Source organism: Brassica napus, chromosome C3, assembly GCF_020379485.1.
Source record: "Brassica napus cultivar Da-Ae chromosome C3, Da-Ae, whole genome shotgun sequence".
Taxonomy (NCBI): Eukaryota; Viridiplantae; Streptophyta; class Magnoliopsida; order Brassicales; family Brassicaceae; genus Brassica; species Brassica napus.
The window spans coordinates 40232338-40364110 of NC_063446.1; the positions used below are offsets into that span (position 1 = coordinate 40232338).

Sequence of the window (131773 nt, forward strand, 5' to 3'; positions counted from 1 at the left end):
CCGAGGGTCATCGATACTTCGCCAGAAAAGCCTGTGAGCGGTTTTGGGGTTGGAGTTATACTTCTCCGAGTTCAATGCTCATCCGATTGAGAGTGTCACGGAAGATTACATTCACCGTGCTCCCCGTGTCAATGAGTATTCTTCCGACTTCCAGATCTCGTATGACGAGGTCTATGACGAGCAGGTCGCAGTGAGGCTGATCAATCCCGCCGGCTTCCTCCTTTGTGAAGGTGATTGAGCAGTTCTGATCATCTTTGGTAGGAGACCATGTAGGCCAGTTTGCGCTCGACTCCGCCTTCCGCTGGTAAGCCTTGATGCCGGAGACCGTATCGTTGCAGAAATGCGATCCTCCGATGTTCATGTTGACCCTACGACGATTGTTATCGTTCCCCTTGTCGTTCGGCCTCCTGCCGCGTTTATCCCCGGATTGGTTTCTTTGGGGAGATCTCTCTGCGGGGAGATTTCTGTCCAGCTTTGGGGGGCGATCGGTTAGAACCCATCCGAGCCTATATCATGAACGGGACTTTACCCGCTGAGAAATGGGCAGCCCGAAAGGTGAAAACCCAAGCAGCACGGTACGTCACGATAGAGGGCAAAATTTATAAGTGGCGATTCTCCGGCCCTCTCATGACATGCGCGGAAGGAGAAAAGGTGAGAAAAATCATGGAAGAGGTCTATTCCGGATCAAGCGGAAATCACTCCGGCGGAAGATCTCTCGCAATCAAAATAAAATGCCATGGTTATTATTGGCCAGCTATGATCAAAGATTACGAGAAATTCGCGCGGAAATGCGAGAAGTGCCAAAGGCACGCTCCAAGGATTCGCCAACCCAAAGAGATCCTCTCCTCTATCTCGTCCCCGTATCCCTTCATGCGATGGTCCATGGACATTGTTGGACCTTTACACAAATCTAACCAGAAACGTTTCCTCCTAGTCCTCACGGATTTCTTTTCGAAATGGGTAGAAGCAGAATCCTACGCAAGTATCAAAGACGCGCAAGTCGAGAACTTTGTCTGGAAACACATAAAACTAGACATGGCGTCCCATACGAAATCGTAACGGACAACGGATCTCAGTTTATCTCTACCGGATTCGAGGCATTCTGCGAGAAATGGAAAATACGACTTAACAAGTCAACTCCTAGATATCCACAGTGCAACGGACAGGCGGAAACCATAAACAAAACCGTCCTAGACGGATTGAAAAAACGCTTAGAAGCCAAAAAGGGGCGATGGGCAGAAGAACTCGAAGGGGTTCTCTGGTCACATCGAACCACCCCGAGACGAGCAACGGGAGAAACTCCCTTCGCCCTCGTTTACGGGACAAAATGCATGATTCCGGCGGAAGTGGAATTTTCCGGCGTACAAGGAAGATTCCTTCCCGAACGGGAAGATCTAAACAACGCCATGCTACTGGACAATCTCGATCTTATCAACCAACGCCGCGACCAGGCGCTCATTCGGATCCAAAATTACCATCACGCTGCCGCAAGGTACTATAACGCGAACGTGCGCCATCGAAGTTTCAAAGAAGGCGATTTAGTCTTGCGTAAAGTCTTCCAAATCACTGTCGAACGAAACGCGGGAAAACTGGGAGCGAACTGGGAAGGACCGTACGAAGTCATAAAAGTGGTCCGACCAGGTTCGTATCAAATCACAAACATGAAAGATGTAAAAATCCCAAGAACTTGGAACGCGATGCATCTTAAGAAATACTACCACAAACTATAAACATGGAGTAAAGAACTACGAGACGGCTTGATCCCGGAAAAGGGGTACGTAGGCAACTCGCTAATCGGCGGGTTAACTTCGGAGGTATTTCCCGTAACTCCTGCACATCCGTCGTTAGCGGATGATTCTCCCTTGGTGGTTCGCTCTCTTCAATGTGACATTCTTCAGGTAGCGTACTCGAATCTTCCCTATTGCTTTAATGGTATTTTCTTTCCTGAATACGAGGTGGATTTTGTTGATGTAGACGGCATCTCAGTTATTTCATCTCAAGGGGAAGATGATGAGCAGGAGCATCGCTAGGGCTGAAAGGGATACACTGACTCTCCAGCTTAAAGAGGAGAAGGAGGCTGTTCAAGCCAAGGATGAGGAGATTGAGGCCTTGAAGCTCAGAGCACAGGAGCTAGATGATACAAGGGAGCGTCTGGAGGTCGAGGATATCTCCTGTTGGGGTCAAAAACGGTTATCTTGAAATCAACGGCTAAGATTATTTCTTATCTATGGATTTTCCGCAAAACAATCGCTGAAAAGAAAAACCGAGAAACGAACAATCGAAACGGGTTACCCGGGGGACACAGCCCCGGATGCCAGGTGGCCAGACCCGAGCAACGGCCCCGGGCGCCGGCGGCCAGGTCGACGACACGTCCCTGGGCGCCGGCGGCCAGCCCGACGTCACGGCTTTAGGCGCCGGCGGCCAGACCCGCGTCACGGCCCCGTGCGCCGGCGGCCAGACCGACGTCATGGTTTTGGGCGCCGGGCTGCGGGCCGTTCGGCAAGTGCGGCCAATTCTTCGTAAAACCATCCTGATGCTAGTCCAATCCCGCACTTTGCATTCTTACTCGGAGCTTCGCAGTTCAGATCCTTAGAATCGTGAGTCTAAACTCCCGTTTCGCTTTGATCGGAATCATCGGGAAAGTTTTGGAAAACCGCAAAAGCTTCGGTTGACGGATAGATCTCAATTCATCGTATAAGACGATGACAGTTATCCTTAAACACTATCATCTCAACTATACGAAGAATTGGAGATTTTTCAGAAGATCGAAATCGTGACAAGAGTACTTTCCCGGAAAAATCGTAAGAACATCGAAGGTCTAAAGAACGGCCCGGAAGGACCCAAACATGACCAAGCGGTTTGTGTTTATCTTTACATAACAAGATAAATATCAAGTTTCCCGAAGATAAATGTCAATTTTCCCGAAGATAAATGTCAAGTTTCCCGATAAACATAGAAGATCGACGGAAACGAAAAAAGCCCGATTCGCGATAGATCCGGCCCAAAGGGAGAATAGACCGACCTAGGAGGAGTATATAAAGAAGCTTGGGGAAGAGGCAGAGGGAAGAGAGCAAATCCGAGATCTAGAGACTTAGAGAATTCCTGTTAGCTTAGAGAACTTAGGGCTTAGGTGGTTAGACTAGCAAGGCAAGGCTTAGGACGTTTTGCTGCCTGCAGCTTTTTATTTTTTCTGTCGCAGCATATCTCTTCTCTTCTTTCGGAGGAGTTTTGTATTCATCTCATTTGATAAATAAAACGCCTTCGAGCGACTTTTTACTTACGTTTTGTCATCTGTTCTTCTTTTTCGACTTCGTGTGGTTACGCAGAGAATCCAGACTTTCAGGGAAAGTCGGGTTATCTTGACCTTCCTCCATATTTAACTTACTAAAATCGACAGTGCGAATTTCGGTTCCCACAGTTTGGCGCTAGAAGGAGGGGGGGGGTCGGATTCTCTAACTCAAAAACCGCCAGTCGATTAAGATTCAGCATGACCACGTCGCCTGTCCGCAACATCGTGTCATTCGAGGACCGAGCAACGGCTCGTCAAGCCAAACCTCGCAACAACCTCCTCGTGATCGAACTTACGATTCAGGGCATCGATGTAGCAAGAGTATTGGTCGACACCGGATGCTCGGCCGATATTATCTATAAAAGCACCCTCGAGAGAATGGAGATCGATCTAAGCACTATCACAGACGATCCTAGTCCAGTAGTCGGACTCTCGGGAAACATTACAATGACCCTTGGCTCGATTGATCTCTCAGTCAAAGCCGGGAGCGTCACCAAAACCGTGGAATTCCTGGGGGTCGATGGTCCGACAGCGTATAGTGTGATCGTCGGAACTCCATGGTTGAATTCCATGCGAGCGATTCCCTCGACATTCCACCTATGCCTCAAATTTCCGACTCCTCTCGGGGTCGAAACGATACAAGGGGATAGTGAAACATCGCAAGTGTGCCTAGCCGCTGGGTTAAAACAAAAAAGCTCTGAAATCGAAACCCCCCGAAAAAAGCAAACGGTTCACGAACCAGCATTGCATGACTCTTCGGAGGTCCTCTGGCAGTCGCAAAGAGCTGAAGCCCTAGAAGGGAAGCGTGAACCCACCTGTGAGCCGGTAATCTCGATCTGCCTCGACGAGTCTTACACAGAGCGATGCGTCGAAATTAGAGCCAATCTCCGTGAACCGTTAAGAGCAGATCTAATAGCAGGTCTCAAGAAGAACCTCAATACGTTCGCTTGGACCGTGGAAGATATGCCAGGAATCGACATCAACGTAACATGTCATGAACTTAACATCGACCCGACTCACAAACCCGTCAAGCAAAAGAGACGAAAGCTGGGACCCGAACGCGCCACTGCAGTCAATGAGGAAGTCGAAAAACTCCTCAAAGTAGGGTTGATAACAGAAGTTAGATATCCCGACTGGCTTGCCAATCCCGTCGTAGTCAAAAAGAAAAACGGAAAGTGGCAAGTATGCGTCGACTTTACTGATCTCAATAAAGCATGCCCAAAAGACTGTTTCCCGCTTCCGCATATCGACCGACTGGTCGAAGCAACCGCATGGAACAAGTTCTTATCATTCATGGACGCTTTCTCCGGTTACAATCAGATCATGATGAACCCCGATGATCGCGAGAAAACTGCATTTATCACCGATCGTGGAACATATTGCTACAAAGTAATGCCGTTCGGTCTTAAGAACGTCGGTGCCACATATCAACGGCTCGTCAATCGGATGTTTTCCGAACAACTCGGAAAAACCATGGAAGTGTATATCGACGATATGCTCGTGAAATCCCTTGACAAACACTATCATATAACTCACCTAGAAGAGTGTTTCGCAAGGCTGAACCAGCATAACACGAAACTCAATCCGGCAAAATACAGGTTCGCGGTAGCATCGGGAGAGTTCCTCGGTTACCTCGTAACATTTCGCGGGATAGATGCCAACCCTAAACAAATCGACGCACTGATAGAAATGGTCTCCCCGAGAACCAAACGAGAGGTCCAAAGATTAACCGGAAGAGTCGCGGCCTTTAATCGTCTCATCTCGCGCTCCACGGATAAGTGCCTTCCGTTTTACGAAACATTGAAGGGAAATAAAAAGTTCGAGTGGTCAGAAGAGTGTGAGAAGGCTTTCCAACAGCTGAAACATTACCTGGCCACTCCTCCCGTTCTTGCGAAACCCGTAGAAGGCGAACCTTTATTCCTCTACATCGCGGTCTCCGCATCGGCAGTTAGCGGCGTCTTGATACGAGAAGAACACGGAGAACAAAAACCGATCTTTTACGTAAGCAAAACAATACTAGACGCGGAAACTCGATACCCTTTGATGGAAAAATTGGCATTCGCTGTCTTAACTTCAGCATGAAAGCTGAGACCGTATTTTCTGTCTCATACCATAGTGGTTCTCACCATATTCCCCCTGCGGACAATTCTGCACAGCCCAAGCCAGTCCGGCAGACTCGTGAAATGGGCGATCGAGTTAAGCGAGTACGATTTCGAATATCGCCCAAGGACTTGCGCGAAGTCACAAGTACTCGCAGATTTGTTGGTAGACTTACCCACGGGAGACATAACCAACGAAGAACCGAATTCGACATGGGTCCTTCACGTCGACGGATCGCCGTCTAAACAAGGATCCGGGATCGGGATTCGACTCACCTCGCCTACCGGTAAAATCCTAGAGCAGTCGTTCCATTTGGATTTTCACGCATCAAACAATGAGGCAGAGTACGAAGCGCTTGTCGCAGGCTTGCGGCTTGCCCATGGACTAAAAATCCATAATATTCACGCTTACTGCGACTCTCAGTTAGTCGCACACCAATACAGCGAAGAATACGAAGCATGGGATGAAAGGATGGATGCATATCTAAAACTCATCCAGGACTTGGCTCGTGACTTCGACCAGTTTGCCCTCACCAGGATTCCCCGTTCGGAAAATGTCCAGGCCGATGCCTTAGCCGCCCTCGCCTCAAGCTCTGACCCAGGACTCAAAAGGATAATCCCCGTCGAATTCATAGAACACCCGAGCATCAGACCACCAGTGGTCATCAATCTGATCAGAGCGCAGATTGAAGATGCGGAAGAAAACAAAAATCAGCCGGAAAGAGATGCGGATCAAACTGAGTACGACTGCGACAGCCCTTGGTTAGAACCCATCCGAGCCTATATCATGAACGGGACTTTACCCGCTGAGAAATGGGCAGCCCGAAAGGTGAAAAACCAAGCAGCGCGGTACATCACGATAGAGGGCAAAATTTATAAGTGGCGATTCTCCGGCCCTCTCATGACATGCGCGGAAGGAGAAAAGGCGAGAAAAATCACGGAAGAGGCCCATTCCGGATCATGCGGAAATCACTCCAGCGGAAGATCTCTCGCAATCAAAATAAAACGCCATGGTTATTATTGGCCAGCTATGATCAAAGATTACGAGAAATTCACGCGGAAATGCGCGAAGTGCCAAAGGCACGCTCCAATGATTCGCCAACCCAAAGAGATCCTCTCCTCTATCTCGTCCCCGTATCCCTTCATGCGATGGTCCATGGACATTGTCGGACCTTTACACAAATCTCAGCAGAAACGTTTCCTCCTAGTCCTCACGGATTTCTTTTCGAAATGGGTAGAAGCAGAATCCTACGCAAGTATCAAAGACGCGCAAGTCGAGAACTTCGTCTGGAAACACATCATAACTAGACATGGCATCCCATACGAAATCGTAACGGACAACGGATCTCAGTTTATCTCTACCCGATTCGAGGCATTCTGCGAGAAATGGAAAATACGACTTAACAAGTCAACTCCTAGATATCCACAGTGCAACGGACAGGTGGAAACCATAAACAAAACCGTCCTAGACGGATTGAAAAAACGCTTAGAAGCCAAAAAGGGGCGATGGGCAGAAGAACTCGAAGGGGTTCTCTGGCCACATCGAACCACCCCGAGACGAGCAACGGGAGAAACTCCATTCGCCCTCGTTTACGGGACAGAATGCATGATTCCGGCAGAAGTGGAATTTCCCGGCGTACAAGGAAGATTCCTTCCCGAACGGGAAGATCTAAACAACGCCATGCTACTGGACAATCTCGATCTTATCAACCAACGCCGCGACCAGGCGCTCATTCGGATCCAAAATTACCATCACGCTGCTGTGGGAACCAAAATTTGCACTGTCAATTTCCGTTTAAATAAGGAAAGTTAGGAAAACCCTAACTTCCCAGAGGTCCCGAATATCTGTTAAACCACACGCCAAGCAATCAGAACACGCAATTAAAGACGAAAAGAAATAAGAAATCGTAAAAGAGAGCAAAAGGAGTTTTATTCCGAATCCGCGTATGAGCGTTACAACAAGGTAGAAGCCTTGGCCACGAGAGCTGTCGGTGAGATTCCTAGTTCTAACAACCTAAGACTGCAAAACCTAGTTGAGCCGCAGCTCAAAATAACAAAAACGGAAAGTTGCCTAATTGCTCTAAGTGCTAAGTTTGCTCCAAAAAAGTTCCCCTCATGCCTCTCGCCTAGGCCCCTTATATACTGGCTCCAAGGTCAGTTTACGCCTTTCCTCTTCTGCCCTTAGGCCGCCATAGCATAAAAATTGAGATATTCCATTTTTTCCGATCTTCGTAATTATCTTCGAAATTTCGTATTTATCCGCGGAAACTTGACATTTATCTTCCCCTGCGGACCAAGCGTTAACCGACGTGCGGTTTACGGGTTGTTGGTTAAGAAATCGAAAGTTGGGGCTCGAGTGGTGTCTTAGGTCCCCTTGGGCCGTCTTTCGACTCGAAGCGTTTATTACAGCTTCTTTCGAAAAAGAATGACCTTTCTGCGGTTTTTACGGTAAAGATTGATTGATAACTTAGAAATGGCGGGGAACGTGAGATGGGTTCGCTACGGTATTCGGGAGATAGCATCGAAGGGTAGACGAGAATGCATGGACTGATGTCGTATCGATGTTTCGGAAGAGCTTGGTCGCTACGTAGCGACCGAACATTGATTCGAGTTTCTTCCGCAAAGGTTTTTCGTAAAGAAGAATCTATTTCGAAAAAGTATTTGTCGGAGAAGTTTCCTACGTTTTTTCTTCCTCGGGGATTGTTAACTTCGTCGTAACCGTTTTTGACCCCAACAGTTAGCCCCCCAGCTCGTTAGAGTTGAGACTCTTGCGGGCGGTTTAAAGATTTTGGCGAAGTTAGGCGATTTGAACGAAGTTTACTTCAAATCCCGTGGAAGAGAATTCTCGAGAAACTTTTATTAAAAAAAATATAAAATTCTGAGTCCCCATTTCTATAAGTAGTGAGATCTTGTCATTCATTTGCTTCACACCTTTCCTTCTTCAAACCTTCAAAAATTTTCTAGCTCCAAATCTCTCTTCTTCTTTTTTTAACATGTCTTCTTCCCATGGTGACAAGCGAAGTTCCGATGTGGAGATGGGCGAGGCTACATCTCCGGCGCCGATTCCGACTTCCCCGGTTGAAGCGTCGGCTTGCGTTGCCGATCATCTCTCCTTTCGAGAGAAATTAGTTCGTCGCCAAGCCGAGAAAGAAAAGGTTCGAGCCGGCGCCGAGTTACCGTCCTCTTCTGTACTGGCCGTTTCTCCGGGTCATGGGACCGAGGGCGTAACTCCGCGAGATACGGGAACTCTCGCAGGCTCGAATGTTCCGGATGCTTCGGCTTTACCTGCTGGATCGTCCACGACTCCGATTCTCGTCGAAGAAAAGGAGAGGGCCGCTGACTCTATGCCACCTCCTCCGGCCAGGAAGGAGATCGTTCTAGCGCTTCACGCTCCTAGTGTTGTTCCGGTTACTCAGCCTAAGGGCCGGAAGAGGAAGTATACCAAGGGCGGTGACGGGGAATCTCCGCAGCAAGGAGGCTCGAGCATAGCGTCGGGGCTTCGCGGAAAGGTTTGTCGCTCACTCACGTTCTTTGATCGTTGTATATTTTTCTAAAAGACAAAGAATCTCTAACTTTCTTTTCGTTTCACAGTTCGTGTCATTGATCGACGGGAAGATCAGCGAGTACGGTTCTGAAACCAGTCGTCTTGCCGGGGAGTTGTTGGAACTTCAGGGTAGATTGTCCGAAACCGAGGCCATGCTGACGGTTGTCAAGGGTTCTCACTCCGTGAAAGTGTTGAAACTTGAGATCGCGATAGGGGAGCTCGAGAGGGACCTCGGGAAGACGGCGAGTTCATTGCTCAAGGAGAAGAAAGCCAGGAAGGCCAAATCTTCGGAGGTTCGTCGTCTTCAGCGTCAGATTGAGAGCGATGCAGGATTAGCGAGCCGCAGGATTCGAGAGGCCAAGGACGCTCTTAGTTCTGAGTTCCAAGCTCGCTTAGCGAAGATCTCCGCCTTTTTGGGCTCTCTTGAGTGCATTCGGAACAGGGATTTAGCCTTGGCGACGATCGAGGGCGGGATGGCCGTGGTTCAGTCGTTCCAAAGTGAGACTCCTCCGACCTTAGAGGCCGAAGAGGCCCGGCTGTCTGGCTGCAAGGGAGATTTGGCAGTCGTGGATGGAGATTTCGATCTCATCCTAGCTGACCTGAAATCCGCGTGCCTCCTTCCGACGTGTTCAGAACGCCCTGAGGGTAAGGATCCGATACTCGGGGGTGAAGCGGCTCCAGGTTTAGATGAAGCGACGGGTGAAGAGGGAGCGTGAGCTCTAAGGATGACTTTGGTTAGATCTCTTGCGGGAGATTTTTTTTTATGTTTGATGTTTCGGCCTTAAATGGCCTTATTTCGTATTTCGGGACTGGCCGTGTGTGGCTTTGAATCCCCACCGCTCTGCGGCTTTTATGACAAGATGGTTGAATTGCATTTTTCATAAGCTTACGTATGGAGTGGAAGAAGGGTGATGAGTTGCCGTCTCATATCCTTTTTCCATGTGAAATGTTTTGTTCGAGATCTGTTTCGAGAGTTTTTCCGCGAGGTATCGACTTCGCGGGATATCTGAAGATATCGAACATAAACATAGCGGCATGGTTTTGGGATCTCGTATCTTTTGGATATCATGCCTTGAGATGTTAGAGACCAGTGCGCTAAGTTTAGGGCAAGACCTAGGTTTACTTTCGGTTTAAGATTTTGTGCGGTGATTAGTTGGCTATCGATTTATCTGTCGTGATTTTAACCTGATTCGTACCGATTTAAAGTCTGCGATATGTTCTCGGCTTATATGACTTGTTAGATACGAATCGAGCATCTCTCCAGAGACAATTTTTAAGCCAACCGGAAGTGCTGGACCAAAATTTTGGGTTTCTTTTATAGCGCTATTATCCTTGTGTCGGATGTACGAGAGTCATCTTCGTAAGATGGCTATGTCTGTTTAGGACGTTCAAGAGTTCGATGTGACCAGCACCGAACTTGGAGACAAATGTCGTTGTTTAGAGTTTTTGCGCAAGATATGTGTTAAGATGTTCATCATTTTTTGACGGAGTGTCTGTTTTCGTCGTTCGGAAGAGGTAATCCTTGAAGCATCTCTCGCGGCGTTTCGCGATGCCAATGGCTGCTTCTTCCTAACGGCTGATTTATTTTCGAAATTCGAAAATGTTTTCGCGGATAAAAGATAATTTGCTTGGTTGAGATTTGAGATATGTCGGAAACATCGAAGGCGTGGTCGGATGTTTTCGAGTTTGAGAGTATACGAGTATACGTATCCACTCCCCCCCCCCTTTTTGATGAGGGGGGACACCTGAATCTGCCTTTTGATAAACTGCCTACGTACTCCTTATGGAGATCAAGCCGTCTCGTAGTTCGGTCATTGCGAGTTGGTCAGTGATAGTATTTTTTGAGATGCATCGCGTTCCAGGTCCTTAGAATTTTTATGCCTTGCATGTTGGCAATTTCGTAGGAGCCTGGTCGGATGATTTTTTTGATTTTATAGGGTCCTTCTTAGTTTTCTCCGAGTTTTCCCGCGTTTCGTTCAGCGGTGTTTTGGAAGACTTTTCGAAGGACTAGATCTCCCTGATTAAATCTGCGATTCCGTACGTTGGAATTGTAATACTTCGCGGCTGCGTGTTGGTAATTTTGGATCCGGATGAGCGCTCGATCCCGGCGCTCGTTAATGAGATCGAGGTCATCGAGGAGCATTGCGTTGTTGAGCTCCTCTCGTTCGGGAAGCAATCTTCTCCGAACACCGGGGAACTCTACTTCTGCGGGAATCATGCATTCCGTTCTGTACACCAGAGGGAAAGGGGTTTCTCCTGTTGCTCGCCTCGGGGTTGTACGGTGGGACCAGAGGACTCCCTCGAGTTCGTCGGTCCACCTACCATTTTTGGCCTCTAAGCGTTTCTTCAGTCCATCGAGAATGGTTTTATTAATCGTTTCAGCTTGTCCGTTAGACTGCGGATACCTGGGCATCGATTTGTTAAGTCGTATCTTCCATTTTTCGCAGAACCCCTCGAACCGGGTGGAGATAAACTGAGGTCCGTTATCGATTACGATTTCGTAAGGAACTCCATGCCTGCAGTTGATGTTTTTCTATGCGAAACTTTCGACTTGGACATCTTTTATACTTGCATACGAATCTGCCTCTACCCATTTTGAAAAGAAATCGGTGAGGACTAAAAGGAAACGCTTTTGCTTTGAATTATGAAGGGGACCGACGATGTCCATGGCCCAGCGCATAAAAGGATAGGGCGATGTGATGGAGGAGAGGACTTTGGCTGGTTGTCGGATGGTTGGAGCATGCAAGTGATCTTCCGCCAGATCATCGTTGGCCAATAGTATCTATGGCGTTTGATTTTCACTGCCAGTGATCTTCCGCCAGAATGATTGCCACAGGACCCCGAATGTACTTCTTCCATCACTTTTTTTGCTTCTTCCCCTTCCAGGCACGTCATGAGTGGTCCGGAGAACCTCCATTTGTACATTTTGCCGTCTACTGTTACGTAGCGTGCGGCCTGTGTTCGGATTTTGCGGGCTGCCCATTTCTCGGTGGGCAGGCGTCCGTCGAGAATTTAGTCTTGAATCTTCTACAGCCACGGGGTATCGCAGCCGTAATTAGATTGCTCCGATTGCGGTCGTATCGCAACTCCTTCTTCTTCGTCATCTTGACCTTCTATGAGGTTGACGATGATTGGCGGTCCGATGCTCGGGTGTTCGATGAACTCGACCGGAATTACCCTCTTGAGTCCTGGATCAGAACTTGATGCTAAGGCCGCGAGAGCATCTGCCTGGACGTTTTCGGAACGGGGAATTCGCGTGAGGGCAAAACTGTCAAACTCTTGAGCTAGTTTTCGGACCAGTTTAAGGTACGCATCCATCCGTTCGTCCCTGGCTTCATACTCTCGCTGTATTGACTTGCCACTAACTGGGAATCGCAGTAAGCGTGGATGGTTTGTATCTTCAAGCCATGAACCAAACGCAGTCCTGCGACGAGTGCTTCGTATTCGGCTTTGTTGTTTGAAGCGTGGAATTCCAGCCTAAACGATTGTTCTAAGATCTCATTCGTTGGAGATGTGAGGCGAATTCCGATGCCTGATCCCTGCTTGGATGAGGATCCGTCGACGTGAAGGAGCCAAGTGGAATTTGGTTCCTCGTTGGTTATGGTCTCTGTCGGTAATTCGACCAAGAAGTCCGCAAGCACTTGTGACTTTGCGCTTGTTCTTGGTCGGTACTCGATATCGTATTCGCTAAGTTCTACCGCCCACTTGGCTAATCGGCCCGATTGACTCGGGCTATGCAGGATTGTTCGTAGGGGAAAAGTCATGAGAACGACGATCGTGTGGGATTGGAAATATGGTATCTAGTTTCGGCATCCAGCAAGGTTTTGCTGATATAGAAAATGGGTTTCTGTTCGCCGCGTTCTTCTCTGATTAGCAGGCCGCTCACAGCTGTTGCTGATACAGCGATGTACAAGAACAAAGGTTCCCCCTCCACTAGTTTTGCGAGGACTGGGGGGAAGCCAAATACCGCTTCAGCTGTTGGAAAGAGTTTTCGCATTCTTCCGACCATTCAAATTTTTTATTTCCCCGTAAGATATCGTAGAAAGGCAGGCACTTGTGTGTCGATCGCGAAATAAAATGGTTAAGTGCAGCGACTCTACCGGTCAACCTCTGGACTTCCCGCTTATTCTTCGGCGAAGCCATCTCGATCAGTGCGTTGATCTGTTTTGGATTAGCCTCGATGCCACGGAATGTGACTAGGTAGCCGAGGAATTCCCCTGATGCCACGGCGAATCTGCATTTTGTCGGGTTGAGCTTCATGTTATGCGAATTTAACTGGGCAAAAAATTCCTCGAGATGTGATACGTGATCCTTTGCTTGGAGGGATTTGACGAGCATGTCGTCGATAAAAACTTCCATCCTTTTACCGAGTTGTTGAGAGAACATGCGGTTCACGAGTCGTTGGTAAGTTGCGCCAGCGTTGTTGAGGCCGAAGGGCATTACCCTGTAGCAATAGGTTCCGCGATCGGTAATGAACGCATTTTTTTTTTGCGATCGTCTGGGTTCATCATAATCTGGTTGTAACCTGAGAAGGCGTCCATGAAAGACAGAAGTTCGTTTCCTACCGTTGCTTCTACCAATCGATCGATGTGTGGCAGGGGGGAAACTATCTTTTGGACAGACCTTGTTTAGGTCGGTAAAATTCACGCAAACTCGCCATTTCCCGTTTTTCTTTTTGACTACTACAGGGTTGGCGAGACAGTCTGGATACCTCACTTCTGTTATTGACCCGACTTTAAACAATTTTTCGACCTCGTCGTTGACCGCGGAAGCTCGTTCAGGTCCTAGCTTCCGCCTTTTTTGTTTGACGGGCTTGAAAGTCGGATCAATATTTAATTCGTGACACGTTATGTCAATGTCAATCCCCGGCATATCTTCCGCGGTCCATGCGAAAGTATTGAGGTTCTTTTTTAGACAGGTTACGAGCTTTGTCCTCAAAGGCTCGCGGAGATTGGCTCCGATTTCGACGCATCGTTCCGGAGATGGTTCGTCGAGGCAGACCGTGACCACATGCTTGCAAGTTGGTTCGCATTTTTCCTCTAGGGCCGCGATGTTACGAGACTGCCAGCAGAGTTTAGCCGAATCTTGACTTCGCGAACCTTGGCTGGAGACCTTTTTCTCCGTTTTTCTAGGAACGGTCTCGAGGTCTGGTCTTTTTCGTTTTTGTTCTGCGGCGTAACACACCTGTGATACTCTTGGATTTCCCCATATTACCTCGATTCCGTTAGGGGTTGGAAACTTGAGGCAAAGATGATTTGTGGATGGGATGGCACGCATGGCGTTCAACCATGGCGTTCCCATGATAACGTTGTAAGATGCAGAACGGTCAACAACTAGAAACTCTGTGACTCTTGTCACGGTTCCGGCTTTGACTGCGAGATTAATTGATCCGTAGGCCATGGTCGTTTCTCCCGAAAGTCCCAGCAGTGGGCTAGGGTATTTCGCGATTTCGAGTTGATCGATGCCCATTTTCTCGAGAGTATCTTTGAAGATGATATCGGCCAAACTTTCGGTGTCGATTAGAACCCTTGCGACATCGATATCTCGGATCGTCAGTTCGATAACAAGGAGATCGTTTCGAGGTTTGGTTCGATCGACCGTTGCTCCCCCCATGAACGAGATGACGTTCGCGCCCGTTGAGTCTTGCATATCGTTTATGATCGTTGTGTAGTTTTTGCGGGTTAGATTAATCTGTGCTTCCCTCCTTCTAGCGCCAAACTGTGGGAACCAAAATTCGCAATGTCGATTTCCGTTTAAATAAGGAAAGTTAGGAAAACCCTAACTTCCCAGAGGTCCCAGATATCTATTAAACCACACGCCAAACAATCAGAACACGCAATTAAAGACAAAAAAAAATAAGAAATCGTAAAAGAGAGCAAAAGGAGTTTTATTCCGAATCCGCGTATGAGCGTTACAACAAGGTAGAAGCCTTGACCACGAGAGCTGTCGGCGAGATTCCTAGTTCTAACAACCTCAGACTGCAAAACCTAGTTGAGTCGCAGCTCGAAATAACAAAAACGGAAAGTTGCCTAATTGCTCTAAGTGCTAAGTTTGCTCCGAAAAAGTTCCCCCTTCTGCCTCTCGCCTAGGACTATTGGGGTCAAAATCGGTCACGACGGAATCAATGTATGATAGTCCGTAAAAATTGGAATGAACGTTTTTACGAAAAATAAATCTTAGAAAAAGATCTATTTTTACGAAGAATCTTGCGGAGAAAACACATTTAAGAAAAATTGGAGAAAGACGCGAACAAGGTTGCCGCGTAGCAACCAGCGCAAAAGCTAGTCGCTACGTAGCGACCGAGCTCTCACCAAAGCTCGGTCGCTACGTAGCATGCTAGGTCGCTACGTAGCGTGCTCGGTCGCTACGTAGCGTGCTCGGTCGCTACGTAACGTGCTCGGTCGCTATGTAGCGTGCTCGGTCGCTACGTAGCGTGCTCGGTCGCAACGTAGCGTGCTCGGTCGCTACGTAGCGTTCTCAGTCGCTACGTAGCGTTCTCGGTCGCTACGTAGCGTGCTCGGTCGCTACGTAGCGACTGAACTCGAGCCAAAGCTCGGTCGCTACGTAGCGATCGACTCGTAGCGACCGAGCTTGAGCCGAAGCTCGGTCGCTACGTATCGACTGAGGTCGAACCAAAGTTCGGTCGCTACGTAGCGATCGAGCGCTCGGTCGCTACGTAGCGACCAAGCTCTTCCAAAACGTCGATACGACATTAGTCCATGCATTCTCGTCTACCCTTCGATGCTATCTCCCGAATACTGTAGCGAACCCATCTCACGTTCGCTGCCATTTCTAAGTTATCAATCAAACTTTACCGTAAAAACCGCGAAAAGTTCATTCTTTATCGAAAGAAGCCGTAATAAACGCTTCGCGTCGAAAGATGGCCCAAAGGGACCTAAGACACGACTCGAGGCCCAACTTACAACTTCTTAATCAACAGCCCGTAAACCGCACGTCGGTTTATGCTTGGTTCGCAAGGGAAGATAAATGTCAAGTTTCCGCGGATAAATACGAAATTTTGAAGATAATTACGAAGATCGGAAAAAATGGAATATCTCCATTTTTATGCTATCGGCTTAAGGGCCGAAGAGGAAAGGCGTAAACTGACCTTGGAGCCAGTATATAAGGGGTCCTAGGCGAGAGGCATGTGGGGGAACTTTTCAGAGCAAACTTAGTACTTAGAGCAACTAGGCATATTTCCATTTTTGTTATTCGAGCTGCGACTCAACTAGGTTATTGCCGTCTTAGGGTTTTAGAACTAGGAATCTCGCCGACAGCTCTCGTAGCCCAGGCTCTTACCTTGTTGTAACGCTAAAACACGAATTCGGAATAAGATCTACTTTGCTCTCTTTTCAATTTCTTATACTTTATCGTTATCATTATTGTGTTCTGGTTGCTTGGCGTGTGGTATTAGCAGATATCCGGGACCTCTGGGAAATTAGGGTTTTCCTAGTTTTCTTATTTAAACGGAAATCGACAGTGCAAATTTTGGTTCCCACAGTTTGGCACTAGAAGGAGGGGGTGTACGGATCAATCTAACTCACAGCCACAAAACGCTTGATCAAAACAATGTTTGGAAACATGAAAGACAAAATCGTAGTTTGCAATAACGCTGGTAAGACAACTCCAACCGCCACTGCGCCTACGGCGAACGCTTAGGCAAACGTCACAGTTCTTGAGAAAATCGAAAACCTAGCCGCGACTCTCGCCACAGGAAGTGCAACGAAACAAGCTCGCGATTTCTCTGTCTAAACTAAAGGGAAACGATAAATTTTATCAAACCCCGTAAGTTTGGCTCATTTCTGAGCTAAAGAAGTTTCAATGCGTATGAGTTTTACCAAAACATTTTTTCCGAAAACTTTTCAGAAGGTAAAACTTGTTCTCCCAAAAACCGCAGAAAACCCCTAGGTTAATCGCGGAAAAAGGAAGCGCAACAAATCGATTACACAGCTCGATCGCTACATAGCGACCGAGCACGCACACAGCTCGGTCGCTACGTAGCGACCGAACACGCACACAGCTCGGTCGCTACGTAGCGACCGAGGACGCACACAGCTCGGTCGCTACGTAGCGACCGAGCACGCACACAGCTCGCTCGCTACGTAGCGAACGAGCTCAAGCCAACTCTCCACTCGCTACGTACCGACCTGCAAGGCCTCAGAAAGGTCCTCCTTTGCGTTCTCGTTTGAATTCTCATCGAAACGCTTTTCGTTTTGTCTCAATCGGAGTTTGCGTTGAAATTTTACGACGAAAACAAGTAGGACTCTTCTTGGCTTGCTTCCACTCGCTACGTAGCGACCTGTCAGACCTTCACTCGCTACATAGCGACCTGTCAGGCCTCAGAAAGGTCCTCCTTTAGGTTCTCTTTTGAATCCTCATCGAAACGCTTTTCGTTTCGTCTCAATCGGAGTTTCCGTTGAGATTTTACGACGAAAACAAGTAGGACTCTTCTTGGCTTACTTCCACTCGCTACGTAGCGACCTCTCAGACCTTCACTCGCTACATAGTGACCTGTCAGGCCTCAGAAAGGTCCTCCTTTAGGTTCTATTTTGAATCCTCATCGAAAAGCTTTTCGTTTCGTCTCAATCGGAGTTTCCGTTGAGATTTTACGACGAAAACAAGTAGGACTCTTCTTGGCTTGCTTCCACTCGCTACGTAGCGACCTGTCAGACCTTCACTCGCTACATAGCGACCTGTCAGGCATCAGAAAGGTCCTCCTTTAGGTTCTCTTTTGAATCCTCATCTAAACGCTTTTCGTTTCGTCTCAATCGGAGTTTCCGTTGAGATTTTACGACGAAAACAAGTAGGACTCTTCTTGGCTTACTTCCACTCGCTACGTAGCGACCTGTCAGACCTTCACTCGCTACATAGCGACCTGTCAGGCCTCATAAAGGTCCTCCTTTAGGTTCTCTTTTGAATCCTCATCGAAACGCTTTTCGTTTTGTCTCAATCGGAGTTTCCGTTGAGATTTTACGACGAAAACAAGTAGGACTCTTCTTAGCTTGCTTCCACTCGCTACGTAGCGATCTGTCAGACCTTCACTCACTACTTAGCGACCTGTAAGGCCTCAGAAAGGTCCTCCTTTAGGTTCTCTTTTGAATCCTCATCGAAACGCTTTTCGTTTCGTCTCAATCGGAGTTTTCGTTGAGATTTTACGACGAAAACAAGTAGGACTCTTCTTGGCTTGCTTCCACTCGCTATGTAGCGACCTGTCAGACCTTCATTCGCTACATAGCAACCTGTCAGGCCTCAGAAAGGTCCTCTTTTAGGTTCTCTTTTGAATCCTCATCGAAACGCTTTTCGTTTCGTCTCAATCGGAGTTTCCGTTGAGATTTTACGACGAAAACAAGTAGGACTCTTCTTGGCTTGCTTCCACTCGCTATGTAGCGACCTGTAACACCTTCACTCGCTACATAGCGACCTGTCAGGCCTCAGAAAGGTCCTCCTTTAGGTTCTTTTTTGAATCCTCATCGAAACGCTTTTCGTTTTGTCTCAATCGGAGTTTCCGTTGAGATTTTACGACAAAAACAAGTAGGACTCGTCTAAACTCCTTCGCTTGCTCCTACTCGCCCTTACCTCCATCTTTGTGTTCTCCTTCAAATCTCGATCGAAACGTCTCTTGTTTCGTCTTGATTGGAGTTACCATTGAAACTTTACGATAAAAAAACCCGCAAAGACTTGTTTTCTCGCTTGCATTCAGATTAATCGTATAAAGCGGCAACGGTTAACTTAACACCTTAGCCGCCTCAACTATACGATTACGTTGACCCTTTTTATAAAAATTTACGTCGTATCTAAGGAGAAGATAAAAGTCAAGTTTAAAGGATAAAGACCAATATCGAAAATGGCGAACATACACGAGAAGAGGAAGGGGAAATAAGCGAGCAAGACTGAGAAGAGACAAAACAGTGTCTTCGAGAGAACTAAGGTATTTCCGACTTGAGATTTTTGAAATCAGACTTGGAATTTTCAAATTACTAAAAAATAAAAACGCCTTTGAGACTGCCATAGAACTTTAGGGAACGTAAAACCTAGGTGGATAGTCTAGCGAACTAAGTCTTAGGCGATTTTTCTAGTCTCGATATATCGTTCCATAACTGTTCAGCCAGATCTTGCAAACCGATCTAAACTCTCCAAAAATCGAGAAACGATCGCCACGCATATCAAGCTCGCTTCCTAAAGAGAGAAAAAACTAGAGACATGAACGTCGTCTTAAAACCGATTCGTTTCTAGTAATTTTCTCGGAACCGACATATTCCAAGTCATCAAAGTGGAAACAAACCAAATCACAGTCCAAGCGTCGTCTTTAAATCGTCCAGGATTATTGATCATTTCAAACCTTAAAAGAAGAAACGTACACAACCCTTCAAAGTATCGGCTCAACTGTTTTCTTTCGTAAAAAAAAAGGGGGGGAGTAGGTACGTATACTATACTCGTATACTCCCAAACTTCAAAAACTTTTGCAAATCGTCAAGAAAATGATTTTGTCAAAGCAAATCGTCTCAAGTAGGCAAACAACAATCTAAAATTTGTCTAAACGCTGGCAACATATCCAGACGATCATGAACATAATCTCAAAGACTATACATCATTTCTTGTCGCAATCATGCGTACAGAAAACATATACCAATATCAAACTGAAACTCGGCGATTAGCCAAAGTATTGAAGCCCTTTCCAGTTTTAGAAAACCTGGATTAGCCAAATCACAGTCCAAGCATCGTCTTTAAATCGTCCAGGATTATTGATCATTTCAAACCTTAAAAGAAGAAACGTACACAACCCATCAAAGTATCGGTTCAACTGTTTTCTTTCGTAAAAAAAAAGGGGTGGAGTAGGTACGTATACTATACTCGTATACTCCCAAACTTCAAAAAAATTTGCAAATCGTCAAGAAAATGATTTTGTCAAAGCAAATCGTCTCAAGTAGGCAAACGACAATCTAAAATTTGTCTAAACGCTAGCAACATATCCAGACGATCATGAACATAATCTCAAAGACTATACATCATTTCTTGTCGCAGTCATGCGTACAGAAAACATATACCAATATCAAACTGAAACTCGACGATTAGCCAAAGTATTGAAGCCCTTTCCAGTTTTAGAAAACCAGTTTCGTTTAAAAATTTCTACGAGAAATCTTCATTCACCAAAGCATTTTTTTCAGTTTCCATTGTACCAAGTGAGCCACGGAAAAGCATCGAAAACATTTGTGACGAAGAAAACTCGAGAATAGATGTAGCATCGTGCACAAAGAGACGCTTTCCTCCCGATGGTGGCTAGATCCACCTCTGGTCGACCAATTCGTTCCAGAAACGAATGTGTCATGAGAATCCTTTCATAAAACCTATGAAAAACGTTCTGCGACTAGACCGTAATGAAATAAACTTCGGTAACACTCCATGAGTAACTCCAAGCAACTTTCACCTAGGATCAAAATCACGGCAGAAATGTTTCTCGTGAAACCCACAGAAACAACGCTACTTTAACATATGTTTACATATCACAGATCTACAAACTTCGTAAAACCGGTCCCCGTTACTTACGCGAAAAATCCTTCGTACAATCAGACCAAGTCTTACGAAGAAACTTTCTAAAGTTAACATAACAGGCTTTATGAAGAACCATGCGGCTCTCTGGCTTCTTCTTTTGTTTTCCCTCGGTCACATCCGAGAAGGCAGTCGTCCCGCCACTGACTTCACACTGGTTATGTAGCAAACCTCTTGGGCTTCGTCTTCCTCAAGCAAAAAAGATTCGATTTTCATAAGACTATAGGTCACATTGTACGAAATATTCGTCGTATAACTGAAACCTAGAGCGGAGAATCGTTTTCTACGACTATCGGCCATATTAGCATGGATAACCCCGGCAAACTTGGCCTATCAATCTCAACAAGCTCTCTTTGGCCCTCGGTCAATTACGCCTTCCACTAAAGGTCCAAACCAATATTTGCCATCCCCTTTAAGGACGATCGTAAACTAACATGACCTTAAAGGTTAAAGTACCATGGTCTAATCCTTGACCTACAACATCCTTGGCTATCAGAGTGAACACATCCCTCACGCCAAGCCAAACTATTTGAGAAACCATAGCTCCATCACTTAACGGCTAAACGACAATCTACGATTTTTCAAAAAAAGTCGTGTGACTATTAAGAGAATAATTATCGTATAGCCTACAGTCGGAAGTCATATGATAAATTCTTCGTAACGAAACTCAGTCCTAACAACCAAATGGTTAAAGGAGGATTTAAACTTTTCGAAAATTGACCGAGTTCAATACGCTCCACAATTCACTTTAAGCCCGCAATGTTTTACCCATAATACGCGGCATGTAAGGAAAAATCTGTAACAAAGCTTCTAGAGCTATACGAAACATCCTAAAAAAAAAATGCACGAAATAGATCTCGGAAAGCCAACACTTCACAAAGCACTATGAAGGAAAACGCTTCTTCCCATGAAAAAATTTACGCGACACCTCAGTCCTAATTCCTCGATCACAAATCAAATTATTAGCATCCAAACAGGAACAACAATTTTGGCTGCGAACATCCGTAGTCAAACAAGAACGTTTCTCAAACGCAGGGCTAAGACTAAACCCTTGCAACATTAGCAGGGCTCGAGCTCGGTCGCTACGAAGCGACTGAGCGGAGTGGGCGTTTGGTCGCTATGTAGCAACTGAGCTTTGGCTCGAACTCGGTTGCTACGTAGCGACCGAGCGGAGCACGCGTTTGGTCACTGCATAACGATCCTTCTCGAGCTCTTGTCCGATGATTCGCGTTTCTTCTGCAATGGTTTTTCGTAAAGAAGAATCTATTTCGAAAAAGTATTTGTCGGAGAAGTTTCCTACGTTTTTTTCTTCTTCGGGGATTGTTAACTTCGTCGTAACCGTTTTCGACCCCAACAGTTAGCCCCCCCAGCTCGTTAGAGTCGAGACTCTTGCGGGCGGTTTAACGATTTTGGCGAAGTTAGGCGTTTTGAACGAAGTTTACTTCAAATTCCGCGGAAGAGAATTCTCGAGAAACTTTTATTTAAAAAAATATAAAATTCTGAGTCCCCATTTCTATAAATAGTGAGCTCTTGTCATTCATTTGCTTCACACCTTTCCTTCTTCAAACCTTCAAAAACTTTCTAGCTCCAAATCTCTTTTTTTTTTTTTTTTAACATGTCTTCTTCCCATGGTGACAAGCGAAGTTCTGATGTGGAGATGGGCGAGGCTACATCTCCGGCACCGATTCCGACTTCCCCGGTTGAAGCGCCGGCTTGCGTTGCCGATCCTCTCTCCTTTCGAGAGAAATTAGTTCGTCGCCAAGCCGAGAAAGAAAAGGTACGAGCCGGCGCCGAGTTACCGTCCTCTTCTGCACTAGTCGTTGCTCCGGGTCATGGGACCGAGGGCGTAACTCCACGAGATACGGGAACTCTCGCAGGCTCGGTTGTTCCAGATGCTTTGGCTTTACCTGCTGGATCGTCCACGACTCCGATTCTCGTCAAAGATAAGGAGAGGGTCGCTGACTCTATGCCACCTCCTCCGGCCAGGAAGGAGATCGTTCTAGCGCTGCACACTCCTAGGGTTGTTAAGGTTACTCAGCCTAAGGGCCGGAAGAGGAAGTTTACCAAGGGCGGTGACGGGGAATCTTCGCAGCAAGGAGGCTCGAGCATAGCGTCGGGGCTTCGCGGAAAGGTTTGTCGCTCACTCACTTTCTTTGATCGTTGTATATTTTTCTAAAAGATAAAGAATCGCAGCTCGTGTCGTTGATCGACGAGATGATCAGCGAGTGCGGTTCTGAGACCAAACGCCTTGCCGGGGAGTTGTTGGAAATTCAGGGTAGATGGTCCGAAACCGAGGCCATGCTGACGGCTGTCAAGGGTTCTCACTCCGTGAAAGTGTTGAAACTTGAGATCGCGGTAGGGGAGCTTGAGAGGGACCTCGGAAAGACGGCGAGTTCATTGCTCAAGGAGAAGAAAGCCAGGAAGGCCAAATCTTCGGAGGTTCGTCGTCTTCAGCGTCAGATTGAGAGCGATGCAGGATTAGTGAGCCGCGGGATTCGAGAGGCCAAGGACGCTCTTAGTTCTAAGTTCCAAGCTCGCTTAGCGAAGATCTCCGCCTTTCTGGGCTCTCTTGAGTGCATTCGGAACAGGAATTTAACCTTGGCGACGATTGAGGGCGGGATGGCCATGGTTCAGTCGTTCCAAAGTGAGACTCCTCTGACCTTAGAGGCCGAAGAGGCCCGGCTGTCCGCCTGCAAGGGAGATTTGGCAGTCCTGAAATCCGCGTGCCTCCTTCCGACGTATTCAGAAGACCCTGAGGGGAAGGATCCGGTACTCGGAGGTGAAGCGGCTCCAGGTTTAGATGAAGCGACGGGTGAAGAGGGAGCGTGAGCTCTGAGGATGACTTTGGTTAGATCTCTTGCGGGAGATTTTTTTTATGTTTGATGTTTCGGCCTTAAATGGCCTTATTTCGTATTTCGGGACTGGCCGTTTGTGGCTTTGAATCCCCGCCGCTCTGCGGCTTTTATGACAAGATGGTTGAATTGCATTTTTCATAAGCTTACGTATGGAGTGGAAGAAGGGTGATGAGTTGTCGTCTCATATCCTTTTTCAATGTGAAATGTTTTGTTCGAGATCTATTTTGAGAGTTTTTCCGCGAGGTATCGACTTCGCGGGATATCTGAAGATGTCGAACATAAACATAGAGGCATGGTTTTGGGATCTTGTATCTTTTGGATATCATGCCTTGAGATGTTAGAGACCAGTGCGCTGGGTTTAGGGCAAGACCTAGGTTTACTTTCGGTTTAAGATTTTGTGCGGTGACTAGCCGGCTATCGATTTATCTGTCGCGATTTTAACCTGATTCGTACCGATTTAAAGTCCGCGATAAGTTCTCGGCTTATATGACTTGTTAGATACGAATCGAACATCTCTCCGGAGACAATTTTTAAGCCAACCGGAAGTGCTGGACCAAAATTTTGGGTTTCTTTTATAGCGCTATTATCCTTGTGTCGGATGTACGAGAGTTATCTTCGTAAGATGGCTATGTCTGTTTAGGACGTTCTAGAGTTCGATGTGATCAGCACCGAACTTGGCGGCAAATGCCGTTGTTTAGAGTTTTTACGCAAGATATGTGTTAAGATGTTCATCATTTTTTGACGGAGTGTCCGTTTTCGTCGTTCGGAAGAAGTAATCCTTGAAGCATTTCTCGCGACGTCTCGCGAAGCCAATGGCTGCTTCTTCCTAACGGCTGATTTATTTTCGAAATTCAAAAATGTTTTCGCGGATAAAAGATAATTTGCTTGGTTGAGATATGTCGGAAACATCGAAGACGTGGTCGGATGTTTTTGAGTTTAAGAGTATTCGAGTATACGTATCCACTCCCCCCCCCTTTTTGATGAGGGGGACAGCTGAATCTGCCTTTTGACAAACTGCCTACGTACTCCTTATGGAGATCAAGCCGTCTCGTAGTTCGGTCATTACGAGTTGGTCAGTGATAGTATTTTTTGAGATGCATCGCGTTCCAGGTCCTTGGAATTTTTACGCCTTGCATGTTGGCAATTTTGTAGGAGCCTGGTCGGATGATTTTTTTGATTTTATAAGGTATTTCCAGTTTGCTCCGAGTTTTCCCGCGTTTCGTTCAGCGGTGTTTTGGAAGACTTTGCGAAGAACTAATCTCCCTGATTAAATATGCGATTCCATACGTTGGAATTGTAATACTTCGCAGCTGCGTGTTGGTAATTTTGGATCCGGATGAGCGCTCGATCCCGACGCTCGTTAATGGGATCGAGGTTGGCGAGGAGCATTGCGTTGTTGAGCTCCTCTCGTTCGGGAAGCAATCTTCTCCGAACACCGGGGAACTGTACTTCTGCGGAAATCATGCATTCCGTTTCGTACACCAGAGCTAAAGGGGTTTCTCCTGTTGCTCGCCTCGGGGTTGTACGGTGGGACCAGAGGACTCCCTCGAGTTCGTAGGCCCACCTACCTTTTTTGGCCTCTAAGTGTTTCTTCAGTCCGTCGAGAATGGTTTTATTAATCATTTCAGCTTGTCCGTTACACTGCGGATACCTGGGCGTCGATTTGTTAAGTCGTATCTTCCATTTTTCGCTGAACGCCTCGAACCGGGTGGAGATAAACTGAGATCCGTTATCAGTTACGATTTCGTAAGGAACACCATGTCTGCAGATGATGTTTTTCCACACGAAACTTTCGACTTGGACATCTTTTATACTTGCGTACGAATCTGCCTCTACCCATTTTGAAAAGAAATCGGTGAGGACTAAAAGGAAACGCTTTTGCTTTGAATTATGAAGGGGACCGACGATGTCCATGGCCCAGCGCATAAAAGGATAGGGCGATGTGATGGTGGAGAGGACTTCGGCTGGTTGTCGGATGGTTGGAGCATGCCTCTGGCATTTTTCGCACTTTCGTGCGAACTTCTCGCAATCTCCGATCATCGTTGGCCAATAGTATCCATGGCGTTTGATTTTTACTGCCAGTGATCTTCCGCCGGAATGATTGCCACAGGACCCCGAATGTACTTCTTCCATCACTTTTTTCGCTTCTTCCCCTTCCAGGCACGTCATGAGTGGTCCGGAGATCTTCCATTTGTACATTTTGCCATCTACTGTTACGTAGCGCGCGGCATGTGTTTGTATTTTGCGGGCTGCCCATTTCTCGGTGGGCAGGCATCCGTCGATAAAGTAGTCTTGAATCTTCTGCAGCCACGGGGTATCGCAGCCGTAATTAGATTGCTGCGATTGCGGTCGTATCGCAACTCCTTCTTCTTCGTCGTCTTGACCTTCTATGAGGTTGACGATGATTGGCGGTCCGATGCTCGGGTGTTCGATGAACTCGACCGGAATTACCCTTTTGAGTCCTGGATCAGAACTTGATGCTTAGGCCGCGAGAGCATCTGCCTGGACGTTTTTTGAACGGGGAATTCGCGTGAGGGCAAAGCAGTCAAACTCTTGAGCTAGTTTTCGGACCAGTTTAAGGTACGCATCCATCCGTTCGTCCCTGGCTTCATACTCTCCGATGTACTGACTTGCCACTAATTGGGAATCGCAGTAAGCGTGGATGTTTCGTATCTTCAAGCCGTGAGCCAAACGCAGTCCTGCGACGAGTGCTTCGTATTCGACTTCGTTGTTTGAGGCGTGGAATTCCAGCCTAAACGATTGCTCTAAGATCTCATTCGTTGGAGATGTGAGGCGAATTCTGATGCCTGATCCCTGCTTGGATGAGGATCCGTCAACGTGAAGGAGCCAAGTGGAATTTGGTTCCTCGTTGGTTATGGTCTCTGTCGGTAATTCGACCAAGAAGTCCGCAAGCACTTGTGACTTTGCGCTTGTTCTTGGTCGGTACTCGATATCGTATTCGCTAAGTTCTACCGCCCACTTGGCTAATCGGCCCGATTGACTCGGGCTATGCAGGATTGTTCGTAAGGGAAAAGTCGTGAGGACGACGATCGTGTGGGATTGGAAATATGGTCTTAGTTTTCGGGCCGATGTTACGACCACGCGTGTGGGATTGGAAATATGGTCTTAGTTTTCGGGCCGATGTTACGACCACGCATGCCAATTTTTCCATCAGCGGGTATCTAGATTCGGCATCCAGCAAGGTTTTGCTGATATAGAAAATGGGTTTCTGTTCGCCGCGTTCTTCTCTGATTAGCACACTGCTCACAGCTGTTGCTGATACAGCGATGTACAAGAACAAAGGTTCCCCCTCCACTGGTTTTGCGAGGACTGGGGCGGAAGCCAAATACCACTTCAGCTGTTGGAAAGCGTTTTCGCATTCTTCCGACCGTTTGAATTTTTTATTTCCCCGTAAGACATCGTAGAAAGGCAGGCACTTGTCTGTCGATCTCGAAATAAAATTGTTAAGTGCAGCGACTCTACCGGTCAACCTCTGGACTTCCCACTTATTCTTCGGCGAAGCCATCTCGATCAGTGCGTTGATCTGTTTTGGATTAGCCTCGATGCCACGGAATGTGACTAGGTAGCCGAGGAATTCTCCTGATGCCACGGCGAATCTGCATTTTGTCGGGTTGAGCTTCATGTTATGCGAATTTAACTGGGCAAAACATTCCTCGAGATGTGATACGTGATCCTTTGCTTAGAGGGATTTGACGAGCATGTCGTCGATATAAACTTCCATCGTTTTACCGAGTTGTTGAGAGAACATGCGGTTCACGAGTCGTTGGTAAGTTGCGCCAGCGTTTTTGAGGCCGAAGGGCATTACCCTGTAGCAATAGGTTCCGCGATTGGTAATGAACGCAGTTTTTTCGCGATCGTCTGGGTTCATCATAATCTGGTTGTAACCTGAGAAGGCGTCCATGAAAGACAGAAGTTCGTGTCCTGTCGTTGCTTCTACCAATCGATCGATGTGTGGCAGGGGGAAACTATCTTTTGGTCATGCCTTGTTTAGGTCGGTAAAATCCACGCAAACTCGCCATTTCCCGTTTTTCTTTTTAACTACTACAGGGTTGGCGAGCCAGTTTGGATACCTCACTTCTGTTATTGACCTGACTTTAAGCAATATTTCGACCTCGTCGTTGACCGCGGAAGCTCGTTCAGGTCCTAGCTTCCGCCTTTTTTGTTTGACTAGCTTGAAATTCTGATCGATATTTAATTCATGACACGTTATGTCAATGTCAATCCCCGGCATATCTTCCGCGGCCCATGCGAAAGTATTGAGGTTCTTTTTTAGACAGGTTACGAGCTCTGTCCTCAAAGGCTCGCAGAGATTGACTCTGATTTCGACGCATCGTTCCGGAGATGCTTCGTCGGGACAGACTGTGACCACAGGCTCGCAAGTTGGTTCGCATTTATCCTCTAGGGCCGCGATGTTACGAGACTGCCAGTAGAGTTTAGCCGAATCTTGACTCCGTTTTCTAGGAACTGTCTCGAGGTCTGATCTTTTTCGTTTTTGTTCTGTGGCGTAACACACCTGTGATACTCTTGGGTTTCCCCATATTACCTCGATTCCGTTAGGGGTTGGAAACTTGAGGCAAAGATGATACGTGGATGGGATGGCACGCATGGCGTTCAACCATGGTGTTCCATGATAACGTTGTAAGATGCAGGACGGTCAACAACTAGAAACTCTATGACTCTTGTCATGGTTCCGGCTTTGACTACAAGATTAATCGATCTGTAGGCCATGGTCGTTTCTCCCGAAAGTCCCAGCAGTGGGCTAGGGTATTTCGTAATTTCGAGTTGATCGATGCCTATTTTCTCGAAAGTATCTTTGAAGATGATATCGGCCGAACTTCCGGTGTCGATTAGCACCCTTGCAACGTCGATATCTTGGATCGTCAGTTCAATAACAAGGAGATCGTTTTGAGGTTTGGTTCGATCGACCGTTGCTCCCCCCTTGAACGAGATGACGTTCGCGCACGTTGAGTCTTGCATATCGTTTATGATCGTTGAGTGGTTTTTGCGGGTTAGATTGATCCGTGCTTCCCCTCCTTCTAGCACCAAACTGTGGGAACCGAAATTCGCACTGTCGATTTCCGTTTAAATAAGGAAAGTTAGGAAAACCCTAACTTCCCAGAGGTCCCAGATATCTGTTAAACCACACGCCAAGCAATCAGAACACGCAATTAAAGACGAAAAGAAATAAGAAATCGTAAAAGAGAGCAAAAAGAGTTTTATTCCGAATCCGCGTATGAGCGTTACAACAAGGTAGAAGCCTTGGCCACGAGAGCTGTCGGCGAGATTCCTAGTTCTAACAACCTAAGACTGCAAAACCTAGTTGAGTCGCAGCTCGAAATAACAAAAACGAAAAGTTGCCTAATTGCTCTAAGTGCTAAGTTTGCTCCGAAAAAGTTCCCCCTCTGCCTCTCGCCTAGGACCCCTTATATACTGACTCCAAGGTCGGTTTACGCGTTTCCTCTTCTGCCCTTAAGCCGCCATAGCATAAAAATGGAGATATTCCATTTTTTCCGATCTTCGTAATTATCTTCGAAATTTCGTATTTATCCGCGGAAACTTGACATTTATCTTCCCCTGCGGACCAAGCGTTAACCGACGTGCGGTTTACGGGTTGTTGGTTAAGAAATCGCAAGTTGGGCCTCGAGTGGTGTCTTAGGTCCCCTTGGGCCGTCTTTCGACTCGAAGCGTTTATTACGGCTTCTTTCGATAAAGAATGAACTTTCCGCGGTTTTTACGATAAAGATTGATTGATAACTTAGAAATGGCGGGGAACGTGAGATGGGTTCACTATGGTATTCGGGAGATAGCATCGAAGGGTAGACGAGAATGCATGGACTGATGTCGTATCGATGTTTTGGAAGAGCTCTGTCGCTACGTAGCGACCGTGCTCCGGCTCGAGCTAGCGACCGAATGGGCGTTTGGTCGCTATGTAGCGACTAAGCTTTGGCTCGAACTCGGTTGCTACGTAGCGACCAAGCGGAGCACGCGTTTGGTCACTGCGTAACGATCCTTCTCAAGCTCTTGTCCGATGATTCGCGTTTCTTCCGCAAAGGTTTTTCGTAAAGAAGAATCTATTTCGAAAAAGTATTTGACGGAGAAGATTCCTACGTTTTTTTCTTCTTCGGGGATTGTTAACTTCGTCGTAACCGTTTTCGACCCCATTAGATGCCGGAAGGTACTATAACCGTCTTTCTTGGTGGTTCGCTCCCTTCAATGTGACATTCTTCAGGTGGCGTACTCGAATCTTCCCTATTGCTTTAATGATATCTTCTTTCCTGAATATGAGGTGGATTTTGTTGATGTAGACGGCATCTCAGTTATTTCATCTCAAGGGGAAGATGATGAGCAGGAGCATCGCTAGGGCTGAAAGGGATACACTGGCTCTCCAGCATAAAGAGGAGAAGGAGGCTGTTCAATCCAAGGATGAGGAGATTGAGGCCTTGAAGCTCAGAGCACAGGAGCTAGATGATACAAGGGAGCGTCTGGAGGTCGAGGATATCTCCTGTTGGGGTCAAAAACGGTTATCTCGAAATCAACGGCTAAGATTATTTCTTATCTACGGATTTTCCGCAAAACAATCGCTGAAAAGAAAAACCGAGAAACGAACAATCGAAACGGGTTACCCGGGGGACACAGCCCCGGACGCCAGGTGGCCAGACACAAGCCACGGCCCCAAGCGCCGGCGGCCAGGTCGACGACACGGCCCTGGGCGCCGGCGGCCAGCCCGATGTCACGGCCCTAGGCGCCGGCGGCCAGACCCGCGTCACGGGCCCGGGAGCCGGCGGCCAGACCGACGTCATGGTCGTGGGCGCCGGGCTGCAGGCCGTTCGGCAAGTGCGGCCAATTCTTCGTAAAACCATCCCGATGCTAGTCCAATCCCGCATTTTTCATCCTTACTCGGAGCTTTGCAGTTTGGATCCTTAGAATCGTGAGTCTAAAACTCCCGTTTCGTTTTGATCGGAATCATCGGGAAAGTTTTGGAAAACCGCAAAAGCTTCGGTTGACGGATAGATCTCAATTCATCGTATAAGACGATGACGGTTATCCTTAAACACTATCATCTCAACTATACGAAGAATTGGAGATCTTTCAGAAGATCGAAATCGTGACAAGAGTACTTTCTCGGAAAAATCGTAAGAACGTCGAAGGTCTAAAGAACAGCCCGGAAGGACCCAAACATGACCAAGCGGCTCGTTTACGATTTTTTAAATTAAATTCAAGATAAGTATGACGGTTTGTGTTCATCTTTACATAACAAGATAAATATCAAGTTTCCCGAAGATAAATGTCAAGTTTTCCGATAAACATAGAAGATCGACGGAAACGAAAAAAAGCCCGATTCGCAATAGATCCGGCCCAAAGGGAGAATAGACCGACCTAGGAGGAGTATATAAAGAAGCTTGGGGAAGAGGAAGAGGGAAGAGAGCAAATCCGAGATCTAGAGACTTAGAGAATTCCTGTTAGCTTAGAGAACTTAGGGCTTAGGTGGTTAGACTAGCAAGGCAAGGCTTAGGACGTTTTGCTGCTTGCAGCTCTATATTTTTTCTGTCGCAGCAATATCTCTTCTCTTCTTTCAGAGGAATTTTGTATTCATATCATTTAATCAATAAAACGCCTTCGAGCGGCTTTTTACTTACGTTTTTTCATCTGTTCTTCTTTTTCGACTTCGTGTGGTTACGCAGAGAATCCAGACCTTCAGGGAATATCGGGTTATCTTGACCTTCCTCCATATTTAACTTACTAAAATCGACAGTGCGAATTTTGGTTCCCACAGTTTGGCGCTAGAAGGAGGGGGTCGGATTCTCTAACTAAAAAACCGCCAGTCGATTAAGATTCAGCATGACCACGTCGCCTGTCCGCAACATCGTGTCATTCGAGGACCGAGCAACGGCTCGTCAAGCCAAACCTCGCAACAACCTCCTCGTGATCGAACTTACGATTCAGGACATCGATGTAGCAAGTGTATTGGTCGACACCGGATGCTCGGCCGATATTATCTATAAAAGCACCCTCGAGAGAATGGAGATCGATCTAAGCACTATCACAGACGATCCCAGTCCAGTAGTCGGACTCTCGGGAAACATTACAATGACCCTTGGCTCGATTGATCTCTCAGTCAAAGACGGGAGCGTCACCAAAACCGTGGAATTCCTGGTGGTCGATGATCCGACAGCGTATAATGTGATTGTCGGAACTCCATGGTTGAATTCCATGCGAGCGATCCCCTCGACATTCCACCTATGCCTCAAATTTTCGACTCCTCTCGGGGTTGAAACGATACAAGGGGATCGTGAAACATCGCAAGTCTGCCTAGCCGCTGGGTTAAAACGAAAAAGCTCTGAATTCGAAACCCCCCAGAAAAAGCAAACGGTTTACGAACCAGCATTGCAAGACTCTCCGGAGGTCCTCTGGCAGTCGCAAAGAGCTGAAACCCTAGAAGGGAAGCGTGAACCCACCTGTGAGCCGGTAATCTCGATCTGCCTCGACGAGTCTTACCCAGAGCGATGCGTCAAAATTGGAGCCAATCTCCGTGAACCGTTAAGAGCAAAGCTCATAGCGTGTCTCAAGAAGAACCTCAATTCGTTCGCTTGGACCGTGGAAGATATGCCAGGAATCGACATCAACGTAACATGTCATGAACTTAACATCGACCCGACTCACAAACCCGTCAAGCAAAAGAAACGAAAGCTAGGACCCGAACGCGCCACTGCAGTCAATGAGGAAGTTGAAAAACTCCTCAAAGTAGGGTCGATAACAGAAGTTAGATATCCCGACTGGCTTGCCAATCCCGTCGTAGTCAAAAAGAAAAACGGAAAGTGGCGAGTATGCGTCGACTTTACTGATCTCAATAAAGCATGCCCAAAAGACTGTTTTTCCCGCTTCCGCATATCGACCGACTGGTCGAAGCAACCGCATGGAACAAGTTCTTATCATTCATGGACGCTTTCTCCGGTTACAATCATATCATGATGAACCCCGATGATCGCGAGAAAACTGCATTTATCACCGATCGTGGAACATATTGCTACAAAGTAATGCCGTTCGGTCTTAAGAACGGCGGTGCCACATATCAACGGCTCGTCAATCGGATGTTTTCCGAACAACTTGGAAAAACCATGGAAGTGTATATCGACGATATGCTCGTGAAATCCCTTGACGAACGCGATCATATAACTCACCTAGAAGAGTGTTTCGCAAGGCTGAACCAGCAAAACATGAAACTCAATCCGGCAAAATGCAGGTTCGCGGTAGCATCGGGAGAGTTCCTCGGTCAGATGCCAACCCTAAATAAATCGACGCACTGATAGAAATGGTCTCCCCGAGAACCAAACGAGAGGTCCAAAGATTAACCGAAAGAGTCGCGGCCTTGAATCGTTTCATCTCGCGCTCCACGGATAAGTGCCTTCCGTTTTACGAAACATTGAAGGGAAATAAAAAGTTTGAGTGGTCAGAGGAGTGTGTGAAGGCTTTCTAACAGCTGAAACATTACCTGGCCACTCCTCCCGTTCTTGCGAAACCCGTAGAAGGCGAACCTTTATTCCTCTACATCCCGGTCTCCGCATTGGCAGTTAGCGGCGTCTTGATACAAGAAGAACGCCGAGAACAAAAACTGATCTTTTACGTAAGCAAAACATTACTAGACGCGGAAACTCGATACCCATTGATGGAAAAATTGGCATTCGCTGTCATAACTTCAGCAAGAAAGCTGAGACCGTATTTTCAGTCTCATGCCATAGTGGTTCTCACCACATTCCCCCTGCGGACAATTCTGCACAGCCCAAGCCAGTCCGGCAGACTCGCGAAATGGGCGATCGAATTAAGCGAGTACGATGTCGAATATCGCCCAGGGACTTGCGCGAAGTCACAAGTACTCACAAATTTCTTGGTAGAGTTACCCACGGGAGACATAACCAACGAAGAACTGAATTCGACTTGGGTCCTTCACGTCGACGGATCGTCGTCTAAACAAGGATCCGGGATCGGGATTCGACTCACCTCGCCTACCGGAGAAATCCTAGAGCAGTCGTTCCGTTTGGATTTTCACGCATCAAACAATGAGGCGGAGTACGAAGCGCTTGTCGCAGGCTTGCGGCTTGCCCATGGACTAAAAATCCGTAATATTCACGCTTACTGCGACTCTCAGTTAGTCGCAAACCAATACAGCGGAGAATACGAAGTAAGGGATGAAAGGATGGATGCATATCTAAAACTCGTCCAGGACTTGGCTCGTGACTTCGACCAGTTTGCCCTCACCAGGATTCCCCGTTCGGAAAATGTCCAGGCCGATGCCTTAGCCGCCCTCGCCTCAAGCTCTGACCCGGGACTCAAAAGGATAATCCCCGTCGAATTCATAGAACACCCGAGCATCAGACCACCAGTGGTCATCAATCTGATCAGAGCGCAGATTGAAGATGCGGAAGAAAACAAAAATCAGCCGGAAAGAGATGCGGATCAAACCGAGTACGACTGCGACATCCCTTGGTTAGAACCCATCCGAGCCTATATCATGAACGGGACTTTACCCCCTGAGAAATGGGCAGCCCGATAGGTGAAAACCCAAGCAGCGCGGTACGTCACGATAGAGGGTGAAATTTATAAGTGGCGATTCTCCGGCCCTCTCATGACATGCGCGGAAGGAGAAAAGGCGAGAAAAATCATGGGAGAGGTCCATTCCGAATCATGCGGAAATCACTCCGGGGGAAGATCTCTCGCAATCAAAATAAAACGCCATGGTTATTATTGGCCAGCTATGATCAAAGATTGCGAGAAATTAGCGCGAAAATGCAAGAAGTGCCAAAGGCACGCTCCAACGATTCGCCAACCCAAAGAGATCCTCTCCTCTATCTCGTCCCCGTATTCCTTCATGCGATGGTCCATGGACATTGTCGGACCTTTACACAAATCAAAGCAGAAACGTTTCCTCCTAGTCCTCACGGATTTCTTTTCGAAATGGGTAGAAGCAGAATCCTACGCAAGTATCAAAGACGCGCAAGTCGAGAACTTCGTCTGGAAACACATCATAACTAGACATGGCGTCCCATACAAAATCGTAACGGACAACGGATCTCAGTTTATCTCTACCCGATTCGAGGCATTCTGCGAGAAATGGAAAATACGACTTAACAAGTCAACTCCTAGATATCCACAGTGCAACGGACAGGCGGAAACCATAAACAAAACCGTCCTAGACGGATTGAAAAAACGCTTAGAAGCCAAAAAGGGGCGATGGGCAGAAGAACTCGAAGGGATTCTCTGGTCACATCGAACCACCCCGAGACGAGCAACGGGAGAAACTCCCTTCGCCCTCGTTTACGGGACATAATGCATGATTCCGGCGGAAGTGGAATTTCCCGGCGTACAAGGAAGATTCCTTCCCGAACGGGAAGATCTAAACAACGCCATGCTGCTGGACAATCTCGATCTTATCAACGAACGCCGCGACCAGGCGCTCATTCAGATCCAAAATTACCATCACGCTGCCGCAACGTACTATAACGCGAACGTGCGCCATTGTAGGTTCAAAGAAGGAGATTTAGTCTTGCGTAAAGTCTTCCAAAACACTGTCGAATGAAACGCGGGAAAACTGGGAGCGAACTGGGAAGGACCGTACAAAGTCATAAAAGTGGTCCGACCAGGTTAGTATCAAATCGCAAACATGAAAGACGTAAAAATCCCAAGAACTTGGAACGCGATGCATCTTAAGAAATACTACCACTAACCATAAACGTGGAGTAAAGAACTACGAGACGGCTTGATCCCCGAAAAAAGGTACGTAGGCAACTCGCTAATTGGCGGGTTCAGCTATCCCCCCCGATTAAAAGGGGGGGGAGTGGGGTGCGTATACTCGTATACTCCCACAATTTTTGAAGACTCCGAATTTTCGAAACTCTTTACAGACAAGGACTCCGAATTTTCGAAACTCTTTGCGAACAACACAATTCGCCAATTACTAAACGGCTACAACAACAGATCCAGTATCCACCAAACGATTATAACATCCAAAAAATTATCACCCGAAAACGATTCGCGGTCTAAAAGCCCATAATCCTTTTATGGCATAAGAAAAATTAATTCACAGCACTGCGAGACGTCGCTTCGTGCTCGAACAAATATTTTTCAACAAAAACTCCATATGCCTACAAAACGGTATCATATCGTTGTTGCTGATCACAACAAACAAACTCTAACGTCCTAAACAGACAAGCCGCCTAAGGGTAGGCTCTCTTACATCCGACAAGGATAACATAGTGCGCTATACAAGAAATCCAAAATTTTGGTTAGCACTTCCTAACGGAAGTAGCTCGGTTCGTACCCAGACAAATCATATAAGCCGATAACACTTTGCGGATTTTAAAACGGTACGAATCAGGTTAAAATCGCAAACAGGCAAAACGAAAGCCGATTTGTCATCGCAAAGCCTCAGTCCGAGAGTAAACCTAGGTCTTGCCCTAAACCCTGCCTTGCTGGTACTCAACATCTCATAGACATAGTATCACGCCCGATACGAGATCCCAAAACTTGTCTCTTCGCTTAAGTCTGTCCGTTTCACGAATTTTCGCGTAAATTAGTAAACCGCAAATAATTCTCGCTTTGTATAATCGGCGGATACGGTGATCATCTGAGAGGCAGGAATGAGACGACAACTCACACCCTGTCCCTCTAACTTCGATAAACAGAAGTTCTTATGAAACATAATATATTGTAGATTGAGCCGCAAGTTCAACAAACGCCCTGAAAAGGGCCGGGATTCAAAGCCACCAACGGCCAGTCCCACAAACATACATCATGGCCTCATGACGGCTGAAACACAATCAAAATAAAAGAAAAAATCCCTAAAGGGATTGATAAACCTAGACGCTCCCCGGAGCATCACCTTCATCCTCAATCTCACCCAAAGTAGGAACGGTCTCGCCGTCGCCTCCCTTAGTCGCACCACCACTGCCTGCCTCATCCGTGCCAGCTTCGCGATCCTCGACTGCGTGGCCCTGGTCCTCTGAACCCTCCGAATCCGGTACAAGGGTGCACACGGATTTCAGACCAGCGAGAATCGAGTCGAAGTCCTCTCCGGAAACCGCCCACTCTTCCTTACACGACAGCAGCCTAGCTTCTTCGGAATCTAGAGACGGGGCCTCGTTGCCTCTAAACAGCTGGATCTCGCTTAGGCTCCCCTCGATACCCGCCAAAGCCAAGTCCCTCTTACGGACAGCTATCAGGGACTCGAACAGGATGGCCATCTTTGTCAGACGAGCGAAGAAGTCATCACGGGGATCGACGGTCTCCGTCATCTTGCGAGCCCCCATCTCCTCAAGACTCTGAATCTTCTGTTGAAGCCGACGGACTTCCGAGGACTTGTGTTTCTTCTCTTTCTTCACTTTGAGCAACGAACTCGCGGTCTTCCCGAGGTCACGTTCGAGATCGCCGATTCGGACTTCGAGCTGAGACGTCTGGGCAGCATGGGCATTCTCGATGGTCTGTAACACAGCCTCAGTACGCTTCAAAGCCTCCTGCGACGACTCCAGCTCCATTGATAGGCGCACGACTTCCGACCCGCAGTCACCGAGCATCCCATCAATCAACGACATAAACTGTCCACAAAAGAAAGGGTAAGGATCACCGCAAAAAAAAAAAAGGATAGGCGTCAACAATAAACTATAAACAAACCTTGGAGCGATGCTGCGACAACAGCCCCGAAGGCTCGCCCTCGTCACTCTTAGCGCATCTTTTCCTCTTTGCCGATCCGGTCGCGGAACCAGCCCTCGTGCGTCCCTAGGGTAACGGTGCAGCACTAGGTACGAGAAGTCCCAAAACGATCTCCTTCTTCCTCTCTGGAGGAGGAGGCATGGATTCCACCGCATCCTCCTGACCCGAGATCACAACCGGAGCGGGAGAGGAACCTGAGGGACGAGCTTGGACGTCGAGTATCTGCTCGGGAACAACGGTTCTTTCCACAGGCAAGGAAGCGTCGCGCGAAACCTCGGATCCGGGAGCCGGAGACGAAGGCACCGGTGAAGAAGGAACGCTAGGTGTTTCGGCTCTGACCCGCTTCTCAGCACTGCATCGCGACAACTTGTCCTTAAAAGAATGGAACCCGTCGACGAACGTCTGCATGGCGTCAGGAACAGTCGAAGCCGCCGGGGCTTGGCTGGCTTCACCCATCTCAATATCGGAATCCTTCTTTTCACTTTGAGAGGAAGACATTTTTTGCTTATGAGATCAGAGAAGAAAGAGGTATGTGAAGAATGAGAAGTGATGAGCTACTACTTATAGGAAGTTGAGGGTAACGTGGATTTCCGCAATAAAATATCCTTAGCCAAAGATTTCGATTTTCAACTCATATCGTCCACCCGCAAGATCGTCTCCGAGTCTTACGAGCTGGGGGGCTAACTGTTGGAGTCAAAAACGGTTATCTTAATCAACGGCTAAGATTATTTCTTATCTACGGATTTTCCGCAAAACAATTGCTGAAAAGAGAAACCGAGAAAACAAACAATCGAAACGGGTTACCCGGGGGACACAGCCCCGGACGCTTGGCGGCCAGACCCGAGCCACGGCCCTGGGAGCCGGCGGCAAGGTCGACGACACGGCCCTGGGCGCCGGCGGCCAGCCCTACGTCACAGCCTTAGGCGCCGGCGGCCAGACCCGCGTCACGGCCCTGTGTGCCGGCGGCCAGACCGACGTCATGGTCCTGGGCGCCGGGCTGCGGGCCGTTCGGCAATGCGGCCAATTCTTCGTAAAACCGTCCCGATGCTAGTCCAATCCCGCACTTTGCATCCTTACTCGGAGCTTCGCAGTTCGAATCCTTAGAATCGTGAATCTAAAACTCCCGTTTCGTTTTGATCGGAATCATCGGGAAAGTTTTGGAAAACCGCGAAAGCTTCGGTTGACGGATAAATCTCAATTCATCGTATAAGACGATGACGGTTATCCTAAAACACTATCATCTCAACTATACGAAGAATTGGAGATCTTTCAGAAGATCGAAATCGTGACAAGAGTACTTTCTCGAAAAAATCGTAAGAACTTCGAAGGTCTAAAGAACGGCCCGGAAGGACCCAAACATGCCCAAGCGGCCCGTTTACGATTTTTTTAATTAAATTCAAGATAAGTATGACGGTTTGTGTTTATCTTTCCATAACAAGATAAATATCAAGTTTCCCGAAGATAAATGTCAAGTTTCCCGATAAACATGGAAGATCGACGGAAACGAAATAATCCCGATTCGCGATAGATCCGGCCCAAAGGGAGAATAGACCGACCTAGGAGGAGTATATAAAGAAGCTTGGGGAAGAGGCAGAGGGAAGAGGCAGAGGGAAGAGAGCAAATCCGAGATCTAGAGACTTAGAGAATTCCTGTTAGCTTAGAGAACTTAGGGCTTAGGTGGTTAGACTAGCAAGGCAAGGCTTAGGACGTTTTGCTGCCCGCAGCTCTATATTTTTTCTGTCGCAGCATATCTGTTCTCTTCTTTCGGAGGAATTTTGTATTCATATCATTTAATCAATAAAACGCCTTCGAGCGACTTTTTACTTACGTTTTGTCATCTGTTCTTCTTTTTCGACTTCATGTGGTTACGCAGAGAATCCGGACCTTTAGGGAAAGTCGGGTTATCTTGACCTTCCTCCATATTTAACTTACTAAAATCGACAGTGCGAATTTCGGTTCCCACATCTTCTTACAGCGTCAGTTGGAGGATATGGAGGAGGAGATATGTCAACTTGGGCATGCTGCAGAAGTCTTCGAAACTGAGAAGGCGAAGTCTGTTAATGATGCCAAAATCGTGACTCGCTGGGAGCTCATGCGTGAATGATTTTGTGGCCAGGCCGATGGTTGGGACCCGGTCGTCGCTTTTGAACAATATAAGAGAGTGAAGATCGGTGAAGCTGAGCTCCTCGGGCTTCCTCCTCCTTCCTTTGATTATTGTTGTCAGATTTCTGGCAACAAGGGGGAGCGAATGCATCGGAGCTTCCTAGTGATGTTCCACCCACCGATTGATTTAAATCCATTACTTGTATTTATAGCTTCGTGAAGATCCTTCTTTCGTAGGCTTTTGACTTTGAATCAGGCCTTCGGGCTTTTATTTTGTAGACTTTGTATCCTGGCCCTATTGTGGCCTTTTGTTTCAAGTACTTTCTAGGTTTTGCATTCTTCTTTTTCTTCGAAGTCTTGCATGCTTGTTGATTAGCCTTAGCGATCGTCTTTTCGGAGAGTGCAGGTTGCTCGGATGGTCTCTTGGACCCTGTTGCAATCGGAGAGGGCCAGGATGTTGAACTTGTTGCTTGACAGTTTCCACGTAGGATTAGGAGCCTTTTTAGGCTTAGATGATTGTCGAAGGATTCAGGGATCCTATACATTGAGGGTCCTTGGACCTGCCAGGCACGTTGGTGATTGGACCCCTTAGGGTTGGATCTCCTCGGGGATTCAGGGATCGCTTAGAGACTTACAATGGTTTGGGACCTGGAGGACCCTTCTTTTGAGGAACCCTTAGGTTCGGGACCCTGAGATCTTGAATCAAACTGATGATCCCTGGACCCTGAGGTCATTGAAGGAACCCTTAGGTTCTAGACCCTTGGGTCTTGAATTGGACTCGTGGTCCTTGGACCCTGAGGTTTCTTAAGGAACCCGTAGGTTCTGGACCCTGACGTCTTTGAGGGAACCCCTAGGTTCTAGACCCTTAGATCTTATATTGGACGCGTAGTCCTTGGACCGTGAGGTCTTTGAAGGAACCCTTAGGTTCGGGACCCTTAGGTTTTAAATTGGACGCGTAGTCCTTGGACCCTGAGGTCTTTGAAGGAACTTAGGTTCTGACCCTTAGGTCTTAAATTGGACGCATAGTCCTTGGACCCTGAGGTCTTATGATGGAACCCTTAGATTCTGACCCTTAGGTCTTAAATTGGACGTGTGGTCGTTGGACCCTGAGGTCTTACGATGGAACCCTTAGGTTCTGGCCCTTAGGCCTTAAATTGGACGCGTTGTCCTTGGACCCTGAGGTCTTATGATGGAACCCTTAGGTTCCGACCCTTAGGTCTTAAATTGGACGCGTGGTCCTTGGACCCTGAGGTCTTACGATGAAACCCTTAGGTTCTGACCCTTAGGTCTTAAATTGGACGTGTAGTCCTTGGACCCTGAGGTCTTATGATGGAACCCTTAGGTTCTGACCCTTAGGTCTTAAATTGGACGCGTAGTCCTTGGACCCTGAGGTCTTATGATGGAACCCTTAGGTTCTTGTTGGAGATGGGCCCGAGGATTAATAAGAACCTGGAGGTATACCTTCTCCAGGCCTTGAAGAAATTTGTTCAAGACCCGGAAGCTGAACGGGGACCCGAAAGTTCTTAATAACCCTGGAGCATTCGAATTTTTATTTTAAGGGACCGCACTCTGCCACCCTAGGAGTGGCCTCTCTCGGTACCTGTGGGGATTTTGTATTCTACCGCTCGGAAGCTGGTCACTACCGAGTTCCCCGTGCTGCACTCTGCCTTCTGCAGTACTCCACTTTCAGTCTTAAGTTGGTGCTGGTGTGGTGAAAACCATCATGCCAGGCTTACGCTGTTTTCCACGTCTGGAGAAACAGGATATAGATTGCTCCCGGCCGTGGCAGTACTTGTGCAATGTGCAAATTCCCAGGATTAACCCTGAGGTGTTACAGTTCTCTTGCATAGGGGACCCCGATACGCCTGAGGCTGTACAGGGGTTTTAGGTAGTATTGACAAGCATACTCAGGCTGATCAGACCCATTCCTGCCTTAAGTCTCATACCCGTATTGTTTTTTTTTTGTTTTTGAAAGATATCGAAATTACCTGATATTGGAGATTGGTCGGGATCGAAGGTCTCTTTGACCTGACCCAGCTAGTTTGTCCCTTTAAGGACTATGGTATTCGTACTTTATCTTATAGTCGTAACTATCTTATTATATAAGCTATGTCCGTAGACGTTCAGCATACATATGAGTAGAAAACATAGTGCTTAAATAGTATAGGATAATTAAATATTAAATCATGGTCCGGAGACCGTACAAGATATCAGCTTGCGAGGTGTCCCGGTGGTTAGGCCATGTTTTACCTCTTATTGCTGCGTGACCCGTGAGGTTTAGCTTGCTTTTGGTGTGGACATCCTCGCTGGAGGGTTCCTCTTTCGGTGGTGTGGCTCCACGTCTTTTCGAGTCTGGCAGTTACGCTTGGATTCTTCCGCCTGCCCCAGCCTGGATGGATCTCCGTGTTGTTGAAGCTTGGAGACCATGGGGTCCCGTTGATGAAGGTTCTCAATGCTTGCATGAAGCGTGTAGTCGCGTTCATCCACTGGATCGAGTGGGTTTGGAGATCTTCTGCCTGCTGGGGCGTAGCTGCTTTGTGCTTGTTAGCGACCTTCTTTGGAGGAACCATTTCCGAAGTTGTTCTGCCCCGGTTATTCACCCTCGCAATTGCCGGTTGGTAGTTGCTGGAACTCCTGTTAACCTTATCGATATGAGGTGGAGGACGAGGGTCCTGCAGGGACCAGGTCTTGCGGATAGGCGTCGTTTTGAAGGATCTTAGGGGATACCAGGCGGAGCGGTCGACGTGGGTTCTCTGGAGGTCTCCAGGGTTCGGGGCTTGTATTTCACGGAGGGATCCTCGCTTGCCCTTTTGGTTGACCCAGGATCTCCGGATATGCGGGACCCTAGGTCTTTTCTGTAATTGCTATAAGACCTTCATCTTCCCCTTTAGGGTAGTCTGGTAGCAAGATCGAGAGTTCTCCTGATCTCCTTTGATTGCTCGGATGCCCCAAGGTGTAGGAAATTTCACCATCTGGTGGAGAGTTGAAGGAACAGCTCCCATGTCGTGGATCCAGGGTCGTCCTAGGATCATGTTGTATGTGCATTGGCAGTCTACGACTAGGAACTTGGAAGACAGGTTGATCCCCTCAGCGTAAACTGGTAGAGTGACTTCTCCAGCGGTTTGCTTGACTTCGCCGCTGAATCCGATGACTGGGGTTACCTTGCGCGTCAGGGTATTGTCCTCCAGCCCTAGGTCCTGGTATGCCGTCAGGAAGATGATGTTGCTGGAGGAGCCGTTGTCTATCAATATCCTCTTCACCAGGCAGTTTGCTACGGTGAGAGAGACGACTAGAGCGTCATGATGGGGAGCTAGGATCCTCTCTTGCTCTTTCGCTGTGAAGCTTATCTCGTCGGTGCCTAGGAGTAGGCGTTTAGGTTGAGCAGTCTCCAAGTCATGTTTAGCATTGCGGGTGCTTCTCTTAGCAGCTGCATGGCTGATACCGCTTATTTCTGAGCCTCCGGATATGACGTGAATCACCCGGTCTTGACAAGGTGGAGAGCTAGGTGCGTCTCCTTTTGGTTTCCCTGATGTCTCCTTGCTGAGGTGAGCCTAGGCTTTCTCTGATAGGAACTCTCGGAGATGCCCCTTTTGAAGTAGTTCGTTGACATCGATTCTCAAGGCGACACAATCCTCTGTCTTGTGCCCATGATCGCGATGGAAGTCGCACCATAGCGCAGGGTTCCTGAGCGAATCAGGTGCTTTCATCTTCTGGGGCCACTTGACTTGTTGACCCATCTGCCTTAGCGTGTTGATGAGCTCTGGTGTAGATATTGAGAGATGCGAGATGTCGGGCCATGTTGCCACAGCCATCCCTTCTACTTTCTCCATGGGTCGGTATTGGAACCTGCCCCGGTTTCTGCTTCCGGAGTCTTTGGATCCCTTCTGGGAGGATCTCTCGTCTCGGTCCCCTCGGTCTGATCGGGTTGAACTATGCTCTTGTTTGGGTTGAGCTTTGGCGCGAGCAGCTACATCCTCCTCCCATTTCACTTGCGCCCAGGCTTGTGATAGCACGTCTTCCATGGTTTTGCGCGGGTACATGGTTAGCTCTTTGTAGAGTCCTCCATTCGGGAGCAATCCTCTTTTGAAGGCAGAGATCTCGGTAGGAATGCTGCATTCAGGGATTGCTACTTTCTCTTGTTTGAAGCGGGCTATGTAGTCTAGTAAGGGTTCCACTCGGTGTTGAAGGACCTCGTAGAGCCATCTGAAGTTTTCTCCAGGCTCCTGCTGCTCGCGAATTGCTCTACGAACTTGTCGCTCAGGCTGGCAAAGGAAGATATGGACCTGGTAGGGAGATTGATGTACCACTGCAAGACGGGTCCGATCAGAGTGGAACCAAACCCTTTGCACATGGTGGCTTCGCGAGATTCTTTGGGGAGTGCAACCGCTAACATTCTCTGCTTGTATTGAGCTACATGATCGTCGGGATCGTTGGTGCCGTCGTACGTCTTGATGCTGGGGAAAGAGAACTTCCTGGCATCTCAACCGAAGCGATCTCCTCGGTGAAAGGAGTATCCGTATAGGAGTCAGGGTTGCTTCTACGGATTGGGGGAGCTACTTCTGGTAGGCGCTCTACCACAGATTGCATGGCGTCAAGTCTTTTGGAGAACATCTGCTCTACGTATGCAGTTATGGAAGATTCGGTTGCTGTCTTCTCACGCTCTTACGTTTCAGGCTCGGGTTCGGAGTCGCTTTCCTCCAGGTCGTGGATCTGATGATTTTCAGCTCCTTCTCGTGCTGCCACGGCTGTAGGAGTCATGTTAGTGTTGCCTTCTCCGGTACTTGGAGTATCGAGGTTTCCCATAGGTCGGACCCGAGCGTTGAAGCGACGCTTCTTGTTGCTTGCGGCGTTAGAAGCCTTATCAAGAATATTTCCCGCGAAAGAAAAATAGAGAACACAAGAAGCAGCGATAGGGGACACGTCCTCCTTGCTCTCCGACTGATCCTATCGCTGGTCGAGTGATTCGTTCCGCTCAAGAAACCCGCTAAAAAGTCTCGCGACTAGATCTCGGTGAAATAACCTTTGGTAAAACTCTGTGAGTGATTCCAAGAAACTATCACCGAAGAGTCAGAAACAAAGCGGAAGAGTTTTCTCAAAAATTCGTGGAAGCATCGTTATTTTGACATCTCCACACGTGGCGTCAATTTACTAAATTCGCCGCCCGTTACTTATGCAAGAAATCTTTCATATAGTCGAAGACCTTGACGTACGAAGTAACATTTGAAAGTAAACGTAACAGGTTTTGCGAAAAGTATTTTCCATATAGCAAAGACGTACGATCCGACATTGGACAACCAATCTAAAACGTTGTTTCCTCGCACCACGATCTGAAAGATCTCATTCTTTAGCCCTGCAGCTCACGGGCATCCACTCTCATTCCTCTCGATTACATCCGAGAATGAAACCACCCCGCGACTGACTCCGCACGGGCTTTGCATCGAGCTTCTTAGGCTTTGTCTCCCTCGGATAAAAAAAGAAACAACTTCCATACGAACAAAGGAAAGATTATACAAAACTTTCATCGTATAAATCAAACCTAAAATCGGAAAAACGTTTCCTACGACCATGGACATACTTGGCATATCAATCTCGACAAACGCTACTTGGCCCTTTTCCTATCACGCTTCACTTCGATGACGAGCTAGGTTATGGCATCCCCTTTATGGGCAATCCGAACCAACTCGACCTTATTGATAGCACGAAAGTGTCATGGCCTAATTATTTACCAACTACGTCCTTCGCTATGCGGCTGAATACAACCTTCGCGCCAAGCCAAAACATTCAACGGACAACGTAAACTTGTCAAAAATCGACTAAGTTTTACATTCTCACAATTCACTCTATTTCCGAAGCGAGTTGCCTACAAAATCCGACGTGTAAGAAAACACTCGTAACAAAGCTCCTGGAGCCGTACGAGTTATCTTTAATATATATGAAAAATATCTTGGAAGGTCAACACTTCACAAAGCACTGTAATTAAAGGCGCTTCGTTTCGGGGAAACATTTACGCGACCCCTCGGTCCTAATTGCTCTAGCATGAATAAAACTACTTGACATCCAAACAGGAACATAAGCTTTGGCTGCGAATGTCCGCAAGCAAATCCAAGAGTTCCTGCAAAGCAGGGTTAAGACAAAACCTTCGCAACACCACGCAACATCTTCGAGCCCGCAAACGTTTCGAACACGGAACGCGACATATGAAATATAAACCAATCTTCGGCATTGCGAGACGTCGCAGACGCCTAAAGAACAGTTTTTCGACAAAAATACCTTCCTCGATAAAACTATTTTCTTGGAAGACCCAACAGTCCATCTGCGACTATAAAACATACAAAACTTCATAAGATACGTATCCTTCGCGAAGGTCCAAGAAACGGTAACATCTACCACCTAAGTTTGTTGCTGATCACAACAACCTCGCAACAGTCCTAAACAAACTTAAGTTATCTCACAGAGATAGCTCTCATACACCCGACACAAGGGTAATAGCGCTATAAAGAAATCCAAATTTTGGTCAGCACCTTTGGGGTGTTCGATTCCGACCAGACGAGTCGTATAAGCCGAGAACCTATCGCGGACTCTAAATCGGTACGGAATCAGGTTGAAATCGCAACAGGCAAAACGAAAGCCGACTAGTCATCGCAAAGCCTCAAACCGAAACTAAACCTAGGTCTTGCCCTAAACCCAGCACACTGGTCTCTAACGTCCCAAGGCATGATTCGAGATCCTAAAGGCATGTCTCTTCGTTCATATCTAAACGCTCACCGAATTTTGAAACATTCCGGAACGGGCAAACGAACAGGGCGATCTTCAAAAAGAGTTAGACTATGAGACGACAACTCATATTCTTCCCTCTACATTCATACGAATAAAAGCACGCTCTTAAAAAACGCAAACTGATTATCCATTTATAAAAAAGCCACAAAGAGGCAAGGACTCAGAGCCACATACGGCCAGTCCAAAAACCGTAACGGCCACACTCGGCCAGAGCAAACAGCCTACGAGGCTAGTCTCAAGGCCGACAAAGGTCTAATGCAAGATGCCATCGACGTCAATATGCTCGATAATTTCTACACAACACATAACTAGACTGTAAAGGTCTCACTGGGAAACAGGTCATACGAACCTTAACTCCAAGACGAACTACGAAAGGCTTGATCCCTTCAATAGGGTACGTAAGCAGCCTTCACAAGGCGCAGCTCTAATCTTAAACGCTTTCCGCTCCCGGGAGAGTGGAAAGATCACTTTCAACGGACTTTTCCAACCATTAATTCCGCCTAACTTACCTAAAACAGGCTAACCACTCGCAAGAACCTCACGCTAGAGGCTCAAGGTTCTAGCGAGCTGGGGGGCTAACTGTTGGTGTCAAAATCGGTCACAACGGAATCAATGGCTAAAAGTCTCCGCAAAAATAAGAATACGTTTTATAAAACACGAAAAAGTGTTTTATAGAATTCTACGGACTTTCCGAACAAAGGAAATCCGCGCGAAACTTAGAAATTGTCATCTCGGAAATCATCGGAAAAACAAACGAAACAATCCCCGATTGCCCGATTGGCCAAGTTAGCAAAAAACCGTAACATCCGATCCGCCGTACACCACGAGCAGGTTCGGTTTCAGCTCGCCGCACGGCAAACTGAACCAACCAGTTCAGCTCGCTGCACGGCGAGCTGAACCAACCAGTTCAGCTCGCCGTACAGCAAGCTGAACCAACAAGTTCAGCTCGCCGCACTTCGAACTGACCGTCCCGAGCCTCGCTCCCCGCATTCTTGACACAAGGCATACGTCCTTTGATTCGATCGTGCTCTGAACCATGATCGAAACGTCCCTCATTTCGTCTCGATCCGTCACACCATTCGAGCTTTACGATAAAAACCGTAAAAAGTTTTCTTTTCTCATAAGAATTCGAGATGATCGTATAAAATAGCAACGATTATACGGAACATCGTACATTGTCAAAACTATACGATTAGCTCGAGACGTTTTATAAAAACGGCATCGTATCAGGAAACGATCTCGTCTAAAATCGTGAAACGGTTAAATTACAAAAACGGCTCGGAAAGTCCTAAAACGCGATAAAAGCCCACTCGAGACTTTAGACGAAGTCCGGCCCAAAGATACGATGACGGTTTGACTATTTACTTAAATGTCAAGTTTGAAGATAAATAGAAGTTTTCCGAAGAAAAATGGAAAGATCGAGATAAATGGAAGATTTCCGATAGACTCGAATCTGGGCGAAAAGGAAGGACTAAACCGCCTAAGGAGGGAGTATATAAACAGAAGGCCAAGGACATAAGAAGAGGAGGAATTTTCAGAACTCTCTGCACTTAGAAACTTAGGCTTATTTCTCGACAAGTTCGGTTTCCATGACTGGCACTCAATCACTAGACGAACTCGCCTAGGCAGTTTGATCTCTTGTCCAGCTCTACCAATTGAACTACATTCGGCTTGATCCTCGAAAGGGGTATGTAGGCAGCCTTTCATAAGGTTCAGTCCGAAATCAATCAAAGCCTTTTTCATATCTTTTTCGTCTTTTGTTATCGAGCTGCGACTCAACTAGGTTTAGGGTTTTATGTTGCTAGAACTAGGTAACTCGCTGATGGCCCCTGCGGCCAAAGCCTTTGTATTCTCTTGTAATGATCGCAACGCTCTAACGCGAATCCGAAATAAGATCTACTTTCTTTGTAAATTCGTTTTATCATGTTTTTTCATATTTTCCGTATTTATTTGGTTACTTGTCGTTGGCTCTCGCAGAGATCCGTGTCCTCTGGAAAATTAGGGTTTTCCTAAGTTTCCTTATTTTACGGAAATCGACAGTGTGAATTTCGGTTCCCACAGTGTTCGCCAAGTTTCTCCTTCAACCTTTGAACTTCGGAAGTAAGCTCGGGATTCTCAGCTGCTTCCCGAGCCTTATGCATGTCGGTCACTTGGCTCTGCAGTCCATCGATTTGCTTCTGGAGCTCAGCTTCTCTTGGAGTGGATTCTTGGAGGTCGTCTTGTTCATCCACCGCCATCGTCACGTAGTTTGATTACTCCCCTCCTTCTAGCGCCAAACTGTTAGGGGATTTTTGTGTAGGGTCTTTGTGAGCACCACAGAACGTTGGATGAGGAGATAACCCCAGGGTTTTCAGAGTATATCGTAAGAGTTTATATGTATTTCGTAAAAGATTTAGAGTGTTTATGAGAGAATAACAAGAATAGAGGCTTGAAGAGACTATTATTAGATGAGCGGACAAGAACAAGATAATTGTTACAAGTGTTAGACAAGAACCCTAATTCTAGCCGTCTAAGTGTAGTCTTTCAGCCTTCAAGAAGTCGATCCCGCGTTATGGGGTAGTAGATGTCCTTATATAGACATCTAGGAAGATTTCACCTTGTCGAAAGTTTTCCATTTATCGGAAAGTAGAAGGGTTCAGGGACCCGATCGCAGGGGGGACCCAGTCGCAGGGACACGATCGCAGGGTTCAGGGACCCTTCTGCAGGGTTCAAGGACCCTGATTGGAGGATCCCTCGGGCAGGGACCCGAGGAATCTATATTTCAAGGATCCGGAGATCTGGGTTCAGGGACCCTATCGCAGGTTCAGGGACCCTGGCTGGAGGATCCCTTGGGCAGGGACCCGAGATATCTATTTTTAGGGATCCGGGGATCCGGGTTCTGCCTGGAGGCTGGGGGAAATAACACCGGGATATTTTTCCCCAACAATGCTGGGGAAAGAGAACTTCCTAGGCATCTCAACCGAAGCGATCTCCTCGGTGAAAGGAGTATCCGTGTATGAATCAGGGATGCTTCTCCGGATTGGGGGAGCTACTCCTGGTAAGCGCTCTACCACAGATTGCATGGCGTTAAGTCTTTTGGAGAACATCTGCTCTAGGTAAGCAGTTATGGAAGATTCGGTTGTTGTCTTCTCACGCTCTTCCTTTTCAGGCTTGAGTTCGGAGTCGCTTTCCTCCAGGTCGTGGATCTGATGATCTTCAGCTCTTTCTCATACTGCCCCAGCTGCAGAAGTCACGTTAGTGTTGCCTTCTCCGGTACTGGGAGTATCGAGGTTTCCCATAGGTCGGACCCGAGCGTTTAAGGGACGCTTCTTGTTGCTTGCGGCGTTGGAAGCCTTATTCTGGTCTCGGAGAGTTGCGTTCTCCGTCTGTAGCTGGTTGAGCTTTTCGGCGCTTGGCTCCAGCTGTTTGGAGTGATCGCCAAGTTTCTCCTTCAAGCTTTGAACTTCGGAAGTGAGCTCGGGATTCTCGGCTGCTTCCCGAGCCTTCTGCATGTCGGTCATTTGGCTCTGCAGTCCATCGATTTGCTTCTGGAGCTCAGCTTCTCTTGGAGTAGATTCCTGATGGTCGTCTCATTCATCCACCGCCATCGTCACGTAGTATGATTACTCCCCTCCTTCTAGCGACAAACTGTTAGGGGATTTTTGTGTAGGATCTTTAAGAGCACCACGGAACGTTGGATGAGGAGATAACCCGAGGGTTTGATGTATGATTGAGGAAATTTAAAGTGTTTTTAGAGTATTTCGTAAGAGAATAACAAAGACAAAGGCTTGAAGATACAATTATTAGATGAGCGGCAAGAACAAGATAATTGTTACAAGTGCTTGATAAGAACCCTAATTCTAGCCGTCTAAGTCTAGTCTTTCAGCCTCCAAGAAGTCGATCCCGCGGTATGGGGTAGTAGATGTCCTTATATAGTCGTCTAGGAGCCGCCTAGGTTTGATTAAACTCTTCCATATTCGGAAATATGGAAGATTTCACCTTGTCGGAAGTTTTCCATTTATCGGAAAGGAGAAGGGTTCAGGGACCCGATCGCAGGGTTCAGGGACCCAGTCGCAGGGACACGATTGCAGGGTTCAAAGACCCTTCTGCAGGGTTCAGGGACCCTGATTGGAGGATACCTCAGGCAGGGACCCGGGGTATTTATACTTCAAGGATCCGGAGATCTGGGTTTAGGGAACCTATCGCAGGGTTCAAGGAACCTGGCTGGAGGATCCCTCGGGCAGGGACCCGAGATATCTACTTCCTGAGGAACCGGAGATCCGGAGATCCGGGTTCGGGGAACCTATCGCAGGGTTCAGGGACCCTGGTTGGTGGATCCCTCGGGCAGGGACCCGAGGTGTTTATATTTCAGGGATCCGGAGATCTGGGTTCAGGGACCCTATCGCAAGGTTCAGGGACCCTATCGCAAGGTTCAGGGACCCTGGCTGGAGGATCCCTCGGGCAGGGACCCGAGATATCTATTTTTAGGGATCCGGGGATCCGGGTTCTGCCTGGAGGCTAGGGGAAATAACACCGGGATATTTTTCCCCAACAGATCCAGGGTCGTCCTTGGATCATGTTGTATGCGGATTGGCAGTCTACGACTAGGAACTTGGTAGACAGGTTGATCCCCTCAGCGTATACTGGTAGAGTGACTTCTCCAGCGGTTTGCTTGACTTCGCCGCTGAATCCGATGACTGGGGTTACCTTGCGCGTCAGGGTATTGTCCTCCAGCCCTAGGTCCTGGTACGCCGTCAGGAAGATGATGTTGCTTGAGGAGCCGTTGTCTATCAATATCCTCTTCACAAGGCAGTTTGCTATGGTGAGAGAGACGACTAGAGCATCATGATGGGGAGATAGGATCCTCTCTTGCTCTTTCGCTGTGAAGCTTATCTCGTCGGTGCCTAGGAGTAGGCGTTTAGGTTGAGCATTCTCCAGGCCATGTTTAGCATTGCGGGTGTTTCTCTTAGCAGCTGCATGGCTGATACCGCTTATTTCTGAGCCTCCGGATATGACGTGAATCACCCGGTCTTGACGAGGTGGAGAGCTAGGTGCGTCTCCTTTTGGTTTCCCCGATGTCTCCTTGCTGAGGTGAGCCTTGGCTTTCTCTGATAGAAACTTTCGGAGATGCCCCTTTTGAGATAGTTCGTTGACCTCGATTCTCAAGGCGACGCAATCCTCTGTCTTGTGCCCATGATCGCGATGGAAGTCGCACCATTGCGCAGGGTTCCTGAGCGAATCAGGTGCTTTCATCTTCTGGGGCCACTTGACTTGTTGACCCATCTGCCTTAGCGTGTTGATGAGCTCCGGTGTAGATATGGAGAGATGCGAGATGTCGGGCCATGTTGCCACAGCCATCCCTTCTTCTTTCTCCATGGGTTGGTATTGGAACCTGCCATGGTTTCTGCTTCCGGAGTCTTTGGATCCCTTCTGGGAGGATTTCTCATCTCGGTCCCCTCGATCTGATCGGGTGGACCTATGCTCTTGCTTGGTTTGAGCTTTGGCGCGAGCAGCTACATCCTCCTCCCACTTCACTTGCGCCCAGGCTTGTGATAGAACATCTTCCATGGTTTTGCGCGGGTACATGGTTAGTTCTTTGTAGAGTCCTCCATCCGGGAGCAGTCCTCTTTTGAAGGCAGAGATCGCGGAAGGAATGCTGCATTCAGGGATTGCTACTTTCTCTTGGTTGAAGCGGGCTATGTAGTCTCGTAAGGGTTCCACTCGGTGTTGAAGGACCTCGTAGAGACCATTTAAGTTTTCTCCAGGCTTCTGCTGCTCGCGAATTGCTCTACAAACTTGTCGCTCAGGCTGGCGAAGGAGGATATGGACCTGGTAGGGAGATTGATGTACCATTGCAAGGCGGGTCCGATCAGAGTGGAACCGAACCCTTTGCACATGGTGGCTTCGCGAGATTCTTTAGGGAGTGCGACCGCTAACATCCTCTGCTTGTATTGAGCTACGTGATTGTCGGGATCGTTGGTGCAGTCGTACGTCTTGATGCTGGAGAAAGAGAATTTCCTAGGCATCTCAACCGAGGCGATCTCCTCGGTAAAAGGAGTATCCGTATAGGAGTCGGGGTTGCTTCTACGGATTGGGGGAGCTACTCCTGGTACGCGCTCTACCACAGATTGCATGGCGTCAAGTCTTTTGGAAAACATATGCTCTAGGTAAGCAGTTATGGAAGATCCGGTTGCTGTCTTCTCACGCTCTTCCTTTTCAGGCTCGGGTTCGGAGTCGCTTTCCTCCAGGTCGTGGATCTGATGATCTTCAGCTCCTTCTCGTGCTGCCTCGGCTGCAGGAGTCACGTTAGTGTTGCCTTCTCTGGTACTGGGAGTATCGAGGTTTCCCATAGGTCGGACCCGAGCGTTGAAGCGACGCTTCTTGTTGCTTGCGGCGTTGGAAGCCTTATTCTGGTCTCGGAGAGTTGCATTCTCCGTCTGTAGCTGGTTGAGCTTTTCGGCGCTTTGCTCCAGCTGTTTGGAGTGTTCGCCAAGTTTTTCCTTCAAGCTTTGAACTTCGGAAGTAAGCTCTGGATTCTCGGCTGCTTCCCGAGCCTTCTGCATGTCGGTCACTTGGCTCTGCAGTCCATCGATTTGCTTCTGGAGCTCAGCTTCTCTTGGAGTGGATTCTTGATGGTCGTCTCGTTCATCCACCGCCATCGTCACGTAGTTTGATTACTCCCCTCCTTCTAGCGCCAAACCGTTAGGGGATTTTTGTGTAGGATCTTTGTGAGCACCACGGAACGTTGGATGAGGTGATAACCCCAAGGTTTGATGAGTATTTTGTAAGAGATTTAGAGAGTTTGAGAGTGTTTCGAAGACAAATTGGCGTGAAGAGACTATTATTATTCAGCTTAGACAAGAACAGAGAAGATTACAAGGAATCAGTATAAACCCTAGTTCTAGCCTCCTAATTCTAGTCTTTCAGCCTTCAAGAAGTCGATCCCGCGGTATGGGGTAGTAGATGTCCTTATATAGTCGTCTAGGAGTCGCCTAGGTTAGGTTAAACTCTTCCATATTCTGAAATATGGAAGATTTCACCTTGTCGGAAGTTTTCCATTTATCGGAAAGGAGAAGGGTTCAGGGACCCGATCGCAGGGTTCAGGGACCCTGATTGGAGGATCCCTCGGGCAGGGACCCGAGGTATCTATATTTCAAGGATCCGGAGATCTGGGTTCATGGACCCTATCACAGAGTTCAGGGACCCTGGCTGGAGGATCCCTTGGGCAGGGACCCGAGGTATCTGTTTTTAGGGATCCGGGGATCCGGGTTCTGCCTGGAGGCTGGGGGAAATAACACCGGGATATTTTTCCCCAACAGCATTCATACTTTCTCTTATAGTCGTAACTATTTTATTATATAGGCTTTGCCCGGAGACTTTCAGCGTACATAGAAGTATGAAAACATAGTACTTAAAAGTTGTAGATGCTATAATCTAAAAATGGTAGATCCTAAGGTGTAAGGCGTTCCAGCAGTTTGGTTGAATTTTACCTTGGATATCTTGTAGTTTGTATGCGCCTGCTCCTCGCACCTCGATTATCTTGAAGGGTCCCTCCCACGCGGGTGAGAGTTTTCCGGTCGTTTTCTCTGGTCATCGTAGAACCCAATCCCCTTGCTGGAAGGTTCTGGTTTTTACCTTCTTGTTGTAGGTTTTGGCGACTTCTTGTTGGTATGACCAGTTTCTTAGTCGAGCAGCTTCTCTCTTTTCGTCGAGCAGGTCGAGACTCAAGGACATTAACTCATGATTCTCCTCCTGAGAGGTGGTCCCCGAGATCGTGGTTTTCACGTGCATTTCGGTTGGGATTATCGCCTCTATTCCGTATACGAGTGCGTATGGGGTTTCCTGGGTCGCCGTCTTCGGAGTGGTTCGGTATGCCCAAAGGACTCCATGTAGCTCCTCAGTCCAGTTTCCTTGGGACCCTTCTAGTCGCTTTTTCAGCATATTCACCACAGTTTTGTTTGTAGATTCAGCTTGTCCGTTGGATTGAGGGTGATGCCCCAGTCTTTGCAAAACTCCTTGAAGTTGTGACTTGTGAACTAGGGTCCATTGTCTGTGACTATCTCTTCCGGAACTCCGAACCGCGTGATCACGTGTGTCCATATGAACTTCCTGATCTGGAGGTCGGTAATTCTGTTGAGCGCCTCTGCTTCGACCCACTTGGAGAAGTAGTATGTTACTATCAGGATGAAGACTTTCTGCCCCGGCGCCATAGGGAACTTTCCTACTATATCCATGCCCCATTTTTGGAAGGACCATGGCGAACTTATGGACTTGAGGTTCTCCGGAGGTAATCGGGGGATTGTAGCCGGCTCTCTTTGCTCTCAGCACTAGGCTTCTCCCACTGGAATGGGACCCGCAATCTCCCTCGTGTAGTTCGACCAGGATTCTGGCTGCTTCTCTGGGCGTGACACATCTGAGGTACGGTCCAGCAAATGATCTGCGGTATAGTACCCCCTGAGATAGGCAATATCTGTCAGCCTTCTTTTTGATCTTTCTACTTTCGTTGCGGTCTTCTGGAAGGATGTCGTCTTCTAAGTACCGAACTATGGGGGTCATCCAGGTTTCTTCTTCCTCAATGGCTGTGATTTCTTCACCCGAGGGTTCCAGGGTAGCCGGCCATTGGAGTACCAGTAGAGGGATGCTCATCTGAGTCTGCGTTTGGAGGGCTGATCCCAGGTTGGCTAGAGTGTCGGCCTGCGAATTCTGGTCTCTGGGGATCTGCGTGAGCTTACAGCTTTTGAATTTGCTGATGAGGCGTTGAGCGACTGCCAGGTATTGGATCATGCTATCATCTTTAGCTTGGTATTATCCCTGCGCTTGGTTAATGATAAGCTGGGAGTCGCTGTAGACTTGGATGTTCTCGGTACCCAGTTGGTGAGCAAGCGATAGCCCTGCGATCAGAGCTTCGTACTCGCTTTCGTTGTTCGTTGCTTTGAAGTTGCACCTTACAGCCCTTGAGGCTGTATTCCCTGTTGGTGATGTGAGTACAATTCCTACTCCTGCTCCTCGAAGGTTGCTGGAGCCGTCTATGTGGAGGGTCCATTCTCCTTCTTCTTTGGACTCTTTCTGCAGACGCACCTCTTGCTCGAGAGCTGGGAACAAATCCGGGGAGAACTCTGCCACGAAGTCTGCTAGGACCTGGGACTTGATTGATGTAGCCGGTCTATAGATTACGTCGTATTCTCCTAGCTTGACTGCCCATTTCCCCAGTCGTCCGGAGACTTCCGGTTTATGAAGGATTAATTTTATCGGGAAATAGGTGACGACTACTACCGGGTGAGCTTGGAAGTAGGGTCGTAATTTCCGAGCGGCTACCATCAGAGCTAGGGCTAGTTTCTCCAGGTAGCTGTAGCGGGTTTCTGCATCTAGAAGAGCTTTGCTTACGTAGTAGATTGGTAGCTGTTTAGTTCCCTCTTCCCGGACTAAGACCGCACTGACTGAATGCTCGGAGACGGCAAGGTAAAGTAGTAGAACTTCGCCGTGCAGAGGTTTGGATAGGAGAGGAGGCGTGGTGAGATAGATTTTCAGCTCTTCGAGGGCTGATTCGCACTCCTCACTCCACTTAAAATCTTTCATCTTCTTGAGCGTGTTGCAGAAGGCGTGGGACTTGTCAGAGAGTCGCGAGACGAACCTGCTTAGAGCCGCCATTCTACCGGTCAGTTTCTGTACTTCTTTCACACTCCTTGGAGAAGGGATGGAATGGATGGCTCTGATCTGATCTGGGTTAGCTTCGATGCCCCGGTGGGTCACTATATACCCTAGGAATTTCCCGGAGCTGACGCCGAATGAACATTTGACTGGATTGAGCTTCATATTAAACTTGCGAAGGGTAGAGAAGGCATGTTGTAGGTGCGAGATGTGATCCTCCGCTTCCAGAGACTTTACCAACATGTCGTCGATGTAGACTTCCATGGTCTCTCCTATTTGGTCTGCGAACATCATATTCACCAGCCTTTGATAGGTTGATCCGGCGTTCTTCAAGCCGAAAGGCATGACTTTGTAGCAATAGATTCCTCGGGATGTCATGAAAGATGTTTTCTCCTGATCCTCGGGATGCATGAGTATTTGGTTATAACCGGAGAAAGCGTCCATGAAACTCATTAGTTGGTGACCTGCTGTGGAATCGACCAGCTTGTCGATATGCGGTAACGGGAAAGGGTCCTTCGGGCAGGATTTGTTGAGGTCTGTAAAGTCTATACATACTCGCCAGTTTCCATTCTTTTTCTTCGCCACAACAACGTTAGCTAGCCACTCCGGATATTGCACTTCTAGGATGAATCCCGCGTCCAGCAGGTTTTTGACTTCTTCGTTGATTATGACGTCCCTCTCTGGGGCGAACTTTCTTCGCTTCTGCCTCACAGGTTGGTGCGAGGGATCCACTAGCAGCTGGTGCATGATGACCTCGGGATCGATCCCCGGCATATCTAGATGTGACCATGCGAAACAATCGGAGTTGGATCGGAGGAAGTCGACTAGCCTTCTTCTTATACTCTCGGTGAGCTTAGACCCAATCTTCAGATTGCGAATTGGGTCGCCTTCGACTAGTGGCACATCGTCCATATCTTCGACTTCAGGTTCCTCCGTGTGTGGAGCTTCAGATTTGACTCGTGGAGGCGGTGCTACCTTGGTTTGTTCTTTCAAGGCGACCTGGTAGCAGTGGCGAGTGGTTTCCTGATCTCCTCGGATTATTTTGATTCCTTGAGGAGTGGGAAACTTGACCATCTGATGGAGAGTCGAGGGAACCGCTCTCATCTCGTGGATCCATGCTCGGCCTAAGATCATGTTGTAAGAGGATTGGCAATCAACGACAAGGAGCCTGGTGAGGAGGTTGATTCCTTCGGCGTAGATGGGAAGGAAAATTTCCCCGGTGGCTTGTTTGATTTCTCCGCTGAACCCTATCAAGGGGGTTGCCTTGCGTATCAGGGTACCTTCTTCCAATTCAAGACCTTGATAAGCTGCCTGGAAGATGATGTTGCTGGAGCTGCCGCTGTGTACCAGTATTCTTTTTATTAGGAAATTCGCTACATGGAGCGAGATGACGAGGGCATCGTGATGAGGTGCCGAGACTCCTCTTCGCTCCTCGGCTGTAAAGTTATTTCATCGGCTTCGGAAAGCTGCTGCTTGATCTCCGTCGACATGCCCTCGGTACTGAAGATGTCTAGGGAGTAGTTTGGACGATCCGCGTTGCATGTATCCAATCCTCCGGATATGACATAGGTAGTTTCTTCTTGCGGGGAATCGTCTTTGGTGAAGTTGCCTGTTCGACCAGGCTGACTGACAGATGAGCCCTGGGGCGTGATTCCTTCTTGAACAGCTTTGAGTGGCTGGTCGTATTCATCCGTTGCTATCATCACGTAGTTTTGATTACTCCCCTCCTTCTAGCGCCAAACTGTTAGGGGATTTTTGTGTAGGATCGTTTTAGTACCACGAAACAACAGATGATTTAACTCCCTGGGGAGATTATGATATATTTCGTTGTGTTTAGAAGAAGATTTGAAGGAAAATAAAGACTTGAAGAGATCTTTATTATGAGCAAGCAAGGATTACAAGTATAATCGTATGAACCCTAACCCTAGCTGTCTAAGTCTCTTCTCCAAGTCAAAAAGTGTCCATCCCCGTCTGTAGGGCTTGAGTCGTCCTAATATAGTCGCTTGGATTAGGTCAAACTCTTCCATATTCGGAAATATGGAAAATTTTACCTTGTCGGAAAACTTCCATTTATCGGAAGGGAGAAGGGTTCAAGGACCCGATCGCAGGGTTCAGGGACCCAGTAGCCGGGACATGATTGCTGGGTTCAGGGACCCTATCGCAGGTACATGATTGCTGGGTTCAGGGACCCTATCGCAGGGTTCAGAGACCCTGGCTGGAGGATCCCTCAGGCAGGGACCCGAGGTATCTGTTTTTAGGGATCCGGGTTCAGAGACCCTATCGCAGGGTTCAGGGACCCTGGCTGAAGGATCCCTTGTGCAGGGACCCGAGGTATCTACTTTTAAGGATCCGGAGATCTGGGTTCAGCCTGGAGGCCGGGGGAAATAACACCGGGATATTTTTCCCCAACACTACCTACGATGTCTCTCCCCTAGAGAAGCCGCAAGAATATTAGAAGAGCTCCACGAGGGAGAATGTGGTTCCCACTCCAGCGGTCGAAGTCTGGTGCTCAGAGCCAGAAGGGCCGGCTACTATTGGCCAACCATGGCGAGGGACTCCCTCAAACAAGCCAAATCCTGCAGTCAATGCCAAAAGCATGCACCAGTCTCCAACCTTCCACCGGAGAACCTCAAATCTCGAAGCTCCCCTTGGCCCTTCCGAAAGTGGGGCATGGACATCGTGGGGAAATTCCCTATGGCACCGGGGCAAACGGTCTTGCTCCTAGTCGTGACCGATTATTTCATAAAGTGGGTAGAAGCCGAAGCACTGGCCAAGATAACGGACCTCCAGATCAGGAAGTTCATATGGACCAACGTGATCACACGCTTCGGAACCCCTCATGAAATTGTCACCGACAACGGACCCCAGTTCACAAGCTACAACTTCCGAAAGTTTTGCAAGGACTGGAACATCAAACTCTCCTATTCAGCACCACACATCCCCAATCAAACGGACAGGCGGAGTCCACCAACAAGACGGTGGTAAACATGCTCAAAAAACGCCTGGAAGACGCCTATGGGCGATAGGCAGAAGAATTACCCGGAGTACTCTGGGCCTAACGGACAGCCCCGAAGACGGCTACCCAGGAGACTCCTTTCTCACTTGTCTATGGGGCTGAAGCAGTAATACCCACCGAGGTGCACGTCAGGACTACGGTCTCCGAATTCCTCTCCCAGGAAGAGAAAAACGAGCTAATGTCCCTAAGTCTAGACCTACTCGATGAAAAAAGAGAGGCGGCCCGCCTTAGAAACGCATCCTATCAGTTGAAAGTAGCCAAGAGCTACAACAAGAAGGTCAGATCCAGAACCTTCCAAAAAGGAGACTGGGTCCTAAGGCGAGTCTGCGACCACACAAGGGACAAATCAGCCGGAAAACTCGCCCCTGGATGGGAGGACCCTTATAAGGTAATAGAGGTGCAAGGGGCAGGAGCCTATAAGCTGCAAGACAGCAACGGCAAGGTCCAACCCAACTGCTGGAACGCCTTGCACCTCAAATTCTATCATTTCTAAAAGTAAGGACCCCGGATCGAGCTTTCTATATTACTACTACTACTATTATATATTTAAGTACCTTGGTTTCCTACTCCTATGTATGCGATAACGTCTCCGGACTAAGCTTATAAAATACATTATTTAGTTACGACTAAAAAGGGCTATAGGAATTCCAACGTACTTAAAGGGGCATACTAGCTGGGTCAGGTCCTAAGGGACCTTAGATCTTAGCAAACCCCATACTAGTGAGACTAGTCACATGGGTGTACGACAAAAAAGGAACGGGTCTGATCAACCCTATTACGTTGTCTGCACCTCGGGCCCTGCGTAAAGGCTATAGACCAAAATTTACGTGGAGACCACCTGTACTAGTGCCACCCAAACTTTGCATTAAAGACGCCACGAGCTAAATACAATACAGGGGGCATGACGTACAACTGCAAAATACTGTAATCAGATGCTGACGGCTGACATGCAGGGAGCAAACATGCGAAAAATCCGGTTAGCACCAAAAATTTAATACTTATCCAGACGTGGAAAGTAGTGTGTCTGGTGTGAATTCGCTCCGCGGGGTAGGCCCACGCCAGACCACAGTAAGTCTGAGAGTGACCTTTTCTGCAGAAAGGTAGAGTGCAGCATTGAGACTCACGAGAGTGGCCTATACCTCCGGGTGGCAGAGTGCGGTTTCTCAATAACATGATCGAGAATGGCTCGCCCACGGGCACCAGAGTACGATCAAAAAACCTCCCATAAATGCATACAGTCCACAAAACTTCCGGGTTCACTAAGACCTCAGGGTCCATAAAACCTCCGGGTTCACTAAGACCTCAGGGTCCATAAAATCTCTGTGTCTAGACCTTTCTGTCGAACCAGATTTAAAAAAGATGGGACATAGCCTTAAGTTTATGTGGTATTGGCTTGTTTTTTTATCACGAGATCGAATCCGCTGCATCGGTCGATGAATGCTTATTGTATGAGTTATGTCTCTGGTCGAGATAATCATATATGGTGGCCTAAGTCAAGGCTGAACCAATGCTAAATCTAAAAAATGTTCGATACCTTTTTACATTTATCCGACCATATAACTACTAAAGATGGGCATATCGAGTTTTTCTGCCAAAAAATGTTTTTAATAAGCCTTAAAGGAATTGTGCTTCGACTATTCCATTTTTAGGTCGTGTCTAGACCTTTCTGTCGAACCAGATTTAAAAACGATGGGGCATAGCCTTAAGTTTATGTGGTATTGGCTTGTTTTTTTATCTCGAGATCGAATCCGCTGCATCGGTCGATGAATGCTTATTGTATGAGTTATGTCTCTGGTCGAGATTATCATATCTGGTGGCCTAAGTCAAGGCTGAACCAATGCTAAATCTAAAAAATGTTCGATACCTTTTTACATTTATCCGACCATATAACTACTAAAGATGGGCATATCGAGTTTTTCTGCCGAAAAATATTTTTAACAAGCCAAGGAATTGTGCTTCGACTATTCCATTTGCAGGGCGTGTCTAGACTTTTCTGTCGAACCAGATTTAAAAAAGATGGGGCATAGCCTTAAGTTTATGTGGTATTGGCTTTTTTTTTTATCTCGAGATCGAATCCGCTGCATCGGTCGATGAATGCTTATTGTATGAGTTATGTCTCTGGTCGAGATAATCATATATGGTGGCCTAAGTCAAGGCTGAACCAATGCTAAATCTAAAAAATGTTCGATACCTTTTTACATTTATCCAACCATATAATTACTAAAGATGGGCATATCGAGTTTTTCTGCCAAAAAATGTTTTTAACAAGCCTTAAAGGAATTGTGCTTCGACTATTTCATTTTTAGGTCGTGTCTAGACCTTTCTGTCGAACCAGATTTAAAAACGATGGGGCATAGCCTTAAGTTTATGTGGTATTGGCTTGTTTTTTTATCTCGAGATCTAATTCGCTGCATCGGCCGATGAATGCTTATTGTATGAGTTATGTCTCTGGTCGAGATAATCATATATGGTGACCTAAGTCAAGGCCGAATCAATGCTAAATCTAAAAAATGTTTGATACCTTTTTAAATTTATCCGACCATATAACTACTAAAGATGGGCATATCGAGTTTTTCTGCCGAAAAATATTTTTAACAAGCCTTAAAGGAATTGTGCTTCGACTATTCCATTTGCAGGGCGTGTCTAGACCTTTCTGTCGAACCAGATTTAAAAAAGATGGGGCATAGCCTTAAGTTTATGTGGTATTGGCTTGTTTTTTTATCTCGAGATCGAATCCACTGCATCGGTCGATGAATGCTTATTGTATGAGTTATGTCCCTGGTCGAGATAATCATATATTGTGGCCTAAGTCAAGGCTGAACCAATGCTAAATCAAAAAAATGTTCTATACCTTTTTTAATTTATCCGACCATATAAGTACTAAAGATGGGCATATCGAGTTTTTCTGCCGAAAAATATTTTTAACAAGCCTTAAAGGAATTGTGCTTCGACTATTCCATTTTTAGGTCGTGTCTAGACCTTTCTGTCGATACAGATTTAAAAATGATGGGGCATAGCCTTAAGTTTATGTGGTATTGGCATGTTTTTTTATCTCGAGATCGAATCCGCTGCATCGGTCGATGAATGCTTATTGTATGAGTTATGTCTCTGGTCGATATAATCATATATGGTGGCCTAAGTCAAGGCTGAACCAATGCTAAATCTAAAAAATGTTCGATACCTTTTTAAATTTATCCGACCATATAACTTGTCGCATCCCCGATCCTGGATCGGACCGGCATGATGGACCAGTGTGCGAGGAGACGCACCAGTCAGGTTATATGACCTAAAGATGAGCGTGCCATGATCCAAAAACGTGGTTAAGTGAATCAGACAGCTGAGACTTAACCAAAATAGCATGGAGGCACGCTTAAAGGAGCTGGTCGAGCGACCCGGAAGCTGGACATGGTCCGGGTGGAGCTCGATGAAGAGAATGATCAGAATGGATAATGGGGAAACTTAGTATAGGTCTGGAGATAGACCAAGGTACTTAGAAGGATTGAATAAGATGAAGATATCAAGCTACACGAAGTGTATCACAGCTGGGTGTGTTGGGGAAAAATAATCCATGAGAAGATTTCCCCAGCTTCCGGCTTCCAGGTTCTAACATCTGCTTCTAAGGTCCGACCCCTGACTGGGTCCGACCCCGGTCCGGGTCCGACCCCTGCCCCGAGTTCAAGGTTCCGGGTCAGATAATTACCCCTGCCTCTTAGTAAAAAGGAAAACTTCAAGATAAAGGTAAACCTCCATATTTACCATAATATGGTCGAATCTCCTTAAATCCAAGAGAAGAAAGAGGAAGTATTCCAAAATATTTGGCCGCCTTTAATAAAATTGGAAATATTCTATTATCCAAGGATATATGGAATATTTCCAAATCCTAAAGAGGAGGTGAACACGTTCATAGAGAGAGAGGACAAGTTCTACAACTGCCCATGCGATATTTCATACCTAGAAGACCTTCCTCTTCGATACGCTTATGACTAGCTGATCCCTGTTGGGGAAAAATATCCCGGTGTTATTTCCCCCAGCCTCCAGGCAGAACCCAGATCTCCGGATCCCTGAAAATAGATACCTCGGGTCCTTGCCCGAGGGATCCACCAGCCAGGGTCCCTGAACCCTGCGATAGGGTCCCTGAACCCAGATCTCTGGATCTCCGGATCCTCAGAAAGTAGATACCTCGGGTCCCTGCCCGAGGGATCCTCCAATCAGGGTCCCTGAACCCTGTAGAAGGGTCCCTGAACCCTGCGATCGAGTCCCTGAACCCTTCTCCTTTCCGATAAATGGAAAACTTTCGACAAGGTGAAATCTTCCATATTTCCGAATATGGAAGAGTTTAACCTAACCTAGGCGGCTCCTAGACGACTATATAAGGACATCTACTACCCCATACCGCGGGATCGACTTCTTGAAGGCTTAGAGGCTAGGATTATACGGCTAGAACTAGGGTTTATCTAAAGTTCATTGTAACCCCCTTTGCTCTTGTTCTACTCGATTAATAATAGTCTCTTCAAGCCTCTTTTCTTGTTTATCATTCACGGAATACATACAAATCCTTACGATATACTCTGAAAACCCTCGGGTTATCTCCTCATCCAACGTTCCGTGGTGCTCACAAAGATCCTACACAAAAATCCCCCAACAATCCCGACAATATCTATCAGCTAGATGAGGCTCTATATTCATTGCTGCACGTCCACTATAGAGGAAGACGTCCATCTACAGAAGATATAAACCCATAGTCAATTCGACGGCTACCGAGGCAAGAATTGACCTAAAAGACTATCTCCACCGACATATCTATGGAAGACGAATCCCTGGGATTACAACCAACAAGATGGCGTCCTATGCTCATGGCAACATGCCTATAACTCTACATACTGGTTCAGGCTACGATCTCCAGCTCATCAACAGGGACGCTCCATGCTCCATGAAGCATATCGAAGCTCCATGCTCACTGCAGCATCCATACGATCCCGCCATCTATTCCGGCCATGTGCCTTCTACAATAGATGACTCCTATCAACTACAGAGCCATGTGCTCCTAAGGCCCCGCGCCTCCATTAGGCTATGTGCCTTCACTAGGCCCCGTGCCTCCATCAGGCCTCGCGCCTCCGTAAGGCCACGTGCCCACAGGCTACGCGCCTCCATCAGGCTATGCGCCTCCATCAGGCCTCGCGCCTCCGCAAGGCCACGTGCCCACCTAGGCTATGCGCCTCCAATATATGAACTACGAATGGCTTGATCCCCTTCCGAGGGGTACGTAGGCAATCCCCACTGTAGGATGCAGCTATAAATCCCCACTTCTTCCATGGTTCCACGACTTAGAACCTAGAAGACACCTTCAGAACCAGGAACCATTTACTATACATCATGAAGACCTTGCGGCCTTCATTATAGACCCTATGGCTTTCGCCACAGATAGGCAGCCCCTGCCTAACGACCAATATCCCTTGTCGGTACGAAGGCATTGACGATATATATTGGCCCATATCCTTATGGCAGTATCCTAAAAGCAGGATCTCCTGGTTCATCGACCATTGAAGCAGAAGAAAGTACTACGACTACTTGTCTCCTTCCTCCTATCATTCCGTAGGCTGAGCACGAATCGCTCGTACCAGAAAATACCCTAACAGTTTGGCACTAGAAGGAGGGGCAGTCCTAAACTACGTGACGATGGTGATAGGCGGAAGGGATATTTCATTTATTCATGCAAAAGGTCTCCATCCCAGCCACCTGGGGTCAAGAAACGACTTCTTCTCATCATATCCGTAGCCCACATGGCTGGAAACATTTTTTAGATTCCCATGGTAATGCTGATTATCGCGATCTGATGAGCCTGGAAGTAAGGGCGCAGCTTTCGAGAGTAATCTTCGATGACAAAGTATCTTTCTCCATAGTTCTTCCTACATGAACAAAACCAGAACCAGACTCCTAAGTGCTTTAAGATCTCAACAACATTAGACAACATCATCAAATGAGATAGGAGTTTTTGCAGAAACCTTCTCTTCATTCGCTAGAGCTTCCATGTCTGAACACTTGTGCTTCAAGTCCCTCAAATCTTCCTCCATTTCTTTCAGCCCAGCTTCCTCATTCTTCTTCCTCTCTGACACCTCATAAAGCTTCTTCTCCAACCAATCCAACTTAAATCCAGCATCTCTCATGAATCCCAGTGCAGCATAAGCATCAGACAGATCATCCTGGAAGACCTCCTGCGGTGACTGGCATATAGTCACAATCAGAATGAGTAGAAAGCTTGTGTAAGCCTGTCCTTAGATTTGGGTTCTTTGGACGGAATGCAGTTGCAAGCTCCCAGTGTCTTTCAAACATACGGCTCACAGATTCTACCTGTGGTTGAGAAAAGGGTAAATAAAGTCAAACCATATTTAGAAAAACAGTTTTCCAAGACCATGAAACTATGGATAACAAACTTTATGTTCTTTCTAGTGGCTTAAAATTCTACACACAAACTTAGTAGCATTCTTAATTTCTTACATGTGAAGGAGGAATCTGAAACCCATTAACAATCATTGTTTCTATTATTGTTGAAGATTCTTCTGACACATCTAATTTGCCAACAACTTGAAGAACATCTATCTCAACCAAAATTTTGAGCTCCCCATTTACAGGAAATCAACAAGCTTTGCAAGGAGGATACATTCCCTTGCTCTCCTTTCAAACATTCTTATCCTACACACACGCTTCTTAGTTACTCTCTTCACTTTCTGAGACATGCCATAAAATGGGTACGTAGCAAAGAGTCGCAAGGGTTTCCATATAACCGAGACCGTTGTTTACTTTAATCAAGGGCATGCAACATCTAACAGAGTGGAAGCAATGAGAGATGCATTAGTGTCCAAGAAACAATCTTGGAGTGGGGAAAATTCAGACAACCATGTCAAAAAATGATCTCTTGGCTCTTTAATCTTCTGCAAGCACCTACCCCTTTTGATCTCACTCATTATCCTGAAAAAGACCCTTTAAATTCAGATATCAAAATGTCTTTACATCAGATGAGAAAGACGGTTTGTTTGATATGAGTGCTTTGCCTGCAACTCCTTGCCCTTTGCTCAGATAATCCCCCAAACATGCATTTACAAAGCCTTCCATGTCCATGTCATTCACATAACATGCCGTTCAAAGAATGACTTTTATTTTATTTTTGCATATACTTTGACTAGCTCATCGTTAGCTTACTTGGAGTAACTACAATGAATCCAAGCTAGAGCTAAAGGCAACCTATATCCATGGCACATTGTTCGAATGACATCTCTTCTTTTTGGTTACTGTGATAGAGAGACACTGTTAGATTTAGGGAAGAGAAATTAAAAAAAAAAAAAGAGAACCATTTTTGTTTGCTTAGTTCAGAGACGTACCTGGCTACGAGGAATAATTGATGTAGGGGAAGATTACAGCTTCAAAATCTCCCGCTCTACTTTAATATGCACCACGTGACGAAATCAGCCGACTCTGTATATCAACAATCTTCAAACAAACCCCTCTCTCCCCGCCCGCTCTAATTCTCGCGCGAAAAAGATTTAGGGTTAGGGTTACTCGCTCTCTGGCGACTCTCTTCTCCTTTTCATTTTCTCGAGAAAGTCAGGGGAGAATCAATGGAACGCCAAGGAGGAATTGACGATAAGTAAAAAGCTGATCTCTCTCTCCGATCTTTCCTTTTCCCGTGTAATTTCTCCGACATATCTTCGGTTTCGTACAGGGATCCCATGAAACCAGAAGACGGTTCGAAGAAACCAGAAGACGATTCGAATATACCTAAACCGGACGAAACCATCAAACCGGTTACTTCTTGTGCTATTAACGATACGCTTTTTGAGGTAATCGATTTCGTTATTTGATTGCTCTGTGATCGGATTTGATTGAAGAATATGTGCTATGTGATGGATTTGATGCAAGCAATTGATTTTGCAATGCATTTTGCAAGAAAGTGACTTGTGGTGATTGTGATGAAGTGTGTCGTTTTTGGTTGCAGAGCGAAATTCTTCATAGACTTCCCATGGAAGATTTGTCTAAGGCGAGATTGACATGCAAGACTTGGTTCAAGACTCTAGTGGAGGCTTCTTTCATCCTCAGACATCTCAAGGTTTCAAATGAGCGGTTTCTACGTGTTGAACATGAGGTTTCATCGATCAATCCAATCGATTCTTCTGTGAAGTCTGCCCCATTACCACATTTCCTTGGCTACGGAAGGGAGCAAACACTTATCCACTGTGATGGTTTATTCCTCGTGCATGCTCTTAACCGGAGTCAATCCCACCTCTACTTGTGGAATCCATTCCTCGGAGACTCTAGCCAGATATTCCCGAGCGATAGCATCTTTTCGTTTGAATACTTGGGTATAGGTTATCGTAAGGTCCCAGCCAATACTCCAAGAAACTATACAATATTGGGGTTCTCAGGGAAAGATGAAGGGTCTGTGGAGATTTTGGATTTGGAAACTTGTGTATGGAAGAAACTTCAAGCGAAGCTTGACTCCCTTCTTGTCATGGATTATCAATCGGTGGTAATATGTACTGGCTAACCTCTAGCAACACCATTCAACTTTTCAGTTTTACAACTGAAGAGTTCCAAAAGCTTGGTGAACTAGTGTTTGTCCACGATGAAAAAACACAAGCCATGTCGCTTTCTTCTCATAAAGGAAACAGACTCTCGTTGTTACTTCAAGGTCTCACTGGAGATATTGCGTTTTGGGTTTCAAGCCCTCTGGATGATGAGATTGTCTCGTGGACATGCCTCCTCAATGTTTCTGATCCCAGAATCCCGTCTCTAGGTAGAGAGAAGGAAGAACGTGAAGAGTGGGATGAAGCTTTTCTGAAAACGGGTGATGAAGAAGTTTCAAAAGCATATATAAGCCTCCTCAAAATCAACAAAACAGGAGTACTTGGTCGTGTTCGCATTGTTGAAACATCTCTTTGGCATCCTTTCTTCTGCGGCTATGTATACACGCCGAGTCTCGTCCGAGTTCCAGATCTGCCTCACCGTCCATCCCATTTCAGGTTTTGCTAAATGAGTCTTCATTAATTGTATATGCACTTGTCTTAGCATTTGTGTCCTTAAGTTGTTTGTGTACTTGTAAGGAAGCATGTTTGTGTATATATGGTTCAGTTATGTTATATGCTTTGTAATATTGAAATTGTGAGAGTTTATTTTTTTGACACTTCCTTCTTATTTCAGGTCTGAGTGTTCCAGACCTTTGAAGATCTCTTGAAGCCAGGCGCTGTCATTGCTACCAGCGTTGGAGTTATAGATACCTTTCAGCTTGGGATACTTTGTTTGTGTGACCTTTTGAATTACTATGATTCAGACTCTTGTCTTTTCAATTTCAAGACTTGGGTTTTTTATTTTGCTATTTGCCATCGATGTGCATGTATTAGATCTTTTCTGTGCATTCCCTTTTCTGATATATCTCAGGAGGACAACTTGTGCTACATGGCAAGCAAATGCGAGAGCCAGGAGATTTACAAGGCCGGCTGTCTCGGTCACGAATATGACTTCCTGGAGCGCAAGGAGTGTCTCAACAGAGTCTTGGTGAAACAGCTACAGGGATACAAGCAGGGTAACCAAGACCCCAATAAAACGGCGACAGGGATTTAAGCTGTTGCTACTCTTTTGTCATAGGACAGCCACAGTTGAACTCCGAGCCAGCAGAGAGTGGATGAATCTGCTTATCAAAGACAAAGGTTCTAGTGATATTGTATCCCCAACAATCAACATGAGAAGAAGAGGGACCGCTTTTGCTACTCTCTTGTCTTCTCATTAATGGCTTCCTCAAACCGCAGAGATGGTAATCTCCAGCACTAAGTTCTAAGTACTCAGCTCCGTTGATCATCGGATGAGGAACTTCCATTTGAATGAATCCATTGTTTCCACAACAATAAGGTTGATGAGACTGCATCACAATCCCATACCAATGAACTGGAAATGAGCTGGAGTTCCATAGAGGATTGCTGCGTTTGATTTATAGCATGCATGCCACAAGGTGAGAACCATCAGATTTCAGACCACAGAACACAGAACCACCCTCTCCATAGGAAATTGCAATTGAAGCCATTGAGCCAAGAGCTGAAGCAAGCTGCCATAGTCTAGTGAAAAGCACAAGCTGAAGCAAGGAGTTTTCATTCCCTTGCTCTCCTTTCAAGCATTCTTATCCTACACACACGCTTCTTAGTTCCTCTCTTCACTTTCTGAGACATTCCATAGAATGGGTACATAGCAAAAAAGTCACAAGAAGTTCCACATAACTGAGACCTTTCTTTCTTTACTTCAATCATGGACATGCAACATCTAAAAGAATTGAAGCAATGAGAGAAGCATTGGTGTCCAAGAAACAACGGAGCCATGAGGAGACAGATTTCCGCAGATTCAGGAAACAGTCTTGAAGTGGAAAATTCAGACAACCATGTCAAAGAAGGATCTCGTCTCTGTAATCTTCTGAAATGAAAACAAAAGCACTTACCCCTTTTGGGTGATGAAAGTACGAGCGAGAGTTATACATTCAGCACTAGCTCATGGAAATCTTGAGAAACACCAGAGAGAGAGAGAGAGAGAGAGAGATGGAGCTTTAAAGAGTGCCTGAGAAGGAATTAAATGCGACCAAAGCTGCTGTTTCTGATTAATAATAAGACCATACGAACATCCATACAAACTACAAAGTATGGTACCGTGAACATAAAGACAGTCCATTACATTCATCCAGGAACTACTTCTACAACTCGTTTGAAACCAAGATGCAATCTATATCTGTCTTTCTACGATTATATACATTCTTTGAGAAGAGTGTAGGTATAGTGGTTAGTTCATTTTCTCTTATTCGTTGAGACAGAAAACATCTTTATTTGTATTCAAACTCAGGTGGAATGAACACAAGAACACAAACAGCACAATCTTGAACTACTTCAAGCTGCGTTTCCGGTTGTTGTCCCGATAGACTTGAGATTAAAGATCTCGATCCAGTAGCCATCAGGATCCTTGATGAAGGCTATATTCTTCATCTTTCCTGCCAACTTTACAGCGGACAAAATGGTAAGAACCAGACTTCTTAAAATGAAAAAAAAATCAATTCTTTAATAGTAATACCATCGTTCGGTTTCTTGACAAACTCTACTCCCAGCTGTTCAAATCTCTCGCATGCCTTGTGCACATCATCAACCGTCACCCCAGTATTCCCTGTACCAACAACAGTGATAAAGTTTACATTTGTGTAATACGGGCCTTCTCTTGTCCATAACACAAGCCTCATTTTTAGGCTTATTAACTGGTTCATATTGATGGTATACAATATGGCCAGATAGCCTCGACCAATTACTTCTGAATGTAGAGAACAACAAGGTAGACACTTTACCAAATTCACGAGGCTCGGAGTTCCCACCTTTAAACTCCGGATCACTCTCCGTAACCCAGTTACTGAGAAGGATATTCAAATATAAGGATATTTGAGTGAGAGAATGTAAGGCAAATAACATTTGTTTCTTACTGAGTCAGTTCAATTGTTGCGGGTCGACCAAAGGTCCAAACCGTTCTCTCAGTTGGAGCTGTTGAAGTATCCTGTACCATAGTATATTAGTCAAACCCAGCTTATTGCTTTCAACTGGATCAAGAGAAGTATCTGTTTTCGTCCAAGTGATGCAGAAAAGCAAACAAAAATAATTCTAAAACTACTAATTTAGCTTCACTTTACAACAACTTTTAGTTAAGCAGTTCAATCCATTAACAGATTGCGTAATTTCAAGTGCTCTAACATTTTTTTGCAAACTGCAAAGTTCCACATTTTGTTTCTGTAAGATCCACGTGAAGAGTTAAACTAACCAAGGGTCACAGAAAAAATCTTTACCTCGTAGCCCAGGAAGTACAAGCTGAATTTCATCTCAGAGAAATCAAGCCTTTTCAGCAATCTGGACAAATCAAACATAGAACGTGTAGTTTCCCCTGGGGACTTTACAAACGAAAGGAAAGAAGGCATATATGCAATATGCAATAGTTCACTTAGGGGAAAAATATGTAATATGTAACTTAGGAGAGAAGATCATTCAAGAGGTGAAGACACACACTAGCCTTACATCTGCAAGTTAAAATAAAAAAACAGACAGAATAGAACAATATCAAGTGTTGAATGAGCAAGACGGATTACAACACCTACTCACAAGAAGAGTAGTACTCAATACATTCACAAGCTTGCACATGGATTAAAAAAAAAAGATGAAACATGTATACAGACACATAAAAATATTAAAACAGAAACAAATTTATCTTAGCACAGGTTTTCATTAGCACATTCAGAATCAATCAAACCACCCGAACTTATTGATTTATTAAAATTCGAATGAAACACAAGGAATGGAATGGAATCTGAGTCCATTGCAAAAATAAAAATATTAAAACAGAAACAAATTTATCTTAGCACAGCTTTTCAGTAATCTTGCAAATAACATGAGGGGTTGGGTTAAAGAGACGATACTCTTTCATGAACCAATTACTCCACCTCAGAGCATGTTTGTCCCCCTTGTTCCTGAAGCGATATCTGAATCTCGACGTTCCCCCAATTATTTCATCAGTCTCCTCGGATCGGATCAAGATGGCACTTCCAATGCGAACCCAACACCCTTCGTGATCAACGGGGAAATTATTTCGATTCGGTTTCCCCAAGTAGAGCCACTCTCGAGGGTTAAGGATGGGATGGGCTGTCTGCGGAAGGAGCCATGGCTCTCGAGTGTACAACTCCTCCCCCAATTCCACTATCAATCCCGGAATCGCCACTGCTTCTCCTTCAATCTTTGGCCGCAGAAAACCCTCTATGATCTCACTGTCTGAGATCCCACTTTCTTCCTCGCCGAATCCTGCCATCCTCGTCGTCATCCCTAGCCGATATTGAATTTGAGAATCATATGTTATCGATGATATATATACAAGTTCCTAAACCCATTGGGAAAAGGAAATCTACCAAATATGTGTAAATACAAGGGTTGGCCCTCCAAACTATAATAAAAACTACTTTATATGAAGCTTTTTTTTTTTTTTTGTCCACTCAAGTTTTATAAGCTTCATGGGCTAAAAAGTACAAAGACTAAGTTACAAATATTGATCTTGGCCCAACTACACAACTGATATCTTATCAAAAGATATTACAATTCAGAACATAAACGTGTCACTCATGTAGATTAGGCTTGCTACGTGGCATTCATCTGAGTAAAGTGAGGACACCAAGCCTCTTCTCACCTCCAGCGAAGACGCAGGCTAACCGAGGATGCTTCTTCCAATAATCCACGACAAGCTTGATTCCGCTGTAAGCTTGACTCTGCCACGACCTTAACTCCACTTAACCTTGTACTCCTTGGTATACCTTCCACCTTAACCTTGATTGCTTAAACCAGAGAGGCTTTTTATCCACCATAATTTACGCCGGAGAAAGCTAAAGTTCGATCGAGAGAAGACCCTTTGCCGGACCGTCAAAGTAACGCCGACTCTTCTGAATCCATCTCATAATCGACTTCAAAATCTATCAAACTCAATCTTTTTTTCAAGAAGAGATGCTTCACCTTTGCCAATTAAGGCTAATCTTTCTTGTGAAGACTGATTCTCTGTGGAAGGGATTGAAGTGAACGGTGAAGAAGGTATCTGCTTAGAAATCAACGGAATTAGAATTGAAACGAAGTGGAAAGTAAAGATAAAACCGATCAAAAGATGATCAGGATTCTATTAAATTTCAAACCAAACAGGAAAATAAAATCGAAGAACATGAAGAACATATCCTAATTTGGTTTGAAAAGCAAAACAAAATCGCCTACGCGAAATTTTATATCCGCTATTCGGAAAAGAACATCGATCCTAAGATCGAAACTATATTACAGCAAATGTAAGAGAATGGAAAGTCCATATTATTGATTCTCTCTAACGTTCTTATTCTCTGTAATTATGATCTCAATATTGTAACCATGTACATATAAGAGTTAAGCTCTACTAATCAATAAAATCATTCAAGTCCAATACTCAATATGGTATCAGAGCCATCATAGGGCTAAACCTATTTTTCTTTTTCCTTTTCCGCTGTTTCCATCTTTCTTTTTGTCCGTTCTCTAAAATCCCTTCTCTATTCTCTCTGTTTCACTCTGTTCCTCTGTGACTATATCCATGGCTGATAATACCACTGAACGTGCTCTTGTCTTTGACCCCGCAAATCCTCGCACCTCCTTACTATCCGTCAATATGTCGGGTGTTACCAAACTCACGACTGCCAATTATCTGATGTGGAGTCGACAAATTCGAGCACTGCTTGAAGGTCACGAACTCCATCACTTTATTGAGAATACAAACGCAGCGCCATCTCCGACAGATAACATTGCTGGAGAAGTGCAACCAAATCCTGCGTATACACCGTGGAGACGACAAGATCGACTCCTCTACAGCTCAATCATCAGAGCTATTTCTTTACCGGTTCAGACGGTGGTCTCTAGTGCTACCACCACAAAGGAGGTATGGGATCTGTTAGCATCCACTTTTGGGAATCCCACTCGCGGTCACATACGCCAGCTCAAGAAATAAATCGAAAGTTGTGTGAAAGGTACTCAAACCATAAGTGACTATCTTCGCACCATCAAATCGAAGGCGGACGAACTTGCTCTACTAGGCAAACCGATGGACCCAGAAGATCTCACAGAGCGCATTCTTGATGGTCTAAGTGATGACTACAAACCTGAGATAGATGCGATCAATGGGCGTGATACTACTATTCCCTTTGCTGAACTACACGAAAGGCTTCTCAACCGTGAAGCCATGCTCATGTGTAAGGAACCCTCTGTCCCTGGACCAATCGTTGCTCATGCCACTGATACTAGAACACGTCAACCATGGAAGCAACACAACAACAACAATAGTCAGTCACGCCACAACAACAATCAGCAGTCTACTCAACAACGGTTTTCTAAACCTTACTTAGGCCGCTGTCAAGCCTGTGGTATACAGGGTCACAGTGCACGCTATTGTCCTGAGTTCCGTATCGTTAAAGGCTCTACACAACTTCGTCGGTTCCTCAGATGCGTACTCAACCACCATGGCAGACTCAGAACCGCAATACTGGATGGCAGCCACAAGCAAATCAAGCCATCATGTCCGATTCATCAACATGGTTGTTTGATAGCGGTGCCTCACATCACATGACGTCGGACTTGGCTAATCTCTCTTTGCATAATCCGTATGGTGGAAGTGATGATGTTCTACTCAGTGATGGGTCCGGACTTCAGATTTCTCACACTGGTTCTTTATCTCTTCCCTCTTATACTAAACCTTTCTTTCTTAATAGTGTACTATGTGTTCCATCACTTGAAAAGAATCTTATCTCTGTGTTTCAATTGTGTACCACTAATGGTGTGGCTGTTACTTTCACTCCAACATATTTTCAGGTCAGAGATCTGCTAACGGGGGCTCTACGTCTGGAGGGAACACCTAAAGACGGAACTTACGAATGGCCGATCAGCACATCTCCCAAACGTCCATCTCTTGCCTTTGCTTCAGCTGTGAAGATATCCATGTCTGACTGGCACTCGCGTCTTGGTCATCCCGCTTTTCCAATTCTTCAAAAACTTATTTCTAAATTTCATTTACCTATTAGTTCGAATGTTTTAATGGCTTCTCCATGCAATGCATGTTCTATCAATAAAATGCACAAGCTTCCTTTTCAAATATTGTCTTTTCCTCTTGATATTGTCTTTTCCGATGTGTGGACATCTTCACTGATCTCGGTTGATGGTTTCAAATATTACGTAATTTTCGTCGATCATTTTACTCGTTACACATGGCTTTATCCGTTAAAACAAAAATCACAAGTTTTCGAAGTCTTTACTAGATTCAAAGCCTTGGTTGAAAATCGATTTCAAGCCAAGCTTAGAACTCTATACACTGATAATGGGGGTGAGTACATTGCTTTAACCTCGTTTTTGGCTTCTCATGGCATCTCTCATATGACAAGCCCGCCTCACACTCCAGAGCATAATGGGATATCTGAGCGTCGTCATAGACATATTGTCGAGACAGGTCTTTCTCTTCTATCTCACACTTCAATGCCTAAAACGCTCTGGACGTATGCTTTTGCAACAGCGGTCTATCTCATTAATAGAATGCCAACTTCGGTTTTAGATTTTAAAACTCTGTTTCAATGTTTACATGGACATGTCCCTAGTTATGGAAAACTTCGCATCTTTGGGTGCTTATGTTTTCCATGGGTTCGTCCATATGCATCCCATAAGCTTGATGCAAAATCCACCCCTTGTGTTTTTCTTGGATATTCCATGACACAAAGCGCATATTTTTGTTTAGATAGACAAACATCTAGAATTTATACTTCGAGACATGTAGTTTTTCATGAAACGGTTTTTCCATTTTCGGTTTCTACCACAAATGACCAAGAAGATGATGCTGCAGACAGTCTCACTCCTTCTTTTCCTATAGTTTCGGTGGTACCACAAACTAGTCAGCCACCGACTTCTCCCTCTCCATTAGTTGTACCACAAGCCTCTACGCCCATAGTTCAACCTGGCCCTCCTGAGACAGAACCTGATACTTCTGCTGCTCAACCTGCAACGGCTCCAACTACAACAACCCAAGCTCCTACCTCCATAGATCCATTACCTACAGCCTCTCAACCAACTCGTGTTAGTACTAGAACCAGAAAACCTGTTCAGAAACTCAACCTCCATACCAAAATATCTCCATCTCTAGATAAGATACCCACGTCAATAAAAGAAGCACTAAAGAGCCCCCATTGGCGCAAAGCAGTGAGCGAGGAGTTCAATGCTCAAATAGGCAATCACACTTGGGATTTAGAAACTTTAACTGATGCAACTAACAAAGTTAATGTTGTAGGTTGCAGGTGGATCTTCACAATCAAAAGGAATCCTGACGGCACGATCGCTCGTTACAAAGCCCGTCTAGTCGCCAAAGGCTTTACTCAGCGTCCAGGAATTGATTATCATGATACGTTTAGTCCGGTTGTAAAACATGCGTCTATCCGTACTGTTCTCAGTATAGTTGTTTCTCGTAACTGGAACTTACGTCAACTTGATGTTAATACTGCTTTTTTGCAAGGTCACCTCAAAGAAGATGTCTACATGATGCAACCACCGGGGTTTCTTGATAAAGATCATCCTCAAGCTGTCTGCAAGCGTGGTACAATGAACTGCGAACGTTTCTTCTGCAATCAGGTTTCAAAAATTCTATTGCAGATGCGTCTCTGTTCATCTACAACACGAATGGCGTCCTCATCTACATGCTAGTCTATGTCGATGACCTCATTATCACCGGCAACAACACATACCACACATCACGGTTTATCGAATCCTTATCTCAACGTTTTTCACTTAAAGATTTAGATGATTTATCCTTTTTCCTTGGCATTGAAGTGCAGAGAACTAAGGATGGTCTTTATTTAAATCAATCTCGTTATATCTCAGATTTATTACATAGGACAAATATGACAGATTGCAATCCAATTAAAACACCTATGTGTTCTAACACACCTTTAACTCTGTTTTCAGGTACTCCTCTTGCTGATCCAACTGAGTATCGTGCGGTCGTTGGGAGCCTGCAATATCTTTCCCTCACCCGGCTAGACATCTCGTTTCCAGTCAATAAAATGTCACAGTTTATGCACAAACCAACAACAGATCATTGGCAAGCTGTGAAAAGAATTCTACGTTATCTTTCCGGGACGATAACAAGAGGCCTCTTTCTCTCTGCTCACAATACTCCTTCTTTACATGCGTTCACGGATGCGGATTGGGCTGGTAATAAAGACGACTACACCTCCACTGGCGCATACATCGTCTACCTTGGTCGCCACCCGATAGCATGGTCCTCGAAGAAGCAAACTGCTGTTGCTCGCTCGTCCACAGAAGCGGAATATCGATCACTTACTGCAACTACTGCTGAGGTTTACTGGCTCCAGATGCTACTGCATGAACTTGGCGCTCCTTCCCCTACCAAACCAGTGATTTATTGTGACAATATTGGAGCCACATACTTAGCTGCAAATCCAGTATTTCATACACGAATGAAACACATAGCACTTGATTATCACTTTGTTAGACAATTCGTGCAGAGTGGTGAGCTTCGTGTCTCACATATTGCATCTGCAGACCAGCTAGCTGATGCACTCACTAAACCACTCCCACGCTCTCGGTTTGACTCTCTTTGTGTCAAGATCGGACTCTCCAATGGCCGTCCGTCTTGAGGGGGTGTGTAAGAGAATGGAAAGTCCATATTATAGATTCTCTCTAACGTTCTTATTCTCTGTAATTATGATTTCAATATTGTCTTACCTTTACTGTAACCATCGATGTATTGAGTATTGGACTTGAATGATTCTATTGATTAGTAGAGCTTAGCTCTTATATGTACATCGATGGTTACAGTAAAGGTAAGACAATATTGAGATCATAATTACAGAGAATAAGAACGTTAGAGAGAATCTATAATATGGACTTTCCATTCTCTTACAAACAAAACGATTTTTCCACCCTTCTAAATGATTTAGTTTTGTGGAGAAGGGAGGAGTTTTAGAGAGAATTCTCTCTCTAGAGAGAGGAGAGAGAACCTCCTGAAGTTCTTATTTTTATGTTGTTTTCCCTTATATGAAGCATTTATATGATTATATATTGAAAATGATATTATAAACCAAAAAAAATAATGAAAAGAATTCTGAGATCATATTATCATTTTTAATAAATATTTTTGGTTTAAATTAAAATGACAGTAACCTTTATTATTCTCTATTTTTTCAGAAAATACAAAATTAGCAAAAATTATTCAGAAAAGTAACAATACATATTAGGGCAAATCTCCAAAATCGCACATTTCTAAGTTTATATCACAAAAATAGCACTCAAAAACTAAAATGACCAAAATAGCATTTTATCTTTTGAAAAATTTAAATTTTTTTATTTTTCAAAATTTTAAATCTTATCCCCAAAACCTCACTTCTCAACTCTAAATCCTAAACCCTAAACTCTAAACCCTAAACTCTACCACTTGAGTGCTATTTTTGTGACTTTTGGCCTTGAGTGCTAGTTTGTGAACAAAAACTTATTTAAGTGCTATTTTGGTCTTTCTCTCTATATATTATTTTATGTTAGTGAAAAATATCTTTTAAATGAAATATTACTATTTTGTGAACTTTCCTTTTTAATGAAATCATATTATATATACATATATTTTCGTTTTTAAATTACTTTTTTAAACTTTATAAATTACTTTTTTATACTTTATAAATCAGGCTGGCGACGTCTTAACCACAAAATCCCCAAATCAATCGTCGTTCTCAATTTCACACAGTGTGCCACCTTCCTCTTCATTTTAGGGTTTTTCGATTCGAGCAAACAATTAAACTTAGCTCGCGACGTGTTTATGGGTTTTCGATGAAACGATGAATCATCCCTCTGTTATACTCTGTAATGAAGAAAGGTACTACCTTTGACACCAGAAACTTCATTCACCTCTTTACTTTTCGGTCTTCCCAATCCATCCCCAACGCTCGTAACCTCTCTTCCTCAACGATAACTGACACCACAAGACCTTTCCCTGATTACTCCCCGAAGAAACCTTCAGTGAGAGACACCGAACTCGTCCACCAAATCGCCAATGTGATTAAGCTTCGTCGCACTGAGCCTCTGAGGCGTAGCTTAAAGCCTTACGAATGCAAGTTCAAGACTGATCACTTGGTTTGGGTTCTGATGAAGATCTTCTTTGAATGGGCACGCTCCCGTAGAGACTCCACTCTTGAAGGTATTATGTTGTTTGAGACTTTGGCCCTGTGAGGCTCTTATTTTGTTGTCTTTTCTTTTGAACTTTCGATTCCTTAACTTTGAATCATGTTGACTCGTTAATTCTATTGCATTTCCAGTAAGTCGCCAACTTTTGTCTTGGACTTAGGTATATCTACTTTGATTGTAATTTTAAATATCGTTTTTCGACGAGTCTGTTGTCTCGATATTGTACCCGTCTATCAAATGCAAGATTAATCAAGATTTGAAGTGATATTGTTCTTTAGTACAAACGTTACCGAGGTGTCGGGTCGTTGTTGTGTTAAGCTCGTCATGACTTTGTCTCGGTCGTTCTACTCGACTCGCGATCATTCGCCACTTGAGTTTTATCATTAATCATGAGTTCTTGAAGCTGACAGTTCCAAGTCGATCCTAATGAAATTTCTAAGCGTTCGGCTGGCCAGATGTTACTTAGTAAATTATAGGATGAGTCAGAGTCATTGTCTCGGCCATATTGGTTCGAGTCGCAATACAGTCGATTCCCGTGAATACGTGTCTGATCAGGACATATCCAACGTGGGGTGCGAGTGCCAGTACATTTGTTCGAGAAGCCGGGGCATGCTCATGTGGGCATCGCTTAAGCGGTTATCAGTTTGTTCGTCTGTTATGAAGATTTACTCCTCGGGAGAGAGTTTGTTTTTTTTTTTAATGTTTCGGCTGGACCCTTTTCTTTAGGCTGCCTATGCACATTGTTGATCGACTCTCCAACGACGTTCAATACTTTCGGGAAAAGAAAGATGGTCTAGGAAGGATTAGTCTCTCTCCCCTTCAAAAGTGTACTACAGCCATTCGTGTCTTGGCATATAGTTGTGTGGGTGATACGGTCGACGAATACCTCCGGCTCGGTAAAACACCAACTCGGTTATGTGTAGAAAATTTAGTGGAAAGCATAATATATTTGTTCGGCGAGGAGTACTTAAGAAGACCAACACCGGCTGATCTTCTACGTTAACACCGGCTGATCTTCTACGTTTACTTTATGTTGGAGAGCATCATGGATTTTCCGGGATGATAGGAAGCATCGATTGTATGCATTGGGAGTGGAAGAATTGTCCCACCGCTTGGAAAAGGCAATATTCTCGTGGTTCGGGTAAACCAACAATCATTTTAGAAGCGGTTGCTTCATACGATCTCTGGATATGACATGCATTTTTTGAATCTTTAGGTATATTAAATGATATCAATGTTCTTGATCGTTCATCTGTTTTTGATGACATAATAAAAGGTCAAGCTCCAAATGTCACTTTCTATGTCAATGGAAGAGAATATCATATGGCTTACTATCTCACCGATGGTATTTATCTGAAATGGGCAACTTTTATCCAATCTATTCCTATACCACAAGGACCGAAAGCAGTTTTATTTGCTCAACGTCAGGAAACTGTCCGAAAAGATGTCGAGCGTGCTTTTGGAGTCTTGCAAGCTCGCTTTGCCATTGTTAAAAATCCGGCGCTGTTTTGGGATAAAATCAAAATTGGGAAAATTATGAGAGCATGTATCATACTTCATAATATGATAGTAGAAGACGAACGAGATGAATACACTCAATTTGATGTTTCAGAGTTCCAACAAGGAGAAGACAACGGAAGTTCACATGTCGATCTCACGTATTCTACAGATATCCCTACAAATATCGCAAATATGATGGATGTTCGAACAAGAATTTGTGATAGACAAATGCATCAACAACTGAAAGATGATTTGGTTGAACATATATAGGAAAATTTGGACGTTATGAAGACAACAACTAAGCTCGGATGCTTCTTTCAAATAATTCTCGTTTATTTTACTACTCTTTGGTTTCAAGTTTTTATTTAAAAGTATATGTTTAAAATGTTATCTTTCATTATGTTTTATGTAATAAAAATATTTTAATTTTAATAAAAAAATGTTAAAATTTTTTAAGAACCCTAAAATAAGAAACTTGCAATGGAAGAGAAAAAGTATCAAGGTTCTTAGCTAAGTTTCTTACCAAAATTAACTCCTTAAATACTAATCTTTATATATAAAGTAGATTTTTACCTCTTCTCATGACAAGTGGCAGTGAGCTTTTGCGACACGTGTCCTCTTTTGTGTTTTCTTTTTACATTTTAAGTCATTTTTCTTTTAGAGTACTACAATTTGGTCCAACACTTTCTAATTATACATTTTTTTTCTTGAATTGGTCTCAAATTTTTTAAATCGTGATTCTAACCCTTAATGCATACAAATGACTCTTAAATACAATTCAAAGCACTAAAATGATAAAAAATATTAGGTATCACATACAACCCCCATCTTTCTCTATCTCTAGATTAGAAGCTATAATAATTCCATAGATTTAGATCATCATCTATTTTTCTTAAGGAAAAAAGGTGTAGAAATTATCTCAATAGTTGTATTTCTATTTTTTATCTGATTAATGTCTTCAAATTGAATTTATCATCATCGAATCCATTATAAATGTAAAAATGTAAAAACCAAATAGCTCTATATGTAGAGAAAATATATTGAAAACAATTTTTTGGTGAAGAAAAATGTTCTCTTTTTTTCATTGTAAATAGCAAACAAAAACCAAAGTCTCAACACACAGTAAAAATATTGGTCAAGTTAGAGCGTCCAAATGACAACATATAGAACAACAGCGATGCAGTCCGAATAGTAACAAAAACATATAAATATGTAGGTATGTAGAGATTTTTGTTATTATAACTGTGATGCGGTACGGTTTGTAAATATTCGGAAAAATCATTTTGTTGGTTTAGGTATTTGTGATTTGGAAACTAATAAAATGAGATATCAAATCACGAAGTACTTAAAAACATTTATTTTTGTAAATGTCTATTTTTCTCTTTCAGTTTTCACCACTAAATTAAACATGATCTAATTTGATAGATATGACTAGTATAATATAATTAAGAGATCTATTATGGGTTGTTATAACATGATTATTGGAGGGTTCTTAAGGTGGAGTTCTTATCGGAATATAAGAACTTTTCTCTTAACTTTTAACTAAAAAAGCTAAGAACGAACTCTTAAATAAGAGTTTTGAGAGACGATTCTTAGTTTTTTAGTTAAAAGTTAATAGATGTTTTCTTATATTCCGCTAAAAATTTCTTCATAAGAATCTTTCAATAATCATGCTCTTAGGATAAAGATGCTATTATATACGACCCAGTAAGACCCGTTTTTTTAAAAAACAATGGAATCTTTTGATTTTTTAATTATTTTTTTGATAGAAACCCAAGGCTAAGAGCCTGACCTAAACAGCTTATCCGACAGGCACGTGTCTTTCAAACGCGATTTACGAGTCGCGTTAGGTGGTTTTAATAGTCAAGATAGTGGAGGCAATGTCGGTTGGTAGCCTCGTCTACTACACTCACTATATGGACACGTGACATTCGGCTAATGGATCTAACTATGCTGACGCGCGTAATATTTTTCTCAAATAAATTAAGAGAACTATTAAGGAAGGAGCTTTCGTATACTCGTAGTATCCTTAACAGCCGTTGGATCTAATCTTGACGGTACGTAACGAACGAATATTTCCAGCCGCTTAGATTTTGTGTTGGTTGCAGTTGACGGCTTAGATTCGAATAAAGACGGCGGGTTGATCATCCTCTCGGATCTATAAGTAGAGAAGCAAACTGGTTCGTTATCCGCGTAACTCTCTCTCTCTCTTCTCTGGTTTCTCTACTGGTTCCTTCTCTCTCCTCTTTCGTTTCCGTTGGAACCGATACCTTGAAACTCTGGATCGATTTTAACCAGTATAGGGCTTTTCTAGGGTTTCGATTTTGGGTTTTCGCCCAATTTGCCGCGAGGAAGGAAGGAGCTTTCGTGTAATTCATCATCGGATTGATTTGGTGAACCTTCTCCGGATTCGAGGGAGAACAAGAGGAGCGTTTGATTGGTTACTGCAACTTCGTTGATGGAAGCATATACCTGCAAGGTTTTTGAAGCAGGGGCAGTAATGCTAAGTAGCTAGACTCTTTTAGTTCATTAGCTACTACATGATGGGTAAAGCACAGAAGCATTCTAGTAGGAACTCATTGGGCTTTGTTCCTGGTTATATTCAATCTGTCGACACCACCGATAGTGAGATAGAGGAAGCTCATGTAAGGAAGAGGAGTCGTTATAGTTTGAATGAAGATAGATATGGTGTTCCTAAAAAGGTTTCGTCTTTGTCAAATATGTCAAGCTCTGAGAGAGAGCATTTAGTTCACAAGTTGAGGTTGGAGCTTGAACAGGTCAGAGACCTTCTTAAGAGGATTGCATGTATCAGTTCAGCCACTGTTTTGTTGTCTCCATTCAGCGATCTTCGTAGTTGTAGTGATGGGAGTAAGAACAAGCGTCCTCCTGTGCGCATTGATCACAAGGGGAGTAAGAAAGGCCCATCTCGGCACTCTGTGCCTGCGAGATTAGAAGTCCCGGCAAGCTCTAGAGTTGCTTCGTTGATGAAGGAGTGTCAGACGTTGCTTGATCGTGTATGGTCACATAAGTTGGGGGTTGCATTTCGCAATCCAGTTGATCCTGTTCTGCTGAATATTCCAGACTATTTTACTGTGGTTAAGCATCCTATGGATCTTGGGACGATACGTAGCAGACTGCGTGCAGGTGAATACTCTAGTCCTTTGGAGTTCGCAGCAGACGTGCGTCTTACATTCTCAAATTCCATGGCTTACAACCCGCCAGGAAATCAATACCATAAGATGGCTCGAGATCTCAGCGCATATTTTGAGTCGAGATGGAAAATTATAGAGAGGAAATTACCTGTGGTGGAACCACCGGTCATGTCCCTAACCAGCTCTGCTTCTCTGGAGTTTGAAGTCCCGTGTAATGTAGCCCCGCCAAGAAAGATTACAGCTGCAGTGAACGAGGGGAAGCTGAGGGTGGAGCCTGGGAAGTTGGTTATGACAGATGGTGAGAAGAAAAAACTAAGCCAAGATTTGGAGGCGTTAGGAGAAGAGTTCCCACAGAACATTGTTGATCTCTTGAGAGAGCAAAGTGGCAGTGATGACCAATCTGGGGAAGTTGAGATTGAGATAGAAATAGATACGCTTTCTGATGAAACCTTGTTCATGGTTCGGAAACTCCTGGATGAGCATCTAAGGGAGAAAAAGAAATCCCTGGAAAAGAGTGAACCTTGTGCGATGGAGGTACAGAATCTCTCTGATGAGTTTTTTAGTGGTTGTTTGTGTGCGCCAGGAAATGTTGACGTTTGACTTTTGGTTTAACAGATAGTTCATGACTCTGGATTTAGTAATTCCCCTCTGCAGCCTAGTAAATGTAAGTTTTTTCTATTTGGTTTGATGTTGAAAATGATTTGTTTTAGTAGTCCTGATGTATTCCTATTACAGGTGATTTGCTGATTGACGAGGATGTTGACATAGTTGGTGGGAATGACCCCCCTGTTTCTAGCCATCCCCCATTTAAGATAGAAAAAGATGCTGCATGTAGAAACAGTTCGAGTAGCTCCAGTAGTGAATCAGGCTCTTCATCTAGTGGTTCGTGTTTATGCGAGCCTTCTTCTATTTCGTTAGAATAATCATTTTTTTCTATGAAATTGTACATTAGCTTTTACAGTATGTATGATTAGTTAAGATTGGAATAAAGTAAAATTTATTGCTTTCTTCTTGAAATAAGTATTTGACTACTGAGCCAGGTTTTGTAATTTGAGCGTGCTACCTGTCTTCTTTTCTATTTTTGGTGATTATTAGAACTGTTGTAATTGTCTTATGGGTCTCAACGCAAAACTGAGAAGTCTTTGGTTTTTCGCTGCTCTACTAAGTGTGGTTATACACATTGCTATAGAGGAAATTGTAAGTAGTTTTTGTGGTTTAGTAGCTGATGAAGGAGTTATTTCTTACTTGTGATTTGGTGAATTCTAAAATTTGGAATTTTCCTCATTGGAAGAGGTTTACTGATTCTTTGTATGATTATCTTTCAGATTCTGATTCTTGTAGTTCCTCTGGGAGTGAAACAGATTCCATTAAAGTTTCAAACCCTACGTGTACAGAGGTATCTGACAGTGGGTTGACTTCTTTTGTGGAGTCTTACAATCATAAAATTAAAAATGGTACAGTAGAATAAAGTGTAGTCTTTAATTTAGGAAAAAAAGGAACGAGGAGTTGGTATGAAGAAAAAGGAGGATGATAACAATGGTGAAAAGAATGTTATAAACGGTTAGTCTCTTTTCATTTGATGTATGCAAGTTCGAGTGCTCGGATGGAAGTCTTCCCGAAACTCATTATTTCTCCTATGTAGAATCTTTAAACAAGTTGGGTCAAGTTGAGCTTGATGTTGAGGGAAAGTCAACGACCATGGATGCAGTACATGCCCTTCCAGCGGGTAAGAAATGAAAGCTAAGGATAATGATGGTAATACCTGTTTGTTTTCAGATCATGATTTTACATGGCTATCATAGAGGAGACGGCTCCACCTGTGAGGCAAGATTCCCCAGGAAAGCGTCAACGTGCTGCTCTGTTGAAGAATCGTTTTGCTGATACCATAATGAAAGCCCGAGAGAAGACCCTAACTAAGGTTGAGTTTTTAAGTGCCTGCTTATGACGTAAAAGCTCCTCTGAATGTCGGGAACGGTTTAATCACAGTTTTTGACCCGTCAATTCAATTCTCAGGGTGAAAACGGAGATCCTGAAAAACTGAGGATAGAAAGAGAGAAGTTTGAAAGACGGCTTAGGGAAGGTTGGTTTGTAGTGCATCGAGTGTGCTCATGCACTTCATAATTCCTAACTAAATTTCTTATTGTTAATCCTTGCGATTTCGGATTTCCTTCTGATTAGAAAACGCACGGTTACAAGCCGAGGCCAAAGCTGCTGAAGAGGCTAGGAGAAAAGCCGAAGCAGAAGCTGCAGAAAAAGCAAGGAGGGAAAGAGAGCAAGAGAGAGAAGCTGCACGACAAGCTTTACAAAAGGTATAAATGACTTTTCAAGATTTTGATTTTCTAAAGTCATATAATGATGTGCAAAACATGCAAATTGACTTTTCTGGACGGCTTCAGATGGAAAAGACTGTGGAGATAAACGAGGGTAGGCGGTTTATGGAAGACCTGGAGATGCTTAGAGCTACAGGTGCCGAGGCTGATCAGTTGCCGACTTTCATGAAAGAGATGAGCCCCAATATGTTGGGTAGTTTTAAGATGGAAGGAAATAGTAACCCATTAGAACAGCTAGGTCTCTACATGAAAATGGATGAGGATGAAGAAGATGAGCCACACTTCAGCCAAGGAGAAGTAGATGAGCAGCCCTTTGATAGAAAAGAAAGACTCACGCTTAGTCCTCACGTCGCAGAGAAAGAGGACCAAGTTGATAGCGGAAATGAAAAACCGGTAAGCGAGAAGGGACAAGAGAATGAGAACCAAGAAGATGAAAAGGAAGGAGAAGAACAAATAGAGAATGTGCCAGTTAATCCCCACGGAGAAGAGGGTCTCGTTAATGGAAGTGAAGGGAGAGAAGAAGTGGTAAGCGAGCAGGCACAAGATAATTGGAACCAAGAAGATGAAAAACTCATCAACCAAAATGAAGGAAAAGAACAATTGGAGAATATGCCAGAGCAAGAAAATGGAGTTGAGGACAAGGCAGATGAAAAAGCTGAGGTTATGGATGAAGAAACTCAAGTTGGGGACATAGTAGAGGAAGAAGCTGAAGTTGTCGATGTCGACATGGTGAAGGTAGAAAGAAACTGAACTTGTCCACAAGAGAGAGAAAGAAACTGAAGATGTTGTCGACATGGGAGAGCAAGAAAATGAAATTGGCGACATGGGACAAGAAACTGAAGTTCTGGAAAAAGGGAGAGCAAGAAACTGAAGCTGTCCATAAGGGAGAGCAACAATCTCAAATTGCGGAAGAAGAAATCGATTGAGATGTCTTTCTTTTGGGTTATTCAATGCACGAAATATGATGTGGCGTGTAATGGTGTAACAAGGTTTTGAAAACCGGACCGGCCGGTCGGACCGGTTCGACCGTGACTCGTTAAGTAAGCCGAGTCCGGTTCGGTTCAAAACTCGGATTGGATAAAAACCGGCAAACTCGGTTCAAAACCGGAAAAACCGGTGACCCGGGTCAACACTAAAACCCGGTTCTGATACAATTTAAAATTTGATTAGGGTTTTCTTATAAACTAATCTTTGATTGATAGTTAATAGCCGTAGTTTGTTAATAGTTTCTCAAAAGAAAAAGAAACGCAAACGTTTTATCTTTGTCTTGTCTTCTCTTCGTCTCTCTTACACTATCCTCAATCTCATCATCTGAATCTTGCATTGCCACAAGATTTGTGACTGCACAATTGTAAGAAACGTAAGTATTGTTTAATTCGTTGATTTTCTTTAACCACAAAATTTGATAAAACAGTAATAATGTATTATTTTTTTGCTCTTGTCTACCTTTTATTTTAACTAGTTAATGGAGAAGAATGGTTCAGTGAATGAACCAGATTTAGACATATTTTTTCTCAACGTTCGGTATGTTGAGAAGATAACATAACTTGGAGATAATTGACATTTTAACTAGTTCATTTATTTTTGATACTGCTTCTAGATATATATATATTTTTTTTTGTAAAAGAACTGCTTCTAGATATTAGTCAATACTCATTACACTATATATATATATGTTATTATTATTATATATATAATAAATAGAAAACCCGGTTCGACCGGTTGAACCGGTCCGACCAGTCATCCAGTGGATACGCCGAGTCGGTATCCGGTCCGGTTTTTAAAACATTGTGTAAAAGCAAAGCAAAGCAAAGGAAGTGGAGGAGAGCCAGAGACATTGGAGAAGACAAGAGGATGAGCTCTTATTTCTCAACCTGACTGTTGAGTGTTGACGATGACTGCGGATTGTTGAAGACCAAAGAAAAAATATAACAATTTTGCTAAAAGAAAGATGTTGTCGAAAATTTGAGTTTGGTATAAAAGCAGTGAAGTTGAAATGCACCAAATTTTAAACTCTTTAGAAGAAAAAAAAACCTGTACAGGATAGATATTGTAAACGAGACTCTTTTTGTAATTTGCTGTAAAACTTTTTGACCCCGATACTTTCCAATTGATCTGTTAGACCCAACCGATTTCTGGATGGATAGAGGGTAAATATGTCATTTTACTTGTTCTGATTCGATATGAAAAGCTAAGGAAATTGGACAGTGGGACAGAACACACACACACAATGGTTGGTATGGCTGTGGTTGGTCAATGGACTCTCTGTGTCGCCTCGCCGTCGCCGAGAGTAAAGTCGGCAACTTGCAATTCAAACTCTTGTCCAACCACCGTTAACTTACGCTCTGAGCTGTCTGCATTTCGTCCTCAGTTCCGGCTCTTCTCTCGTGTTTCTCCGACACGCCGCCGCCGTCTTTGCGCTTCCAGCTCCGCCGATTCGGGAATCTTCCTCCCTCACCTTGTCGCTTCTATGGTTAGCGTTTCCCCTCCAGTGATATGCCTCGTTACTTTTTTTTGTTCATTACTTAGGCTTCTGTTTTATATTATCAGGAGCAAGTTGAGGAGACTTACATTATGGTCAAACCAGACGGCATCCAACGAGGCCTTGTAAGTTCTTTATTTTGAACTATATTATCTGGTATTTGAGGTAAAGTTCTGAGCTTTGAATGTGGTTTGCTATCTTGGCTTCAAGTTCTTTATTGTTTCCTTTCATGTAACTTAGGTTGGAGAAATCATCTCTCGTTTTGAGAAGAAGGGGTTTAAACTGATTGGACTTAAGATGTTCCAATGCCCAAAAGAATTGGCTCAGGTACTCTCACTCATAACATCACTAGTTTCACTACATGTTTAAGATCTTTCTCACAATCATTGGTGAATATTTAGAATTTGAAGCTTGATCATGACTTATATTACTTAAACTTATTGCACTTTTCATCTCATTTTTGTGTGTTAATCAATTGGCAGGAACATTATAAGGATCTTAGTGCTAAGTCTTTCTTTCCTAGCCTGATTGAGTACATCACTTCTGGCCCAGTTGTGTGTATGGTACGACTCATCATTATACTCTTTATCCTGATTTTTACTTGTAATCAGATTTATTGAAGTTGATTGCTTGTGATGTTTCAATTCTTGTAAAAGGCTTGGGAAGGTGTTGGTGTGGTTGCTTCAGTCAGGAAGCTGATAGGGAAAACTGATCCTCTTCAAGCTGAACCTGGTACCATTAGAGGAGATCTTGCTGTACAAACCGGAAGGTTAGAGACTCTTTTTTGTTACCTTTAACAAAAATTGGTGATTGTATTAGATGATTCTCATTGTTTGATGTTTACGTGATGCGATTTTCAGGAACATCGTGCATGGTAGTGACAGTCCTGAAAACGGAAAGCGTGAGATTGGTGAGAATTTCTTGTTTTCTTAAATCATTCATCCATGTTATTCACTAAGACAGCGACCGTTTAGTGAGAAAACTGAAATTTTGGTCTAGAAATGCAAGCAAGGCTCACATAACTAGAGTAGATCATACTTTGGCAACACAGATTGTTTTGTTTGGCTCAGTTTCATATTATGTCTTTGGATTGGTTGGAATAAATCATGAATAATACTATTTACATTGCTTATTCATTCACTTAGTTTTTAACCAAATATCCGTATTCCTGAGTTTGCTTCACCCTATTAGTTCTCGGTTGCTGACATTTTGACTCTGGTGGTGGTTGTTTGTTTCACAGCTCTGTGGTTCAAAGAAGGCGAGCTGTGCGGGTGGGATTCAGCTCTAGCTAAATGGCTAAGGGAGTGATCCTTGAGAAGACAAATTCAATTCTTTTTCCTTGTTACTGAGTGCGAATGGGCTTTGGTCCTTTGTTTTGTTTTTGTTTTTGTTTTTGTTTTGGCGGCGTGTACGTGGACTTGTTGATCTTTCTGGCATCTTTAATCACACTTGTCATGTAATGAAATGAGTTGAATAGATTCACCTTTTCTCTGCACTGAGCAATGGTGGCCTTACGTAGTGGAAGATGCATGATTGAGATTGTTCACATCACTGAACCGGGGTCTCTCATTTCTGTTTATCTCTAGGACCGGTCAGTATATGGAATCTCAAATTCCCCAGGAGGAAGTTCCCAACATCGTCTTCTTCAACTTGTCTGCAGTTAACATGTTGAATAATCTGCCAAGCTGCTCCACTTCTTCTTTTTTTTTATCGTCGAGAACAATGTATACCTCCCACGAACCAACTTTAAATCTTCAGTTTGAAAAGTCAAAAACGAGCGGCATTGCTAGATTCACCTCCCACTAATCACGTTACTAGTTTACTTATTACACAAACCTTCTTGGTCTCCACAACTTTTTGTTATTTGTTTTCTATTAATTTTCGTTAGGTACTTGGGTTGGTGAAACATGCGGGGAATGAGAAGAGGTGAGAGGTTGATTTGGCTAATGATGTGTTTTGTCAACGACGACGTGCTTCCCTCTAAATCATGTTTCTTCTCTTGCCTGTATATTACAACTTCCTTTCTCTTCCTTCTCCTCCCACGTCTCTCTCTAGATCTTCATCTCTCTTTCCTCTTGCTTTTCATCTCAACAATGGCGACGGTAAGAACAAACAAAAGTCTTAAAGCTTTTCCTCATGTCTAGTTTTTATAAACTCTGTTTTGGTGCAGGGGAAGCCACTGCCAAAGTTTGGTGAATGGGATGTGAACAACCCTGCATCCGCCGAAGGATTCACTGTCATTTTCAGCAAAGCTAGCGACGAGAAGAAGACCAAGAAAGCATCTGGCAGCGCAGGCCCTAGTACTCTGGTTTCACCTCAGAACACCGATCAAAACAACCACCAAGATTCTCAAAACCCAAAAGCTAAGGTAGTTTTACTTTTTCTTCTAATCACATTCAACTTCTTACTTCTTTCTCCAAATTTGCTTTACCTGATGATTTATGTTCTTGAGCAGAAGAAATGGCTTTGCTTTTGAGGATTATGGAGCTGAAGAAGTTAGCAGGGAGATCTCAAACAAAGTGAAATAAGATGGTCTTCGGAGTTCACAAACCATATCTTACTCGCTCATACATCTCAGCTTGCTTCTTCTTTTGTCTTCTGCTGATATTATATTTGTTCACTATACTTTCTGCTTCTTCTTTTTGTTCCCACAATGGATATAAGAGAATACATTTGCCTCCTGACTCCCGCCCCTAAGAACTTGTTTTTTTCATGAGATTTTGAGACTGTCCTTTCCAGACATAATCCTATTGTTCATACATATGAAACACAAGACTAAATAATATGGGTTGCTGAAAAGCCTTCAAACAAAATTAACATCCAATGTCGTCGTGAGCTTTAACAAAGATGCTGACACCTGAAAAAATCACATGACATGTGGGGAAAACTGCACCAAACAATCACAGCAGGAACATGTATCTATGTGCATGCTACTGTCATTGTCTGGTTCAGGTTTCTAGCAATTCTATTAAGATTCAGATATGAGTAAATTAAACCAGGCAGAAAGAAATCCAGGAAAATAATTTCAGAGAGCAACCAATGGAAGAACAAAGCAGGAAAGAAGTCAAGCTTCCATTAGACTGAACCTTAGTTACAGTTAAAGCCAGAGAACAAAAACTTATTTAGCGAAATTCACGAAAAACAAGACTAATTTGCCAGATAGATATATAGTTTGGAGACTATAATTTACCTAAATGTTTTCTTTATAAACTCCAAAACCAGAAACATCGTTTTGATCCTAAGAACTTAAAAAGCCTACGATAAAAAAAAAACCAGAAACTATCCCTTACGGAGGCTTCTGAACACGTGGTTTCAATTCCAGCCGTCGTTTTCATTTCCGTTGCCTCCGAGTTGAGGAGTTTCTACGGTTTGGGAGCTGGTGGACGAGAATGTAGGCGGTATAGAATGATCGAATCTACAAGCTGGACCAAATTTGCAGATGCCGTAGCGGCTGTAGTGTGTGCACATGCTCTGCTCCTGAGAGTATCAAAATGGATTAAGATGTGAATCACAGAGTTTGTCATGGAATACAATCTTTTTAGCTTATTAGAAAGGAGCAACGGAATACAAAGGAACAGAAAGGAAGAGAAACACACTCACAGGTCTTAGGGGTAAGCCCTTGTCATTGAAAGAGGATGGAGATTGCTTCGGCAATCTGTTTTTGGGATGATGGTATTTGCATTTATATTTGAACTTACAGTCCCCAGTTTTAACATAATAACTGCACTCTGGCTGATCCGGACGTTCTGGAAACTCCTCAGTAGATTGGAGTTGTGAGAATGAACTAGTTTCTGCCAATGAATTGTTAGCCGAGTATGTAGAAGGAGGAAGTATATTCCTTTCTGGTGGATAGGCAGAAGGCGCCTACACAGATAAGAATGAAAATCTATTAAAAGCAAAGTACTAAAGTATAGTTTCATATAGTACATCAAAACAAGTCATGCAGAATATGGATACCTGATATCCACTCCACTCTGGAGTTTGAGGTGAAACTCCACGATTCTGTGAGTACATGACTGGAATAAAAGGAGCAGTACCAGTCCCATTCATGTGTCTCGGTGAGGACCAAGAAGTTGAACTTGCTTGTGGTGCATCCTTTGGGGCAAATGATCCACCATTGTTACCACGGAACAAAGGAGAATCAACTCCTCCAACAGCAGTAGGATCCGGATGATTAAATTTGCAGTCACCTCCAAACTTGCAGGAACCATTTCGCATGTAGAAAGGACATTCTTTCTCTCCCTGTCAATTGGGTTACACTATTACAGGTTTTGTAGACAGAATGCTAGAAAATGTCTTAAATCAATTTGATGTAATTACCGGTCTGATAGGAAGACCGAGGAAGTTAAGCTCTGGCCGTGAGGGCAGAGGAGTGTGTTCTTTAGTGTGGCTGAATCTACAAGTCTCTCCATATTTGCACCCTCCAGTCCTGAAGTAGTACTGCAATCGTCGTAAATGAGGCGCATAGGTATGACATCAGTAGGCATAGTTTCAAAAGAAAAGAGGAATATAAGGAGAGAACATACATACACATACAATACAAAAAGAGATAATGAAAAGGTAAACAGTGTACAGAAAATCAGAGAAAATGATATGAACAAAGAGGATGGCAATCATCAGATATGAAAAAGGCAAACACTAAACATCCATCTTTTACAAACCAAGTAACTAAATCATCAATGAACAAGAGAACAACCACACCAGAAAACTTCAATGCCCATTTTCTGGCAAATATATAGTTAGTCCTACCGAGAAAGATTTTGTAATAACATGACCCTACGTCCCTATCAGCATAAAAATGTAGGACGTTTTTTAAAGAACTGTGAGCATAACAACATAAAGAAGATATTTGACTGAATCAAGTATGACAGAAGAAACCAATTTAATCTTTGATCTGCCATTAATGAACAAAAGAACATTCACGACAGAGAACTTCAGTGTCCATTGTCTGGCAAATACACAGTTAGTCCTACTGAGAAAGCTTTTGAATTTGCAGTCTTAGACAATACCATGACCCTATATATCCCCATCAGCATACAAGTGTAGTAGGAAGTTTGAAAGAACTGTGAGCATAACAACATATTCGAGACAGAAGAAAACAATATAATCTTTGATAATGCCATTACAGAGGAAAGGAAAGACATTATGCTAACCTTGCACTCCATGAGCCTCGGATTCTCCACATTCTCTTCCCTTTCCTTTTCCTTTACTTTCTCCCTACCAATCTTCCAATCAACGAAACATTAGAATAGCAAACGGAGATATAATATAAAGGGCTAAATTTTCATTACAATTAACATAGGCCTAAAGCACTTCTTCGTTCTAAATACTCCCTAACCGGAACAAGAGAACAAAACGTAAATTGTTTCCACTCGAGTAACCAGAACATGATTATCCAAATCAAGCTTTCTCCTTTGGTCCACCAATAATGAAGTAGACTAACGTATTAACAGAGACTGATACACAGACATGCACAAGACACTTATATTTACTCAGAAAGAGTTTATCTTTCTTTAATAATAAACAAAAGTATAATCTTTTAATCCAAAATATCTACCCTAAGATCAATAGGAAACCGCAACCAAGAATCTCAAAATCATGTCACAAAAACTAAACTACACATCACAAAGATCATAGGGTAGAAGAAGAAGAAGAAGAGTACTTGGAGCTTCCTTCGGACAGGGTGATTAAACTTGCAACTCGATCCGTATTTGCAACTCCCTGTTCTGATATAAAAGGAGCAATCCTCTGCATCAGGTCTCACGGGATAAACCATCATTCTCTTCTCCACACGCTCTCTTCCTTCCTCCTCCTCCTCATCCTCCGCCTTCTGATCCGTTTCTCCATCACCTTCAGAGACATTAATCGGCACGCTCAGCTCTTCCGTAGCTTCATCCGACAAACCCACATTCCTGAGATCATCACTTAGCTCCTCGGTGACGTGATCGGCTACCGGATCCTTCTCGGTGGAAGATCCTGAAGGCGGTTTCGGATCCGGGTCGGGCTTGCTCATGATTTTACTCAAAACGACATTACAAATTTACAGAATATCTCTAATTATTCCACCAGGAAGAAGATCAGAACAAAGGTTAAGAACCGAATTTGAGGAAGAAAAGATCAAAACTTTAAACGCGCTTTTGCTTTTTTGGGTTGTTTTTTTTTTTTTTTTTTTGTCAACAGCAGCACAAACACTAAGTTGGCTTAAAAGAAAGTATGCGACACAAGTGAGAATCTGAAGAAACTTATGTACCAAAAGTGTAATAAATTGATAGTTTTCTTTTTTCAGCCCTTTTTCATTTAGAAGAAAGGCCCAACAAGAGCAGTACAGAGAGACCGCGTTCTTGCTTAGCTCGACAGGGGAGTTGTGGTAAGCTGTGGGCTTGCTGGCACTGCCTGCGTCTTTCTCTCCTCTTACGTGTAAGCACACGTGAACATCCGTTGTATACTAAAGCACAAATCACCTATCCAACAAAATTTTGACACATGGCACCTATTCTACAATTTAAAGAAAAATTTCAAATGAAAACAAATTAAAAACCAAACAATTTCGTTTGTTAGCTGATTGATTTTTATGTATTTTTTATTTAAAAAAAGTCTAATATTTCTCCCACCATCATCTCACGATATCTGAAACCTTTTTTTCAATTGTATATTTTAACTCACAGTGCTATAAATTTAAGTTCATATCTATTTGCACATAAAAGAGAAAGAAAAAAAAAAAAAGGCAAAACATACGCAAACAAGAATGGTAAATCAAAAATAGATCAAAAGAGAAATAAAGAAAATGCAGACAATTGAACAACAAATGCAGGCATGGAAGAAGAGCTTTTGAAAAAGGTAAACACATTTTCATTACTACGAAAGGATCATATCATTGAATTATTTTTCTACGGGTTTTACATCAGAAAGTAGACTAAAAGCATTATTCAACATACTATGCGAGCAATTTGATACCTTTTCTCTATAGTTTCAATGTTTCATATTAAAAATGAAAACTGGTTCATGTACGGTTGTATGGGTGAGATGAACATGAAACGTTAAAGATGGCAAAATCAGTGCTACCATGGGATGATGAGAGAAAATTAATAGTATATATTAACAGCTACATTTTTATATTGATTTTTAATACACAATGTTTTTATTTCAAATGTTTGATATATATATATATATATATATATATATATATATATCAATACACAATAATAAAGAAATCATTTTCCAATCTACTGCATCCTTCTGACTGCCAGAAATAATAGGTAGGTACACAATCAAATTCATCAACGATTTATATATTTCTAAGGTAAACTTTTGAAGTCTTTTTCGATATATATAATTTTATAGAATGGTTGGAAAAATATGAAATTTTGAAAATCATTATATTTCTCTTTTTTGTGTGTGTGCAATTATCTATTTATACTTTGAAAACTGTCTATTTATATCTATAACTATTTAGTTATATTATATTTGTTTTAAAAAAAATATTCCCATGTGAAGCATGGGGGGTCTATACTAGTATATATATATATATATATATATATATATATATATATATATATATTGAGTCAATTAGCTAAAAAAACACAAAGAAGTTGAAAATTAGGTAAATACACATACAAGTTGTGTGTCTATGAACAAAGATACCATGGTGTGAAATTTAGGGTATTAAATTAATTATGGAAAAAATTGTGTATATGGGATGCAATTTCACTATTTTTTTTTTCTAACATCATCAACTTTGTTAATAATGACGAGCTTGTACATAATCTTCATGAAGAAGATTTGTTATCAGTACAGGAACATAGTTATGAAAACAATAAGTAGACATAGAAGGTAAACGTGATTGAGCTAAGGTATTTGCCACTTTGTTAGTTTCCCTTTTTATCCATTGAAAAGTATTGTCATGTATCTTCTCTGCCCACCACCGTATTTCTCTTTTCCAGTTGAAAGAATCAAAGTGAAGTACCTCATCATTTAATATGTCGATAGCTTTTTTGCAATCCGATTCTATGATGATCTTTCAGTATCCATTTGTCCAACAGAATTGTATTGCCATAAGAATAGCCTGAAGCTCACTCTCCAAAGGATTTAGAGAGTATACATTATTACCTTGAGCTTGTACTGCTCCTTTATATACTCCATTTTCATCCCGAACGACCCATCCTGCTGTAGCCGGTTACCTCATATTGATAAATGATGCATCTACATTGCATTTCAACCACTGATCTGGTGGTGCTCTCCATCTTTGTTTACATATGACACTAGACCATCCAGTAAGTTGTCTTCTTGTATCTATACATTTCGCCATTCCCTTGCATCACTTCTAGCATTAATCAAAACATTCTTCCAATGAAAATGTCGATGCTGGAATAATAACATGTTTCTGCTCTTCCAAATTCTCTAGAGAACCTAAATGGGGAGATCTTGGTAATGACTCAGAGATGCTACATTAGATACTTGTAAACATGCTTCTAACTTCTCTTCATAAGTTATCGTTGTACTGTTTAAAACAATATTGTTTATTCCTGAAGCCCTCCAAATCTTCTTAGCATACAGACAATTAAAAAAGAGACGTTCCTTCGTTTCTTCTTCCAACCAGCATCTCTTACATATTACATCTCTAGTGACATGTCTACGTCTCAAATTATTCCCGGTAGCAATACTCTTTGATGATTTTCTCCACAAAAAATGTTTAAGTTTAGCTGGTACCTTTACCCCCCCCCCCCCCATATTTTTTCAGAGCCACTGTTCCATAAGTTGGTGTGATGTAGTTATTGTCAGGGAGATGAGTTGCTAGCCAGTAGCCTGATTTTACAGAATAGAGACCATTGTCATTGTAGTGCCAACCCATAAGATCCTGCTTCGACATAGAGCTAATCTTTAGTGCCAATATCTTCTCAATATCCTCTTCTAGAATATCTTCTCTCAGTTTATCCAAGTTTCATCCCCTTCTGTTATCTGTGAAATAATCACTAACCTTTGTATTGAGATTGACTTATCCCCGTGGTCTTGGAGGTCTTGGTAGGTGTATACTTACCCAGGAATCTGTCCACATCTTTGTAGACTCTCCATTGCCAATAATGTATCCCATTCCTTTGACTATCCATTCCTTACCATGTAGAATTGATTTCCAAGCATATGAAGATTTCTTCTTAAGGGTAGCATTTAAAATATCACCATCCGGAAAGTAACGTGCTCTCAAAAATCTAGCCATCAAGCAATTTGGATTTTGCATTATTCTCCATACTTGCTTTCCTAATAGCGCCTGGTTGAACATTTCAAGATCTCTAAACCCAAGTCCCCCTTCTCTCTTTGGGATGCATACCCTTTTCCAGGCATACCAATGTAGTCCTTTTGACTCCTCTGAACCCCACCAGAATCGAGCCAAGATAGTATTGATTTCTTTACAAACTTCCTTCGGTAGACGGAAAATGTTCATAGAAAAGATAGGCATAACCAGAGCAATAGATTCGAGAAGAACCTCTTTCCCTCCATGTGTAAGATGTTTCTGCTTCCATTCTTGTACAACTTTCTTAACCTTATCAACAATCTATGCAAACATCTCACTCTTTTTTGCTCCAAATTGCTCTGGAAATCCTAAATACTTGACAATTCCTCCTTCGTTATGTACACCTAATACATGTCTCATTCTTGTTTTGACTTCATCACAAACCTTAATTCCAAATGTAATTGTAGACTTACTGAGGTTGATTGCCTGACCCGAGACTGATTCATATTTGGAGAAGATATCTTTTAACTTCTTGGCTGCTTTTAGATTGGCTAGAGAGAAGAACATAGAATCATCTGCAAAGAGCAAGTGATTAACTGCAGGAGCCTGAACTACAATTTTTACTCCAAGGAGGGATCGATCACTCATTGCTTTAGTGCACAGATGAGACAAGACTTCATCACAGAGTATAAAAAGATAAAAAGATAGGGTATCTCCTTGTCTTAATCCTCTTTTCGGTGTAATGAAACCTTCCGGAGCTCCATTTATCAAAACTGAATACGTGACTGTAGTAATGCAGGCCATGATCCATCGTATCCATTTCTCTCTAAAAACCATATACTGTATCGTTTCTTTAAGAAATCTCCATTCAAGACGGTCATATGCTTTCGTAATATCTGTTTTAACTGCCATGTATGAGTTAGCTTGTCTCTTCCTAGCTTTAAGACTGTGGAAGATTTCATGAGCCACCATTATATTGTCTGAAATCAACGCATTTTGGTTCTCTGAGACAATATTTGGTAGATGGATCTTTAACCGGTTGACTACGATTTTTGAAATAATCTTATAAGAAACATTGCATAATGCAATGGGACGAAAATCTTTCATACCCGTTGGAGGATAGATCTTTGGGATGAGACAAAGATTTGTGTGATTGTGTTGTTGATCCAATTCACCAGAGTTGAAGAACCTTTCTATTTCTTCCATTATATCAGCTTTACAATATACCCAAAACTTCTGATAAAACACTCCTGAGAACCCATCTGGACCAGGAGCACGGTGTGGTCCCATATCAAACAGAGCAGCTTGAATTTCTTCTTCAGTGATCGGCCTTACTAAATCATCATTCATTTCCTGAGTAACCCTTTGTGTAAAACCTGAGAAAACCTCTGTGTAGAGCTCCAAGTTTATTTCTTCAGATGCATATAAATTCTGAAAATATGCTGAAGCAACATCTGAAACTTCTTTATGACCTTTACGTAAGACTCCCTGGTCATCTTGGATAGAACTTATTGTGTTCCTGGCTCGTCTAGCCTTAGTAACCGCATGGAAATATATTGTATTTCTGTCTCCTGACCGCAACCACATTATTCGGCTCTCCTGTTTTCAAAATATCTCCTCCTCTATATAAGCCTGATTAAGATCATCCATGATAGCATTCTTATCCTCTGTTGAGTAGTCATCAAAAATAAAAGCTTTGTTCAACTTACTCCTTAAGATCCCAATCCTCTCCTCTGCATTGTTTCTGTTGAGTCTTTTCCATTGAGAGATATGTTGTCTACATCTTCTAATCCTTTGTGTCAACGGTTCCCTTACTAGTTGAGCTTGTACCATTCCTCTCCATCCTCTTCTCACTGAGTCTTGGAAGCCATCTTTATTTAACATACGATTATCATATTTGAAGTATCTTCGAGGTATTTCTCTTTCTACTGACATAAACGTGACCATCGGACGATGATTTGATTCACCTATCTCAAAATACTCTGTGTGAGAAACATGGTAAAGATCAAACCAACTACTATTCGCCAAAGTACGATCCAGGCAACATCTAACAAGGTGATTTCCTCTTTTGCCTGCCCACGAGAAACGATCTCCCAAAGACTGGAGGTCGATGAATTCACAGACCCTCATCATCTTTCTGAATTCATGAAAATAAGCTTCAGGACGTATCCTACCCCCTATCTTTTCCTGTTTACTGTAAATCTCATTGAAATCCCCCAGTGCAAACTAAGGTTCACGCCTTCTGTTTATACTAAGTCTCATCAGTTTCTCCCAAGTGCGATACCGATACGCTTGATTTGGATGACCGTAAAAAAAAGACAAGTAGAACTGATTTTCATTGCAAGAAACTTTACAATCAATGAGATTTGCAGAATTACTAATAACAGAAAGCTGACCATGATGCTTAAAAAAGATAACCAAACCACCTTCTATTCCAACCGGAGAAACTAAAACTGAGTACACATTGCCAATTTGAGCTCCAACATCCCTAACATAATCATCTGGTTGCCTTGTTTCTGAAAGGCATATGATGTCCGGGAGATATTTATTATCTATCTCCTTAAGGCGTCAAACTGTCGAGTCACAACCTAGACCTCGACAGTTCCAGCTGAGTGTTCTCATGGTGGCAGAGGTGGTTCTGAGCCCACCACGCCTCTCTGCTCTGGGTGAGTTGCTTCATGTCCTTCTGCAGCCTCTTCCTCACCTTGTCCTCTCTGTCGCTTTCCTGCATTACTCTCACTAGTTTCCCAGCCTCCAAATTAGTAAACTTAGCAGTATTTCGTTATTAAATGTGGATATAATAAGCTGTTATTAAATAGTAAACTTAGCAGTATTCCCGTTATTAAATAGCAATATTTATTTTATTATTAAATGTGGATATAATAAGTTGTTACTTAAAAATGGATTATGATTATTATAAGTTCATCGATATTTTTTTTATATATATTCTATCGTCCGATCCATTTGACTCTGGAAAGAATGTGTTTAGTACTACGTAGGAGATTGAATACCACATTGTATGATCTGAATTTGAAATATCTTTCAGATTAATGCCAATAAAATAGATCAATCATTTGTTATAGTCTAACATGTTAACTGTTAGACCCAATATTGGTCAATAAGTTAAATGGGCCAGCGTCAGTCTGGGCCGAACGGTGTACGACAAGCAGGAGGCCCGTCACGAGCTGTTAAAGAGAGATCTAAGGCCCGAAGGTCGCAGAACGGTTGCGGGGATCCCGGACTCGATCCGCTACAAAAGGGGATCGATGCGGAAGAAGGAGGACACGTTGAAAACCCTAGAGAGAGCTACACCCATACTTCGACCTTGTTTTCATCCAGCTTTAGATCCTTTCTCTTAACGATCTTGTTTGTAACATTCGATCTTCTTTAACTCATTGTATTCGATCTTATTCATCAATAAAGTCCATTTTCGCCTACTGAAATCTGATTATATCGTTGTGTTCTAAAGATATCGTTGCCTACATCATTTATCTTCCCTAGATTAAACTTTTGATCACTATTAAATACTTAGTGTAGATTTTACGATCTACATTAACCACCTGAAAATCCAAATCCAGACTAGCCAAACAAAAATAATTTAATTTTCTAAGAGAATTGAATTCAGAACTGACATGAATATACACTCCTAGCCTCAAAAACTTACCACTTTACTACCACTGTGTAGTTAGTTCATCAATATTACTAGCAGATTTCAATTATTGATTAAAAAGCAATAACAACCCTCAAGGGTCAACACTCAAGTTTTTTCTTCAAGTTATAGACTTTGAAATTTCTAAGTATTATTCATTATTCGTTACTGAAGTGTATTATGATTATACGTTGATCTTGTATTGACTTGACTTGCATGTGATGAAGTAGCTAAGAGGCTAGGAAAGGATCATAGGGCCAGTAGTGATGATCACTGGCACAAAATGAAGTAGCGCGAAGAGATTGTGATCAATGTTAAGATTGAAACTACGAACTCTCTTAACAACACCTCAACACACAATCAATGAATAGAATCCTGAGAATGAATCGATCAATTGCTATAAACAACAATCTCTGATCACCAATAGCAAGTACTGAGTTTCTACTAAGCTCTCATAACAAACGTAGCTGAAGGTCTCATAATGACTATTCATAAAACAAATATCAGCATAAAGAAAATGAAATGCAACAAGATCGTAAAATATCTTCTAGTAAAGCCTATGATTCAGTCCTCGGCTTTGCTACTCTCAAGTTGCTCTAAACCCACCACTTCTCTCCGAGTCTCTTCACACTCTGTTCCTTCCAACTCTCCCCTCCTTTGATTCAAATCCAACACTTCCAACGGTTTACTCTTCTCATGTTTCCTCTTCTTGAAATACACACGCTGGAGCGTATCAATCAACTGCATGCAAAAGGGGCATTTCATTGCATGCTTATAGCCTTTGATACTTTTGCCACATACACTAACACTGTCTTCTCTACCAACATTAAAAAAATAGGATTGATAATCACTAACTCTATTAGATTTTATTCATCACCTTTGTATATTCGATTTAATGTATAACACTATATATGTGGGGAAAAAATGAATAAAATAAATTTTGGATTCCAAATTACAAAACCTTATGTCTTATTAATTACCCTTTGGCTTTGTATATGTAGTTTTTCTCTTTGAACAATTGAATCATCTACAAGCAAACATGGACAAAACAACAATGTTTTTATCATTGAGGACGCTCTTCTTCTTTCTGCTCGTATGAACCGTCTCTGTGACCTCAAGCAACTTATCGGCGCTAGCAAAAAAACAAAAACGTATGGTGCGAGGCGAATTTTAAAGCGACGGATGTGCACTACAAGCGAATATATAGATTGGTGTTGCAGCGACTCAGGAGGTTTCCGTGATTATACACCAAATCTAACCCGGTGGAATCTGCTACGAACCAAACACTCTCAGAAATCATGCATCGTTTGTGATGAACTTGTATTACCAGAGCCTTCGTGTCACCAAGGTGCAATGCGATTTCAGTGGTACCGGCACTGAAGTTAATGTCGAACCAAGCCATGGCCCGTGTGCTTACATCTCTTATTAACATAACATCCTAATAATTTGTATATGTATGAGAACTTGTTAGACTCAAATACCAAATAAGCTGATGAATATTTTATATATGCTAATACGCATCAATTAATTTTGATAACACTTTATCAGCTAATGTGTGGACTTCTAAATATTAGGTAGCATGATTATCTATATTTAATTGTTATACTAGATTTTGACCCGCGCTTTCAAAGCGCGGGATTATTTTTAGTTGATAAATTTATTGATCCGTCTTTTTGTTCACTAATATGTATAGGCATGGGCTGTTCGGTTCAAATTTTTTTGGTTGTTTGTTTGGTTCCAGTTCAGTTCTAGGTTGTCGTTTTTTTGATACAAAATATATAAATACCGTTGATTATTTATGAGTCTCGATTTGGTTTGGATAATAATTTTAAGAACCCGTTTTGAGTTCAATTCAGTTTTGGTTAATTTAGAAAATTTGGGGAAAAAATCACACTTTTAGATTTTTGGATAAAATATAGGGTAACTCCTATAGATTTAAATATTTGAGATAAAATATTCAAGTGATTTATTTATATCGAGAAATTAAATAATATATACAATCGTGTATCGTTTTAATATAAAAGATGAAACTGTATGATATAACGAATTGATGTGTGTATAGAAATTTTATAAAGAAGTAGATATGCACGTTAAAAGGCAAGTAAATATTTAGTTCTGATATTGTATAGTAAATATATATTAATAAACCCGGTCAAGCAGGCTTCGCTCCTTGTGATTCATCTCGCGATTTTGCATGCTCCCCCCCCCCCCCCCCCCCCCCCCCCCAAGAGCCCAGGCTTTGGAGACCTCTTCTCTGTTAGACCTCTCTTCCTCGCCGGGAACTTGTTCAAGAGCCTCATCGACTGGCCTCTTATCAGCATGACAAGTAACTCGTAAAAGCCATATCTTGAAAAAGAAACCGAGCAAATTACCGAACAGGAGCAACAGCCATCGAACCTGATTTTTTCAGTTTGAGAACAAGAGGCAAAGGATCTTCCAGAGTATGCAGATACGACGAACGATGTGTATTTGCATTTAGTGAATTAGCAAAAAAAAAGTTTAAACTTTGTTGTAAACTATGATAATATCTAGAGATTTTTTTTGTGGCGCATGTTTTGTTAGATAGAGGTTGTATATCATTTCACCATAGGCTAATATGATATATATAAGACCATACTAAAACTCGTGATACATGTAGGTATATATGATGTTTGGTTTTTTATGCATTTTGCTGTAAAAAGATGACTATTTTCTTTATGTAACATATGTACATATATTTGATTAACATATGTGCATTGTAATATGATATATACATATTGAAATGGTTAAATGATTTGCTGTAAAATGTAAGAATGCCACGAATTTGCATATTTGTTTGTTGTAGATTATGGTAAAAAAATATAGTTAGACACATTTTTAGTATTTTATAACATAAAACTATGATCTATTTTATATAAGAAAAGTGATTGAAAATGAGTCACTGTTTACTATAGTAAATTATAGGGCTAGGCAAATAAACCGAACCCGAAAATCTGAACCGAACCCGATCCGATAAAAATGAATCCGAACCGATCCGAACCCGACATAAATACCGAATGGATCCTGATTTTTGGTATTTTGGATTATGGGTATTATCTGAACCGAACCCGGACCTAAATGGATATCCGATAGAACCCGAAACATTTAAAATCACGAAAAGAACTTCTACCAAATATGATCTTAATTCTTAATATGTATCCAAAATACTTTAAGATATTATTAAACTTCTAAAATAATTATCTGTTACATGAAGGTTGATGGTGGGATGTGGCGGTTGAAGCTTGAAGTTTTTAGATTTTTGGTTTTGTTTTCATTGAATAATGTTTCTCATTTCATGAGAACTTAGTTTTTGTTTTATGATTTCATTTATCTGTTTTTCTTTCTATCACTAACTATGTTTATCTTTCGCTTGATTTTGAATGATCACGTTTGATGTTTTTTCTTATTTTTGAATCGATTTTACTTATGTTTTGGCTATTAAAATATGTACAAATCATGTATTTTAAATCCGAAGAACCGATTTCATTTATGTTTTAGTTACAAAATAGGTACAAATCAGATATTTTTAAACCGAAGAACCGATTGGGACTCGAACCCGAAAGTACAATGGGTTATACCGGTTCCTTGAAGATTTACTAACCCCGATCCGAACCCGATAGAACCCGAACCGGTCCCGAACCGAACTTTTATATAACCCGAATGGGGTTGATTTTGATAAACCCGAAAAACCAAAACCCGAATGGATAAAACCAAAATCCGATTGAGACCCCGAATGACCATGCCTAAATTATCAAGAAAAAAATAAATAATATGGGTTACTAACGTAGGATCCGGCCAGTAAATTATATAACATGGGATTCAGAGGTAAAAACATTTGATATTCATATACATGTAAATTACATATACATTATGAATATTCCGTTAACAAAATGCTAAGAATTTTGAAATGGTCCAAATATGCTTGGAGACGGTATGTACAGTTATTGTGTTTTCTGGATATTCCCTTAATTAGATAGATTTATTTTAGGCAATGACATAACTTGTAATATTATTGTAAAACCAAGGGCAAAATTCTACTAGGGATTCTGTTTTAATAGTATAGATATTTATATTAGAACTAAATGCAATGACATCCCCTAGACTATATTTGCGAAGTGATTTTGCCACATGTTCTTTTTACAATCAATTTCACAAAACAAATATGACGTGACTACTGAAATTGATGACATGGCTTCCGAAAAAATATGACATGGATAATTTCATTTAATGTTGATTTATATTTTTGGCAAACTTATTAGAATATGGTAATAATTCATATATTACATTTAATATTGATATTTTCTTTTGGTAAACTTTTTTAAAATATGGTAATAGCTCATACATCATCTATAAAATAAATATATTCATATATAACATTTCAAATTTTGAAATATTATTATTTTGTATACTTATACAATTTGTATTACTAAAGTTTTCAAAAAATTTACAATTTTTTAAAAAATTTAAATATCTAATCGTAAGATCATTAGTCTTATATATCTACAAATTTTATAAATATTATTTTGGTTAAATATTTGATAATTATACAATTTTATATTATTTTTATTAGTTTTATACAAATTGATTTAATATATATCAAATCTATATTAAATATTAGTAAGAAAATAGTAAAATCTATAAAATTTATTTTAAAATATAAGTTAGATTTTAAAAAAAAAATTACTGCACATGGTGTAGAAAAATACTTAGTACCATTGTAAATAAGTTAAAAATCAATAGCAGAATCCTAGTAGAGATTCTGATTTAATAGTAACTAGATTTTGACCCGCGCTTTCAAAGCGCGGGACTACTTTTTGTTGACAATTTATTAACCCATTTGTTTGTTCACTAATATGTTTAGACATGAACGTTCATTTTCGATTTTTTTCTGGTTTTTGATTTCTGTTCGACTGTGGTTTTTGATTTTTTGGTTCAAGAAATATATGAACCGTTCAATTATTCATGAGTTTGGGTTTGGTTTCGGTTTGATTATTATTATTTTTAGTTTGATATGGATAACAATGTTAGGAACCCGATAAAATTTTGAGTTCAATTCGGTTCTAATTTCGATTAATTCTTTTCGGATAATTTTGAATAATTTGATTAAAAATCACATTTTTGGATTTTTTTAAGAAAAAAACAGGAAAAAAGTAAATATTTTATATTTTAAAAATATTGGGTGATTCAATCGGGAAATTGGACAATCCTAATTTTTTGACAATTTATTAACCCGTTTGTTTGTTCACCAATATGTTTAGACATGAACGTTCATTTTTCGGTTCAGTTCCAAATTTTTTTTGGTTTTCGATTTCTGTTCGGTTGTGGTTTTTCATTTTTTTGTTCAAGAAATATTGGAACCGTTCGATTATTCATGATTTGGGTTTGGTTTCGTTTGATTATTCTATTTTTTTAGTTTGATCTGGATAACAATGTTAGTAACCCGATAAAATTTTGAGTTCAATTCGGTTCTAATTCGATTCATTCTTTTCAGATAATTTCGAATAATTTGATTAAAAATCACATTTTTGGATATTTTTTTGAAAAAAGATCCAAAAAAATAAATATTTAAAAAATATTGGGTGATTCGGTCGGGAAATTAGGATAATCCTAATTTTTGTTGACAATTTATTAACCCGCTTATTTATTCACCAATATGTTTAGACATGAATGTTCATTTTTCGGTCCGGTTCCATTTTTTTTTGGTTTTTGATTTATGTTCGGATGTGGTTTTTGATTTTTTGGTTCAAGAAATATAGGAACCGTTCAATTATTCATGATTTGGGTTTGGTTTCGTTTTGATTATTCTTTTTTTTTTAGTTTGATCTGGATAACAATGTTAGGAATCCAATAAAATTTTGAGTTCAGTTCGGTTCTAATTCGATTCACTTTTTCTGATAATTTCAAATAATTTGATTAAAAATCATATTTTTGGAATTTTTTGAAAGAAGATCCAGAAAAGTTAAATATTTAAAAAATATTGGGTGATTCAATCGGAAAATTAGGATAATCTTGATCTTACATAGTAATACTTCTTATCTTTTATAAACCTATATATATTGAAGTTGATTTAATAATGAAAATAAATTACACACATATATATATATATGTATACATCATAATTTCATTTATTTTAAAATTATGTTATTTCGAATAGATATATAAAATTTATTAATTTATGTACTTTTTATTATAATAGTGGTTATAGTATTGTAAAATCTGCTTAAAACAAAATATTTGCTCTTACTAACCTCGAACATATCAGCATACAGTATGTGTCTATTTAAAAATGTTAATGTTAGTGTATACATTTGTATTCGTATTCTTGTAAATAAGACATTTGCTAAAGTCTTAATATTCCATTTTTTTGTCAAACCCACTTAATCTGCTTAGCAAGTAGAAAATGATGTATACATGAGAATTTGGACGTTAAGATCTGCTGTATATTTAAAAAAATTATATGCTATCAAGGACTCATGATTAAGGAGGTGCAATGGCGGATCAAAGTTTATAACTAATAGAGATATCAACCTTTTTCTGAAACGGATAAAACATTAAATGAGTGGTTATTACATTAAGTATAGATAGTAATTAGGCGAAGTTTAAGTATAAATCTAATTTACTTTTGAAAATATAGCTGAAAATTTTATTTTAAAAAATGTCAAAAAGGTAATGGCATTCCATTGTAAATAACTCCAAAAATTAAGGGTAGAATCTTAGAAGGGATTCTGCTTTAATAGTATAGATAAACTGATAATAATAAGAATAGCATGCGTTTTTATAAAATAAATTTTTTTTATTATATATAGGTTTTATTTTATTTTCATGTGGCATACTCATGTGGATTTTATTTTCATAATTCTGTAGGTTTTGTGTCTCGTGTTTGCGTTATAAGCTGAATATGAAAACATTAGGATTTTTAATGTAAAACCCCCCCCCCCCTTCCCCAATGAAGTTTATTTTGGATAAAAACCCCTAAATTAAAGTTTCAATAAAAAACCCCCCAACCTAAATTATCTTAGTGAATCAGACCCTCCTTTAGTTGTCCCGTTATAAATTTGAAATTCTCCGTCTAAATGGAACGCATAGTTTCATAAATGCAAAAAAAAAAACGACATGGTTTTCATCTTCCTTATATCTGTACGGCGAGTCCAAGAGTTAAAATTAGGGTTTTTCAAATTTTCAAGTTTATAATTGTTCATCTTCTCCCTGGTGATTCGTGTACCTTATGCCTTTCTTTTTGTTCTCTTTTGCTTTCACTTTGTTATGTGATTTTTCTAATTTGTTTAAAGTTTTGTTTTCAATTGATTGTGCTATTTAGGCGAAATTTAAATGGAATTAGCTCCTGAAATACACAGAGGAGCTTTGGCTATTGTTTTGACATTGAGTGTTGAGATTGAATCTTGATTAAATCCTCTAAGAGAAGAAGAAGCGGAAGCAAGGAAGCTTGCCACACAAAAAGAAGAAGTGACCAAGGAGTCACGTAGAAGAAGAATAAAGAAGAAGAAGAAGCTTGGAGCGTAAGAAATGGCGGAAGAAGAAGAAGGAGAAGAAGAAGAAGAGCAAGAAAGGAAGAAGACTTGGTTGTGTAGTTACACAACCAGAAGAATAAAAGTAAGTCAGTTTGGTTAAAAGCTAACTAAATTAAGTTGTTAAGATAGAGTTGTGGTTGCAGCTTGTTTTAGTGGTGAAAGTGTTGTTTTATCTTGTTTCTATGACATTTTGATTGTGTTTCAAGTGTTGTTTTTGTACTTATTTTATGTCAAGAGTTAAGATTGTCATTGTGTTTGAACTCACGAACACAGCTTGTTGGGCCTAATTATTAAGCCTAGTGGCTCAAATAATATATGGCAAAATGTGAAAACGAAATGGGCCTATGGGTTCTTATAAAAAGCCTTGTTGGCTTTAATGAAATGAAGTTAACAACATCCCACATTGGTTGGGAGAGTTGATTTTGAGGAGTATATATATGTCTTCATGACATGAGAGGTTAAACAGCTCAGAGGAAGAGAGAGCTCCCCACGCGCGCGCCGCCGCCGCCGTCCGGCCGGCTCGGCTCGGCTCGGCGTGGGCTTGGGCTTGGGCTTGGGCTTGGACTTGGGCTTGGGCTTGGGCTTGGGCTTGGGCTTGGGCTTGGGCTTGGGCTTGGGCTTGGGCTTGGGCTTGGGTCTTGGGTCTTGGTGGAGGGCCTCCGGCTCGTCTTCTCTTCTTTATAAACTCGTCTCCTCCTTCATTTTTTTTTAAGTTTTTACGCAACAAAAAATCACCAGATCCGTCAACGTAAGTCTAGAGAGTGTTTCGTAGAGTTTATAGTTCGATACGGCGATCACGAGTGAGGCGTGATTCGTCTGCCATGGTTGTATCCTGGGACTCTATATTCGTACAGTCCCGTCTCACTAACGGAGCGAATATTTTGAGTTAAGGAAAGAGATCATATCTCGACTCCATGTCTCTTTGCGAATACGATTTCTTATCGTTCTTGTATTCGTCTTTTACATTCGTTTATTTCCTTAACATCGCTTTTATTCTATCATTTATGTCAGTCCGGTTTTCCGGCTTCTACAATCTTAACTCAAAATCGCTTTATGTTTAAAGCTTTAATCGGGTTGATAAACGATTAATAGAAACGGGTTTTGGAACCGTGTTTGCGATTTGCTTTCTAGCATTTCTGCGAAAAGTTTTGTTCTTATCTCACAACAATGTTTGCGATTTGCTATACGCTTATCCGTGAAACGTTTCTGCCTAAATGTGTTTGCGATTTGCCTTAGAGCACTTCCGCGAAACGTTTCTGGTTTATTTCATTACGCTTTGCGGATTGCTTTCTAGCATTTTTCGCAAAACGTTGATACATTCTTCAAACGTTATATACATGAATCGTTTCAGTAACCATTTTCTTAAGCGAGTTTGTGAAACATTCTAAGTCTATAAAAATGGTTTCTGCGAACGCTTTTAAGCGAGTTTGCAAAACGTTTTTTCCAGACTTATATCGATATGATTTGGTTCAAATACCAAAAATGAACATCGATTTTAGACTATTATTTTCTTTAAAATAATATGTTATTTGTTGAATGGAGTACTAATCCGTTTTTTCATGTTTTCTCTACAGAAAAATGACAAACGATAACAACACCCCCATTGACACCACGGATGTCATTCAGACTCCACTCAACGCTGCAGCAACTGATGCAACTGGCGTGACAACCGCTACGACAAACATCACAGCATCTACCGCTGCAGCAACAACAAGCACTATCCTCCCTGCGGGAAATGCTGCTGATGAAACCACTCGCCGTAGCCTATTTGGTGCTGGTCTTTATCAGACGGGTTCAGTATCAGCATCTGCAAGTGGTCCGGTGGCAGTTCAAACTCCTCCGGCTGTACCTAGCTTGTTCACTCAAGGACTGATGCCAGACAAGTTTGATGGCAAAGGCTTCAAAACGTGGCAGAAGAAGATGATGTTCTTTCTGACAACGATGAAACTGGACAAGTTCATCCAGGAGGACAAGCCCCTGATTCCGTACGGAATAGATGATGTTCACAGTCTTGCAACTGTTGACATATGGGTGCATTCCGACTTCATCTGCAAAGGTTACATTTTGGGTCGTCTCATTGACCCATTGTACCGTGTCTACTGTGAGATCCCCACGGCGAAAGAGCTATGGAGATCACTGGACAAGAAGTACAGAGGTGAGGACGCTGGCTGCCAGAAGTATGTGGTCTCAAAGTTCCACGACTTCAAAATGGTGGATTCAAAACCCATCATGGATCAGGTGGAAGCGCTTCAGCTCATTTGCCATGAAATCGCTGCTGAAGGAATGTCCATCTGCGAGACATTCACAACTCTCAGCTTCATTGAAAAGCTTCCTCCAAGCTATGCGGATTTCAAGAACTACTTGAAGCACAAGAAGAAGAAGATGGGGCTCGAGGAGCTCATCATGAGGCTTCAGATGGAATCCAGAAACCGAATTGCTGACAAGGTCACTGCTAAGGAGCACAGTGTCAACATGGCTGAGCACAAAGGCAAAGGAAAGGCACACGCCCATTCTCCTGCCAAGCCTTCCAAAACTGCTGCAGCCCTGAAGGCTTCTGGAAAAAACTTCAAGAACAAAGGCATTGAAATCAATGCGAATGCGAATGTGGAGAAGTTCAGGGGGAAATGTCACTACTGCCACAAAGTGGGGCACAAGACTGTTGAGTGTCGCAAAAAGATCAAGGATGAGAAGGCTCAGGCAAATCTCACAGAGGAGGATCTCGTTGCTGTGGTGACTGAAGCCAACATGGTTGAAAGCAACAACCCCAAGGAATGGTGGTATGACACTGGTGCAACCACCCACATTTGCACCGATAGGGCGATGTTCAGCACCTATCAGAAAAGCATGACTGAGGAGAAGCTCAAGATGGGAAACACTGCAGTCTCCAAGATTGAAGGACGCGGCAATGTGATTTTGAAGATGACATCTGGACATGAGGTCACTCTGACGAATGTGAAGCATGTGCCTGACATGAGGAAGAACCTGGTCTCGGGAACCTTGCTCAGCAAGAATGGATTCGCCACAAATTTTGAGGCGGACAAGCTCGTGATTAGGAAAAATGGGATGTATTTGGGAAGAGGGTATGTTAAGGGTGGACTTGTCAAGTTGAATGTAATGACAGTCCCTCCGAAAGTTGTAGCTTCAAAAGTTTCAATGAATAAGAAAGAGCCAGTTGCTTATTTGGTTGAGTCTTTTAATATATGGCATGAAAGATTAGGCCATGTAAACTACAAATCTATACAAAGATTAATGAATTTAAATCTAATTCCTAAATGCAAAACAAGTAAACAAAAATGTGAAGTATGCGTACAGGCTAAGCTCACGAAAACGCCATCACCTCGTGTTGAAAGAACTAATAAACCTCTAGATTTAATTCACACAGATTTATGTGATTTAAAATACTTACAAACTAGAGGTGGTAAAAAGTACTTTGTGACCTTCATAGATGACTGCACAAATAATTGTTATGTATATTTATTACATAGCAAAGACGAAACCTTAGAAAAATTTAAAGAATTTAAACTCGAGGTCGAAAATCAGCTTAAAACAACTATTAAAGTAGTTAGAAGCGACAGAGGAGGCGAGTATGATGGTCCATTCAATGCATTCTGTAAAGAACATGGAATAATCCATCAAACTACAGCTCCTTACTCACCAGAATCTAATGGAGTTGCTGAACGCAAAAATCGAACTCTAAAAGAGATGATGAATGCAATGTTGCAGGAATCTGGGTTACCCCAGAACATGTGGGGGGAAGCATTGCTTACCACTAATTATATCCTCAACAAAATTCCACACAAAGTAACTGGCAAAACTCCATATGAATTATGGAAAGGTAATTTACCTTCGTATAAATACCTCAAAGTGTGGGGGTGCCTAGCAAAAGTTGCAGTACCGCCACCAAAAAAGGTCACTATTGGACCTAAAACAGTGGATTGCATCTTCATCGGATATGCACATAACAGTAATGCTTATCGATTTCTGGTACATAAATCTGAAATATCAGACATTCATGAAAATACAGTCATGGAATCAAGAAATGCATCTTTCTTCGAAAATATTTTTCCATATAAGGAAAAACAAGGTTCAAAACGAACTCGAGAAGAAAGAGACAATGACAAAAACTCAGAAACTGAGACAAACGTCGAGATTTCTATAAATGATATTTCAGAAAATGAAGAAAAAGATGAACCTCGAAGGAGCAAAAGAGCTCGAAAAGAAAAATCTTTTGGAGAAGATTTCCTAATGGCATTTTTAGTAGAAAATGTTCCAAAAACTTTGGCAGAAGCCATGGCTTCACCAGAAGCTCCATTCTGGAACGAAGCGGTCAGGAGTGAATTTGATTCGATCATGCAAAATTATACTTATTACATAACGGATTTACCACCTGGCTGCAAAGCATTAGGGAATAAATGGATAATGACACGAAAACCTGGTGGAAAATACAAGTCTAGGCTTGTAGTTCAAGGATTCCGACAAAAGGAAGGCCTTGACTATTTTGATACATATTCTCCAGTGACGAGAATAACATCAATAAGACTGATGATAGCAATCGCAGCCTTAAGAGACCTAGAAATCCATCAAATGGATGTAAAAACTGCTTTTCTAAATGGTGATTTAGAAGAGGAAATTTACATGAAACAACCTGAAGGTTTTGTCATTCCCGGACAGGAAGACAAAGTATGTCGACTTGTAAAGTCACTTTATGGGCTTAAACAAGCTCCTAAACAATGGCACGAAAAATTTGACAATACAATGATGTCAAATGGTTTCAAAATAAATGAATGTGACAAATGCATATACTACAAAACTACCAAAAATGCGTATGTTTTGCTATGTCTATATGTAGATGATATGCTCATTATTGGAAGCAATAAAGACATTATCAATCAAACAAAGAACATGCTCAAAGGGACATTTGAGATGAAAGACTTGGGATTAGTAGATGTAATTCTCGGGGTTAAAGTCACAAGAAATTCAAACGGAGTTATCTTAACCCAATCTCATTATGCTGAAACAATATTAGAGAGATTTAAAAATTACTCTAAGAGTACGGCAAAAACTCCGTTAGATCCCCAAATGCACTTGACAAAGAATTCAGGTGAAGCGGTTTCACAAAACGAGTATGCACGTGTGATTGGAAGTCTCATGTACTTGACCAATTGTACTAGACCAGATCTAGCGCATGCAGTAAACGTACTTAGTCGATATACAAGTAATCCAGGTCATACACACTGGAAAGCTATAACGAGGGTACTCAATTACTTGCGCTACACCAAAGATTTTGGGCTTCACTATGGTAAAGAACCAGCAGTTTTAGAAGGATACAGTGATGCTAACTGGATATCAGATTCCAAAAACTCAAAATCCACGAGCGGATATGTCTTTACACTAGGAGGAGCAGCAATATCATGGAAATCTACCAAACAAACAGTGTTAGCCAGATCTACCATGGAATCTGAGTTCATAGCCTTAGACAAAGCAGCAGAAGAAGCTGAATGGCTTAGAAATTTTTTGGAAGATATTCCTATGTGGGAGAAACCTGTGCCAGCCATACGCATACATTGTGATAGTCAATCAGCAATAGCTCGGGCTCAGAATAATCTCTACAATGGTAAATCTCGTCACATCAGAAGACGACATAAAACCATTAGACAACTTATCTCAACTGGTGTAATCACAGTAGACTACATCAAATCGGCTGACAACCTAGCGGATCCATTTACTAAAGGTTTGCCACGAGATGTTGTTGCTAAATCATCAAAAGGAATGGGTTTAAAGCCTATAACGAATGAGGATGCGTGATTGCAACCCTACCTATCATGACTGGAGATCCCAAGACGTAGGTTCAAAGGGAAAACAAAATCAAGCAGAATCTAACCAAAGCACTTGAGACAAAGTAGTCTCTTCCCAGCTCCTAAGATGAGAAAAGTGCTAACAAATGTGTAAAGGATAAGCATAAGCTTTTAATGATTCCATAGCTTCTAAGCGGAGTATTACTCAATACTTTTCATGGTCAATCACCTAATGAGTGTGAAATGGGGCCGTTTCTAGGAGGATGAATGCAAGGCTATATTCTCTAAGTTCACTCATGAAAACCAGGAAAGTTCAGGGCCACAATGAACACAATAGAGAACTAAGTTCTACGAGAAAATGAAGCTGCGTTATGCATGTTGTCTCGGTTTACATAAAACACCGGTTGGTTCAAGATATCATGTTCACCTTCTGGTAAAGTAAACCCAACAAATATTAACTATGAGTGGTTCAAGGCTTAAAAATGCCACCAACTCAAACACAGTGAATTTTTCGCAAACACTCTCGATAAGTTTGTCTAGTCTAGTAAAGATTAGAATAAGTATAGTTTTTAGAGTCTATCGAGTCTGCATTTAGTCTGCATATGTTTTAGAAGAGTCATTTCTATTCATTTGGGGGATTGTTGGGCCCAATTATTAAGCCTAATGGCTCAAATAATATATGGCAAAATGTGAAAACGAAATGGGTCTATGGGTTCTTATAAAACGCCTTGTTGGCTTTAATGAAATGAAGTTAACAACATCCCACATTGGTTGGGAGAGTTGATTTTGAGGAGTATATATATGTCTTCATGACATGAGAGGTTAAACAGCTCAGAGGAAGAGAGAGCTCCCCACGCGCGCGCCGCCGCCGCCGTCTGGCCGGCTCGGCTCGGCGTGGGCGTGGGCGTGGGCTTGGGCTTGGGCTTGGGCTTGGGCTTGGGCTTGGGCTTGGGCTTGGGCTTGGGCTTGGGCTTGGGCTTGGGCTTGGGTCTTGGGTCTTGGGTCTTGGGTCTTGGGTCTTGGTGGAGGGCCCCCGGCCCGATAAGAATATTCTTTTTGGACCAAGTTAAGCTCAACGTTTTATTTTAAACAACACGTAGTTCGTTTAAAAACAACATGCTGTCTCTCTTCTTGACGATAAGTTTAAACGAGAAAAGATCTTGCGGAGAACGCCTCGCCTCCGAGATCCTTGCGAGATTTCCGCCGACGTGCGCACGTGCGGCATTAGTTACGGAAAATGGCTCGTCTTCTCTTCTTTATAAACTCGTCTCCTCCTTCATTTTTTTTTAAAGTTTTTACGCAACAAAAAATCACCAGATCCCTCAACGTAAGTCTAGAGAGTGTTTCGTAGAGTTTATAGTTCGATAGGGCGATCACGAGTGAGGCGTGATTCGTCTGCCATGGTTGTATCCTGGGACTCTATATTCGTACAGTCCCGTCTCACTAACGGAGCGAATATTTTGAGTTAAGGAAAGAGATCATATCTTGACTCCATGTCTCTTTGCGAATACGATTTCTTATCGTTCTTGTATTCGTCTTTTACATTCGTTTATTTCCTTAACATCGCTTTTATTTTATCGTTTATGTCAGTCCGGTTTTCCGGCTTCTACACAGCTTCTCTCAGATTCTCACAAGAACTAAATTAACGATAATCAAAATCTTTCTTTCGAAAATTAGGGTTCATCCCTCGTATCTCTCAGTAATGGGACTTTTACGACACTTAAAAGTGATAATGGTAAACTACATGATATTTTTAGCTAAACATTGTGTTATTTTTATTAACAAATCGTGTTGTTTCACGAACTTTAACGGACAATTAACGGAGGGTCTGATTCATTAAGATAATTTAGGTTGGGAGGTTTTCTGTTAAATCTTTAATTTAGGGGTTTTAACCCAAAATAAACTTAATTAGGGGGTTTTTACATTAAAAATCCAAAACATTAATGATGATCCTTTTATATGCTCATGAAAACTAGTCTATATAATTCTTCTACTTAACTAGTTAGTTACTATTTGTTTTGGTTTGGTGGGTTTTCTGAAACTGGTTTTCTTGGTCGTAGCCATAGTTTTAGCCGGGTTTATCAGTTGGAGTTTTGGCATGGTTTGCTAAAATTAGTTTTATATCTTGTTAATCAATGTTTATACTTTATACTAGACTAGAGGTTGTGCCGGGCTACGCCGGGGTATTTATATATATATATATATATATATATATTTTTTTTTTAGATCAATCATAAATATAAAATTATCAGACGAACTTAAAACTATTTTAAGCCTTTTTCAAAAGATAAAAACTTAAAACTATTTTCTTTTGTATTGTTTTAAGAACAGTGATATGAAATTATTAAGGGAAAAAAAAATTTTAGAGCAAAAAAATGATAAATATGTCCCTTTAGACTAATATCATATACTTTATGTCCCATTAAGCTAATTATTTTCAAAATGACAATAATACCCTTAAAATTGTAATTTTTAAATATAATAAATAATGGGTTTGTTTTTTTTTGTTTTTTTTTAAAATGAATTTTTCAAAATATGAAAGTGAATATTCCCAAATATTTTGTTTCCATATTTTTAGGAACTGATTTCTTATCCGTAGAATACAACTAATATGTAGAAATCGGTTTCTACATGTTTTTAGAATTATAGTAATGTGTAGATTTTGATTTCTACATGTTTTAGATATACTGTAAATCCGTAGAAGTCAGTTTCTACGTGTTTTAGATTTATATTAATGTGTAGATTTTGATTTCTAAAGATTTTAGATCGGTAAATTAATCACGGAATGTGTATTCTAAATATTTTTAGAATACTCTTATTTACGTAGATCACGTATTCTAAACATTGTAGATCCAATGAAAAAAGTGGATTTTGTTTTCTACTTCGTAGAATGTCATTTCTACTTCGTAGAATGTCATTTCTACTTTATTTAGAACAAAAATCAAAATTTATGATTTAAACATTTTTAGAACTCAAAAAAATACCACTAAATTTATATAGGTATTTTATCAATAGTTACCATTTTTCCAAAAAAAAATTGTTTGTAAAACTATTTATTAAATTTATTTTCAAAAATATTAAATGGTATTATAAGTAAAACTGGCACAAAATATATATTAGTCTAAAAGAACATAGTTATCATTATTTTTCTCTAAAAAAACAATTTTCCCAATTATTAATTGGTGACAATTCATCCTGGAGCAGTGTTATTACATGGTGAGGTCCTGGGTTCGAGACTCACCTTATTATCTGTAATATTAATATATATATATATATATATATAAATAATGGTGAAAAGGTTGAATATATAATTAATTAAAAATTAATTGTTATTCATTCATTTTGTTTGTTTGGATTTTTTTTTTTGAATTTTTTAAATCTACAAATAGTTAAATTAGTTTTTAATTTAAAAATCAACTAATATCTATGTTTTTTTTACTAACAATCAAATGGAGGAGTTATCTGTATCATAAGTTACTGACACTATGCAACCCACAGACTAATGTTATATGTACATTTTCTTCTTTTGTTTTGTTATGAAAATTTAAGTATTTTTTTTCTAGTAAAAGTGATTCTGTTTTTAGAGTATATGCTTATTTAAATGATTTGCTAGATTGAAAATTTAAATTTGATTGATCTAAAATATGCGAGTTATTGAAAAAGCACCAAATGTTTATCAATAAATAAAAAATTGGGCCAACAGTTCTGTTGTTTGAAATAATTGTTTCTCTTATTTGTTTTAACTAGTTAATTTTCAAGAATATGTTGATTAATACAATTTTTTATTGAGAGTTTATAGTTGCTACTTTCTAGCTTCATACAGTTATTATTTACTTTGCCAACCTATTAATCCTCTCTTACTTGTGCAAAAAAAAAAGATAACTGGAAACCAATCCGAATTGTGGAAATTCATTATGGTAAAAGTCATTTGGGCTGTCACAAAAAAAAAACTGACACAAATGATCATCAGAAGCTAATAACTCAGATGCCTCCACATATTTCAGAAGCACTACTTTTTTCGGGCAGTATACCAGTAAGTCAGGGACTTGAGAGCCTTGTATGAATTTGTTTCATTGATTCATGAACTCAAAAGAACAACCTGTCTTCTTTCACAGAGGTCAGCATTCTCGATACCAGCTTAAAGTGATCAGCTTCAATGGGATTATGCTAACATGGAAAACCTGGTTGCTTGTTGATCAGGGAAGAAGTTTAGCACCCATCTGATTACTTCTTTTTGGATGGTCTCTGCTAGTTCTATCAACACCTGAAGACTATTTGAAAAGGGAAAAGTTAATTGAAAGAGAGTTATGTATTCACCTTATTTGCTTTTTTGAACATAAACTTCGAGATCAACATTTGTCTTGGTCTTTCAAGCGAATCAAAATTGGAGATTTTATATTTCATCTGAAGAAGAATCTAACTCATCAGAAGGGTCCACTTCTGTAAACTGATTTCCTCCTCCCGTTGCTAATATATAGTCATATGTTTTCATCCTCTGCAAGGTATTTAAGCACTACCTGTTAAACAATAAATTTAAGCAGAGTAATTCTGCTAGCTTTAATTATGGCTTGGAGACTGTATAAGAATTACCTTTTTGATAAGAACCAGATAGAAGAGGAAAAATTTCCCTATGGCTGCTGAAACATAGGCTGCTAACCAAACCAACATAACCTGTAAAACACAAAATATTACAAACTTCACAAGGCAAGAGAAATTGCATTATATTTCATGAGAAATAAGTAACTGTGAAGAGCATACAGATATTGGAGCAGGAGACCATCTAGGGAACACTACATGAAGCCTTCTCTTGAGTTCAGTTTCCATCCCTTTCTTGGCCACAAAACTCCTGAAAAATATGGCAATGGCTGTTACACCTTCTAAAATTAGCTTTTGCAACAAAGGCCAATCAGTTCTGTCACGTGAATGAGCTATATAGGTAGGTGAGAAAGACAATACAAACCACGAGCAAGACGAAAACCATTAGAAGTATGAAAGTATTGTAGTTCCTTTTCCCAAGGCAGTTATTGAGCCACTGATTACACCAAACATCCAAAGAGAAAGCTTATGGATAAACAAAAAAAACAAACAAAACAGTCTAGAGAAGTCCCAATTTTCTGAAAAAGGCAAACCTCTAAATCACAAATTGAGCAATAAAAGATCTCATCTTCCTCCTCATTAGGATCTGGTTTAACAACATCATCTTTCATAGTGAAATAGTCCCACATACACACACCAGTCAGTAGTCACTGCATTAAAAGAAATAGTTGGGAAAAATTACTAATATATCGAAGACTACTGACGCTAACGGAATTGAATTAGGAATAGCATATCAAAGTATATATTCCAATCTATCTAACAAAAACAATCTAGAGAGATGGCAATAGTTTCAGAAGCATTTCTTACAGGTGTTGTTTCCAGGACGAAAGGGAGCCTACCTGATAATCAGCAAGACCCATTAGTTAAGTTTCACATTTTCAGACATATTACCACTGCAGCGAAAGACGGTTCGGTGGATGCGTTTCAGACGTATTGAGACGGCGCTGAAGCAGCAGCGTTGGGATTCCAGCTCGCCAATTATATTCCTTCACCGTATTTCATGAAGTTTCGTACGGATCTTAACATCAAACCTAGAATCTGAACAAAGTGGCTTAAATTCAAATTCAGAAACATGATGATATCGAACGGAGAGTCTGATCCACTCGCGATAAGTTTCTTCAGAAATTTATTGTACGCCGAAATATCATTGAGATTGGTCTTCAATCAACGATATTTGATTGCTTCTCTGCAACTTCTGATTCAAGCTTCTTTGTTGTATATGTTTTTCTGGTGAATTTTGATGAGGAGCAGAGATTTATGGTGAAGGGGTTTATATAAGGTAACAAACAAAAGGAGTCGGAACGATAACGTCTGTTCCGATATAAGGAGTAAATAACAGAATTGAATGATCGAGATGGGTGATAAATTCAGATATGCGTAACGGTTCCGACGAAGTGGAAGTGCCGGAGTCGATCTTTGCTTCAGTTGAATGGGAGAGGTGTGCTTGGAATGGGCAATATGTCAAATTATTTTGAGCCCATACGAATAGCCCAGTATTTTTCTTGTATCGATTGGAGCAAGTGTGATGTGGCAAAATAAAGTAATTCTATTGGCCAAATTAACAATCCGACGTGGATAGGTTAGAATCTCTCCATATCAGGCTTTTAGTAGTGTTAGATATCCTCGCAAATCTGATACTAGATATTTACTGATCATTAATTAGATATAGTAGTTAATACGATATAACGTAAGATCTTACAAAAATATTAAACTAATAAATGTATGCTAATTTCTTGATGGAATGATCTACACAGAGCACTGATCATGTGCAAGTTAATATACTGTAAAATAGCGAAAGATCTTACATAATATTTAAAATATTCGAGAAATATATCATAGCCCTTTTTAAGGGAATAATTTATAGAGAAATGATATGTAATTCCATTTCCTCACATCACATTCCCACTAAAAAAAAAAACAAAAAAGTTACGAGGCTCGGACTTTTGCATATATAAATACACGTACGTGCGTACAAGAATACACACACCCACACAAACAAACAAAAATCTTGAATTCTCGTGTTTTGATTTCGCTCATAATGTCGTCCAAGCTTTTAACCTTCTTCTTCGTTCTATCTCTTGTGGCGATCCACCACATCCTTGTCGTGACATGCAGACAATGGTGCATGGCGATGCCTAATGCTTCAGATGAGCAGTTACAAGCCAACATTGACTACGCTTGCAGCAACGGCGTCGATTGTACACAGATCCAGCCCGGGGGAGTATGCTATGAACCAAACACTCTTTATGACCACGCGTCGTATGTGATGAACGCTTATTACCAGAGTCATGGACGCATTGAAGACTCTTGCAGGTTCAACCGCAGCAGTTGCTGGGTCTTTGTCGACCCAAGTTATGGCTCATGTGTGTACTACACTTGAAAAGCAATATTAACTGTTTTGAAATTGCGTTATTACTTGATTGTTTTTTTTAAAAAAATTGGGATCCAATAGTATGCCAAAAAGGTTTTTGTTTATGTGTTTTGCTATCTATTTTCTTGAAAGTTGGTTTTATTATATAAAATTTCCATTTAATTTGTGAACCATTTTTAAACAAGAGAAATGAAATATAACAACACGTATAAACTAACTTTCCCATGCATTGAACAAACTAATATTTAGAATTTAAAATCTCTGGTTACAGATTTAACCAATCTACAAATTTTTAGTAATTTATTATTAAGAAAATAAATTCATTATGCAATGTCCTTTATGAAAACCGCGTGTCACCATGTAAACATGTAGTGATGCCATTTAATTTTGGAATTTGAATTTCATAATGTATGGTAAAGAAACTTTAAGATAAAATAAAAGGACGTTTGAGTTCCAGAAATTGTATCATTTAAATTAGGGAGAATTGCCAAGTGTGACTCAAAATTTGGAGTCAAACCCAAAACAATACCCCAACTTGGGTCAAAGGCAAAAGTAACCTAAAAGGCTATTGAAATTACAACTATCCCCTTGTGACCAAACAAAAAAACGGAATTTTTTTTACGTTTCTACCCCTCGCAAGTCGTCTGTTTAGACGACTTGAAAATAAGTCGTCCAGACGACTTAACTGAAAGTCGTCTGGACAGTTAGTCTTAAACATAGTTTAAAAATTTTGTAAAAAATATTTTGATAAGTGAAAAATGGGAATTATGTAATTAACATATGTCTTAGGAGGTATAAATTAAGATATAACAAATTTCAATTGTTTTCAGCATAGATGAGTGAAAGTAGTGAGTCATGATATTCTTTAGTTTATGTTTCATCAACATATGTTGTAGTATTGTATGTGTTCTTAGGGTTAGATTTTGGAAAGCATTAAAACCGTTTTTGAAAATTTTTAAAATTACTTATGCGTGTTCATTTCTGTGTATAGTAAACACTATTTAAGTATAATTTGATTTTATAACGTGGTTAGTTAGTTAATCTAGTCATTTTAGTTTAGGGGTTCATTTTAGGGTCTAGGACGACTTAATATTTTGTCGTCTGAAAACAGACGACTAAATATTAAGTCGTCTGTTGTACATTATCAGCCAGAATAAGTCGTCTAAACCGGACCAAACCTTAAAGTTTACCAATGTACTTTTAAAGCTAACCGGATTATTTACCCAATATATAAGGTGATTTTTTCTTTTTTTGTTTCATTTTTCGCGAAATTCAGAAACCCTAACAGTTCTCTCTCAAAGGCGATTTCGAATTCCCACGATTTCCGAACAAACCATCGTTCTCAACGTCGGCTATCTATCTCACTTCATTCTCACCGTTGTCGCCGCAGCTTCTTCTAACACTAGCGCCGCCGATTCCTCTAAACCCTAGCGCCGCCGCTTCCACTATTTCCGAACAAACCGTCGCCCTCGCCACCGTGGTCACCAACGTTCTCACCGCCGCTTCCTCTAAACACTAGCGCCGCCGCTTCTTCTAAACCCTAGCGCCGCCGCTTCTTCTCTGTAAACCTTAGCGCCGTTTCTCTGTAAACCCTAACGCCGGTAAGTCATCAATCTCGAGGAAAAGATGAACATAAAACGTTGTCTCTATCACCGTTTCACGTTTATTTTTTCAGATCTATAACCGCAATGACGAGTACTCCAACTCCTTCTGCGACTAATCAGGTCCGCTTTGTACTGGAAGACTTGTAAGTAATTTAAGTCGTCTGGAAAGTCTTCCAACTGGACGACTTAGTAGATGACTTAAATATAAGTCGTCCAACTGGACGACTTTCCAGACGACTTAATTATAAGTCGTCTACTAAGTCGTCTGGACTTATATTGTTGTCTTTGATTATTTTGCAGACAAAAAGGATGGATATTCCAGAACTCCCCCGTAGGTTATACACATCAGGGGAAGAGCCAGAGGCCCACAATAGCATTTCGTATCATACGGATAACAGCAAGTTGCATACTGCTCTTAGGGAAGAAATAAGTCGTCTGGAAGGTTTTCCAACTGGACGACTTACAAATAAGTCGTCTAGAAGGTTTGGACGACTTATTATAAGTCGTCTGGAAGGTTTTCCAACTGGACGACTTACAAATAAGTCGTCTAGAAGGTTTGGACGACTTATTATAAGTCATCTGGAAGGTTTTCCAACTGGACGACTTACAAATAAGTCGTCTAGAAGGTTTGGACGACTTATTATAAGTCGTCTGGAAGGTTTTCCAACTGGACGACTTACAAATAAGTCGTCTAGAAGGTTTGGACGACTTATTATAAGTCGTCTGGAAGGTTTTCCAACTGGACGACTTACACTGGACTTCTAAAAATAAAATACACTGGACGACTTACACTGGACGACTTACACTGGACTTCTAAAAATAAAATACACTGGACGACTTAGTAGAAGGTAGTCTAAAAATAAAATACAATTGAAGGGATAGTAGAAGGTAGTCTAAAAATAAAATACACTTGAAGGGATAGTAGAAGGTAGTCTAAAAATAAAATACACTTGAAGGGATAGTAGAAGGTCGTCTAAAAATAAAATACACTGGACGACTTAGTAGAAGGTCGTCTAAAAATAAAATACACTGGACGACTAAAAATTTAGTCGTCTGGACGGGTAATCAAGACTGGACGACTTAAATTTAGGTCGTCTGGACAACTAGTCAACTGGTTGATACACAAAGACATGCTCTATGGGTTTTGAGTATCTCCAGCAAGTTTCGAACTTGTCTATCACTTGTAACATGAATGGGAAGACTGCCTGGAGCCATCATCATTTCTGCTGGTAATGAGTAGCTAATCTCCACACTCACTGTTCTCATGTCCAGGTTATAATCTTCTTGAGCCATTGCAACAAGTTCAGCATGTGTTGAATCTTCATTCAATAAAAACAATCTTGCTCCTTCGAGATCATCAACCACAAAATCCCAACGGAAATCTCTCAACAACCATTCTCCATACACTGCATGTAACTGAAAAATCATCTGCAAATATTCAAAATAAAACACATTAGTAAACATAGAGAAAATGAAGAAGTTCAATAAACATTGCCGAAGACGACTTAGCATTAAGTCGTCCAGAAGACTTAAAGGTAAGTCGTCTAAAGAGGTCACTTTTGCAATTGAAAATTAAAAGGGACGACTTAATTCTAAGTCGTCCGGCTTTGTTTGTTAAAAAAAAAACTTCAGACGACTTATATATAAGTCGTCTACGAGAAACGGGCTAGTTTTGCATTTGACCGAATCGTGTCAGATCTTTGACTATTTCTGGACGACTTATAATTCAGTCGTCTCTGGGAAAGTTAAAATTTCAATATTTTATGAAAACTTGACGACTTACGTGTAAGTCGTCCTAGGTTAGTTTTGTAATTGAAAAATAAAACTTGAAATTTAACTTTCTCCAGACGACTTAGATGAAAGTCGTCCAGCTAAACGACTTAATTTAAGGTCGTCCGGGATAAGCAAGGTTTGACCAGAAAATTGGGAAAAATTCTGGACGACTTTGCTTTCCAGTAAGTCTTCTACGCGAACAGATCTTGAAAAAAAATTCAAATTCGTACCTTAAACTAGGTGAGATGACTTCGTTTGCACACAGGGTCTTCTCCAACCACCCAGAACCTCAAACGAAAGCAACTGTAAGTCAAAACGAAAGAAATATGGCTCTGTCAACCATAGCCCATATTTTGAATCAAAAGCTTGAGTTTTTTGGATGAATATACACTACAAGAAAACATCAAGGATTCTGAGGGAAAAAATCGTCGGAATTTCGTCGGAATATCGTTATTCCGACGAAATTCCGACGAAACACGTCGTCGGAAATAATTCCTCGGGAATTTCTTTTTTCCTCTGAAATCCCTCGGAATTTTCCGACGGAATTCCGAGGAAATAAATTTCCGAGGAAATTCCGAGGATCCCTTGTTTGTCAGAAAAAACCTCGGAATATACCGAGGTAGAACTTCGTCGGGATAATTCCTCGGAAGTTCATCGATCGATGCGTGTTTGAACATATATACATCGATCGATAGGAGTATACCGACGGACTTTTTCCTCGGTTTATTCCGAGGAACTGTTCCCTCGGTATATTCCGAGGGATCCGTTCCTCAGAATTTTCCGAGGGAGTTGTCCCTCGGAAAATTCCGAGGGAAATGTCCCTCGCTATATTTTTTAAAAAAAACGGATCGATCGATGCGTTTTTGTTCAAAAACGCATCGATCGATCTAGTGAAAAATATAATTAATTTCCTCGGAATGTAAAAAATATTAATTTTTTTGAAAAAATAAAATTTCTGAAATTTAAATTCGAAAATATGAAATTAAAAGTAAAATTGAAATCATATTAATTAATATTCAAAGTTTCACAAATAAAAATAAAACATTCCGAGATTGGGGAAAAAAAAAACTACGGGTCTGGCACGTCCGGGAACACCTCGTTCGGGTACATCCTCTGCATCATCTCCATCATTTGCTGGTTCAGCCTCCTCTGTGCCTCATAGCCCGCCTGTTGAGCCGCCATCTGGGTCTCCAACAAAGATATTCGATCATCTTTGTCCTTCAACTGAGCCGTAAGTACTTCTGGATCAACAAAGGGCGGTGGTGCAGAAGAAGGAGGAACCGACCGGGTGCGACGACCCAAACCGAACAAACGTCCCTTCTTCTTTGGAACCGACTGAATAGAAAAAAGCCAAATTTAGAAATTTAAACCAAGAAATAAATGAATTGAACTTTAAAAAAAAAGAACTTACGGATTCAACGATTTCGTTGATTCGAAACCGGGACAAGTTGGTCGAAGCCGTCGAAGCGTCATCCTCGGTTTGAAGCTGAGACACTTCGTCTACCACCTGAGTTTGGACCAGGTCGACCACGTCCCTCACAAGACCGTCATCAATCTGGCCGGTCTTCTTGTTGGTATACGCCCTCCTCATTAGGGCGAGATCATCGACCGGCTCGCCATCATTTTCTTCCGCCTTGAAAAAAAACATAAAATTAAAGAAACATTAGAAATTAGAAGAAATGCACAATAAATTTAAATTCTGAAACTCAAATAATTGAAGAAAAAGCGGTTGAACTTACCATGCGATCTCCGAGAGTGGCAATAGATTGAGCACCCAAGTTATGCTTGTAGATGCCCTTCCCTTTACGGTCGCTCCTGCGGTTGGTGGAGTTGGTGGAAGAAGTTTCTTTCGTCTCCTCCTTATCCCAATGCGCACACAACTCCTTCCAGACCGTGTCGTTCATCGACTTTGGGACCTTTTAATTAAAAAAAAAAAGAAAAAGTTTAATAAATTAAAAAATAGTTTAATAAATTAAAAAATTGTTTAATAAATTAAATCGAACCTTATTGATTTCCCACTTCTTCTTCCACTCGTGGATCTGCTTCCCATAGTTGTCCATTACTTTATGGACGAAGTGGTGATAGATAAAGAGCGTCTCATCGGAATTCCAGTTGAACTCTTGCTGAAAAAAAAACACAATTAGTAGAAAATTTATATTAAAGATTAAAAATATAAGTAAAAAATTAGAATACTTACCGCAAACTGACGAAACCACAGAACCTGCTTGTCGGTTGGGAAGTGAGTGAAAGTCGGATGTCCACTGTCGAGGGCCGAGTACATCATACGGTTGATCCATGCGCTGATCCCGTTCCCGGATCGGTTGAACCTTATTAAAAGAACAAACGGTTAATAATGAATCCAAATTTAAAGAAAAAAAAATGTTTAATTACCATGTTTGACCCCGTCCATGTGGATACGGAGTGAGATACGGAAGATGGTCACGACCGGGCTGTTGAACCAACTCCGCAACCCTCATCACTCCCGGAGGACCCGGAGGAACAGGAGCGGATGCAGCAGCGGGAGCGAGAGGAGCATGAGCGGGTGCAGCAGAGGGAGATGTATGGTTGGAGCTGTGGGGCGAAGGGGAATCCTGAAAATGGCTGGAATCCCGAGACTGGCTCCCCGTACCACCACGACCACGACGCTGTCGAGGCCGGGTCTGATCATCATGAGACCTGTAAATTAAAAAAATATATTTAATAAATACAGAAATATATAAATTAATTTTTTTTATTAAAAAAAATCCCAAATAATTTAATCACAGAAAAAGATTTATATATATTAAATTTTTTTAATAAATATATAAAAATAGTTCTAATAAACAAAAAATAGTTTTAATAAATAAAAATTGTTTAATAATTACAAAAAAATAGTTTTAATAATATATATATATATGAAAAATATTTTTAAATCCCAAATAATAGTATTTAATCACAAAAAAAGTTTTATAGATATTTAAAATGTTTTGTAAAATCCAAAAAATCGAATTTATATAGAAATTTTTTTTGTAAAATCCAAAAAATCAATTTATATAGAAAAATCGTTTTGTAAAATACAAAAATCGATTTTATATACAAAAATCGATTTTATAAATACAAAAAATAAAAAAATTATAAAAAAAATTCTAAATCAATTCAACAAAACAAATTATTCAACCAAATCACAATTCTAAACCTATTATACACCAAATCACAATCCTAACCAATCACCCTAACAAAAATCTATCAAAACTACACAAAAACCTAACAAATAGAACCTAAGAGAGTGGGATAGGGTCGTTACATGATTTGTGTAAGAGAAGAGGGAGATCGCCGGAGATATCGTCGGATTTCAGGGGGAAATCGCCGGAGAGAAAGAGAGGAGTCGCGCAGAGGAAGAAGAGAGAAATGGGGAAGAAGAAGGGGCTCGTGGTTATAAAACCTAGGGTCCGACGGACATTATCCGTCGGAATTCCGTCGGAATTCTAATTTCAATTTTCGCGAAATATTTGCCCGGTAAAATGAAAATATTCCGAGGAAATTCCGACAGATAGTAAAATATCCGTCGGAATTTCCTCGGAATATTCCGAGGAAATACCGAGGAACTAGTGTTTGGGGTTTCAAAACATCAATTTTTTTGCCGTATTTCATTTCTTATACAATTGTAATGCATACCATTGAGGATTCTTTGTATACATGAGCATAAACCATGAAATAACAAATTTCAAAACTAATTGAAAGTATTCCCTTTACCGTTCATTAAAAGGTATAAGTGTTTCTCTTATGTTGCGAGATTTCGTTCATACAATCGGAAAAGTGTTAATTATACGGTAAGGAACAAATTTTTGACTTCATAATGAACGTAAGACACTTAATAAGGGTTATATAGGTGTTATTCAAACGGCAAAACGTTGTTTTCGGTTTAAAAACCCTATTTCCTCGGAATTTTCTCGGATTATTCTGAGGGAACTCCGAGGAAACCCTCTTTTTGAACAAAAACAAATCGATCGATTACTAAGATGGCCCGGGCCGTAAGATTGTGATCGATCGATGAGAGTATCCCATCGATCTATCGACAATCTGAATTGTTCCTCGGAATTTCCTCGGAAAATCTTGTATGTTTTTTTAAAAATGCATCGATCGATGCGTTATAGAACAAAAACGCATCGATCGATTACTAGGATAGACCGGGCCGTAAGATTGTGATCGATCGATGAGAGTATCCCATCGATCTATCGACAATCTGAATTGTTCCTCGGAATTTCCTCGGAAAATCTTGTATGTTTTTTTAAAAATGCATCGATCGATGCGTTATAGAACAAAAACGCATCGATCGATTACTAGGATGGACCGGGCCGTAAGATTGTGATCGATCGATGAGAGTATCCCATCGATCGATCGACAATCTGAATTGTTCCTCGGAAAATCTTGTATGTTTTTTTAAAAACGCATCGATCGATGCGTTATAGAATAAAAACGCATCGATCGATTACCAAGATGGCCCGGGCCGTAAGAATGTGATCGATCGATGCGTTATAGAAAAAAAACGCATCGATCGATGCGTGTTCGGAAAACAGAATTATAAGGCAAAACCCGACCTTTTTTGGATCTAAACCTTAGAACTCTCATCCCCTCCGATTTCCCCTATAATTCGCCCCCCCCCCTTTCTCTCTCTATAATCATCCGATTTGAACAATTTTGGGCTCTATTCCACTTGATTTTTCGAGCTCTACCTGATTCCTACACTCGTCTTCACCCTAAGACAGGTATACTCCGCGAATCTCCACATTCTGAAATCGTGTTCTTGAGCAATTTTTTGGGTTTTGTGAATTTCTTATTTCCGTGTTGATTCCTTGATCAAATATGCATGAAACAGATGTTTAAACATGGAATAGAACACAATTGTCTGTGATCAACGAGTTTGGAACATGATTTGAGATGATTTAGGGATAGAGAATTTTTTTCAATTTCGTTTTTTTTTATCACAACTCGATTTCGCTTTTCATTTTCATGTTGCTTTGAGTTCTTAATTGATTATAACCATGTTGAGAGCAATGATTCTATTTTGTAGAGAATGAAGCGCACGAAAACATCAGCAAAGAAAAACACACAAGAAGAGGGTTCGTCACAGCTGGAGAAGCAAAGGCCAAAGAAGTGGGATAAGTCTGATACCACCCACTACAACAACATGAAGAAGGTAGCCGTTCCGGCTACACAACTAGCATGTCCTGAGACGACGACAATATTGGGAATCAAAGCAGACATTGAAGGACTGTTCCAGAACATGGGTCTAGGCCAACTATGCAACCTCAAGGAACCCACTTATCCGGAGTTGGTACCCCAGTTCATAGCATCCGCATACGTCACCCGTCCCGATGATAGCCATCAGGAAGGTTTTCTGGCATTCGTAGTGCAGAAAGTATACTATGAGGTATCTTTCACAGACCTCTGCGGACTATTTGGATTGAGTGCGGGGGAGAGGACATATGGTCTTTATTGGACTTCTGGGAAACGATTGGCACAGGGGTTTATAGATCTTCTCAGGCAAAGGAGTCACTTATCCGGAGCCCAGTACTGAGATATGCGACACGCCTCATTGGCTCATTGCTATACGGGACAACCACAGCCGCATCAGTCACGCAATGGGAGTTGTGCCTCCTGTACCAAGGTGTGAGGCATTTGCTACCGGCATTTGGAAACTCTACATTCCCACCTGCTACTGCCTTCAACATGGGAGCGGTGCTGGCGGCAAACTTAGCAGGATACAAGGGGAAAGTAACCAAATCCAAGAGCAATGCATGTGGATTTGGTGCAGTGATTACTCGGATCCTTAGACATGTGGGTGTAGACTGCGAGAACCAGCAGGTAGCACTGGACAGATCGAACAACATTGCTTGGAACTACCTGGATGTCATTTCTCTAGTAAGTAAGGAGTTCATAGCTGGTCCCCACTCGAGGATCCATCGGGATGGTCCTTACGTCTACGTATTCCAGGACCGAGCGAAGAAAACACTCTACTGCCACCTGCCTCAGATCGGCCTGACTGCTCTACTTTCAGAGGCTGCAGTTGAGTTCCTACCCCCTGCTACCGCACTAGTAGACAAGCCATCCTTCTTCACGCCAAAATATCAGACCAAAGGCAAGGGCGTGGTTGATGAAGAAGGACAAGATGAGGCTGCACAAGCCATTCCAGATGATTCACAACCCCATCAGCTACTCCCATCAGACTCCAGCCAGTACAAGCTGCAAGAGCTTCCACCGAACGCCACTTCGCGCCAGCAACAACATTGGAGAGATCAGAGCATAAAGACAAACAACGACATGCTACACAAGATCTGGGCTGCCATTTCACGTATCAGGCCGTGTCGTTGCCAAAAGGATGATGTAGTTCATCGGGACAACTCTCCATCCAGCTCTGGTTCGGGTTCGAGTGGTACACACAGGGTAAGAAAGAGGTCCAAGAGACCCAACGATGCAGGAACATCTGGAGCAGGAGACGAGGAGTAGGAGCTATCACCGGCTATTTTATTTTCTTTTCTATTCTAACGTTTTATGGTCTTATTTTCTGTTAATTTTGAACTGAGTTTTTTTTTAGGTTTCTTAATTATGAGTTCGTATTTCTTTTACATGGTTTCTTTGTTTTATTTGGTTGTGTTTTGTGTAGCTTTTAATTCGTATTCAGCTTTGCCTTGCTAGATAAACCAAATAACTATTATCCGAGGAAAGAGGTTATATCAAGTGTTCCTCGGAATTTCCTCGGTATTTCTTAAAAAAAAAAAATAATAAGTTCAATGGTAGTCTGTTTCCGAGTCATCATCACCAGATGAATCTGAATCTGGATCTTGGTGAAACTCTCCAATCACTGGTTCATCCTCTACGTGAACGACGGCTTCCTCTCCAAAGTCGGTTAAATCGACTACAAGGCCAACTCCAGCTAAATCTTCTGCTGCACTACAGTTGCCGGATGTGCTTGGTTGTAGTGGGTCTTCCAGCTCAGAACTTCCCTGAACTCGGCCTCTCGGGTTGAGTCTTGTAACAGTAACCCATGGATCATCTCTGTTCCTTACCCGGGGGTACTTGATATAACAAACCTGTAACATTTAGAAAAATTATAAATTAATACACATGATGATGAATCATTCTGAATAATTAACATTTAATTACCTGATCGGCCTGGGAAGCAAGAATGAAAGGATCATAATATTGCAGCTTTCGCCTCGAATTTACTGATGTAACACCAAATGCATCTGTTCTCACACCTCGATCTGGGGTGTTGTCGTGCCAATCACAATAGAAAACAGTACAGCGCAATCCAACCATGCCCAAATACTTGATTTCCAAAATCTCATGTATGTGTCCGTAGTATACATCATCTCCTGATGCAGAACAAACGCCAGCATCATAAGTCGTACTCGAAC

At 42.4% G+C, this 131773-nt stretch overlaps 8 protein-coding genes and 2 pseudogenes across 14 annotated transcripts; 6 read left to right on the forward strand and 4 right to left on the reverse strand.

The window, feature by feature from the left end:
- Positions 1-50433: 50433 nt before the first annotated feature.
- Positions 50434-51483, reverse strand: LOC106431237. The gene has a single exon (XM_013872048.2). It carries the CDS (start codon positions 51481-51483, stop codon positions 50434-50436), a length of 1050 nt encoding a protein of 349 aa, XP_013727502.2.
- A 12618-nt stretch (positions 51484-64101) lies between these two features.
- LOC106431235 lies at positions 64102-65212 on the reverse strand (annotated as a pseudogene).
- A 744-nt stretch (positions 65213-65956) lies between these two features.
- On the forward strand, positions 65957-67938 carry LOC106431234 (putative F-box protein At3g22650). The gene is made up of 3 exons (XM_048750719.1): positions 65957-66221; positions 66297-66414; positions 66570-67938. The coding sequence occupies exons 1-3, from the start codon at positions 66193-66195 to the stop codon at positions 67116-67118; spliced, it is 696 nt and encodes a 231-aa protein (XP_048606676.1). The 5' UTR covers positions 65957-66192; the 3' UTR covers positions 67119-67938.
- Positions 67939-69185: 1247 nt separating this feature from the next.
- Positions 69186-72603, reverse strand: LOC106431259 (lactoylglutathione lyase-like). 3 transcript variants are annotated; one of them, XM_048750718.1, is made up of 6 exons: positions 71076-72603; positions 70428-70488; positions 70071-70141; positions 69939-70000; positions 69674-69763; positions 69186-69593 (listed from the first exon to the last, which is right to left on the reverse strand). In XM_048750718.1, exons 1-6 carry the CDS (start codon positions 71447-71449, stop codon positions 69493-69495), a joined length of 759 nt encoding a protein of 252 aa, XP_048606675.1. In that variant the 5' UTR covers positions 71450-72603; the 3' UTR covers positions 69186-69492. The 3 variants fall into 3 exon arrangements, with proteins under 3 accessions (XP_048606675.1, XP_013727525.3, XP_022564094.2); XM_013872071.3 differs by having other exon boundaries at positions 71052-71579; XM_022708373.2 differs by having other exon boundaries at positions 69186-69600; positions 71052-71576.
- Positions 72604-81884: 9281 nt separating this feature from the next.
- On the forward strand, positions 81885-86594 carry LOC106431228 (transcription factor GTE10). 5 transcript variants are annotated; one of them, XM_013872039.3, is made up of 11 exons: positions 81885-82031; positions 82166-83537; positions 83619-83667; positions 83739-83885; positions 84329-84399; positions 84491-84563; positions 84646-84729; positions 84806-84921; positions 85017-85083; positions 85182-85312; positions 85400-86594. In XM_013872039.3, the coding sequence occupies exons 2-11, from the start codon at positions 82392-82394 to the stop codon at positions 86081-86083; spliced, it is 2568 nt and encodes an 855-aa protein (XP_013727493.1). In that variant the 5' UTR covers positions 81885-82031; positions 82166-82391; the 3' UTR covers positions 86084-86594. The 5 variants fall into 5 exon arrangements, 4 of the variants coding, with proteins under 4 accessions (XP_013727493.1, XP_013727492.1, XP_013727495.1 ...); XM_013872038.3 differs by lacking the exon at positions 81885-82031 and having other exon boundaries at positions 82038-83537; XR_002660332.2 differs by lacking the exons at positions 81885-82031; positions 84646-84729; positions 85400-86594 and having other exon boundaries at positions 82038-83537; positions 84780-84921; positions 85182-85228.
- Positions 86595-87518: 924 nt separating this feature from the next.
- On the forward strand, positions 87519-89310 carry LOC106431260 (nucleoside diphosphate kinase II, chloroplastic-like). The gene is made up of 7 exons (XM_013872074.3): positions 87519-87806; positions 87884-87940; positions 88056-88142; positions 88298-88378; positions 88472-88584; positions 88676-88725; positions 89056-89310. The coding sequence occupies exons 1-7, from the start codon at positions 87564-87566 to the stop codon at positions 89121-89123; spliced, it is 699 nt and encodes a 232-aa protein (XP_013727528.1). The 5' UTR covers positions 87519-87563; the 3' UTR covers positions 89124-89310.
- A 199-nt stretch (positions 89311-89509) lies between these two features.
- On the forward strand, positions 89510-90499 carry LOC106415052. The gene is made up of 3 exons (XM_013855666.3): positions 89510-89917; positions 89986-90183; positions 90271-90499. Exons 1-3 carry the CDS (start codon positions 89723-89725, stop codon positions 90289-90291), a joined length of 414 nt encoding a protein of 137 aa, XP_013711120.1. The 5' UTR covers positions 89510-89722; the 3' UTR covers positions 90292-90499.
- A 368-nt stretch (positions 90500-90867) lies between these two features.
- Positions 90868-93982, reverse strand: LOC106415047 (zinc finger CCCH domain-containing protein 67-like). The gene is made up of 6 exons (XM_013855659.3): positions 93478-93982; positions 92969-93040; positions 92136-92255; positions 91773-92057; positions 91416-91679; positions 90868-91292 (listed from the first exon to the last, which is right to left on the reverse strand). Exons 1-6 carry the CDS (start codon positions 93826-93828, stop codon positions 91128-91130), a joined length of 1257 nt encoding a protein of 418 aa, XP_013711113.1. The 5' UTR covers positions 93829-93982; the 3' UTR covers positions 90868-91127.
- Positions 93983-101729: 7747 nt separating this feature from the next.
- On the forward strand, positions 101730-102119 carry LOC106413368 (annotated as a pseudogene).
- Positions 102120-120556: 18437 nt separating this feature from the next.
- On the forward strand, positions 120557-121532 carry LOC106414467 (glucan endo-1,3-beta-D-glucosidase). The gene has a single exon (XM_013855119.3). It carries the CDS (start codon positions 120667-120669, stop codon positions 121006-121008), a length of 342 nt encoding a protein of 113 aa, XP_013710573.1. The 5' UTR covers positions 120557-120666; the 3' UTR covers positions 121009-121532.
- Positions 121533-131773: the final 10241 nt, after the last annotated feature.

Bases quoted from the DNA above. Each gene is read 5' to 3' on its own strand.
- LOC106431237 (XM_013872048.2), bottom strand. From the start codon at position 51,483: ATGGAAGATGTTCTATCACAAGCCTGGGCGCAAGTGAAGTGGGAGGAG.
- LOC106431234 (XM_048750719.1), top strand. From the start codon at position 66,193: ATGGAACGCCAAGGAGGAATTGACGATAA. The intron at 66,222-66,296 runs GTAAAAAGCTGA...GGTTTCGTACAG, and splicing joins CAAGGAGGAATTGACGATAA to GGATCCCATGAAACCAGAAG. The intron at 66,415-66,569 runs GTAATCGATTTC...TTTTGGTTGCAG, and splicing joins TTAACGATACGCTTTTTGAG to AGCGAAATTCTTCATAGACT.
- LOC106431259 (XM_013872071.3), bottom strand. From the start codon at position 71,449: ATGACGACGAGGATGGCAGGATTCGGCGAGGAAGAAAGTGGGATCTCA. The intron at 70,489-71,051 runs GTATCGTCTCTT...TGATTTGTCCAG, and splicing joins AGTAATTGGTTCATGAAAGA to ATTGCTGAAAAGGCTTGATT. The intron at 69,764-69,938 runs GTAAAGTGTCTA...TTGTTGGTACAG, and splicing joins CTCCGAGCCTCGTGAATTTG to GGAATACTGGGGTGACGGTT.
- LOC106431228 (XM_013872039.3), top strand. From the start codon at position 82,392: ATGATGGGTAAAGCACAGAAGCATTCTAGTAGGAACTCATTGGGCTTT. The intron at 83,538-83,618 runs GTACAGAATCTC...TTGGTTTAACAG, and splicing joins GTGAACCTTGTGCGATGGAG to ATAGTTCATGACTCTGGATT. The intron at 83,668-83,738 runs GTAAGTTTTTTC...TTCCTATTACAG, and splicing joins CCCTCTGCAGCCTAGTAAAT to GTGATTTGCTGATTGACGAG.
- LOC106431260 (XM_013872074.3), top strand. From the start codon at position 87,564: ATGGTTGGTATGGCTGTGGTTGGTCAATGGACTCTCTGTGTCGCCTCG. The intron at 87,807-87,883 runs GTTAGCGTTTCC...TTATATTATCAG, and splicing joins CTCACCTTGTCGCTTCTATG to GAGCAAGTTGAGGAGACTTA. The intron at 88,726-89,055 runs GTGAGAATTTCT...TTTGTTTCACAG, and splicing joins AAACGGAAAGCGTGAGATTG to CTCTGTGGTTCAAAGAAGGC.
- LOC106415052 (XM_013855666.3), top strand. From the start codon at position 89,723: ATGCGGGGAATGAGAAGAGGTGAGAGGTTGATTTGGCTAATGATGTGT. The intron at 89,918-89,985 runs GTAAGAACAAAC...GTTTTGGTGCAG, and splicing joins TCATCTCAACAATGGCGACG to GGGAAGCCACTGCCAAAGTT. The intron at 90,184-90,270 runs GTAGTTTTACTT...GTTCTTGAGCAG, and splicing joins CTCAAAACCCAAAAGCTAAG to AAGAAATGGCTTTGCTTTTG.
- LOC106415047 (XM_013855659.3), bottom strand. From the start codon at position 93,828: ATGAGCAAGCCCGACCCGGATCCGAAACCGCCTTCAGGATCTTCCACC. The intron at 92,256-92,968 runs GTTAGCATAATG...CGACGATTGCAG, and splicing joins CGAGGCTCATGGAGTGCAAG to TACTACTTCAGGACTGGAGG. The intron at 92,058-92,135 runs GTAATTACATCA...CCCAATTGACAG, and splicing joins TCGGTCTTCCTATCAGACCG to GGAGAGAAAGAATGTCCTTT.
- LOC106414467 (XM_013855119.3), top strand. From the start codon at position 120,667: ATGTCGTCCAAGCTTTTAACCTTCTTCTTCGTTCTATCTCTTGTGGCG.